This window comes from Rousettus aegyptiacus, unplaced genomic scaffold, assembly GCF_014176215.1.
Source record: "Rousettus aegyptiacus isolate mRouAeg1 unplaced genomic scaffold, mRouAeg1.p scaffold_m13_p_3, whole genome shotgun sequence".
In the NCBI taxonomy this organism is placed as follows: domain Eukaryota; kingdom Metazoa; phylum Chordata; class Mammalia; order Chiroptera; family Pteropodidae; genus Rousettus; species Rousettus aegyptiacus.
In genome coordinates, this window is record NW_023416306.1 from 166,539,686 (window position 1) to 166,657,097 (window position 117,412).

General features: G+C 40.7%; 2 protein-coding genes, 1 non-coding gene and 1 pseudogene across 6 annotated transcripts; 1 reads left to right on the forward strand and 3 right to left on the reverse strand.

The window, feature by feature from the left end:
• Positions 1-20,482: 20,482 nt before the first annotated feature.
• PPP4R4 (protein phosphatase 4 regulatory subunit 4) lies at positions 20,483-101,707 on the forward strand. 3 transcript variants are annotated; one of them, XM_016145522.2, is made up of 26 exons: positions 20,483-20,745; positions 22,308-22,381; positions 44,835-44,937; positions 57,611-57,713; positions 60,771-60,918; positions 61,452-61,525; positions 63,670-63,776; positions 64,563-64,670; positions 67,015-67,136; positions 69,092-69,214; positions 70,229-70,398; positions 70,756-70,875; positions 72,837-72,914; positions 73,820-73,903; positions 74,483-74,665; positions 79,534-79,639; positions 81,083-81,230; positions 84,877-85,021; positions 86,832-86,873; positions 86,974-87,048; positions 88,872-88,941; positions 89,304-89,387; positions 89,688-89,781; positions 90,878-90,948; positions 96,605-96,752; positions 99,214-101,707. In XM_016145522.2, the coding sequence occupies exons 5-26, from the start codon at positions 60,798-60,800 to the stop codon at positions 99,236-99,238; spliced, it is 2,298 nt and encodes a 765-aa protein (XP_016001008.2). In that variant the 5' UTR covers positions 20,483-20,745; positions 22,308-22,381; positions 44,835-44,937; positions 57,611-57,713; positions 60,771-60,797; the 3' UTR covers positions 99,239-101,707. The 3 variants fall into 3 exon arrangements, with proteins under 3 accessions (XP_016001008.2, XP_016001006.2, XP_016001007.2); XM_016145520.2 differs by lacking the exon at positions 57,611-57,713 and having other exon boundaries at positions 20,489-20,745; positions 99,214-99,869; XM_016145521.2 differs by lacking the exons at positions 57,611-57,713; positions 86,974-87,048 and having other exon boundaries at positions 20,511-20,745; positions 99,214-101,706.
• LOC118601007 lies at positions 26,911-27,029 on the reverse strand. The gene has a single exon (XR_004950134.1). It is a non-coding gene; the product is annotated as a 5S ribosomal RNA (ribosomal RNA).
• A 118-nt stretch (positions 101,708-101,825) lies between the features above and the next one.
• LOC118601257 lies at positions 101,826-101,944 on the reverse strand (annotated as a pseudogene).
• Positions 101,945-103,241: 1,297 nt separating this feature from the next.
• Positions 103,242-112,039, reverse strand: SERPINA10 (serpin family A member 10). Of its 2 annotated transcripts, none has more exons than XM_016145524.2 (5): positions 111,964-112,039; positions 108,706-109,434; positions 107,294-107,567; positions 105,448-105,598; positions 103,242-104,067 (listed from the first exon to the last, which is right to left on the reverse strand). In XM_016145524.2, exons 2-5 carry the CDS (start codon positions 109,385-109,387, stop codon positions 103,876-103,878), a joined length of 1,299 nt encoding a protein of 432 aa, XP_016001010.2. In that variant the 5' UTR covers positions 109,388-109,434; positions 111,964-112,039; the 3' UTR covers positions 103,242-103,875. The 2 variants fall into 2 exon arrangements, with proteins under 2 accessions (XP_016001010.2, XP_016001011.2); XM_016145525.2 differs by having other exon boundaries at positions 108,706-109,438; positions 111,964-112,022.
• Positions 112,040-117,412: the final 5,373 nt, after the last annotated feature.

Here is a 117,412-nt window from a genome sequence, read left to right on the forward strand (position 1 = left end):
GTTCCGGCAGCCTTCCTGAGGCCGCGAAGGGAGTCCGTGGCAAAGAGGAATTCGAACTAAGAGCTCCAGGCTCCGAGTTGCACAGCTTCTCCCCGCCCGGCCACCCTTCCCCAGCATACTCGTGTTTGTCTATCACAGGGCTTCCCACACAAGTCGCCTGGGGTGGGGGACGGCAGGGGGTGGGGGGGAGCTTGGTAAAAATCAGATTCTGATTCAGCAGATCTGGAGAGGGGCCCGGAATCCTGCATTTCTAATAAGCTCCCAGGTGCTGCTGGTGCTGCTGGTCCGTGGACCTCACTTTGAGTAGCCAGAGCAGAGTGTCGTAAAACGAACTTCTCTACGTGTTATCCCTTCTGATCTTTGCCGCAAGCCTGTGAGGCCAGCGAGGCAGGAGCTAGCGCACTGATATTTTACAGGTGAGGGGGCTGAGGTTCAGAGAGTTGGCATGACATGTCTGAAGCCTTCTGGGTAACAGGCAGCATCCCGGAATCGGAGCCTAGGTTCCCGCTTGGGAACCCGATGCCCGGTTCTCCGTGCTGCTCAACCCTAGGATGTAACTGCGGAAGCCGTGGCCTCCGGCTTGCCAGGTCCGGCTCTGCAGCGGCTGCAAACCATCCTGGGTGCTTCGTGTCGCCCACGCCCCTGCCTCCGGAGCATCCTTGAAACTGTGGTGACTGTCCTGTCATTCTGAGGTCCCTAGTGAGGTGCCCCACCCAGTAAAGTGAAAGGCTTCAGAGAAGCAGTGTGTGGCCGTAAGCGGGGAGCACACACCTCTCAGAGGGCCGAGCTCGTAGTTTCCTTGTGCAGGATCGAGTGTGCTGTGTGAGCTGCCCTTGGCAGCGGAAACGGGCCACGTAAATTATACATTGAAATAATAGAGGCTGCTGCATTCGGCCGGAGGTTCTGCGATGGGAGAGATGATGGGCTTCTTTGGGCCGCACTCAAGAAGGGAGGGGAGGCTGAGGCCAGGTGTCCCGGTTCTGGATTTCCTGCCAGCCTGGACACATGCTTTTCTCTGTGGTCAAAGCGTGCTGGCCGTTGGCCAAGGACCAACATACTCAGAGTTGCTGATCTAGAGAAGGAAAAGAAGGATAAAAAGGGTCCAATTGATGAGCGATAATTTCAGCACTGGGCAGCTGTGGAAACAGGCCCAGAAACCGGGACGCCTGCCCGCGGCCGCCCAGCTTACTGCAGGCGGCGCCGGGGCCAGAGCGCTGGCTGTCGAATTGTGGTCTCAGGTTTTCCCGCCGGCTTCGCCTCTTTGTCTTTCCATGGTCCAGGTCTTGTTTGGCTTTTCTTAAACAGGGCTTTGGATTACGACAGGGGGCAGCAGCGCAGCAGACTGTTTTTGCCTTGGAGAGAAGGACTCATTCTGGGCATAACGTCTGGCATCGAAAAGGTGCAGGGTCCAACAGATTGTCACCCTTTTTAGTCCTTGGGCAGGAGTCTTTTCTTGGACCGCTATTCAGCCGGCATTTCGGTATGCCTTCACTAAAGTACATTACTTATCTGTCTGCTCCTCAGTAAACATTCGTCAACTGAATGAGTGAATGAGCTGTGTGCACAAGTCAGGTCACCTTTCAGGTCCTCATTTGCTTCGCTTACAAACCTGACCTGACATCTCCTGTCTGCCAGCCAGGTCCTGTGCCTGGCACCAGAGATCGGTGCCATTGCTTCTGCCTTCAGTGACCTTTGTTACGATGCTCTCATGCACATAATATAGATAGTATCGTAGTCACACTTTCTAGAGCAGCGCGCCTCAAAGTGCCCATCTGCTTCCACAAAAGGAACTTGCATCATACTGTAAATCAACACACCGTCAAGTTCACTGAGAAAGTTTGCTATGAAAAAGAAAAGTTAGCGAAGTCGTTGCTTGATCTTCTAGCACGAGGTCCTGTATCACCATGGACCCTGACGGTAACTGTGGCTGATGGTCTATGGACCACACATTGAGTAGCAAAGGCCTAGAGCAGTGGTCCCCAACCTTTTCGGCCCCAGGGACTGATGATGCCCCTATGAGAATCTAATGCCTGATGGTCTCGGGTGGAGCTGAGGTGGTGATGCTGGCGCTGGGGAGCGGCTGCAGATACAGAGGAAGCTTCGCTCACCCCGCCACTCACTTCCTGCTATGTAGCCCGGTTCCTAACAGGCAAGGGGCTGGTACCGGTCCGCAGCTAGGGGTTCGGGAGTCCCTGTCCTAGAACACTTTCTGTTCGTCAGGCCCACAGCTAAACACTATGTGTATAAGAAGGGGATGTACATACACGCATGCATGTACACATATACGTATGTGTGTGTGTTAATTTCATTCTTTGAATAATGTAGTAAATGGACTCTTTTCCCCTCTCGATGTACAGTTCTATGAATTCTAACACCTGTGTAGGTTTGCACAACCCCAACATAATCCAGATACAGAACAGATGTGTCACCCCAATGGACACCCTCCTACTCTCCGTTGCAGGCACCCCCATCCCCCATCCTGAAACTCCAGTGACCCCTGGAATGTAGACATAGTGGGGAGCCCACTGGGACCCTGCAGATGAGCGCAGTGCCCGAGGGGTGGATGGAGCATGGCCCCCGGGGCTGAGCAGAGCAGAGGAGAGTGAGAATAAACTATCATCATGCCCCTTTCCTTCAGGGCAGGACCCGGAAGTTCTGCTCACATCTAACTGCAAAGGGTTCTGGGAAATAAGGCCTTTGTTCTGGACTGCCAGTGTTTCGAGCCTCTCTTATAAAATAGGAGTGACGATGACAGTCTCTGCCACCATGATGAGGCTCAAGAAATATCTCGTTTCTTTATCTTTATTTAAAAAAAAAAAATAAATCAAATCTGGCTTGAAACTGTCCTTATCAAGGTCTGGGACAGGCTAACTATCGATGGTTCCTGGGGCTCCCTCCAGCACGCCCCAGGCTGGGCTGCCCAGAGCAGCGTGGGGAGGGGGACCCCTGGCATGTGCTGCCCCTTCTTCTGCTCAGTGCAGCTGAAGGGGCGGGCGGGGGGGGGGGGGGGGTGGCTCCTTCATTCTTTGAGTGTCCTGGAGGCTCCCGAGGGCTTGGCTGTGGAGACACCTGTGCCCATGTGAAGGTCATGGCCTTCAAACAACGACCTCAGCATCTTCTCAGCCACCCTCATCTGGAGCCATTGCTCCAGGGCACTGCTTGGCCTTCTCACGAGACCCTCCAAATCCCACTCCCCACCAGTCTCAGGGAGCCTCGAGGTTAAACATTTAAAATTAGTATGAACTCTTAAATGCACAACGATAACGATCCTGAAAATACATATATATTTATAATAGTCTTTAAAAAAATAAATTCAGAAGAGCCTCTGGGAACCTGAATGACCTATGACTTCGACGAAACCAAACAACGTTGTGTATGATGTTTAGAAAGTAGACGTCTCAGTCAGACTCCTGGCACGGAACAGGTGAGGTGAGTAGCCCGTTTGGGCAATTTCGGGAGAACCGAGTAAAGAGAGCAGGCGGTGCTTTGGGAGCCGGAGGGGCCGAGGGGAGGGAGTCGTTGTCAGAATGTACACAGGGACAGAGCTGGGGAGAGAGGGGCTGCCTGCGGCCTCAGCCCTGGGCGGCCCCCAGGGAAGAGCTGGGAGACAGCGTGCCTTGCCTTGACGACACGCTCCTCTCTCCTCCGGACCCTCCTCAGGGCTCCTCATTAGCCGCACCCAGCGGGAGGTAGAGGCGAGGCTGCTGTCCCGCAGTGCCCGGGCGGCAGCCTCGGTGCGCACACTGGGTCTGAAGAGGCGCACGGCTCAGTGGGTGATGAAGGACGAGGATGCTAATAATAAAAGCCAGCGCTTTCACAGGGCCGGCTCTGCCAGGGATTGTTCTCGCAGCCTTTCATAGGTTAATTCATCGAATCCTTGCGGGGCCGAGAGCAAAGGACGCAGAAAGCTAGGTGAGGATTCAGAGGCATTCCAAGCGCCTTTTGATGGAGGGGATGAAGGAGGAGGCGGATTTGAGCGGGGCCTTACGGGGCGGAGTGGCTTGAAGAGGACACATTTATTAGAAACACCCTGACCGAGGCGAAAAGGAGGAGCAAACAACACTCCTGGATCAAAACGCACAATTTATCTCAGCGCTAACAATGGCGAGTGGTGTTTCGTGTGTGGCGGGAGGGAGGGCGGAGGTCGGTAGGAGGGGTTTGCAAGTTCAGACAGGTTTGGGATTAGGAAGCAGTCAGGCCTTCCCGCCCCTGCCCCTGCGGGCCGCTCTCTTTAATCACGTCCTTTGGACGGAAGAAGGAAGCCTCGGAGCCCACTACCACCGACTGTGGCCATTATTATTAAACTCCGTTTGCCAGATGCTTTCATGCCCATTACCTCTGACCATCACCACAGTTTTGCAAAGTGAACACTACCGTCCTTTTTTTTTTTTTTTTTTTTAAACAGATGAGCAAACAGAGGTCTGGAGAGGTTGAGTGACTCGCCCAAGCAGACAGGTGACAGAGCTGAGGTTCGATTCCAAGTCCTGTGAGCTTCCCATTAGATTTTGTCGCCTTCCACACCTACGACGACAGAGACAGAACACAGGGCGTGGAGAAAACAGGAAAAGCCCAGGGGCCTAGACGGTGGGGGCATCGGACTGAGCAGGAGACCAGGGTTAAGATCATTCGAGATAGTTCCAGGAGAACCGCAAACAGAAATGGAGCTTCCGAGGGCGAGGGGAATTACTCTTAGTGGAGAAAGGGGACAGAGCATTCACGGTGGGGACAGCATCACCGAGTGCGTAGTGGCAGGAAGGAGCACGGTTCATCGCGCAAACAGAGGCCTCCTTCCCGGTGCGAGCTGGAGGCTGAGCCGTGAGGGACTTGGCTGTAAAAAACGTAGGGGCCGAGACTTCGGACCGGCTGCGATGGGACTTGGGCACCAGGTCAAGTTCTCGAAGGGAAAAGTGACATGATGAAAGCGGAGATTAAGGAAGATTAAAATCCAAGGTCCCCAGTTTGTACCCAGGGCCAGGACTTGGAAGAATGCACGGGGCGCAGCTCGAGAAATTAGATGTTAAAAACAAGTGGCCTCTAAACACACTTCTCTCTGTCGTTGAGTATATTTTAAAAAGGGCCGTCATTCGAAATGTAGCTAGCACAGAGAGTTGGTGTTTTTTGACTTTTCCTGACTTAATGAGTTTAGCCTCAGGGTCTGGGGTGTTGCTGACCTGATCCAGAAGGTTTGACGGTGAGAGGCCCCGCTGGACAAACGCAGGAGTTGACGCGAGGAGGAAACAGCACTAACTGCGCCGTGTGGCGCGCGCTTCTGCTGGGAAGGGCAGTTCTGTGGCACGGGGCGCACGCTCCTCCTGCTCCCCTTTCTTGTGCTCCCCTTCTGCTCTCCCCTTCTGTCTGCTCTCCAGGGAGCTGCACGGCTCCTCACATAGCCGAGTACAAAAGTGGCATTCAGCCACACGTGCGTGATACAATAAGCCGAAGTACCTTTACATATTTTCCTAAGTCTGGGGTCCTATTCCCAGCCGCGGGCCTGGATCACAGCCAGACCTTGGACCAGCCAGGCCTTGAATCAGCCAGGCCTTGGATCACAGCCAGGCCTTGGATCACAGCCAGACCTTGGGCCAGTCAAGCCTGGCACCCACGCTGACACTTGTATTACTTTTCTGGAAAACTACTGCCCCCAAATAAAACCTGTGAGCGCGTGCAGGCCCACACAGCCGTGCGAGCAGCCCCGTTGTTTTGACAGTGGAGATGGTGGGCGCCTGTAGCTAGAACCCTGCCATCTGCCTCCTGGCTGGCCTGAACCCTCAGCAGGTGCTGAAAAGGAGGACTTGGTCTGTAGATCTGCAGGGTATTGATGTCTGCAATGGGCCTGTGATGCCAGGTTCCGCTCAGACCCACAGAGCTGAGACATGGTGGGAGCCCGGAAGCTGGCCTTGATTTGGTTCTTACGTTGTCAAATCAAAATTAAACAAACATAAACGAACTTAACCTAGGGCTTAAGGAATGAGCGAGCTGGAGAAAGGTCAAAGCCATGGCTGAGGCGATAAGGGGTCACCTGAGAAGCCTGAGTAGGATAGCCCAAGGCCATGGTCATTGCACATCCACCAGGTGTTAGGCTCTGTGCAAGGCATAGGGTAGATGCAAAGATGGCTAAGGGCAAGTATCTGTTCCCAAGTGGAGAAGCCACAGTTGCAGGTCCTCAGAGGTCACCTCTTCAAGGGCCCTTTCTCTGACACATACACCCTGTCGCATTCGGGGATACTCGCCTTACCTGGGGCCCCACAGCTCTGTGTGTTTATATTGATCATATTGCTTACCACACTGAATTGTCATTTGCTAACTTGTCTGTCTCCTGTGCTCTCTACAGTGTTAGTAGTACGTCATCGCTTGGATCAATGTTTTAAAAAACTGATCATCCAGCGAAACGGGGTAAGGGAATTTAAATCCAGCCAAGGAAGCGAATGAATAACTCTGAGTTGTCTTGAGACCATTTGCTTTGCTAAGAGAAGTAATTTATGAAATGTCCTCCGGAAGCTCAGAAAGTAACCATCTCACGCCCTCCTGGGCCCCAGGGTGATCGCGGGACTCTGGGAATCTGCAGCCACGGACAGGCTGATGGGTGCCCAGTCACCTGGGACAGGCTGGATGGTGAAGCAGAACTACTAAGAGGAACCTCCACTCACCTTTGGCCCTCTCGCTCCTAGGGAGGGCAATGCAGCCACGTTCAGTTCAGCCTTTGATCTCCCTCACCCGGGAGAGGCGAGCAGCTCAGGGTGGTGATGACCATTAGCTGCAGGAGTATCACCCCCCGCTCTCCTACCTACATCATGGTGTCGAGCCCTAGGTGTTTGTGCCTGACCAGTGTGACAGCACGTTATTTAAAAGGGGAAAAGGTCAGCGGGTGAACAGCTGCGTGTAGTTGGTAGGCTTTTGTGGTTTGTCACGTGAAGAATCATATTTCCTTCCCCCCTCCACGTGATTTCAATCTTTCCTTGACCTCTCTGTTCTTTTACCTAGTTCTGGAAAATATTCTTGAGGCTTCTGGACAAAGTAAACTAACTATATAGGTGATGAGAACTGCAACCCCACATCCTATTCTCCAATGTTAAGTTCACTCTAATTGCGTTGGCATAATGAGTTGACACAAGACACAGAATGGTCACACGCTCATACCAGGCAGTTGTGGTTTCTTAGCAACAAACTGGAAACTGTGTTAAGTAGGTCTTGTTTGCATCTGGGTTTGTGTGCATCATGCGCTGTGGTCACTGTTGAACGTAGACGGACATTTTGCGAGTGCATATTGATTTCTTCCCTAGGCTCCATTGCAATGCAGTCACCTGACAAAGAGTTTGAAAGGCTGTAGTACTCTTGAAACTGTTCCATGGGTCTGGAGCTAATTTTAAAAGAAGCTAATCTTATCTGCTTCTGCTTACCGTGTAATGCGTGCTGTGCTCTGAGTTATAACAATTTGCCTGGAGTAGCACAGAATATCCATTCTGAAGCTCTGCTTTAGTTTCTAAATCAATCAACCCCTCCTATGTTCTGTTGCTCAACTGATCTTGGAATAGAATACCTTATTTCTGTTTTACCTCCTGCAGAGAGAAGACGCATGCCCATGCCACTCAGCTCGCCAGGGGCAGGGCCAGGATTCAGACCCAGGTCAGCCTACTGTGGGATGTGGAGGAGGTTTCTGCTTCGAGACTTGAACTCCTCTAGTGTCTCTTTAAAGATGGTAGCCAGAGTATTCTTGGGCATCAAATGATCGTTGTTCTGGCAGGGCCTCCCTCCGGATCAAGACATAGGAGGGGATAAAGACGAACTCTAGACTCCACAGTACATGCTTCCTGCCACGTCACTGGTATTCTATTAGCACATGCTGAATGAATGAATGAATGAATGAATGAGTGATTCTAATTCCATTCACAGTCAGGGTTTACGCTTGCCCTGCAAACCGAAGCAGACCATAAGGGTTTCCATTACCCAACACTCCGGAGATTATTTTGCTGTACACGACAGTACTTTTGCATGTTACCAGAGAATTATAAGTTCTCATTGTCCAAATTATCGTTCTCAATACTTGTTGTGATGACGCAGGGAGAGAAACGGAGCTGCCCCCTCTTATGAAACAGTGAGCCAGCATGAGTCAGGGACGAGCATGAGCGGGCGTGGTGGCGAACCAGGTGGCAACGGACCGCCTGGGGCTCTGTTTGCCAAGAAAAATGCGATCGCAGAGCACAGCATTAAGATCCTTGCACCGTCTTGCTGAGAAATCAGGCAGAAGCGTTTATACCTGCTTAGTCCGTTTCATCCTGGATGAGAGCCACTCTGACATGGGCTTATTTCTGAGGTGCTTTGAGTCTTTCGGGCCATGGCATCTATTTATAGCTGGGTCTCCAAATATAAACTAACAAAAGCTCTGCTTTATTCCCCCCGTCCAGCCCACACCCTTTGGAGGTACCTCACCGTGCATTCTGTATCTCCAGGTTGTACTCGGATATGAGGGCTAGAAAAATAAATCCCTGTGCTAGCGAACCATCATTTATGCTCTCATTTGTGTCTATTCATTTGTCATTTCTTCTATTTTTTTTCTCTCATATAATAAATACTCATCAATTTCTTGCCAAGTGCCAGACAAACTTGGAGATGTGAAAATGAATGTCATTCTTCATCGTGAAGAAGCTCCACTCATGGGGCACAGTGTCTTTGCAGGGTAGATTTTATTGAAGATTTACTGGCAAAGGAGGAGGCTTTACGACTCAGCAATGCCAGCAGCTCAATATTGAATATCGGACATTGCTGTCTTTAAAAATCTTTCCACTGCTCCGTCTCTTTGTATGCTGGCTATTTCTTCTCTCCCCTGTTCCTCAGAGGAGAAGACTTTTATTACTGCCCCTCAAATGACTCAGGGAACACCTCTGATGGCTAAAGATTTATCGATGCAATCTCTTCAAACAGGAAGCAGCCGTCTTAGGTCTTATTCCCTCTCCTACCTCTCTTTTTTTAAAGAAGGAGTGAGTAGTCTAAAGATTTAATTCACTCATGGATAGAAGTTACATCAAACACTTTCTCCTCCACCCTGTTCCCCAACCCCCATCTTTGCCTTAGAAATAACTTTTGCGTTACAATCAGTCTTGGTTTTAAAACTTGAAAACCGCGAACGGGATTAAGAAGTACAAATCGCCAGTTATAAAAATAGTCACAGGGATGTAAAATACTGCATAAAGCATATAGTCATTAATATTGTAATCACTATGCCTGGTGTCAGGTGCGTACTAGACTTATTGATTGATCACTTGGTAAAGCATATAAATGTCTAATCACTATACTGTACATCTAAAACTAATATAATATTGTATGTCAACCGTAATTGAAAAATAAATTTAAAAAATTAAAAGCGAGACAGAACACTTACATCATTGTTATATGAAGCCACATTTGTTAACAGTTTGTGTGTCTCGTTTAGATTAGCAGACATTTGGTCCTGTTCACACCGTCCCCTGAGACATTTGGTCCATGCCAAAAGGACAAAAATTCCTTCACCTTTGCCAACAGGTGAAGCTCTCTGAAGCCTCTCTTACTGGTATTTTATGGAAGCTTCCTCACGTAGGCATAACCAACCATTAACTCTATTTCTACCCATCTCCCCTCTCTGGAGGATGGGGGTGGGGTTGAAAATTTTAAGCTTCTGATAATGACTGGTTTACCTGGAGACCTGCCCCCACCCAAGAGCTCTCCAGCAGTGCCTCATTAGAAAAAAAGGTGCTCCTAGTGCTGGTCACTTAGGGATTTACAAGGCTTTTAGCAGCTCTGTGTCAGGGATGAGGTCAAAGATGAATATTTATATTTATATTTATATTTATTTATATACACACATCCATATAATGTTATAATTTTAAAAAATTTATTTTATTTTCTAATTACAGTTGACATACAATATAATAGTAGACAGGTGTATAACACAGGGGTTAGACATTTATATACCTTAGGAAGCGATCCCCCGATTAGCCTAGTACCCGCCTGGCACTGTACAGAGTTATTACACTATCATCGACTATGTTCCCTCTGCTGTGCTTTGCATCCCCATGACAGTTTTTTAACTGCCGACTTGTACTCCTTAATCCCTTCACCTTTGTTCGCCCAATCCCCTGCTCTCCTCCCATCCGGTCGCCACCAGTTTGTTCTCGGTATCTATGAGTTTGTTTCAGCTTTTTTTCTTTGTTTGTTTGTTTTTTAGATTCCGTATACAAGGGAAATCATATGATATTTGTCTTCCAAGACAAATGTTAAAACAAGAGCTGCAGCTAGTGCTTTTATCACTTAGGAAATTACAGGGGTTTTAGAGTCCCTGAGCCAAGCATCAGGGGCAGAGACCACTATATATATTTTTTTCTATTATCCCACGACTGTCTGTCTTTTAATGGCAGACAGAATAGATATATGAATCTCTCAGATAATTTCTTTAAAAAACTTCTGAGCCAAGAGTTCTAACCTTCTTCTTGTATGAGATTTGTTAATCGGCCATGATACTGAGCCGAGTTGAGTTTCACCGGCTCTGTCTTTAGCTAGAGAGAGGCAGTCCTCTAGAGAGAGGGGAGGCTGGGAATTGATGGGCATGAAAAATCCGCGGTTGGGGTAAGCGAGTCTCCGCAAAGGAAAGATTAATTTTCGTGGCATATAGAATTTGGTAAATTAATAACCACTCTAGTTCAGAAGAGCTTAGGTGAGCAAATTTGTTGAGGCAACACTACTTCATAACTTTAGGGGCTGGTGAGGTGTGTCTGTAAGCTCTGGGCCATTAAATGAAGCCATCAAAAGACGCCGGAATGCAGTTTTTCCACTGGGGATTAGTGGGGAAGAAATCAAATGACAGATATCTGGAGTCCGAATTCCATTTTTCCTTTTTTTTTTTTTTTGATTGAAGCTCATTATTGATTAAGAGATTCCAGAAAATCAGATTTACACCACATTTATTTGTTCATCCCACCAGCATTTCTTGAGTACCTCCTGTATGGCATGCACCATGTCAGGTCCTGGGGGCTTGAAGCAAAATTCAGCTAAGTCCTCATGCTAGGGAAGGCCTCAGTTTATCCTGAAATGAAAACGTGGTGGTTGGGATGGAGGTGGGCATGGAGCTCCCCCATTTCTTGGCGCCTTGGGAAAGTGATCATTCTCTTTTCGAGCCTCCATGCTAGAGAAAGTCATTTTATCCCATGGAGGTTGGTAAGCTCTGAGTCATCATGGCAACAGGTTAAACAAAATCGGAACTGGGTATGAGGGCCCCAGTGGTGAGCACACTGTCCCCGCCTCCTCCGCCTGAGTTCTAGCTTGACGAGCCCTTGTTTCCTGCAAAGACCATTTTCTTGGATGTGGAATTGGCTGGAGAAGAAGGAGCAGAAGAAAGGGAGCTGCTGGGAAGCAGGAGACTAGTGACATTACAGATTCATAGAGAATAATGAGCTAAAACGCTGACCCTCATCACATGCCAGGCACTGTGCAGAGTGCTGCAGCCTCATCTCAGCTGATTCTCACCATAACGCCGTGTGGCTGCCACGACAGAGGCGAGGAAACTGAGGCTCAGACGAGCTACAGACAAACTGCCCGAAGAGGTAGCAGAGCTGAGATGAGAATTCGGGCTCGTCTGATCCCCATGCCCGTGTTCTCAGCGCCAAGTGGCAGTGTGCCTGGGGGTGTGGAGAGCGGAATGACCAAAACGCAGACTGTCGGGTGCAGTTCCCGACCTGCTGAATCGGGATGTCTGTGGCTGGGGCCCAGGAGTCAGAAAACGAAGGCGTCTTGGAGGTTGCCTGGCCTGCGTGAGGCCTGGCGAAGGGATGTGGCCCGCCCCAGGTCTCAGGGCTTGATAGGACTAGGAGCCAGGTCTTCGACGCCAGCTCAGGGCCTTGGATGGGTGGAGCCGGGTGTTCACAGGGAACCAGAACAGGATATGATGGGCCCAGTCCCTGAAAGTCGATGACAAGGCTCCATCTAACCAGTGCTCCAACCAAGAAAAAGAAAGGAGGGAGAGAGACGCTTTAACCAGTGCTTATTATATTTCTTTCCAGCATTTTTGCCTGCAAGGCTAACCCACTTCCTAGCCCGGTCACCAGGGTAACCATCACCCCCACCTTGACAGTCAAGTGCGCACGTCCCCGGATCCTTGCACCCACATCCAGGGCCTCGGGACCCAGCCCTATAATCAGCCTCCGCTGCTTCTGCACACAGGCAGCAGCGACAGACAGTCAGCTCCCTGCTCTCCCGGCCCGCCACCCCATCACGGTTCTGCAGACACCCCCGCCCCACGCTCACACACCGAGTTTGTTTCCCTCGCCCACTGCCTCCCAGGAGACAAATGTGCAATCTGCTCTCGGCGTGTATCATCATCACCTCTGGAGGGAGGAATCTGCCCTCGAGTTGGGGCACAACCCAACACACACGGCCCACACAGGAGAAAAAAAACGCCCCCTCCTGGAGGAGGAGAGCTGTAGCCCTGAACGTCCTCTTTCCCTCCAGAGACAGCTGAGGGGGTGGCTCTCCGGAGTTTAGGAAGAGTTTGCAAAGTGACATCAGAAGAGGCGCTGAGGAGGCTAACAGGGAGGAGGACTGAAGAGAGGATGAAGCAGCTCCAGGGCTGCCGCACCCAGGGGCCCCCTGCTTAGGAAATCAGAGGCTCCTCCATCACCATAGACACCCGGAGCCTGACGCTGCAGGTGTGAGGCGGGGTGCCCTCTTCAAGGACCCCGCCAGAATGGTTTCATGATGTCAGGCTGTTAGGGTCATGGAATCCCCATCAAAAAATCCCAATTCCATCCAGGTCCGCAGGATGGGGCCACCCACACACCCTGCCTGCTGGGCCGAGCACCTCTGAGCTCCTTCCTCTGGAGTGGATCAGTGCTTCCCAGCTCTGTCCTGACCTCAGCTGTCTCCTGCTTCGCCTCTTCTTTCCCTCCTCCCTCCTGTCTCAGACGCATCTTAGATCGTGTCAGATTCTCTGGGTCTCACCTGTCTCTAGGCTCTGAGCCACTTGCTCAGCCCTGGGGACCAGGGATCGCTGTCTTGATTACCCTTCTTTCTTGGTTCCCTGCAGTCTGAGGCCAGCCCCTCAGGCTCTTCCTCCCATTTCCTAACTGGGATGAAGCCTTCTTCCTGAGGCCTGGAGTCTGGCTTCTCTGAAAGAGTCAGGCGAGACCATAACAAGAGGTCAACTTTGACTAATGGGAGGCAAAAGGCAGGAGGAAGCCTTGCGTGCTTCCTTCCCGTGGAGAGTGCCCAGGCCTGGTTTCTGCGCAGCCTGTCTGGAGATGTCCTGTGTGGCTGGGCATCTGGCTGTGCCTCTTCGTGAGCTGGGGGCCAACGTGGCAGCCCAGCGCGGTGTATTTCCTTCCCACCCTGGCCCACTTCCCTTTACTGCCCCCCCACACTCCAGCTTCCCTGGGATTGCACTCCCAAGGAAAGGTTAGTACTTAAACTTTGCCTCAGACTGGTTTCTAGAGAATCTGGGCTAAGTCAGCACCTAGATTCAAATAGAACAGAGTTCTGGCTCTATATTATCTAGCCTAATTCCCTCGTTTCACAGAGGGAGCTGAGGCCTGAGGAAATGAAGTGACTTCCTCAAGTTTACAGGTAGTATAGAAGCTACGCCTATTCATTACTTTAATAAATAATTAATGGGCACCTACTATGTATCAGGCGTTATTCTAGCCATTGGGAATGCAGCGGTGAATAAAATGGAAGAAAACCCTGCCTTTATGGAACACAACATTTGACTGGGGAATTGGAGGAGAAAAAGGCTATAAATGAGATGAGTAAGTAAAATATTCAGAAATTAGACCGATAAGTGCTGGTGGTGGTGAGAATGAGTGTATGGGATGAATCACGTCCTCCAAAAGTCGTGCCGAATTCCTAACCCCAATACCAGAGAATGTGACCGTGTTTGGAAACAGGGCTGTTAGAAGTGACTGAGTTAAAATGAAGCTATTAGGGTGGGCCCTAATCTAATATGACCGCTATCCTTATAAGAAGAGGAAATTTGGATACCCCAAGAGACACCGGGCATGCCTCACACAGAGAAAGACCATGTGAGGGCAATGTGGGAAGGTGGCTGGCCATCTGCAAGCCTTAGGAAAGACCAACCCAGCTGACACCTTGGTTTTGGACTTTCAACCTCCAGAACCATGAGATAATACATTTCTGTTGACGTCACTCAGTCCGCGATATTTTGTTATGGGGGTCTTAGCAAACTAACGCAGTGAGATTTTAATTCCATAAAAGGCATCCCAAGCCGACCTCATCAAGAAGGCGCCATCCGAGTACCACCATCCTGAAGGACGTGATGGAGTGAGTGAGCTGAAAAGCCCATGGAAGAGCGTTCCGGGCTCCGACGGGGCCCGCAGTGCCCGCGTTTGAGGAAGAGCGAGGCGGCCAGCACGCGCGAAGAGCCCAGAGTGCGTGAGGGAGAGAGCGGGAGGACGTGAGAGGCCGGGGGAAGGATGCGTGAAGGCATTCTCCGAGTAAGCTGGGGAGCTGCTGCAGAATTTCGAGCAGTGGTTCTCAACTGGGGGAGAATGGGATTTTGCCCCTAATTGTCCCATTTGACAATGTCCGAAGACATTTTCCGTGGTCACAGGAGAGGGTAGGGGTGAAAAGAGGTCAGGATAGAATGCCAGTGCCTAGCGGGGGGAGGCCAGGGCACTGCTGTATATCCTACGACGCCATTCCTCCCCCACCCGCGACAAAGGTTTACCAGGGCCCGCATGGTAACAAGGTCGAGAAGCCCTGGGGTAGCGCCTAAGATGACTGGGTCTGTCTTTTGTGTTAACAGGATCAGTCTGGCTGTGTTGGAAGCAACTTTAAAAGCGGAAGAGCAGACGCCGAGGCTCCATGCATCCAGCCGAGAAATATGCTGGCTCGGGCCACGGGGTCGACCTTCTGCTGTGCCGGATTAATGCTCCCTGTTCTATCCTTCCTATCTCCTCCTCTCTCTTTCTCTTTTCCCTTTCTCCATAAATGTCAACAGAATCCGTACTACGTGCTAACTGTTGTGTCACGTGCTGGGCAGATTCCAACAGACGTGGCCCACTAGGAATCTTGTCTATCTGCCCAGACCCAAGCCGAAGAGAAGAGAGTTACAGGGAGCAGCTGCCGAGTTGGGGGCAGACATCGGGAAATCCGCCCGTGGCTGCAGATGGAGCTCAGCGGCAGGTGTCAGCAGCTGCCATCTACTCAGACACTAAAGAAAGCATAGACCGAACACCGGTGGGGGCTCCACCCATCTGGCTGCACTGGCCAAAACTCAGAAACCATCCTTAATGCCTCTGTCTCCGACCTCTACCCTCCCCGCCAACACATCTCCAGCTGCTCCAGAACTCTCTCTTGATTCTTTGCATTGCTCCATCTCTATCCAAATGACGCTATCATTTCCCACCTGGTCTCTCTAAGGTCACCCTTGTGTCCCTACCACCTTTTATTAATCGGGATAGATAGGCCATGCCGCAGTAAGAGAAAACACAAAATCTCAGTGACAACACAGTAAAGGTTTGTATCTCACCGATTCAAAAGTCGCTGGGGCGGTCCTTTTCCGTCAGCCTCATACCTCCCTGTGTTTTTTTTTCCCCATTTGTATTTGTAGCTTGTAATGTATATTTGTTTACATGTTATTGGATCCATTATTTCCATTGTTGTCCCTAGAATGCGTGCTCCTTGATGGTAGGGCCCATACCTGGCTTGCTCTGGATCCCTAGGATAATTCCTGTAGTCTAACCAGAATTCTTGAAATAGTTTTCGAATGAATGAATGGATGAATGCAGTGGCTAAACTACAAGTAGAAACCATGGAGTCTCCCCAATCTGAAGAATTCTAAAATATTTCATGCATAAGATATCATAGGGTATATGTAGATTTTGAGCACATCGATAAAAGTCATATGTCACTGGCCGGCTCCAAAAATAACATCACCAGTGTGCCTTCTGTGTGCCCCCTCCCACATCACATCTCAACCCCAGAGATTAACATTAGACTATATTTTGTGTTTATCATCTCCTTCTGTTTTCCTGATCATTTAAACCACATACAGGTATTACACATTATTGTTCTTGAACATGATAAAAATAGTATGATACTGTAGATAATCTTTGGCAATTTGTGTTTGTAACTCCACATGTCCATGAGACTTATCTTTGTTGTATTACGTAGTCGTGATTCATTTTCAGGATCACAGTTTTCCACTGATTGAGTGTAATACAATTGATTTATCTATTCTCCTGCAGACGGGCAAGGGAGTTGTTACCAGGTTTTTGCTATTACAATTTGTACTGCCATGAACTTTCTTGTGCAAGTTCTTATGCAAATGTGCAGAAGTTCCTCTAAAGTATGCACCTTCAAGGAGTATATTCCATCTCACGGCTGAACGCCCAGTTATTTTCCAAAGTGGCTTCCAAAGTGGTTACACCAAGTTTTGCTCCCACCAACACTGTGAAATAATTCTTCTTGTCCCACCTCCTTCAAACTCTTGACGTGGTCAGACTTCAAAATTTTTGCCTTTAGGTGAGCGTGAACATTTACCTTTCCCTGATTATTAATGACATTGAACTTCTTTTCATAGGTTTATTGGTGAGTCATTTTCTGTAAACGGATCATTTATATGTTTTGCCCATTTTTTTTGTTTGTTTGTTTAGTTGTCTTACTGATTTGTTGGAGTTCTTGATTCTGGACGGCTATCTTTCTTTCATTAATATGTTGTAAATATCTTTTTCCAGTCTATACTTTGTCTCATCACTGTCTTTGTGGTGTCTTTTTATGAATATAAGTTCCTAATTTTAAAGGAGTTAGATTTATCAATATTGTATTTTAGAGTATGTGATTTTGTTTTGTTTAAGACACCTCTATTCTGACATCATAAAACTATTCTCTTATATATTCTTCCAAAAGTTCGAAAGATTTGTCTTTCATGTTTAGGTTTTTTATTCACCTGAAATTGATTTCATGTATGGTCTAACGTTGAAATCTAATTTAAGTATTTTTTCTCACGTACGTAATTGTATTAGATCCTATTACCGCTATAACAAATCAATCCAGTGGCTTACAACAATACGCATTTATTATCGTACAGCTGTGGAAGTTAGAACTGGCTTTCACTGGACTAACATCAGGGTGTCAACGGGGCTGGGCTTCCATCTGGCACCTCACCTCTAGCAGAGCTGAGCTTTTGTTTTTGTTTTCCTTTTCCAGCTTCTAGATCTTGCCCTCCTGGGATGCCTGTCTATCTTCAAAACCTGCAACTGCCAGGCAACTTACTCCCGCCTCACATCACTCTGATACTGACCCTGCTGCCTCCCTCTTTCACTCGTAAGGACCCTTAAGCTTACATTGGGTCCACCTAGGTAATCTTCCCACCTCAAGATTTTTAGATTAATCATATCTTCAAAGTCCTTTATGCCATATAAGTTAACAGAGTCACAGGTTCAGAGGATTAGGATGTGGACCTCTTTAAGAGAGAGCACTGTCTTCCTTTCCACAGTAATCAGTTGATTTCGTGCAACTTATTAAATCTTTTCTGAGCCCGTGTACAGGGGAACACTGGCCAGGCGGTAATAACAATAATAGCAAACACCGAGTACTTACTTTGTGCCAGGTATTTCTCTAAGCATCGTATACATAGTATCTCATTTATTTCTTAAAATAAGATTTTGTGCTAAGTGCTATTATTATTCCTGTCTTAAAGATGAGTGAAGTGAGGGACAGAGTAGTTAAGTACCTAGGTTAAGTGGTTAAGTGGGAAATGGCAGGGCCAGGATTCAAACCCTGGCAGTGGGGCTCTAAATTCCACGTGCATACGCACTATGCTATTGTTGAATGAACTAACAGAGTGAACAAATTTAGCTTCCCTTAGCTGTGTGTTCGACCTAAGTAACCTAACTTCTCTGAACCTGTTTCATTATGTGTAAAATTGGAATAGTCATGGACTTCTTCTGTACCCACAAGGTTGCTCCGAGGACACATTGAGACAAGTGTTATGAAAGTAGTTCAGATAAGAAAAATGGGCTCCAAGAGTCGTTCCGCTGGGTGTCACTGGCAGAGCCAGAACTGGCACTCAGGTTTCCTGGCAGTCAGGTGGGGTGGGCTGTTTCCACCACAGGGTGGTAACTGTAGCAGTTACAGATTCCAGCCATCAGAATGGAACATTCCCCTTCATCGACCTCCTCCCCTGCAACAGCCAGCATCAAAGCTATGTCTGTTTATTTAATCGGTTGTCATTAAGAATGTCACCAAGTCTAAGATGATGCTATTACAAAATCCAAATATAAAATAATGCTTATTCGCTGAAACAGAATAAGGTTTGCAAGTATTATTCAGTATCAGTTATGAATCAAGGGGAAAAGGAGAATTTCAGAAAGTGGCAGAAAAGGAAGGCTGCAAGGTATGTGCTAAAGAAACCCTCTCCCCTTACCTCTTCTCTAACCTGATCCAATCGAGATCCACCCCTTTTTGCTTTCCCTTCTTAGTGGAGTAGGGATCAGAAAACCTGAATTTTAGCTTTGGGGTAACCACTGACCTTTTTATTTGCTTTGAACTTCAAAAGCAATACTAAGAAAGAAAGAAAGAAAGAAAGAAAGAAAGAAAGAAAGAAAGAAAGAAAGAAAGCAAGCGAGCAAAGAGTAGGAGAATATTTTGTGGTCATAGGTAGAAAAGATCCTTAAACAAGATGCAAAAGCAAACTCTGCAAGGCTAATATTTGATGGATTTGTCTACACCAAAATTAAGAATTTCCCTTACTTTGTAGGATAACCAAGACCAAGCTAACAGGATGCGTAAAAGATTGGGAGATATTTGCAATGTCGAAGACTGACAAGGATATAATATTTAGAATATACGAGAACTCTTTCAATTCATTCAGAAAAATAATAGGAAATCTAACAGAAAAAGGCAAAGGATGTCAACAGGTACTTCACAGAAGGAAGAAATCTCAATGGGTTTTAAGTATATATGCAAAATGGTTAATATCACTAATCATTAAAGAAATACAAACGAAAATTACGTGATGTTACTTTATTAAGCACTATAGGCTCCACGATTCCAGCAATTCCATGTCTGTATTTTGGTCCATAAAGAGAAATGTCTAATACCTATCCCAGTATTGTCTGCAGTAACGAGGAACTGTTGGCAACCTAAATGTCCTTTATTTAAGGACTTGATTAGTAAAATGTGTTAGGTGCACAAATCCAATACCATCAGTGGTAGGGCCTGATAAACTCCTGTTATATATCAGTTTCTTGTTTTTCCCTCAACATAACGCCTTTTCTCTCTAAGGCGTTATCTTGAGGGCAAAACAAGAAACTGAGTGAGTTCTTAGCACAAAACATTCATGTATATTGAAAATACATACATAAATTAAAAATAGTACCTCTCCAGGATCTATACGTGTACTGTGACATATCTTAAACATAAGAGAAGGTGCAAACATGGGGGGGGGGGAAGGGTAGAGAAATGGGCGTGTGGAAAGGAAATGAGTGGAAAGGAACGAAATAAAAGAAGGGCCTTGCTGACCCTTCTGAGCTGAAGAGTATGATCAGCATAACACGTCCCTAAGGTTCAAAAATCACCCCGGTTCCTCTTCCACCACTTCTCGTTCTTAATAGAGTCCAATGCAAGGGACTCAACGTGGCTGCCCAGAGCAGGGCCTCTCCGCATAGAGGACCTGCCTCTCTTCACCCACCTTGCCAAGCACTCGCTTCCCCGCACGCAAATTCTACTCTGACTGCACCGCCCACAAGCAAAACACGCCCACGCTTCCTCCGAAATGACCTTGCTCTTTATTATTCATTTCTCTTGGAAAAGCTTTATTGGTCGTTTAAAGTTCAGTTTACGCGTCTCCCGTTCAGGAGTCCTTTCCTGACCGCTACCTATTATCAAATGCTAGCCCCTCCAGGACCACGTTCCCATACACCCCTTCCCTATCACGCCGGCACTCGCCGCGGTTTAACTACTTATTTTGGGTACACATCGTTGTCTCAGGGCTACCACCGAGCTATACTGCTCCCTAGGTCCACATCTAGGCTGCTGAAGTGGGCGGTCCCACGAATAACTGGAAGGTTTACTCAGGCAGGTTAAGCAAGACCGCAGCCCACCTCCCTCTCCTTTGCTTCCCCTCTCATTGGTTCAGCCTCTTTGCTCCCGGCCCTCGCCCCCAGCCCGCCCCCAACCCGCCCCCAGCACGCCCCCAGCCCGCCCCCGCGGGTTGCGGGAGGTGGAAGGCTCTGCGCACGCGCTGGGGGGGGTGGGACGCGCTCGGTCAGGGTGCTGGGAGAGGAGGGCAGAGGGGGGAGGGGGCAGAGGGGCGGCGGGGGCGGGCGCGACGTTGCACGGCAGTTGCGTCCGGGCCGCGAGCGCGCGGCTCCCGGGAGGGGGCGGGGCCGAGGCGGGCACTTTGGCACCTCCCCCGCCCCTGGCCCCGCCCCCGCAGCCCGCCCGCGCGCTCGCCCCGCCCCCTCGCCCTGCCCGCCCCGCCCCCTCGGCGGCCGCGCTCCTCCTGCCGCCCTCTGGTCGCCCGCCGGGTTCCCGCGGCCGAGAGCAGGAGAAAGTCCTGCTGGTGGGCGGCAGCGGGGCTGCGCGCGTCCGGCATCCCGGGGCCGCTCCGGCCCGGGCGGCGAGGGGGCCCTGCGGTCCATGCATCCGCCGCCGCCCGCCGCCGCCGCTGCGATGGATTTCAGTCAGAACAGCCTGTTCGGCTACATGGAGGACCTGCAGGAGCTCACCATCATCGAGAGGCCGGTCCGCCGAAGCCTCAAGGTGCGCCCCAGGGAGGAGGAACTGCCCGCAGGGCGCTCGGCGACTGGCCCGGGCCCCTACCCCCGTCCCGTTCCCCGTCCAGTCCCCAAGGTGGACCGGGACCTCTTTGGAGTCCGATTAGCCTCTCAGTCCTCCTCCGGTCGCCGTGTCACCCTAATTGGCCCCTCTCGGGGTCCCTTCTTCAACGCAGCCCAGGTTCCTCCAGCCTGGACCCCGATCACTAAGGGACTGGCCCCTGGCTCTCTCCCCTGACCCGGGGCCAGCCCCACGGCCCCTCGGCTCCCTAGTCCTCTTCCCCAGCCCGCCCCCAGGAACGGCCGGCCGAGCCCTTGTCATTCGGGCCACCCCAGCGTCTTCCTCCGCGCCGCCCCTTCTCGGACAGCCGGGGCTCCTCAGTTGCTGCCCTTCTTACTCGCGCCGCCGCAGGAGCTCCCCCTCGGAGCCGCAGCCGGCTTATCCTGGGTCCTCTCCCGGGTGCCCACCCTCCAACCCCCGCTGCGGCCCCCTGTACTGCCCTGGTTCTGGCCCCAGTCCCACTTCTCAGTTAACACAGCCGCGACTCCTCCCCCACCTCTCTCTGAGACACCCCCGATCTCGTCGCCCTCGCTCCCGTCACGCATCAGAGCAAGCTTGAGTCCCCCTGTCCCCAAGTCAGCCCCCCTGTCCCCAAGTCAGCCCGGGCCTCCCTTCGCCTCCCAAGCAGCACCCATAGTACAGTCGTCCTATCACCCATCTTCAAAACCCTCTCGACCCTTTGCCCCAATCCTGAGTCACCACATTCAGGGGCCCCTCCAGGGTGCTAGCTGGGGCCCTGGTTCCCACCCTCCTTGAGGGAGTCAACCTTCACTAGTTTCCCCCCACCCCCACGAGCACCCCCACCCCGCAGAGTCATCTTCCTCCCAGCCTCCCGGAGGCTCCAACCCTCACTGTTGGCAAACCTAGTTTAGGGACCCCCTCTACCCCATAGTCATCCTCTTAATAGCTCTCTTAGCTCTTCTCACTACCACCTGCCACAGTATCTTGAATCTTTGATTTCTTTCCAGCCCCAGATTTTATTCCCTCCGCCCCCCTCCCCTCCAGATTTCGTCTCTTTCATTCTCATTAGGCTGCAGTCTTCATCCATCACCCTTTTAGCATATCCTAGGGTGGAAAATGCTGGAGAAACAGCTTCGGGGGATTAGAGATAAAAAGTATGTATATATTTTGTATATGCATATAAAATTGATTTCAGCAATGTTCTGAGGCCACAGTGGGATTCTCAAGCTTCAATCTAGAAGAGCAAAAAAAAAAAAAAAAAAAAAAAAAAAAGGCAACAAACAAAAACCAAACCCCAGACTTCCCTACCCAAACCTAACATATTAGAGACAATTAGAGACCTCTGTGGTTGAGGTCATCACCTGGAGTCCTCAGAACACTGATTAGTTTTCAATGATCATACTTAATAGCGAAACTTTTTCATTAGTTGGCAGTAAGCATATAGGGTCCCCAGAGTGGCACTGGAGGGGGGGGCGGGTGAGACCGATGGATGTTTGTGTGCATAATTTGTATTTTACGCTTGACAGACACCAGAAGAAATAGAGAGACTGACTGTCGATGAAGACCTCAGTGATATTGAAAGGGCTGTTTATCTGCTCAGGTATTTCCAAAAGTCTTTCTGTAAATTGCTGCTTCTTTCCCTGTGGCTTCGTGGATGAATGCTTGCTGAAATGCCATGTTACGGTCATGTTCAGGTCTACTTAACTGTTCGAGCAGAGTACTTTTGCATGCACAACACTTAATTATTTATAAATTAAAATTTAGATATTGACTTATTATAAATTTGAAAAAAATCAAATAAGATACCTAACTTATAGAATATTGCTTATAGAATATTGCAACTCAAACTAGTGGTTTGAGTTGAATCTCATTCTTTTTTTATTTTCTAGCTTTGGTGGTTCTCACGTAACATCCAGTCAGTTTAGATGAGACTTAAGAATATCTAGGGATTAATTTTAAGTTAATCGTAGGGTATGAACCTTATGTACTATTTATTATATAGAAAAAAATTCCACAAATATAGTAGTTCAATTTGTTGGTCAGGATATCCTGTTCATATTACTTTTGCTATGTGAACTTTATATTTCTTGAGAGATTTTAAAATTTAATTATGTCTATTCTCATTTAAATTTCATCTCACAAGCTCTGCAGAATTGCTTCAGGCAAATGGTTATGGCAAACATTTACATGATTTCTCTCAACTATTTTAAAAATTGTGCATTTGGCTTCCTAAAAGCTAATGTGATGAACATCATCGAACATATCTCTGAGAATACTTAAGAAACAAAATATCTCAAAGTATTTTGTGTACCTTTGTTTTAAAATTTTTCTTTAACTTGCACAACATTTTTTTCTCTCTTTTGGCAAATTAGTTTTCACTTTTGTTTTTCAGAATCACATTTTGAAAACTGGTGTTATTTATGTCCTGGGATGTTTGTCGTCTTTATTTCCTTAGCTTAGGTGCTGGCAAGTTTCTTGTTTTCTTTATAAATTGTGTTTCTAGATCCATGTTATTCATTGAAGGATCCTGTAAAAAAAAAATCCTCTGCATGATGTCCATTTTTTAAATTATTCTTTAACCTATTAGTGGCATCTTGGGTTTCTGTTCTTAGTCAAAATTTTAGCATCCTTACAATTTAGACTATTCTCTCCAATAATCTTATCACTTTTCAGTGTTTCTAGACCTTGGACCTAATGTTGATGTTCTTTTGGTGATTTTGGTAGCAGGCGCTCATCATTTCCACCTATTTATTTAAAAGAAAACTGTTTTATTTATGTATGAATTAGCAGTATGTGTTTTTGGTGTTTAATAGAAAATAATCCAATGTTTAACCTATTTTGTTATTTCATTGTTATATTTGAAGTACTTTATTCCTTAACCATTAACATGTCCAGTATGGCGAACCCTAATTGTAAGCATCTGCCTTTCCTTTTTTTGTATGGAGTAGGCAGACAATTGATGAAAGTTTGGAATAGTTTTTATTTTTTTTTTTAACAGACAGCAGTTAATGATTTGAAATAAGGTCCTACTTACTCCTACTGAATTCTCCTCTTTGTGTAAATGCTGGCTTATGATTAGGAAATGGAGAGTCTTGCTCTACTTACCTGCGACAGAAGATACCATCTTCTAGATATCAGTGACAAGGCTTCTTTTTTAGGGTAATTATTTGTTTCCTATTTTACTTTTATTGTTAGCAAACCAGGTCTTCTGAGTTGTCTGTATTTCTCGGGCAAAGAACATCAGTTTCACCCAGTTCTGGAACTTACAAAGCCCTGATAGAGACAGATAGGTCCTCTCATTCTTAAGACAAGAGACTTTTGAAAGAGATCCGATATCTCCTTGAGTTTCTCGTGGCTCATCTACCTTGAAGGAAGTCTGCAAGGTGACTGAGAAGGCGAACACTGCTTTGGTTGTGTACGGGCTCTCCAGCAGTTTTTCTTTTGTATTTCTGCCACCTACCTCTCCACCTCCTGGGGGAAAGTGGGATTTTACCTCTAGGCTAACTTGTGTAGGGATAGCTCTAAGACTGCCTGAAAGGTTCTTTCTTCCCTGGGGTTGGGGGCGGGGAGGAGTGAGGTTGTTTCCAGACATGTTCCAAAGTTTCCTCTGTTAAAGCCTCATCTGCTCTCAGGTACTTAGCCTTCTATTTTAAATGTAATTTATTGCTTTTTAAAATTGGGCACTCCTCAGTGCTGTAGAACCCAATACTGAGTCCTATTTTTTCTCTCTCTGATTTTCAGGTTAATTTTTGAGTTCTTTTCCTTTTCCTTTGCACTGGTCATTTAATATCCTTTTTTTTTTTTTTTCCCTCTCTGCTTTTGAATGTCAGATTTGTTTCTTTAGCTCTCTTATTTTGTATATTAAAACTCTTTTGAAATATTACATTAAATTAGAATTTAGAGTCAAATGTGTAAATATCAGTAGGGAAGGCTTGCCATGAGCGGAAAGTCTGATAGCATTTAAATTAAATCTAATATTTAAAAAAGCATTATATACAGAGCACTGTCATCCAATGAAAAACAAATGTGTTCATTATCTCACCCTAAAGGATGATAGATCAATTATTAATGCCGTTTAACAATTAAGATTAGAACATTATGGTATTTAAAGATTTGACACAGACGAATTTGTGGTTTTGCATAAATACGACGCTGATACACCCATCTGTGGCATTTAGCACTGAAACAAAACAACTTTCCTGATATTCACAGCTTGTGGATTAGTCAAAATCATGCCACAACATCTTTTTCCCCGTTCTCTTTCTTCTTTGTGATTTTGGCATTTGTTTTAGGAATGTACTTCAAATATGTGAATTGTTTTGTCAGAGAAGAGTCCTAAGTATGCGTATACTGTGCTTTCGTTAGGGAGATCTTTACTCGTATCTCTAATTGCCTACCAGATAAATTCCAGACCCTTAAACTTGGCATGACTGGCACCATCTTAGCTGTGCAACGTGACGTCCCACGGGGCCTTCGCTTTTCTTTAACGGCTTGACCGAGACTGAGTTCATATGCCATACAATTCACCCATTTAGAGTGTAGTGTTCGGTGGTTTTTAGTGTTTTCAGAATAGTGCGACCATCACCACAATCAATTTTAGGACGTCCTCATCACCCCGATAAGAAACCCTGCACCTATCAGCAGTTCTTCTGTTCGTCTTCCCAACCTTTGGGAACCACTAGTCTCCTTGCTGTCTCTGTGGATTTGCCTGTTCTGAACACTTCATGCAAATGAAATTATATAACATGCGGCCTTTTGTGACTGACTTTTTTCGCTTAGCGTGTTTTCGGGTTTCATGCATGTTGTAGCATATATCAGAACTTTATTCCTTTTTACTGACGAACAGTATTTCACTGTGTAGGTGTATCTCATTTTGCTTATTCCTTCATCAGTTGGTGGCCCCTTGGATTGTTTACACTCAGTCCTTCTCTCTTTGAAACAGTTCTGCTGGCCTCTTCCCTGTCACTCAGATACATGTGTTCATCTTTAACTCTGCTCTTCCCTATCCCGGCTTAGCCTTTTGTTATATCTACCCAACATTTTCCGTCCCTAGGATGGCCCTGTAGCCTTGCATCTTTCATAAGTCTGAAACCACATGGATCCCAGGCTTCTCTGAGCTCCTGTATCAGGTAGTGGCTGCATCCCACTACGTGCATTCTTTAACTCTCTCTCTCTCCCTCCCTCTCTGTATGTATGTATGTATGCATGCACACATTTTCCTTAATAGATTGTAAACTCTTTGACGGCAAGCCATATTTTATGTTGCTGTTTTGGTTCTTTCTTGTTCTTTGCTGTGATATAAATATATACCTTTTAATGGAATAAAGTATATTTGTTTATTTTAAGGTGACCAAAATGCCAGATGATTTAAGCAACTTCTGATTTTTTTTTTTTTTTGTATCATAGGCAGTAGACTCAGACAGATTTAGTTTATGCCCTGTTCTACCATTTATTATCTGTGCGATCATGCACAAGTTACTTATGGTTGTTAAGCTCTGGTTTTCTTTTTTTTAAAAAAAAAATTATTTATTTTTATTATGGCAATATTGGTTAATGAAATTCAGTAAGTTTCAGGCGTATAATTCAATATCTCTGCTTTTCTTATCTGTAAATGGAAATGATAATTTGTTTTCCCAGGTCGTCATGTTATGCACAGAGCCCCTGGTACAGAATAGGTTCCCAGTTAACATTAAGTCCCTTCCGTCCCGTTTCCCCTTCCCTACTTCCTCCCTGCTTAGGTGCTCAAGGTACATTTCAAACGTTTAAAAGAGGATAACAGTATTAATTTTGCTTTGCAATAATTTAATAAAGTAACAGGCAAGTGAAGTATATCAATATCTATCAACTTTCTTTACTAGTAGTATTTATCAGAAACCAGAATCTACAAATTTTAATTAAGCATGTTAAACTTAGTGAAAATAAGGTCAGCTTGTTTTACAGATTTATATATATATATTTTTTTACCAAATGACTTGAAGTAATATTTGCTATTTACATTATACATTAAATGTATTGATTGGTTAATGTACCGAACCTAACTTTTTTTTCCTTAGGTGAGGCAACCCTTGGTTGACCTCATAGATTGCAAGGACCTTGTCAGCCTACAATCCCTTATTTTTTTATTTTTTATGCCTACAGCACCTGGTCTTCCCGGGTGGTCTCCCATCCAAGTACTAACCAGGCCCAACCCTGCTTAGCTTCCGAGATCAGACAGGATCAGGCATGTTCAGGGTGGCATGGCCATAGCTGAACCTAAATTTTATGTTGCTTATTTTTACAGTCACTTGTCACTTTTAAAGTATTTTTCACTTTGGACAGTGAATTTTAAAACATTTTACACTCTACCTTTCAGAGACAGGATAGAAGTGCATCTTTAGGAACTTTTTCCCTTTTCTCTTCTCACTTTTTTTTTTTTTTTTTTTTTTTTAAAAAAAGGAGTAAGTGCTCCCCCTAGTGACATCACAGAGTGAGATTTCTCCAGCCAAATCTGGAAATAAAAGTGGTGTAAACAGAGGCGATTGCTCATCGCCTTGTGTTGGAGGCTGGAGTAGGGTAGCAGCAGGCAGTGAGGAAGAACTCCAGGGGTGAGCCTTGCTACCTTCTAGCTCTTGATTGTTTGCCTTTTAAAAGGACCTATCTTATTTGCTATACAAATGTGAAAAGCTGGGTGAAAAACTCCTTATATGCCCTTATTTCTAAGATCTATATTCCCACACTTTTTTTACTTTCACTAGTGCCTTGATTTTTTTTATTTGATATCTTCTGCCTTTTATATTGTTTTAATGAGGCAGGTGTATAAGGGGTGTGTGTGTGTGTGTGTGTGTGTGTGTGTGTGTGCGCGCGCACATGTGTGTGTGAGTGCATTTCTTGAGTGGCCAATATTGCTTGCCCAGTTCTCTTGAGTGATCCACAGGAAAGGCCTTTTTAACCCCTCACAATTGGGATGGCTATTTGGCTAGTTAATCTGAAAATACTGGTTAATGTGGGAAATTATAAAAATGATACATACATACCTTCAGCATTTCATTTTAATGTAAAAAATATATATTCACTAAGCTTTTGATGTAGGTCCACTACCTTTTCTTTGAGTACGAATCTACCGATTATACTTTAGATTTCTCTTTCTTGCATAAATTATTCCCATAGTGCATTTACAATGTCAAGTTCAGGTTTATTTAAAGATGAGTAAGAATTTAAAGATGCTTAGAAGCAGTCTGAAAGCATGGTCCTAGATTTTTATGGTTTTCTACTTGTCTCTTGCAAGTTTTCTTGTTCTTCCAACTTCAATAGCAATTTTCTTTGGCAACTTATCTTTTTTGAGTTTTTCTAAAACTTTCAACTTGGTTTTCATAAAGACACTTCTTTTTGCATTCACATGTTTATGTAATATTTAAATTACATAATTGCAATATCAAGTGAAATTGGAATAAACTATTTGGGAACAAACAGCTGAGTCTTGGTTACAGCTCAGCTAGTGAGAGCAGAACTCTGTGGGCATTCGAGAGCCGCGGTCCCAGCAGAGGTCCCCATCTTTTTTGGCACCAGGGACTGGTGCTCCTGTGAGAATCTGATGCCTAATGATCTGAGGTGGAGCTGAGGTGGTGATGCTAGAGATGAACCTTCACGCACCCGTCCGCTGCTCATCTCCTGCTGTGTGGCCCGATTTCTAACAGGCCACAGACTGGTACTGGTCCATGGTCCGGGGGTTGGGGACCCATTCAAGAGAGAAGTCTATAAGCTAGGAGCTTTCAGCTTGCCTTTGGGAGTGTCTTTTGACACCTTGTTGAGAGGGATACTATCCACTTCCAAAGCAGGCACTGTGATGATCTTGTTTCCTCCTTGGATAGCCATGATATTCCTCTCTTGTTTCTGAGTTTGGTCTATGGTCTTGTCTAGTCTTCCTTCACCTTTATGTACTAAAAAAAGGAACAAATTAGGAATCATTTAAATCCTATTAGGAATCATAAGCCTATATTTTGTTTTTTAAAACAAACTTTTTGAACATTGGCAGAAACGTGCATGGATCATACATATTACAGCTTGTTGAATTTTTACAAGTGAACACATCCATGTAACCAGCACCTGGATTAATAAATAGCACATCATTTATTGTGTTAGCCTAGTAGCCCTGGTAGCCTTGTCTGGCTTCCCCCACTTCCTACAAAGTATAACTGCTATCCTGGCTTCTAACACCATTGATTAGTTTGCCTGATTTTGAACTTCATATAGTAGGAACCATGTCATGTAATATTTTGTGTATAGCTTCTTTTGCCCAATCTAATTTTTAAAAAGATTTTTCCATTTCGTTGCACGGAGAAATAGATTGTTCATTGTCATTGCTGTGTAGTATTCCATTGTGTGAACATACCACATTTATTAACTCATTCTAGTGTTGATGGACATTTGGCTTGTTTCCAGTTTTTGGCCATTATGCATAATGCAGCTATGAACATTCATGTACAAGGCTTTTGGATACATGTGTGCGTTTCTTTTCAGTATCATCATAGAATTATTGGTCATAGCATACGCGTATGCCCATCTTAAAAGGTATTGCTAAACAATTCCCAAAGTGCTTGTACTAATTTATACTTCTACCAGCAATGTCTGAGTGGTTCCGGCCTGCATTTTTTAGGATACAAAAGTGACAAACTTTCTAGGACATGAATTTCTAGCATACCAATAATGAACTACCTACTTAATAGCCCATAGGAGTCGTTTTTCTGTGCATGATTTACTTACATCATCTAACTTTTTCCGTTTCCTAAAAGCAAGAGAGTTTCTGTAAGTTTTTACAATTATTTTTATGCTGTTAGACTGTCTGGTTAGAAGACTCTTGCTCAGATGGTTTTCTTTTAGGAATGCCACCTCTAGTCGCTGGACTTTTAATGATTCCAAGAGGTCCCATTTACAAAATAGTCCCCAAGTTATCATCCTCTGTGAAGTTGATTCACAAATGACTTGCTTTTCTAAATAAAAATAGAAAGCACCTTCGTCTTCATATTTTGGGTTAGCGGGATCACTCTTTGACATATTAAGAGGAGTACATAATGGATTCCAGCTGTATATCTTCCATTGTCACTGAGGCCAAATCACTTAAGTTTTGGCAAACTCTGAATTCCCGGTTTTGCAAAAGGGCTAGGGCTCTGAGTAAAAGGGGTTTGGAGATTGGTTCCCATCTCCTTTTCCTTGAGAACAATGATGGGGGAGGCATCTGCTTCTTTCTTCCTATTGACTGAAGCTTCAGAAGGCTCTGTGACATCAGTAGAATGCAGAATGAGATCTGTAGGAAAAGCTTAAAATAAACCGTTTTCATCAATGTAAAGGTGACCCATATAATCTCATTGGAAAGACCTGGTGCTTAATAATATCATGTGATTATGAGAGATTCGAGCAGTTTTCATCTTCAGTATAGCTGTGTGATTATCTATTTAAAATGTCTGCAAATTTCTATGATAAAGCATTATGAAGTAATATTAAAATGAGTGATTTTACAGATTAGAATAAATTATGAGTTAAATTATGTAACTAACTATAAAGTAACCATATTATAACATATGCATGTGTGTATTATAAATGTATGTATGCATATTTGTGTATATTTCTTTTCATGAACAATTAGTTCATACCGACACTTGGAAAGCAGCTAAGTGAGACACAGGAAGGTTGAGTTTTGTCCCAAAGCACTGCTAAGTGGTTCCCAGTAAAAATTTTGAGTTGTATTTTTTGGGTCACAATCTCGTTGAGTCATGTAGTGGTTTCTTAGTGTTCACATTGCAAACTAAGGTGCCGACCATCCCAAGTGGTAGAAATCATAAGGCTCCTTAGAATTAGGGTCACATGATGGTTATTAAACCGTTGACTCCATGGGAGGCATTGAGAAGATGTTCAGGCTCAGTTCTTCAGTCACCACTTTTGGCTTTATCCTTTGGACTGTGGTAATCATGTCAGAAATAATTGCAAAACCTATTATATTCTTATGTGCGGATGTGCCTCGTAGCGTCATTTTCCATCCAAATCAGAGATGCTAATAATGGAAACCTTTTGTAATGCAACTAATAGTTACTTTCAGACAAATATTAGGTTAAAACATACAAAATGATTATTGAGTGCTATCATTTGTTGGGCATCCCCCTGGGGAATGAATGGCACTCTACCTGCAGAGACTTGTGTTCAAGGAAGTACTTGTTTAAGGAAGCAAACTCGTTTTTCTTAAATCTCAATAGACTAGAAGTCATTGCCAGTTAACAAGTGTGTTGGGCATTGAGAAGGCAGTATGTAGTGTCAGAAATACTTTATATTAAGACAGATTCAGGTTTACTATTGGGGGCCGAGGCTTGCTTATTTACTCGTTGAGAGACCTTGGTTAAGTTGTTTATCTTCTCTTAATCTGAGCCCCTAATCTAAACTGGGGAATAATAATACCTACATTGTAGGACTGTTAAGATTAGAGGAAATGTGTGTAGAGGGCACAGTGCTTGCTGCAGAGTTGTGTTTGGTAAAGGACAATTGTTACTAGTCTTTTAAGTCATCTGTTTGCAATTCAGAACATACTTTCTTTTGGTTGTATAGGAAAATTCCCATCTGGAGACTTTATGTAGTTTTAAGGTTTTCTTTCCAGATAATGCCCCTTTGCAGTTAATCCTCCACCCCGGCCCTAGGCAACCAGTGATCTGCCTTTTGTCACTATAGGTTGGTTTTTCCTCTTCTAGAATAGAGACATATGTTTTCATATCTCTTGGATAAATGCCTAAGAATTGAATGCTAGATCATATGGTGTGTGTGTGTTCTTTTTCTTTTCTTTTTTTTAAACCATTTTATTGAGTTATAATTGACATCTAATAAATCGCACATATTTAAATTGTACAATTTGATGATTAAACCCATAAAGCCATCATGACAATTAAAATAATGGACAAATCCATCACCCCAGAAGTAACTCTGTGCCTCTTTGTGATATCCTCTCCCTTTTTTCTGATCCCTTGCCCCACTTCAGGCAACCACTGATCCACTTTCCGTCATTATAGATTAGTTTGCAATTTCTAGAATTTTATAGAAATGAATCACTTAGTAGCTACTCTTTTGTCTGACTTCTTTACTCAGCATAATTATTTTGAAGTTCATTCAAGATGTTGCATGTATCAATAGTTTATTCCTTTTTATTATTGATAATGATTCCATTTTCAGGGTATAACACATTTTGCTTATCTGTTCATCAGTTGATGGACATTTGGGTAATTTCCAGTGTTTGGCTATTACAGACTAAATGGCTGTAAACATTCGTGTACATGCCCTTGTGTGGACGTGCGCTTTCCTTCTCTGGTAAACAGCTAGTTGCGGAATGGCTGGGTCATGTCGTAGGTGTATGTTTACGTTTTTAAGATGCCGCTGAACTGTTTCCAAAGCGATTGTGTAATTTCGCATTTCCACCAGCAAATGCAAATGTGAGATTGAGTTGCTCCATACACTTGCTGACACTTGATATGATCAGTCTTTTTGTTTTTAAACCATTCTAGTGGTAGTTCTAGTGGTCTAGTGTACTGCTATTTCATTGTATTTGTAATTGGATTTTCCAAATGACCAGTGGACATTGAGCATCTTTACATGTGTTTATGAGCCAGCCATATATCTTGTTTGGTGAAGTGTCTGTTCATATCTTTTGCCTATTTGTTGGATATTATATGCTTTGTGAATATTATCTCTCAGTCCCTGGCTTGCCTTTTAATTTTTATAAGAGTATCTTTTAAAGAGCAAAGGATTTTTTTTTTTTTTTGGATTTTCTGTGGTCTAATTTTGATGAAGTCTAATTTGCTGATATTTTTTCTTGATAGTTAGTACTTTTTGTGTTATATTTAAGAAAATTTCCCTAAGTCCTAGGTCATTAAGATGTTTTCTTTTAGAAGTTGTAAGGTTGTAGCTCTTAATTTCAGGTCTGTGATCTATTTCCAGTTAAATTTTGTGTATGGCGTAAGGTAAGGGTTGAGGTTAATTTTTTTTTTTCCCCCACGTGGCTGTTGTGCAATAGAAAGGGCTGGTTTGCTATTGAAAAACCAGGGGACCTGGCATCTGTCTCTGAGATCACGTTCAAGTCACTTAAGTTCTTCAGGCATGGCGACCTCCTCTTCCCTCCATTCGATACAATGGGTTGGGCTTGATAGAAATTAAAGTTCCATGTTGCTTCTGCAGGCTATCCTCAATTCTAAGGAAAAGATGTTGAAACCTAGTTTCTCATTTTCTCCACTAGGCAGCACTAATGGACGTCCTCCAAGGGCAGAAACTCCTCCCGTAGGTGAACAGTTTCAGAGCTTTTTAAATAAGGGTCATTTGTCGAGTAGATGTTCGTAATCCAGAAGGTGCCTGCGTTTTATTAAGGATGGGATGCAATGATACTGTGATAGAACTGAAAATACTGTTTATTTTGCTGAATTAAAATATATCAGTTGAACAATATTTTATTTAAAGAGTTCTCTGCGTTGTAGATTTGGTTGGAATAATTTTTGGGTAGAATGTGTACCTCACATAATTTTTCAATTATTTGGTGGATTTTTCCAGATATCTTTTTGTTATTGGTTTCTAGTTTCATTTTGTAACGGTCTCAGAACATACTTTGCTTGAATTTACTGAGGTTCGTTTTTCGGCCAGAACTTCGATCTTGATGAATATTCTATGAACACTTGAAAAGATGTATTCTGTTGTTCGGTGTAATTTTCTATAAATGTCAATTAGGTCAAGTCAGTTGACTTATTTTTCAGATTTTTCTGTATCTCTAAGGATATTTTCTATGTACTTGTTCTATTGACTACAAAGCGTGGAATGTTCGAGTCTCTAAACTATAGTCATGGGTTTGTCTCTTCCTTCTTTCAAATCTATCATTTGTACTAGGAGTTCATATATTTTGGTGTCTGTAGTTAGATGCATGCACAGTTAGGATTGTTGTTTTCTTGGTGAATTAACCCCTTTATAGTTATACGATGTTTGTCTTTATCCCTAGAAATAGTTTTTGTTACGTAATCTACTTTATCTGATATCAGTATACCTACTCCAGCTTTCTTTTGGTTAGTGTTTACATGATATCTCTTTTTCTGCTCTTTTACTTAAAAAAATAATTTTTATTTTGGAATTATTTTACATTTCCAGAAAAGTTGCAAAGGTAGTACAGAGAGTTTTCGTTTAAAATACCTTTCACCAGCTTCCCCTAAAGCTAATATCTTGACACCCATGGTACAGTTGTCAAAACTGAGGAATTAACATTGGTACATCGCTAGTCACCAAACTCCAGACTTTATTTGGATTTCACTGTTTTTTCCACCACTGTCCTTTTTTTCTTCCGTTTCATTTAGTTGTCATTGCTCCTTAGTTAGTTTCCTCTTGGCTTTGACACTTTCTTAGTCTTTCCTTGCTTTTCATGATCTTGCTTGTTTTATAGTCCTGGGCGGGTGTTTCGTAGAATGCCCTTCGGTGTGTGTTTGTCTAATGTTTTCTCCTTAGTTGGGTTGGGGTCATGGGCGCTCTGGGAGAATACCTTAGAGGCGAAGTGCCTTTCTCATCCCATCGTTTCAGGGTACATGTTGTCAACGTGACTCGTCCCTGGTGATGTTAATGTTGATCATTGGGTTGGAGTAGTAACTGCCAGGTTCTTCCACCAGGGGAATGGTGAGAGGTACCTTCCCAGCCTTGTTCCTGATCTTAGGGGAAACTATTCAGTTTCTCACCATTAAGTATGACGTTTGGCTGTAGGTTTTTTATAGCTACCATTAAACTAAGGAAGGTTCCTTTATTCCTAATTTGCTGACAGTTTCTATCACGAATGGTGTTGAATCTTGTCAAATGTGTTTTTTTTTTTTCTGAATCTATTGATATGATATATAGCTTCTCTTATTTAGTTTTTTAATATGGTGAATTACACTGATCAATTTTCAAACAAACCAGCCTTGCATGCTTGGGGTGAAATATACTTGGTTAGGATCTCTGAGTCTTTTTACATATTTCTAGACTCTATTTGCTGCTATATTTTCGAGGTTTTTTGCATCTATCTTAATGAGAGATACTGTTCTGCAATTCTGTTTTCTCGTACTACTTTGCCAGTTTTGCTTTTAGAGGAATGTTCATGAAGTGACTTGGGAAATGGTTTCCTATTTTCTGGAAGAGGTTGTGTAGAATTGCTATTCTTCCTTAAATGTTAGGAAGAATTCACGAATTAATCCATCTGGGCCTGGAATTTTATTTTTTAAAAGATTTTACACTAAAATTCAGTTTCGTTAATGAATGTAGGGCTATTTCAGTCATCTATTTCTTCTTGAGTTTCAGTGGTTTTTGTCTTTCAAGCATGAAGATACCTCGTTTTATCGCACTTCACAGATGTTGGGTTTGTTGTTTTTACAAATTGAAAGCAAGACCCTCCACCAGCAAAAAGACTGTGACTTGCTTTACTTGCAATAAATCCAGAGGTATGCCTCTATTGAACTGTGTTTCATCTAAGTTACTGAATTTATGGGCATCGAATTATGCTATGCTAGTAATTCCCTTTTAATGTTTGCGGGCTCAGTAGTGATGTTCCTTCTTTGATTCCCGATATTGGTAATTTGTGGCTTTTTGCTTTTATATTGTTTATCAAGGCTAGCGGTTTATTAGCTTTAGTGATCTTGTCAAAGAATAAAGCTTTTGGTTTTATTACTTTTCTCTAATGTTGTTCTGTTTTCAATTTTATTGGTTTTTGTTCTGATATGTATTTTCCTTCCCTCTGCTCGCACTTAGTTTTTTTCCCCTCGTTTCTTAAGTTATCGATTTTAGATCTTTCTTCTATTCTAATATGTGCATTATAATGCTGTAAATTTCTCTCCAGGCACAGTTTTAGCTGCACCCCACAAATTTTGATATGTTGTATCTTCATTATCATTTATTTGAAAAATTAAAAAAAGTTTCTCTTGATACTTCTTCTTTGACTTACGAGTCATTAAGAAGACTGTTATTTAATTTTTAAATATTTGGGGATTTTCCATTTCTTTTTGTTATTGATCTCTAGTTCCATTGTGATTTGAGAACGTGCTTTGTCTGATTTCTATGACCTCCACCCCCTTAATTACAGCCCTGATTTCCTCCTTCACTTGGTTTGTATTTCAGCCATCCTTGCTGTTCATTAAACGTACTAAGTACACGTCTACCTCAGGGCTTTTTACATGCTGTTCCTTCTGCTTTTAATGCTTTTCCCTCACATATGTGAATTGCCAGCTCTGTCGTTTCCTTTAGATCTTCACTCACATGTGGATTGCCCACTTATCTCAGATAAATGGTACCACCATCTACTCACAAGTTAAAAACATGGGAGTTTCCTCTATTTTTCCTGTTCCTCATCTCTGATATTTAAACAGATTAAATCTTTCTTGTACAAAATAGAAACATTCACAAGGTTTCTGTAGTTTCCTGATATAAGCACTAAAAACTCCACATTCCTTTAGTCAAGCTGGTTTGCAAATCCTTACTTAGCATAAACCTCCCGGAGGGTCAAAATCCCAGTGTTTTTAATTTGGAAAACACTCATTTCTTTTGGTACACTCGTGGGTAAATGACGTAGCCTCCTTTTTTTTTTCTTCAGGAAAATATTGCTTAGCGTTCTAAAATAGCACATATTTTATTAGTTCTGTTCTATTCTTATTTATTAGTAAGGAATATATATATAAAATCTGCCTCTAGACTAATTTTATATTTCTTCTTATTAGGCAGCGAAAGCTATGTAATTTTGTTTTTAAAAATTTTTGTTGCTAAGAAACATGGAGCACAGCCACTAAAAGCTGTGTGACCTTGGTAACACCATTTAGCTTGTCTGTACTGTCAGTAAAGTGAGGGAGATATACTAGCCATGCGGCTGAGATTCTTATACTGTGACTCTTTCTGCCTAACTTGGGGCACTTATCACCTTACACAGGTAGCTAGCACGTTCATTTCTTTACTACTAAAAGGTCTACTCGTCTCTAGTTTACAGGAAACAACTCAGTGTATACTAGTCAACTCTGATTCTCTCGACTAGTATTTTCTATCAAATAGTAAAGTGTTCGATATGTTTTGAGTGTAAACGTATGCTGCTCTAAATCCTTTTGCTTTGTGCAGCTAAACAGTGTACAAATAAGAATGGAATGGCCTGTTATTTCATCAAATATTTATTTCGTAGTAAAAATCATTACATCTTGTGATTAAAAAGTCCATTATCCTGCTTAGTTTCTTCATGATTCCTACATAAATAGCACGTGGACCTAGTCTTGTGGGCAACGTGTTAATACCTTGATATGTGTTTGTATATTTTAGGAAAGATACACACACATATTATATCTATATATAATTATTTGTACATATGGGTAAATTTACTTATTATTTAGATATCAATCTTTATTCATTGAATTACATATGGTATAATTAACAATTAATTTTCCTTAGACAGTATCTTTCTTTAAGATAGCTAGAGGACAGGTCATTCGTATATCGCTAAAAGGAATGATATGAATGTCTAAAGTAGTTCTTGTATTACAAGGGATGTCAGGGAAAAAAATGACTTTGTTCTTCCTGAAGAAGAAAATATCTAAATGTATGTGTGAACTAAATTTAAATTAATTGTTGTTTGGGAACCATGAGACATCTTGTCAGATCAATAGTTGTTGTTTTTAAATTAGATTCTTGTTTCCTGAAGATAGTGTCCTTGACCCTGATCTTAACTAGCTGGTTGACCTTGAGCAATTCTCATGGTCTCTGTTGATGCTGGCTTCCTCTTTGCCACAACATGAAGGGATGCAGTGTATTTAACTCCAGCATTCCATTAGGTCCGATCGTTAGCATTAGAGAAAAGGAATCATCGTTTCACACAGCATTTACAAGATTGCTTTTTGGTTGACTGACGAACATTTAAATTTTATAATTGATTTGTTTGTATCACAGTTCTGATTCAGGGCCTCCGTTGCCATAGCACCGGTCAAATGAACAGAGAGGAGCCACAGTACATTGTGAGGGACTCTCTTTCTGGGTCAGATTATCCACTCCTAGATTTCAGCTCTTGTCTCCATGACATAATTTCCTAATCTGTGGCCAATTTCCAAAGCCGTGGGCTTTTCTCCCCAGCTTTGGGTCAGGCCTGCTTGCTGGGTGGCGTCGCCGTGGTGGCTCTCCTGGGATGTCTCGTTGGCTTTTCAAACTTGGCGTGCCCGAAACTGGATTCATCCTTTTTTTTTTTTTAATCTAAATAATTTTATACTATTCTTTTTTCTTTCAGTGTTCAGTTTCGTATCAAGCCCTATTGCTTTTATTTCTACAAGAAGCCATTTCTTCCTCGTGCTCTGATTCAAACACACAGAAGCAGAGTGCTTGTTTTTATTGTCTCTTTTACTTCCAGAGCACGGCAACTGGCAGTTCAGAAGTGTCCAGTAAATCTTTATGAAATAATTGCACAAATCCCATCTAGCACGGGACAGTCAAACAAATTGTTTCTTCTACACGTCGTTTTCACTGATTCTTACTCATTTTTCAAGTCTCGACTCTTCAGGGAAGCCCTCCCCTTGACCTCCAAAATAAGCAATGTCCTTGGTAGTGCTGGAGACTGTTCCTTTATAGGTCTTTGCACACCGAGGGTGATTTAATTGGTTTTTGTTGTTTCATGCATGTCTTCTCTGACCGTGAAGCTCTAACAGGGCAGGGATCGTGTCTGGCTGTACCACCCTATCCCTGCCTGGAGCTTGGTTCAGTGCCCTGTGTGTAGTAAACACTCGGTCTATACTTGTTGTCTGACAGATTTTATGGCTAAAGCATCAAACGTTATTAGATTGCGTTGGAGGATCCAGAACCGGCACCCGGCACCCTGCAGGTCCTGAATTAATGCCACTCAAATTATTGAAACTGTCAGTTCACCTGTCTTCTACAGGTTAAGTAGTTGGGTCCCTTCCCCTTCCTACAATAGCTACCTATCATCCTTTCTTCCTTAAGGTGCCACTGGTTTGGCCTGATTTTCTCTCTCTCTCTCTCTCTCTCTCTCTCTCTCTCTCTCTCTCTCTCTCTCTCTCTCTCTCTCTCTCTCTCTCTCTCTATTATAGTCTAAGTTACTGTTCTGTTCTTTCTCCTGGGTTCCTTGCCTGCCGGATGGGCTGCTCTGTCAACCCAGTCTTCTTAGCTATTCTTTCCCCCTGCTATGTTCTATGTTTATATATTTTTAAAAAGTATTTTTTAAATGAATTTTTACTGCCATTTTTTAATGGGGAAATAGGCCGATTAAAAAAAAAATAATGGGAGAGATTACAATGTTCTCAGAAATCATCCAAATTTGTATAGTTATTCCTGAACTCATACTTTACAAATCTTTCAATATTCTTGCTACAGCTCATCTATTTAGGGCAGACCATGGAAATCTTTACTCTTTGCAAAATGCTGTAGAACAGTGATTTTCAAAAAATTTTTTTAATCATGACTCACATTAAGGAATACATTTTAAATTGTGACCTGGTATATACACACATGTGTTCGTGTGAGTGTACTAATATATACGATTGAAACTAAATGTTAATAATTATCCATCTATATATAATAAATTGAAAACATATGGAAATTAACATCAACTATAATTGTAATATTGAAATGCAAAATGGAAAAATCCCAAAGAATACAAAAACAAAAATAAGGAAAAATTAATGCGACATGCGCGTCGGCCGTTAATATGTTCATTCCACTCCAGAACAAGCGAGAATACTGGTCATCTTGCTATTGTGAGATTTGATGTGGGCTTGAGGGAGGAGGGAAAGGGTAAAGTAATTCTAAGATGTGTGCTAGAGAATCGGAGGGCTGTTTGTAGCTCTGCTGGTACAAAGGGGAGAGTGGGAAATGAGCTCAGTTTTTGACATATGAAGTTGAAGAGCCATTCAAAAAGAGATGCTTCTCTAGAACTGGTGATACCAGTTTAATCAAAAGAGGAGTTCGTCTCTTCTTCCCGATAAACGTGAAACTTCTGCATATTATGGCGTCGGGATAGTGAAAGATATATGGTGGATATTGTCAGTCAAAGGATTTATTGCAACATGAATATTAATAATATCAACTTAGAGGCATTTTTAGACTGACAGTTGGGCCACTTCTTATGCTGGGACCGTGATCCTAGGTGGTAGGTGGGCCCAGGTTGTGGACTTAGAAATCAGGCTGGAATCCTGGCTCAAATCTTCAGTAGTTGAATGTCTGGGTAAATCACACTTCTCTGTGTGTGGGACTCAGTTTCTTCAACTGTAAAGTAAGGATAGAAATATGCTGCGTATATACTGTCAAGATGAATGTGGTGATGTATGTACAGCACCTTACCTGGCACATAGGAGACCCTTAAATGTCAGTTTTTCTTTTATTCTGCCTTTGGTGCTATTAACAAACACGGTTCATTTCTCTATGATTCTAAGCATGATGACTATAAGCAGAGTCGCATGCTTCTCTACATAAACTTTTTGAAGATTTAACATGAAGGACTCAAATTTGTCATACCAACATGAAAATATGTCATACTGACATGAAAAATTACCGACACGTGGACTGGTATTCTGTATCTTCTGCTTTAGATTCTTAAGTCATCTTTGTCTTAAAGGGAGGTATTGTCGTTCTCGGAATTTTAATTGTCTAAACTCATCATTTCATTAATTTTACTCTGTTCATTAAAATAAACTATTTAATAATTTACTTTGAGTACAGAAATAATTAAATATCAACTATGTAAAGTTCAGTTTTCATTATGAACTCAAGGCAAGGCCTGCGTGGTATTTGCTTTATTGTTACAAATTCAAGTAGCGTCAGCAGCATGTGTGCTATATTTTGGATTTTGAAACTAGAGCCGCTAGGATTAGCCTCACAGGCTCTATATATACACACTCATTGAAGATCCTGCACTTAGTCGAACAGTAGCAGAGCTAGAGTTCTCAGATTAATTTTCCCAATAGCGACTGCGTTGTGTTGTCATTTTTGGATGGCATCTGCTCCTTCCCCTCCCCCTTTCGCACTGGTTTAGGAGGAAATAAACTGCAGGTGTCTGGCTAGGAAAAGAGGGAGGGTTTTTTGCTACACAGTCAGTATTCTCAGTGTGTGCGTCTGTCTTCATTAGATTTTGAGCTCTTAGAAGGTCGAAGCGAGGTATAAGAATAGAGAAAGACAATATTGTCAGTATCTAGATCCGTTCTCACATGCGGCTTACTTTCTTTGTGAGGAAGGGCGTGGGTTTCGTAAATGAGCACAGGTAGTCTCATTTTTCAAGACCCAAGATAATGTTTCCACACGTGCCTTAGGCAACACAATATAGTAAGAATTTCTGGTCCTTCTCTTTATTTCCCTCAAATAGGCTGTCATTTTGTTTTCTTCCAGTGTCATTGAGGACCAGCTTTTTTTTTTTTTTTTTTTTTTTTAATATCGTGTATTTTTACAAGTATTAAGCAGGATAATTATACAGTTTGCTGTAATGGCGGTACATAGCTTAGGATCAGGAGTGGGATGGGAAAAGCAGATGGACGGCTTTGGTATTGGCTAGGTGCAGCAGCTGGAAGAGGGGCAGTGTAGGATAATGGTTAGGAGGTGGGTTTTAGAGTTGTACAGGTGGGTAACTTTGGGCAAGTACCTTCATCTTTCCAAGCCCTAATTTCCTTATCTTTAAAATGGAGCTAATAATAGTATTTAATCTACCTCATAAGATTATTGTGAGAATTAAATAAGACGACTGCAAGTAAGGTTCCAATTAACGTAATGCCAAGCAGATAGTCTATTAGATACTATTTTTATATTATTAGGAGCAGGATGATTGAAGAAGTGACGTCATTGGTGGGACCTTACTTGAAGTCATTGGGAGGTTCAGGCTGGCAAGGCAGAAAGCGAGGGATGTTAGAAATTGGAGAATAAGACATAATTGGGGGATTAGGTCACAGAGTTTGAGATTCTAGAGGTGGAGCGTTTCCACACAATGACATCAGCCTTTGACAACGGTCGCTGATGTAGAGACAAATTCAATCTAAATCAACAAATATTTATGGAGTCCTTACCGTGTGCTAGATACTGTGCTAAATATTGGGGAATGTAAAATTTAAGTAAAATATCATTGAATTAGAGGTGGTCAAAAACTAGCTATTCGTTGTTTGCCGGAATGATGAAGTTACCCACGACAGTGGCGGGAGCTGGGATGACAAGCTGTGAAACTTTATTAGCACAAAAAATGTTTGAGTGGATCGACTTGTTTTTCACTGGTTTGAGATGCTACTATAAATGGCTCTTTAAAATAGGCGCATCTCCCAATGGGAATAAAATAATTAGCAACATTAATTTAGAATTTAAAAGATAGCTGTCCTAAATTCATTTATTTGACTAGTCTTTTTTTTTCTTCCTCTTTCCTTTTTAGCCACTAGTGTACCGATTAGGTGATTAACCCAGTTCTTTTCAGTTTTAGAGGAATGGGTTGCTGAGTGGGGTTGTGTCCTTCTTGTTTCTGAGTGAGTATCCTAGAAAAGGAACATGTCCCAAAGAATAGCGTAATTGGGGCAAAAAGGAACAGCTCCTGTCGTGGACAGGGTGGTTGTTCCTTGTGCCTTCCAGTTGAAAGTTGTGGGCTTCGAAGTCTAGGAAGCCTACTTTATTAAAAAAAATATATGTATACACATGTATATAATGTTAATTAAACATTTATTTTAAAATTACACATACCCTATTGAATAGCAATCAAGTGAATTTTACACTGTTGACTTAAACCTGTGCTGATTATTTTGGGGTTCCTTCCATTCGGTGGCGGGTAGCACAGAGTCACTCGTATTTGATTTCTGTGTATTGACTGTGACCAAAGTTAGCAGGAGATAAGAGCGAGTCCACAGCACTCGAGAGGTCCCCAGGCAGGAAGCTCCGTGCCCTGCTCTGCCGGCAGCCGCGCCTGCTCTCCTCCATGTCTCTCTTGTCTGATGCGCAACCTTTGCGAAGCGCTCCTCTTGCTTTTCCTCTAACGTGCGTCTAAGGAGCCTGTGCGCAGTTCTACCTCTGCTCCCGGCCCTTTGCCACATCACTTTACCATCGTAGTTACCAAGAGGAGCCGTGTCGCCAGGACGAGCAGAAGCGAATATGTGCAGTTGGTGTCGGACGGACCTTCTGCTTCCTCTGGGCAGACTGCTGCTATGCACTTGGCCCGTTTCACTTGTGTGGCCTGAAAAACGCGGAGACTCTGCAATGTCCCCTCCTTTTATTTTCTGAGCTCTTCCTCTATCGTGGTGGCTCTCAGAGTTTTGTCTACAGACCGGCAGCATCAGCACCACCTGGGAGCTTGTTGGAAATCAAGTTCTCGGGCCTCACCAAGATCTGCTGGCGCAGAATCCTGTAGCTGGGGCCCGTCTCTAACGAGTGCTCCAGGGCGATTTTGGTGCAAGCTAAAGGCTGAGAACCACTCTAGCATTTTGTGCTTGACAACCTGTGTACCTTTCCTTGACGTCTCTGACAATATATTTCTACTAAGCTTAATGTACAGATTGAAAATATGGAATTCCCATTGTTGTAGATCAATAATTATGTAGTGCTGGCAATGTCATGTGGTTCACCTAATAGTTACTTTGTCTACACCATGGTTTCTTAGACATTTTCTTGTTGAATCATTGATATGTGGTTTTTTTGTGGGCAGCTGCACTGTGCATTGTGGGATTTTCAGCAGCATCCGTTGAGTCTACCTACTAGATTACAGTAGCATATCCCAAGGTGCGATACTCAACAATGGCTTCTGTCTGACGTCGTCCTGGTGGGGTGGGTGGGAGCACTCCCAGTCGAGAGCCACTGGTTTCCCCTTCTGAGCAGCAGGATTAGGATGTAGACGTATTTTACAGTGGGCCACCATTCGACCCACTACAAGTAGTATTTTTATATACAACTTTAATTTCCCTTTTTTGATCTTCTCCCCATCTTGGCGTGGGTCCCTTATTTTAGTCCCTTCTCCTTTTCTTCTTGATTTTGCCTTTTAAAGTATTCACATAGAGAGCGGTGAGTATAGTGGATGATTGTGTTGACCTGCATTTCACAGGCTACTGTACTGCAGAGAAAAAGCCTTTCCTCAGAGCAGGCAGCTTCATTTAGAATCAGAATATGCTTCTTAGTAACAGAACTTATAAGACTCTGAAGCAAATAAATATAATACTTAAAAAAAACACTTTTAAAACTATGATAAGGTCGTACATATAATGACAAATAGTTCCATTTGAAGGGCTAAGTAAAAATAATTTTAGTTAAGATAAATAAATATTATGGTGTCAGTAATTAACATTTAAATTTGTATCAGTTAAGCATAGGTAGAATTTTCCTCTGAGAGGGTACCACATTTACTATCATCATCTTTCTATATATATTTTCAAGTATTTACACAATGTATGTGGTTTAGCTTATGTTTGAAAAACAAAGAATTTTTGCATGGAAATGTATTTTCAAAAGAATCTGAACACCTTTTCTAAGGGATTTAAACCACTAGAGTATCACTGGGATTACCTTGGTGAAGTCTTGATGACCTGATGAGCGTTATGTCAAAAACGTACTCTTTATCTTTAAGACGTTTCTGGTAACTCATAGAGTCGATCTAGTGCAACAGGTAAAATCATTGCATTAGAAGTGAGTCGTATGATTCTCTTGTAGTTGATTTTGTTGCTTCCCTTGCTGCCATTATGATTATTAATATTTTACTATAATGAAATTTTACCATTCATATTTTTTGTAAAGTAGGGCAAATTGGCAGGTCACAGGAAAAAGTGAATTAGAATTTTAAAGTAAGTAATAATAGTCTTAAGACTTTTAGATCTAAACTATGTATGTAGAAAATCCTGTTTTAGCATAAACATAATTACTGTCTTCATGTATTTGTTGTAAGATTTAGTTAAAGAAATTTCAGTTCTGGTTTAGTTTTTATATCTAAGTGATGTGTTTAAAGTTTAAAACTTTATCAAAGTCTGAGTGTTTATCATTAAAAGCAGTCAGTATTCAAATTAGTCCCTACTTTTTATAATCATAAACCAGAATACGACTTACAATGACAAATTTTAAATTTGTGTTTTCTTTGTAAGTGCTGGTCAAGATATCCAGGGAACAAGTGTGATTGCAAATCTTCCATTTTTGATGCGACAGAATCCTGCGGAGACACTTCGGAGAGTCTTACCGAAAGTTAGAGTAAGTTGGTGCGAAATAAGATTTGAATTTACCTTTTTTTCCCCAGTAGCATGTTGTCATTGTCAGGAGAAAATTTCAGAGCTTGTGATGGCTGATCTTTTGTACTTAATCGTTGAGTGGAGGAAATATCATGATACACATTTCGAATTATGATAGAAACAGGGAAATTAGCTGATGCAAATGGAGAAATCCAAATCTTAAGTTGTAAAGATTTCTTTAGTCACTTTCTGAGTAGAGACATTTTAACAAAGTTAGCTTTTCAGTAGTTCAAAAAAAAATTTTAGTCTCACATTCATAGCTATCTTATTTGGTATTCTGTTGACTTAAATCTATATTAATAGTGTTCTATAACATCGATAGTATAATTTAACTGATAACTACTGATGATGACCCAGTGGCGACTTCTACAGAATCCTTAAATAAAGATTGAGTTGTGGCCATCAGAATTTTAGTTTTATATTTATTTTTTTTCTTCTTAAATTCTTCAGAATTAGTTTTTCCTACTATGCACAAAAATATTTCGTCTACTATAACATCCTTTCCTCTTAATACTTATTGATAACATATAATATTAAATATTTAATACACAACATTTATGATTTGTACATGTGCGCAAAGTGCTATTCTTCGTGAGAACTTGAATGGACAAATGGGAGCAGGAAGGCTACGTACTAATGGGATTGTGTTTGCTAATAGCAAATTTTATATGCTTTGCTTTGGCTCTCTGTTTAGTTATAACTTTTTAATGTTTTATAAAATTTATTTATATGTATTTAAATACTGTAATTATTAGTGTGTCCTTGGGTTTTAGAATGGTTGGTTACAGTTACCGTGATTTAGATCAGTGGCGTTCCATGTTATTTTTACAAGATGATCACATTTCTGTGCAAGCAATGTGACTTTTTTTTTACTAGTTAAAATCGTGAATAGTTTATTTTAGCATTGCATATTATTTAAAAGTGAATCAAGCTTTTTCCTACCTATTTTTCCTAGAATCATGTCATAATTTCAATGGAATTGAGTCTACGCAGTCCATTTTACATTCAACTCCAGTGACAGTAACTGACCTATGCTTGTTAGCATGACATCTGGAAGTGCCAGTTAAAAATGGTAGATGGGAACAGGTGGCTTGGTCCTCTTGACTAAAGAGTTATCGTACATAAGTGAATTAGATTTAAAGCTAAAAATCCTGAACATGCTGTACATTGTTTGAGCAGGCTAAATCTGGCCCACAGCATACTGAATGTCTAAAGCTTCATAAAGTAAAAATAAAAATTGAAGGATATAGAGTAGTGACCTTTACAGGTCTCTAAGTTATTTTGAAAAAAGCCTTTATTAATGAAGTTACAATAAAATCAATTAAATAATAAGTCCCTCACTTAATTTCATGATATTGTGTAAAGAATATTATATACTCACATATAGAGTATATTTAAACAAAGAATCAAATGTATTTGCTGAAACTATATAACTGAGTTAAAGATATGATTTTAAGGAGCTTTTAAAGTAACAAAAATTAATCCATGATATAGGAGATTAACTGAATAAATGGATACTATAAAGAAAATTATAACAATGAATATGTACTAAGAAAACCTTTACTTATTGCTGAATGATTTCATTCATTTCTTGAATTAATCAACAAGCAGCCATTTACTTGGGACTCTCATTTATCTTGCCCTGTACAAAAAAAGATACAGAAAGGGTAGCAGACAGTCCCAGATTAGATTCTACATCTGGAAGGCCTAGAGACTATAGAAAAAAATTAAAGAACAAGTATAGAAGAGTATTTCCATGTGTGATTCTGACTTTATTTAAAAATGCTGAATAAGTCAATGTTAAAAAAGACTTAATGGGGCCAATAATGATTACCTTTATAGAGGGTTTGTTATATAATATAGGCAGCTAAACATTTAAGCAATCCCGTGTTAAATTATACAACCTGTGTTTATGTACAGATCATTTTAAATCATGGTATTCGTATATTAAGATTTATTGCTATGCATTGTTAGCATCTTCTTCAAATCTGCCTTGCTTCTGTGAATGCTTACTTTCAAGTGATAAAACCATAACAGAAATCACACATAGCCACTTTATTCGCTTTTGCTATGGCCATAATATAAGTGAGCATTTAGCAATAATGGCCTTCTCATTCATTTGTAAATATTTACTGAGTACCTCCCGTGCGCCAGGCACTGTTGTAAGCACTGAGAAAATAGAGGTGAACAAAACTGAGAACTTGCCCTCAAGGAGGCGACAGTCCAGAGTGGGGAAAGAGACATAAAACGAGTGACAAGAAGGGTAGTGACAGGGGGTACCTACTGTGCATTGAGAGAGAGAGAGAGAGAGAGAGAGAGAGAGAGAGAGAGAGAGAGAGAGAGAGAGAGAGACCCTAAAATGAAAGAGCTTGGCGGAGCTGAAAGAAGCAGGCATAGTTGGAATCCAGTGGGTCAGGGTGGGGTGTGACTCAAAAAGACGTGAGCGTGGTGGTCAGCGACAGAGCACGCGAGAGCTGTTCTTTCTTAGGAGGGTCCAACACTACTGAAGGATTTAAGCACAGCACCGACTTATCCCATTTACATTTACAGTGACCTTTGACAATTATGTGTAGAGTGGATAAGAGTGGGAGGATCAGGAAGCTATAGCACTAGTCCTCATGATATTTAAGGGTGGCTTGGATCAGAACAGCTAATTCAGACAGTGGAGAGTAGTGGAGGTGTCCGAGATACACTTATCAAGGTAGAATGAACTGAACTTCGTAATGGATGGGATGTGGGGAATGAGAGCTGACTTCCAGATTTCTAGATTGAGCATCCAGATGGTTCTGCTGGTTTTAGGTATCTTAGTTGATAATGTTTATTAAATCCATAGGGAAAAATATTTTGAGTACTTACAATTACTAATCATTCTATGAGTGATTTACTTTTAGAGGATTTAAAGATACGAACAATAAATATTTATGTAAGAAACTGACTATTCCCACGCTTCTTACCACATTTATAATAGTAATATAAGCAGCTTTTAGAACTCACCCTTTATCTTATCTTTACCTTAAAGAACATCATATAAAGTGATGATAGAGATGTTTCTGGCTTTAGGCATTATAAAAGCTCACCAATGATATCTTTATTTTAATTTTTTGTTTTGTTACATTTGTGTTTCATCTTTACAATAATGTATTAACTGAAAAATGGTTTTTAAAATTGGTTGCTATTTTCACTGTTTGAGAGATGAAGGAATTTAAGATTAAAAATAAAATGGCAGAAACAGAGTCAGAATTAGAACTGAGCTAATTCATAGTATTTCTACAATTTACTTCCTAAATTGTATCCAACAGAGACAATGAATGATAATGCAGTTAGGTAAATAATCTCAAAGTTAAATTTAAATAAGAATTCAGAAAGTAAATTCAATTCAAATTCCCTAGATATGGAGACACTTTTAAATATAGTTGTCATAATATATACATGTTATATGATTTAATCCTAGAGTATCTTTTGAAAAAGAAATAAACTTTTTTTATTACGTCTGAATTCTTTTCTACAGTGAACTAAATTGAAATCTTACATGTTAGATTTCAGTATTTGACTTGAACTTGTAGTTATCTAGAAATGAAAGAATTTTATTGTCAAGATAAATTTTTAAAATACTGTGGTGGTTCTTTATAAAATTTAAGATGGTAATGATATAATTACACCATGTAATTAATATCGGTCACTACTTTGTAACGAAGTGTAAAATTGTCTCTACCTGTTGAGTTATTGAATCCTGTTAATTGCTTTTTCACTTATTTTAGAAACCAAAATATATGGCATAAAATTATATAATAGATAATGTGCAATGTCAGAAACAGATAAAAATAACCGTAGCAACAATCATTGAGGTCTTATCATTTGTCAGGCACTGTAGTCTGTCAAACGTATTATGAACTTTTCATCTAGTCCAATGCTCATGGCAGTTCCAAAAGGGTCACTTGATAGAGGAGGACGTGGCCTAGTTGAGTAACTTGCCCCAAGTCACAAAGCTAGGAAGTGGTATAATTAATCTGAACAGGAAATCTGACTCCCAAGTCCTCCCTTTTTACTGCTATATAATCTCTTTATTAGCTGATCATGATTGTAACAGATTTATTATGTATAATTTTACTTCTCAAGCCTAGTCATCTCTCGTCTGGGTCCTACAGCAATCTCCTCACTGGACCTATTGCTTCTACCTTGCCCCCTAGAGCCCTCTCTGCCAGAGAGATCTTTCATATATTTATATGAGAACAGTCTAAAGATTTAGTGTACACCACAATGCCTCAATGTATGTGCACATTGTGAAATGATCGCCACAATCACGTTAATACTCCTGTCATCTCACATAGTTACCTTTTTTTCCTTTAGAGAGCTCTTATAAAAAATATCTGTCATATCTTTTTCTTTGTGAAAATTGCTTAAGTGTTGTGGTAAGCAGCATTATGGCCTCCCCAAGATACCAAGCCCTAATCCCTGGAACCTATAAATGTTACCTTATTTGCAAAAAGTGTTTTCGCAGTTGTGGTTAAGGATCTTGAGATAAGGAGATTATCCTGGGTTAATTGGTTAGGCCCTAAATGCCATGTATCTTAGAAGAGAAGCGCAGAGGTCAGTTTGATGCAGACACAGAGGAGAAGGCCCTGTGAAGACGGAGACAGAGATTGGAGCGATGCAGCCGCCAGCCAAGGCGGCCAGCAACTACTGTAAACCGGAAGAAGAGAAGGACAGATCCTATCCTAGCGTGTCGGGAGTGGGCGTGGCCTTGCCAACACTTTGATTTCGGCTGACTGATACTGATTTAGGATTTACGGCCTCTAGAACTTGAGAGAATAAATTTCTGTTGTTTTCATCCACTCAGTTTGTTGTAATTTATTTCCCGCAGCCACAGGAAACTAATACGAGTAACTTCCCATTTCAGATAGACGAAGACTCCTTGCTGTGTCCTTAAATGACCCCGTTTAGCTTTTGCATCACCTGCCATTCTTTTCCTTGTCTTCCACAAGGGCAGACTCTGTCAGTCTGGTTGATCACTATATCCCCAGAACCTAGAACAGTGCGTGGCAAGAAGTAGGCACTCAAAAATAATTTTAAAATGAGCATCAATTAAGCTTAACATTCTGAGACAGTAAGAGTAGACCTGAAAGGCCAATGATGCATTAGCCTCCTCCACTGCTGTCATTCTTGGATGAGAAGTAAAAACAGGGTATCAGTGGAGTGATATCATGCTGATTCGTTTTCCTAGAGAAACCTTTTTTTTAGGGGAGTGGGAGAAAGATACACACTAGGGAAAGGATAAAAGATATAATTAATCAATCAATATGAAATTTGATCATTTGCACTCAGTAGATGCAGTCTACCAATCTGATTCTGAAAAGATTCATTAGTTCTCCTTTTATGAATTTTGTATTACTTTATTTTCATTTATGGAAATAATAGAAAAATGTAAGTTTCTCCCGATGTGATTTTTTATTAGAGTATTTCATATCTACTGAATATAAGTAGATTTAAAACAAATCTTAATTTCAAATATTTATAGAAAAATTTATAGTGTAAATAAAGATATTTGTGAATAAACTTAATTTTACTTACTTTTTAAGTCTGTTTCAAGTGTCATAGATATGTGGATGAACAATAATCATGCGAGGAACAATTACTGTTGGCCAGGACTGTGCTTAGTGCCTTAGACATATCTTTTTAAACTTCTTATAACAATTCCATTTGATGCATTTATTTTCATTTTAGAGTTGAGGAAATCTAAACCTAAAAAATTCAGTTGTCGACTATGAATAATTTTGTTGGGAGGTTTCTAGGAAGCATGAAATTATATATGATTTTTTCCTATAGGTCACCAAGAAAAAAAGAAATGATCTTAACTAAAGGAATTAAATAAATTAAATTAAAAAGCAGATGATACACATTCCTTTTTTCTTTTGTTCGCAGCTCAGAAGTAAAAGTACCTGTCTTCTTCGCTGTAGGCGATGTTTTCTGAGATAAGTTAAAAGCCATGTGAAAGGCAAAAGCATTTTGTGAAAGAAACACGTTTATACATAATAAACAAAACATGATGCTCCAGACACCCTACGGGTCATACAAAGCCCGCAATAGACAAGAGACAATGGTGCTCCCTTGACAAACTGAGCATTTGGGGACATTGATGTGAAGGAGGGTGAGGAAGGAAGTGAAATCGTTCCTATAATATAAGTTGATGGAAAATAATCATCGGGGTCTGCACTGACCTCTTACCAGGAGGACTTATGGGCTAAGAAGCATAAAATTACATAACTAATTTTTTTCTACTGTACTAAGAAAAGAAAAAGTATTAACCAAAGGGATTAGAGAGCATGAAGGGATGACACAAATTACTCTTTTAATGTGGTTTACAGCTTTTAAAAAAAGTGCGCTGACCACAATGCATTTTGAAAATAATGTGTGTTTTTTTCTTTTTAATGTATATCTATTTGTGTTTAAGGACAAAATAGATTAACACCATTAATTATTTTACATTAAATTCAATAGAAACATTTATTGAGTATAGTTTTTCTGGGCATATATAAAATGTTATATTTGCTAATATTCCTTATAGACCTAAACATATTGCCTTTCAGTAAATTCTAGTGGAGACCAGTGTTTTCACATATGTTTCTTAGTCATTCTATACCTAGTGAATATATCTTTCAAGGAAAAGGCTGAACAGTATTTTTTTTAGATAAACAGAAGTGGAAAAGTTTTGTTTTGTTTTGTTTTGTTTTTGTACCAGACTTATACTGTAAGAAATGGTAAAGGAACTTCTTTAGGCAGAAATAGTGTGATACCAGATGGATATTGGATTTATGTGAAGAAATGAAGAAATGGTAACAATTAGGGTAAATGTAAACAAATAATAATAATAATTCTATACAAATCCTTCCAGAAAATAGAGGTGGAAGTAAGAACATCACAAGTTATTCTACGAGGCCAACATTACCCTGATACCCAAATGAGACACAAACATTACCAAAAACAAACAAAACAATCAAACAAAAAAACCTAGATGCATATCCCTCACGAGCTTCAATGCAAATATCTTCTGAAAAACAGCAAATCAAATTCAGTAGTATGTAAAAAAGATACTATATCGTGACCAATTGGAGTTTATCTCAGGATTTGAGGTTAGTCGAAAATTCAAAAATGAACCAATATAAGTCATATTAACAAAGCGAAAAACAAATAAACCACCATCTGGTTATCGCAGTAGATTTAGGAAAAACCTCAGCAAACTAGGGATAGACCGGAGCTTTCTCTCAAAAACCGGTACGTAACATCATCTCTACTGAACACTTTTCCCTAAGGTCAGGAACAAGCCAAGAGCGTCTGCTCGTAGCATGTCTGCTCTTAACACTTTGTTTAGCACTACCAGATGTTCTACTGAGGCAGTAAGACAACAGAAAGAGAGGAAAGATATGCACGTTGCAGAGAAAGAAAGAAACAACTGGATTTTGATCAGATAACATCTATGGGAGAATCTACAAAAGGATAATACTGCAACTACTAAGTGACTATAGAATGGTTGCAGGACACAAGATCAATATACAACTCAACTGTATTTCTATACGCTAACCACAAACAGTTGGAAACTGAAGTTTTTCTTAAACTGTCACAATAGCATTAAATATGTAATACTTAGGGTCAATCTGATAAATGATATGTAAGATCTGTATACTGAAAACTATGGAACACTTTTGAGATAAATAATAGAACTAAACAAACAGAAAGATATACCATGTTCATGGGTCAGAAGACTCAATATTGTTATCAGTTATTCCCATATCAATCTATCTATTTAATGTAAAATGATCATAATTCTAGTAAGTTAAGTATTTATTTGATGGGAAATGACAAGCTATGTCTAAAGTTCATATTAAAATACAAAGACCCAGAATAGCTAAAATAACTTGGAAAACACAAAGTTGGAGGACTTTTACTACCTAATTTTGAGACGAACTATCCAGCTACAGCAATTAAGACTATGTGATGTGGGTATAAAGACTTATCAATGGGACATATATAGAGGAAAAAAAATAAATACACATACGCATTGCCAATTGATTACAACACAGGTACAAAAGCATGTCAGTGTAGAGAAGATAGTCTTTTCAACGAATGGTGTTGGGTCAGTTGGGAAGAAAAGTCCATGCCTTGTACCGTATAGAAAAATGAACTCAAAATAGATCATAAGCCTTAAGGTTAAAAACGAAAGTTGTTGAAACTTCCAGAAGAAAACATGAGAGAAAATCGTCATGACCCAGGGTTCGGCAAAGGTTTCTTACATATGACACACTAAAAGCATGATCCATGGAGGAAAATTTAATATTTTGACCTCATGTCATTGTAAAGCTTCTACTCTTCAGAAGACACTGTCAAGAGAATTAAAAGACAAGTCACAGAATGAAAGGAAATATTTATAAATCTTATATTTGCTAAAAGAAATGTATTTGGAATACATAAAGAACTCTCAAAAATCAATAATAAGAAGACATGTAAAGTACAGCATAGGAAATATAGTCAATAATATTGTAATAACTCTGTAGCGTCAGGTGGTACTACACTTAAGCTGGGGCGGGGTGCGGTGCAGCATCTCCTAAGTTGTATAAATGTTTAACCGCTATGTTGTATTAGTTTCATAATATAATATTGAAGGCCAACTGTAATAAAAAAAAAAAGTAATAAAAATAAGAAGAGCACCCAATTTTTAAAAACGGGCAAAAATTTGGATATTTCACCAAGCACAATTTGTGGGTCACCAGTAAGCATAAGAAAAGATGCTCAGCATGTTTAGTTGTTAGATAAATGCAAATAAATCTATATAGACCTATTAGAATATCTGTACTAAGAAAATGACCGTTACCTTTTCAGACATTTTTCAAATTTGCTTCTGCCTAGTCTTCTCTCTGGTCCCCTTCTAGGGCTCCAATTTCACATACGTTAGGTCCTTTCCATCTTTTTCTCTTTGCGATGCATTCCGATCATTGATTTCGATGATTATCTTTTCCTAGTCTAGAATTTCTGTTTAGCTCTTTTAAAAACCTGCCACATCCTTTTTTTTTTTTTTATATCTTATAGTTTTCTGTCGAAATTTTCTATCGTGTCTTTTATTCTCTTGAAATAGGCATGCCTCAGGTAACACCAACGCCTGGAGCTCCTCTTGGTACACTCCTGTTTTCTGTTGCTTCTGTTGGTTCTTATTTATGTCATCTCTTCACGTTCCTGTGTGTTTCATCTTGTATTCGATAAATTATTTATAGAAATAATTTGAGGCCCAGGGCGATAGCTTCTCCAGAAAGGAATATATTTTCTTCTGGCAGTCGTTTAACTGCACTAGCAATATAAGTCTCAATCCAGTTTTAGGTGCCGGATGATTTGAAGCAAGGCCACTCTCCCCGCAAAGGTCAGTCTGCCTCAGGATTACACTCATCACATCCCAGGGGGCTTCCCAGGGCCTCTGCAAGGCTGTCAGAAAAGTGTCTCAAGCTCTGGGCCTCTCAGGAGCCTTTTCTAGAATCAGCAAATCATTTCAGAGGTAAAAAACAGGCTCCAAATTACATGCTCATCTTTCTGGAATTCTATATAGTCTGTTAGACTTTGAATGGGTAATTTTTCTAGTCATGGGTAATCTAGGATGGATAATTTTTTATTTTTGGACAGGCAACCTTGTTCGCATATGTCTTTATGCAGATGATTTTTTATATTTTTTCCAGCTTTTTAAATTAACTTCATCGGGAGAGCTGATTCAAATGACCTAATCTGCCATTACTGAAAGAGGAAGTCTCCTTTTTATTTTTTCCTTCTTGATTTAATATCAGAACAATAGTAACCCAAAATGTTTCCGTGTGTATACCTGTGTACACCCTCTTCAGCACACCTTACCTCATCACCCTTACCTCACATGGACTGATTGATTGTTTTCTAATGATGTGTTAAGAATAGTTCAGAACTTAAATGTTCTGCTTAAACACTCACGATGAATCTCTATGTTTAAACTTTGAGTTTTTCAGCACCCTTATTTTGTTGGGGTGAAATTATGTTTATAGCAGCAGATTTCCACTATCGGTCTTTGCTTTCTCTGTAGGCAGTCTCACCCACGCCCAAGCCTTTAAATATCATCTCCAGAAATTATATCGAGTCTATGTTAATTCTCTTTTTTATGGCAGACCTTTTCAGAGTATCGGATTTGTAAATACAATTCCATGTTTGTAATCTCTATTGGATTTCTCAAAGGCATCGCAAAGTTAACGACTCCAAAATTGAGTTTCTGCCATTTCCCTTTGACACCTGGGCTTCCTCCAGGGTCCCCGATCCTAATGGGTAACACCGTTACCCATATGGTTTTCAAGCCAGAGTTTTGGGAATCATCCTTGGCACCATCTGTTCCTTCATTACTCGCTTATATCATCCAACCACACTACCTCCAACCACCCTAGTCTAAGCTACTCTGAGGGTTTGCTCAGATATGTTTCACAGCTTCCCAAGCGATCCTCACCCACTACCTCCCTCCCACCCACCCCGTCCTACCTCACTCCTTTCTGATTCATTTTCTTCTTTATAATCAGCATGATATTTCAAAGCGCTTACGACTGCAGTTTCAATATTCTCCTGCTTGATGCATCTCAGGCCCTACATAATTGGGGCTCTGTCTGCTTCACTAGCCTCGGCCCCTCCCCTCACCGTGCTCCAGGCACCCTGACCTCCTTTCGCTTCCTGAATCTACCGTGCTCCTTCTTACCTCTCTGTCCTGGGAATTCTCCCTTTCTTACTCTTCCTGCTTTCCGGCCTCTCTCTATTCCAGCTTTCATCTAGTTAATTCTTTCTCTGCACATGCCGGTGACCCACCTCTCCTCAGAAGAGCGGGTCGCCTATTAGATTTCTCATGCCAACTCGTCCTTCTCATCCTCAGCTCTTCTCACAGTTTTAATCACAGTATTAACAGGAGCATTGCTAAGTCTCCAGCACTTAGCACAGTGCCTTGAATGTAACTAAGGAAATATTTGTGGAATGTTTAAATGCATGTAAACAGCAGGAGCCCCTCAAAGGTAGGAAAAAGTGTATTTGGCTTTTCCTCAGTTTCCCAGAACACTTAGTCTGATGCTATTTACTTAATAAATAGCCGTAAATGAAATTAAAATGATCAGAATTAGATTTTCATTGCGCCACTTTAGAAAAGCTTAGGATAGAAGAGGAAAGCACTGTGTCTGAGTGGAAATAAAACCCTATTTCTACTTGCTTATAGAAATTTGCCATACTCTCCAATGCTGCTTTTCACTTCCAAAAACGGTTTCTAATTTTTTCCAAAAGTATTTAAGTAAATATGGCTACAACGGATCATTTGAAATGATTACTTATAGCCCTTGTATCAAGTAAGTCAATATTGTTTTTTGATAACCACATCTTTTCTTTGTAACATTTGAAATTGCTTTTTATTTCCATTGTAAGCCTAAATCATGAAATTACACGATTCTAATTTATTATATGTAAAAACGACTTGGCAGAGTAGCCCAGCAAGAAGGTCGCTTTGAGAACCATTGTCTTGAAATGTGTTTATTTACTTTGGCGTTGTCATGATTTTGCACACAAGTGTGCTTCACTGCGCATTTATGGGAGCCATGTGATGATAGTCACTACCGCTTTCTTCATGGAAAGAGGTCTTTGGGATGTTTTTATGTGTACGTCCTCATGAACCTTGCTAATCACTGAAATACAGACTTGTGGAAGGGTGAAGCACATATCTTTTGTTCCTGTTCACCGTCTCCGTTTTGTTCTGCCTTTTCCCCTCTCGGTTTGATTTTCAGTGCTCTCGACTGACTCCCTGCATTTCAGTGGGGAACGTGGCAGTCAGTGACGGGGAAAAGAATGAGGGGTCGCGGTCCACCGTCAAAGGCATCTTAGAGCTGGCACGTTCCTATTACTCAAGATTAGCTCAAGTGTAGAGTCTTTTATAAATATAATTTTATAGCGAAAAGAGCTGTTTTCTGTTATTGTTATTAAAAATTTCACATTTGTGATGCTCACAACCCCAGATATTTTATGCCCTAGAGCTTCAATGTTTTAATATTTAAATCCATATTATTTAACTTCAAAATAACCAGTAATGTTATCTCTAAAAAAAGTGTACAAAGATACTTTGTAATTTTAGGGCTCTTTTACCTTTAACTAGCGCCATTTATGGTAAATGTGTTTACCAGTTTTATTCAGTGAGTTTACTTTCCAAATGTGTGAATTCAAAGTATTTGCTCTTCTGGAATAAGCCAATGATTGATTTACTGCTTCTCCACGTTGTGTATTGTAAAGAGAAATCTCTTCTTGATACATATAATGTGGGTTTATCGGAGACACAACAGTTTCCCTCTCTGCAAGGCCTGTATCACACCGTTTTGCAAAATGCTTTCTTACACCATTTATGCTAACTGAAGAATGATTTTAAACACACAAGTGTCTAGTACATTTTCCTTCCTTGAATGGGAATCGTTTTCTAAATTTGGAAATATACCATTAACTCATTTATCACATGTCTCATTTCATTTTCGAGGGGTTCAAGTTGGAATGCCAGCGTACGGTAGCGTGTAAGAGGAAGGGTAACTGGCGTGAAGGCATGCACTTAAGCAATAGAGGAATTTACTTTTCAGTGTCTTCCAAGGTCCATGAGGATGCATACTTATTTACCCAGAGAGTATGGATCTCACTATGTTTGTCCAGGAGGTGTGGCTCTGTGGAGGAGAATACTTATAGGTAAGTATCAATCTCTTATTGTATTATGTTTCAGAAAAAAGATATGTTTAGAAATCAATTGATTTTTAGCAGTGATAAAATCTCTTAGACTGTGCTGGTTTCTTAACAGTGGACAGTCCCAGATGTTGAAGTCAGCACAACAAGAGAAAAACCCAAATCCCGATAAGACTTGAGGATTTTTCGAAAATTAAATGCAAACTAGTTGGGGCAAATGTTGCTGCAGGCGTGAAGACTAAGTAACAGTAAGAAGATGTGCCGTTGGAGAGCTGCTCATGTCCTTCTTTTGCATAAAGTTTGCACACGTACAAAACCCAGGACTTTAATGGCTTTTTCAGAGGGGGCAGAATTACATCTCTTGGAACTTAAAACAGCAGACCCACGTGAACCGGAACGTACACTGTGGCCCTCATGATTTATTTTAATATTTCTCCTCAAAGTACTTTCTGTTTTTAAATAAAAACCGTGCCTTCTGAAACCTGTAAGTGATGTATACTGGCCACATCAAATCTTTGAAAAGCGTTTTCCAAATCCAAAATTGTTAGCGTGGAACCAATGTTTGTTTGGTAAACAGTAAAACAGGGGGATGTGGGCGGGCTTATTTCAGAGACCGATTGCTGCTTCTGCTTTATGCCTTATTATTTCTTCTCTTTTTCTTTTAGCCAAGAACTCTTATGCTACATAATTGACTATTGCTCGAAAAAAGTTGCACAATAATGTTTATACGTGTGATACAAAAGTTTAAAACAAAACGAAACAAAAACCAGCCACCGTACTGTTTTCTGGGAATTAACCATCCCACATAAACATGTGCCACAGGAAGCCACTGCCAGCTCTCCCACCGACCACAGGAAGGCTTAGGATTGCTTTAGGTCATGCCTTAATAACGATGAATTGGAAATGCAGGGCCTGGGAGAAAGAATTTATTGCTTAGATCTGGCATCAGGCAAGGTTGCCAAGTACTCGCTGCTTGGCCTTCAGCAAAATACTTGAGAGCTCTCAGTCTGTTTCTTCTATTGTAGAATGACTTGTATTATTTCTTAGCACAATGTCTGGCAGTGGCCCCCGCCATGCTGAATCAAGGAGTCCGGGTACATGGTCTAAATCATGGTGACAGAGATACTGGGGTAGAAGATGGCAGGAACGTCTCCTTATTGACATGACAGAAAGAGGATTGAGAATGCATTTCTGCGTGATCCATTTTGGCTTTGCCTTGTGTCTAATTCTACCAAACCCTAACCTTTAGGACTCACCTTAAAATCTCTTGCAGCCTCCTTTTAGGAGATGTGGAAAGGGTGTGTGAAGGGAGAAAGCATCAAGAGCAGAAAGTGTAGATGCAAGAGTAAGAGATATTCAGTCAGTCATCCAGCCATTATACTGAACGCCCGCTGTGTGCCAGGAGTGGAGGATACGGTAGTGAACAAAACAGACAAAAATTCTTGCAGTCGTGAAGCCTATGTTATAGATGTGGGAAACAGACCATAAATAAATTAATATGTTGGATGATGGAGATAATAGGTCTGTACGGGGAGTAGTGAGAGCTGGGGCAAGGGAGTGGCTTTCAGTTGAAAACAGGATCATGTGAAAATCTGGGAAAAGGGGGAATTGGGAACAGATCTTGTAAGTCATTGAAAGGAGTCTGAATTTTTCTTCGAGCAAGATATGAAGCCATTGGAGACTTCTGAGCAGAGAAGTGATACGATCTGACTTCTAAGAGTCTCTCTGCAGTACAGAGGGGCAGTGATGGAATCAGGGACTAGATAACAGGTGATTGGAATAATTCAGGCCTGAAATGGTGGCGGCTGGGATCAGGGTGGTAGTGGTGGAGGTGATACGTTGTCAGATTCTGGATCAGAACGCATCGGTCCATTGACTGGGGTGGTGAGGGACTGGGAGCTGTTAAGGATGACCCTAGCGTTTTTGGGCTGACAGCTAGAAGGGCAGAGTTGTCAGCTACTGTTTACCGAGATGAAAATGAGAGGAGGAGCAGGTTTGGGGAAGAGATCGTTTCAGGTGTGGACCAGGCGAGATTCCTACCACAGAGCCTAGTGTAGAGAGGAGACAGTTGGATGTACAATGGTCATTATTTGACACTCAATTTGCACAAGTTGGTAAGTCATCAAAGTTCTGTTTAAATGATTTAAATTTCTAAGAAGACGGTATTATAATTCACATGATGTATATTAGGAAATGATGTAGAAAGATTAATTTTCTTAAAATCACAGATACGAAGCTTTGTTTTATAGCTACAAGTTCCACATTGATTAAACAAATAATACTTATAGTTACCTTCACATCAGACACACTCTCTCTTCTAGAGAAGAATAGGTGATATCTTTAATGAGGATTATATGAAAGGTTTTTTTTTTTTTTTTACTTTTTGATGTGTTGAAATCTGATATTCTCATGTATGCTTTAACTTTGAATATACATTAAAATTCTTTTAAATGGTGAATGTAGATGGCTATGAATATAATTAATTAAAAAACATTCTTATATTTAAAAATTCCTTCTTTTAAAAGCAGTTTACTTCGTGGTAATATATATTCTTGTCAGTTTTTAAAGGGGGAAATTAATTTGCACAATCTTAAGTTTATTTCTTTTATATCGTAAAATGCATAATGTTTATATTTTGAAGCAGAAATACAAATAATGAAAACACATGTAATTGAGCTTTGACGTTATTATTTTCTAGTTATGATGGCAAACTATACAATACAAATAGCAAAATGGAAGTTGAAATCTATCAAAAATGTCTATTCTATTATTTAAAGATTTATATGCTTTTATAACTTTCATTCAATAAAACAATGGGATATTATTTTATTTCATAAATTCCTAAGACAGTTAAATTTTATATGGTCTAATAACTTAGGTGATCAGGAGCAGATTAAAATAGTTTTCTTAAATTAAGCCGTAGGAGGAAGTACGTATTTTTAAAAGTCATATGTAGTGATTTACGGACTATGACTATGTTTACTTTCTATGACCTTGGATTTTTAAAAATTATAATTTCCGATCTCTCATCTATGTAACAGCAAACTCTTTCTGATTACACAGGAAGTCCTGCACGTTGCAGGAGTGGAAATGCAGTTAACGGCCGCGGTGTCGTTTCTGACCATTCTGCAGGAAGAATCGGTGTCAATTCACACATATGCCCACTCCTTCCTCCAAGTCATTCTGCTACATCTGGAGCACAGAGATGCAGGTCAGGGGTCTGGTGTGCTTAATTATATACTTATTTACTGTTTCTTGAATGTGGTCGTGATGTTCTTTGAACCTCTTTTTAGCCTGATGAGTATAACTGAATGAGGCCATGCTGTCCAAGAGTTGATCATTAGTCTGACTAAAAATAGCCATGGCTGTATCTTACAAAACCTGAAAAATTCAGTATCCTTGAAAGCCGAAGACCCATTAGTTCACCTTATGATTTACACTTTCTTCGATTTTTTAAATTTTACTTTTGTGTTATAATATCGTACAGCAAAAAAGTGTACACTTTGAGTTAAATAGATCCACTAATATTATTTTTAAAGATGTAAATGTTTTCTAGATGTTGGCTAAGATAAACTTTTTCTACTAGTAATAAAAATTATTCCACTTTATCATTAAATACTACTGTAACTATTAATTGCTGAGTTGAAACTAAATTTGTGAGACTTTTCTTGTGTTTTAGTTTTGTGTGTCTGTCAGATTGTAAGTGAGACATTTAATTTGACATATTTTATCTGTGTAAATCAGGTGTCAGCAACGCGTGGCTGGAAACTCTTCTGTCTGTGATAGAAGTATTGCCCAAAGAAACCCTAAGGCATGAGGTAATACTCTTTTCTTTCTTTTCTTTTCTCTTTTCTTTTTTCTTTTTCCTTCCTTCCTTCCTTCCTTCCTTCCTTCCTTCCTTCCTTCCTTCCTTCCTTCCTTCCTTCCTTCCTCCCTCTCTTTCATAAAAACAAGTAAGTGAAGTTTTGCTTTTTGTTTTTGAATAAATATGGCATTTTAAAAAAGAATAAAGTTATTTCCCACTCATAAAGCAACATATATTCATCATAAAAAATTTGAGGAGTACAGAAAATAGTAGAAAGAAAAATCATGATTCTGTGCTTAGCCACTTTCAACATTCTGCTATAACTTCGTTTCAGGTTTTTTCCCTATGTATGGCTGCTTTTGGCCATGTTAGTGATCATATTGAATTTATATATGATTGTTTTACACTTAGCATTATTTTCCTGTTAGTTTAAACTCAGTAGTAGCTACAAAATACTTTGCTTGTTAGACATTTAAGCCTGTTTTCAGAGTTTTATTATCAAAATAAGGCATTAATGAAGATCTCTGTAGAGCTTTTCCTGTTTTTCAGAAAATTTCCTTAACTATAGCTTCCAAAAATGTGGAATTACTAAGTCAGAGGGCACAAAGATTCTTGAGGATGTTGATTAGCAATATGTGAAAATGCTTGTCTCCTTGGACTTTTATCAGGAAGAGTGTTCCAATTTAATCTGATGATGATCCTAAAATGGAATTGCATTTTAATCGGAACTTTAAAAAATTATTATGCTGTTGAATGTTTTCTCATATACTATATTAATATCAGTTCTATTTATTCTTTTGGAATTATGTGACCATCTCCTTTGATCACTATTTATATAGTGCTTTTTATCTATCAAGGGTGCCAATCCTTTGTTTGTTGCAAATATTGTTACTAATTCCTTGTTTGCTTTTTTGTTTTCAACAGTGTTTAATATACCCTTCTCTAAAAGTTTTAGTAAATTAAGATGAGAGAATGGGAAAATTGGAAAAGAAATTTATTCTGTAATAAAAAGGTTTTTCATCCTGTGAATGTTATCCCTATATATATTTCTTTTCAAACATGTCTTTGGCGAAGTGTTGTCTGTGAATTTCGTCAAGTGTCTTTGTTCTTTCTTTGCCCTCATGCAATTTATGGTCCTACCACAATGCTCACATGCTCGCTCAAAAATACTCGCAGTTATAAGGATGTTTGTATACTTGATGCCAAACATCTAGATGATTACACGTATTTAAATGTTGAACGTAATGTTGACACGTGCTATTTATATTTTTGAAGAGTGATATGTAGTAGATGCAGTTCTTTCCTGGAACACCATGTAGTATTTAACGTATGATTTTTAAGATTTTCAATATGCATTTTATTTCATATATTTCACGTTTATATTTGTTAGTATGCATCCAGGAATTTTGGTCACTTTGTTGAGAGGAATAAAACCCGTTGACCCTTTTGTTAGAGTCATAGAATTTTAGAACTTAGACGGCTCTTAGTACAACATATTCTAATTTCTATTTTAAATAGATGAGAAACCATGGGATGAGAAATAGCAAGATGAGTTGGACAATTTAAAGAACTGGGACCAGAATTAGGACTTGATCTTCATAGTTCTTTACAGTGTATCATACTGTTGAGCCATTGAGTGCCCAGCAGATGTGTGATACAGTATCAGACCTGGGTTGTTGTATTCAAATGACAGAGTGACTTAATAGAATCTATGCGAGACTATAATCTATGATATTTTGCACGCCTTTAGGATAAATATAAAAATCTATATAGGATAAAAATAAATTTCAGGGCAGCTGGTCATTAATTTTCTTTTTTCTTTTGAAAACATGTTGCACAATTATACTTTATATGCATACAGATTATTATAGAATTCGCCATAGCTTAAATTCAATCTCTTTTTTGCCCAATTGATTTTTACTACATGATTTATCATCATCTTTATCATACGTATGCAATTACCTGGAATGCAGACAAGGTGATCCAGGTCGAACAACTATGCACCTCAAATCGTAATTCAGATTCTTTAAAAACACTTAGAACTCTAAAATAGTCTTTGGAGAAAATAACTGACAGTGTCAAGAATATTTAAAACCTAAAAAAAAAAAAAGAATATATAAAACTTGGTGAATTTGTTCTCTAAATCTTTCTCTTTAGATTTTGAATCCACTTGTTTCCAAGGCACAACTTTCTCAAACAGTCCAGTCTCGTTTCGTTAGCTGTAAAATTTTAGGAAAATTAACCAACAAATTTGATGCCCATACGTGAGTATTTGTGTTAACTTTTTGTCTGCTTTCTTAAATTGATTTAAAATGTATAATAACTATGTGGCCAACAATTATATTAAGTTCCTATTATTCCATACTACATACAAATTTAGTTCTTTTAACGTTATAGAATTCTCAGAAGTCTACTTATTCAGATGCATTTCTTCTTGATCTCATGGCTTTTCAAACTCGATAAGGTTAACTTTCCTATTTCCTGTCTTAATTTACCTGTCACATATCTAGTATAGTTTTGAGGATGAAATGGCATTGTCTTCTAGACTGCAAAAATTGGTAAACACGACATAAAGACAGGCTTTTTGCCTTCTTCCATTATTGTTATGAATTCATTATTTTGAGTAATGTATTATATTTTGAGGTTTTTATGGAGCATGTTTATAATTTGTATGCTCCTCTCTGCTCAGATGATAAATCTCAAAGGGAAGGATGGAATGGCGTATAATTATAACATAAGAGTAAAATATAAAATTGAAGAATATCTTGGTCAATGGTTGCTAGAATCAGATATTCCACTTACTTACAGTTTTTTTCTTAGCTAAGATGTTTAACTAACAATCCACAATTAACCATTGTTTTTAAAAGACTCATATACATAATTTACAAGTAGCTGATGAAAACATCCAGATGTAATTACAAATGTAAAAAATATTGTAACCTTTAAAGTTTTATATTAATGTTTGCTAGGATTTTGATGATAATTATTTGAAAATATTAATTATTCTGAAACACTCACCCATCTGCATGTTTCTTTCCTCTCTCTCTAAGCATTAAAAGAGAAATACTTCCTTTGGTAAAATCACTCTGTCAAGATGTAGAATACGAAGTTCGATCTTGCATGTGTCGGCAATTAGAAAATATAGCTCAGGGCATTGGGTAAGTATACTTCCAATTTCTTGTATCACATTCTTATTTCTGGATAGCAGACATGCGAATCCTCTTCCTGTATTCCATGAAAGCATACTGTTGAAAGGATAAACTATATATGATCTTTAAGAATGATCCTGATTAGTTCCCCCTGATGTGTCTAGGTTAAAAGAGGTAAAAGTGAAAATGCTTAGCATGGTATGCATTCAATTAGTGTTAATTTCTTTTCTTCTCACCTTAAGTGACATAGCTGTCATTCCGAAGGCCTGGATCCAGGAAGGGAAAATGCCCCAATATGAACCATGCATGCCCTCTTATTTACAAGTAATCGATTCCCTAATTTTGATCTCAAAACCAGTTTTGTATGATAGGTCTTCTAAGTCTAGGCTGACTCTGGATCATTGTGGGCCATAATTAATTCAGTCTCAGCCAGATCTGCACTCCTTAACCAGGATCAGAACCTATTAGGAGAACATACTGTTGTTTTTTTGTATCCTGTTTTTTTTTTTTTCACCGTATATTTTGCCACTGTTAAAAATGGGCGAGTCATCATGTGTTCATAGTAGTTCTGAAAATTAATTTAGGATTATCGCTTAAGGATTAACTTATAAAAGTAAAACTAGAAAGAATCTACTTAGCTTATGTAGACTGCTTACAAGTGCCTGACACATAGTAAAACAGTAGCCAAGTGTTTACTTCTATTATTATTTTGTAAATTTTGACATAAACAACTAATTTCTTAGGCTCATCTCTAAAAATAGGATAATACAGGTAAAAAATAAGGAAACTTTTTATGTGTATCGTAGAACTCAAAAGGCTAAGTTTATGCTTCTCCCAGTAGTACATGAGATATTTCCTGTACCTTTACCAACAGAGCAGATTTATCATTAAATTTTCTAATTTCATTGGCAAAAGTAGTATTTCACTATTGTTTTTGTACATATCTCGTATCATCCAATAGCTGCCTATCTACTTGAGTATATCTCTTGCTGAACTCAGAGCATCTGGAAGACAGGATTGTATCTTTGATTGTTTCATTGCCTATATGTAATTTAGCGCTTACTTAAGGCAGCTGCTCATGTATATTCATTAAATGAATATATTTCTCTGACAACCAATGAAGTTGAACAAGGAGCATGAATACGTGGTTATTTGCCACTTGTAATTCTTCTTTATGAAGTACATGGTCATTTTCTTTGCCCATATGCCCATTATAAAAGTTGAGGGGCAATAAGTCATCATGGCAGACCTACCCGTGTAGGATGCAAATAGTTCCCTCTTTCGTTAGTTCCTCTTAGGCAACTGGATCGTAGCGGAGTATTTTTTCAGGAAGTAGGTATGTGTTGTATACTGCCTAAGCTAGTAGTATATTTAGGAGAATTTCTTTCTCTTGACTTCACATGTAAATTCCACCCTAGGTTATAATTTTTTCAATAAAAAGCCTTCTGGTATGTGGTACAGAAGCCTGAGGACAGCCTGGTCCTATTATATTTGTGGAAGTCCAGTTTTATCAGCTTGATGCTATCGATGCTAGTAATTACGATCTAACCCTCATGATGTCCTCAGGGAGTAAGATACAGGGTCAAGGATAATGAGATGAATGAAATAGGCAAGCTTGCCCAGATGGCCAACCAAAAATTTTGGGGTCTGGCGAGTGATACAGCTCTACCCAGGTGCTGGCTATGATGTGTCATCTGATGGTAGCTGCCTGCTCCAGCTTACATACTGATGCAGATGGTTGGCCAACACAGCAGGACAGCACCAGCATTTCAAGAAACCTCATTTGTTTGTGCCCTTTTCATTGGCCTGATCTAAGGAGACTGGGCCAGAAGAAATACTGGGGGCCCATCCATATCCACATTTCTTTTCACAAGATGAAGTTGCCTCTCGTGTTCTTACTCGGCCTTCCTCTACGTGGTTCTCCTTCATCAACAGCCTCCAATCTGACAAAAGACAAACATGGACAGAGGACCAACCATCAGTCCCATCATATCTGATTTCTACAACCTGCCCCAACAAAGACAATCATGGATCTGCTTTGCTGAAGCGGTTTCCAATGGAAAAGTGTATTATACTTTGTGGTTAGGTATAAATTAGTCATTAAGATCTCTGCGGGTAACAATGTTGTGCTGGGAGAACTAGGATCGATTTAAATAACTTTGCAGTTACTATTAACGTTTCTTGTGTTAATATCATACTTGCCCAACCAGATCAAAAGTTCCTGGAAAGCAGGAACCATATCTTTATGATTTTTCCTATTCTCTGTAGCATCTAACTTGTGGCTCATTATTAGTGAGTTTTTTGCTACAAATTTATTGATTTGTTTTATTTTCTTCCATTGCTTATTGTGCAGGACAGAACTTACAAAAAGTGTGGTGCTCCCTGAGTTAATAGAACTCTCCAGGGATGAAGGCAGCAGTGTGCGACTCGCAGCTTTTGAAACTTTGGTTAACCTGCTTGACATATTCGATACAGGTAAATCTTCACATGGACATATCTTTGCTTCTGACAGCAACGCTTTCCGTAAGTTTTGCGTTGCTAATAAGGAATAAAGGTAGATGCAGAACAGAATTTCTTACGTTAAGTGTTATGATGAATGTTCCGCTTTCTTTCCTTCCTGTCTTTTCTATGGCCCTTTCTCTTTCGGTGCCCTCTCTGCTGCCTCATGTACCCTCATGGCACGCACTGTTGCTACCTATATTCTGTACTTCTCTCTTTCTTTTCATCAAAATCCAACTTACTTTTGTGTAGGACTGAAAATTTGGCTTGGTAAACAGCCTTTAAGTTGGTCAACTCATTGACCCTAAGAAAGATCTTGATTGGAGAAATGTTTACGTTAGTTTCCTCTCCTTAATATTTTAATGCTAGATATCTCATGGCCCACAGAAGGAGAAATTTGGGATGGGGAATTTGAGTGGGAATGGATAAGGAGGTATTTCTTAGTGTTGCGCAAATCGAATCACAGAGACAATTAGCTGTTCCGCTGAGTGTATGACTAGACTCTTGATTAACGCTGGACTTTAGTTTATGAGTAAACAATAACCATCTTGATAGGATAAAATTTGGATAGGTAAATGTCAAGTACTTGGATGCAATACTCTAATTACAGGATTACATTTACTTGGGTTAACAGCATCTTACCTGAACTGGGAGAGCCTCTTAAAGATTATTGCAGCATAGATAATAATTATGTATGAATGTTACAGGATAATCATTTAGGCTCTCTGAGGAGCCAGAGGAGTAGAAACTGTAATACGTGATGCATGAATAAATGACTGAATGTCCTTGTTCTCATAACGGGGCACCCCCAGACATCCCAGCTGGATGCGTGGCATCGTCTTCAATGTCTTCCGCATCTCTGCCCCACGCTTGGTTATCACCAATTTGGGCCTAATCTGTGTTCGTAAAGGAAGCTAAGCGGAACGTAGCCACGCCCACTCATTTTTGTATTACCTATAGCTGTTTTTGTGCCACAGTGACAGTGTTGAATAGTTTCGACACAGAAACTGCAAAGCCTAGGACGTTTATGAAAAAGATTGCAGATCCCTGCCTTAGTCCAACTGTGATCACATTGTCTTACGATATTTTTTTGTTTGGCTTCATGCCGGTCTGACTTTCTCAAGTTCAGAGGTCATTTATTATTCATCTTTCGACTTCTATTTAATATGATGCTTGTTTTGTAGAAATCTAATAAATATTTGTCGAATGAATGTCATTTAGTGAAAACAGGAGATGTGGCACGGAAATGTGATGACAGTAGCAGTAATAGCAGTACTCTAAGAAGCCTATTATGGCACTCAGTACTGGCAGACCCTTAATGAAGTAGGGATTCTTTTCTGAAAGTTTAAGGGAATTGTGGGTAACTCAGTATTTTAGAATCAAAACTTAAATATTATGTATATATTTCCGAAACTTCTGACTTAAGCAGACATACTCAGAAAACCAATTAACTTTTTAGAGTCCTCTAAGAAGTAAAAGGGAAGAAATTCACTATCCAGAACATATTATAAGCTAACTTATTTCAATCAAAAGCTGCAGCATGGTATGAAATGTATGCAAAAGAGAGTAAGAAAGGTTTTCTGTGCCTGCTTCTCATCCGTCGATATCAGTGGTGTTAAGAATTCTTATAGTTATTTAGACTCAACACTTCAGTCATCTTAGTTTTTTAATTTGTAATCACTTTATATTCTATTCTCTGTGGCCCATAGTATAGAGTCCAAACCCCTCAGCCTGGCATTAAAGTTTTTGATAATTTCAACTCTCCTCTGACCTCTTCTTTACCACGCACCCCCATTATCATTGTTTTCCAATATTTCTTATTACCATGTGGCCAAGCTGGTAATTTTTCTTTCTGGAATTTGTATATATGTATTAATTTCTAAGTGTTTAGTGTAGACAGTGGATCTAAAGTGTTTTGTTTTGTTTTCCAGATGACAGAAGTCAAACTATACTTCCCTTAGTGAAATCATTTTGTGAAAAGTCATTCAAAGCTGATGAATCAATTCTTATTTCCTTATCTTTTCACCTAGGAAAACTATGCCATGGACTATATGGTATGTATCCTAAGAATTTCAAGATCACACATAATTTTTTCCTTTATCTTCTACCTTAGCCACTAAACTTCAGCTCCTCAGCTGTAAAATCTATCCTGTAAGTGTGTGAAATCTTGAGAGGTCTTAGAATTTTTGTAGCACAATTTAGAACACATTTAGTAATGACGTTTTCACTAATAGAACCTGTTTGAAAAAACAATGACAGTGAAGTAGGCATAGCCCTTTAAATTTCCGAATATTTTATATTTATGTATTAGTTGCTGTATGATAATAGATGCTCATGCATATTAACTGTTGGTGCATGATAAGTATTTGCTTATTAACTATTTTTTGAATAATTAACATATCATGTGAAAAGTTCAGCTTAGAATGTAGAATAATACTCGTAACTCTTGACACATTGAGCATATTACTCAGTTCTTAGCTTACAAAATAATGTAAGCATCAATTATAACCATCTAGCATAGTAAAACATCTTTTTATGTGGATTGTAGACTTTTAATGGGTGGTTGAAAAATGTATTGTAATATATAATGAGTTTCTATTTCCCTAAGATAGTTAATGAATATGGAACCGGTCTACTGATCAAAAATATTTCAAGTTTACTGAGCCATCTTTTAGATTGAATTTTTAAGCTTCTCTGCAGACATATCCATGTTTTTTCTGCAGGCAATTTTTGAATATTTACCACAATATTAGCATTATAGTGACTTGTCATTGGTCTATAGTATGATCCATGCTGCGGAAATTCGTGCAGACATAATTCCTGCATTGCATAGTTTATACTATTGATATTAAAATAAAAATATTATTTCAATTAACATAAAGTGAAACAGCAGACCTATTAGATTTTTTCATAATCGTTACTTTTTCCTCCCTGTTGCTTTTATTTATGATCACTAACCATTTATTTAAGTATTTGATTCTAATTATGTTTTTATTGTACTTTACTTTTCTCTTTTTGATTTTTGTTTCAATTAAGATGTTGAGCAAAGGTTTTACATTTTGTTTTAGGAATTTTTACTCCAGATCAGCACTTGAGATTTTTGGAGTTTTATAAGAAACTTTGTACATTGGGTTTGCAACAGGAAAATGGACACAATGAAAATCAGATTCCTCCCCAAATCCTAGAGCAGGAGAAGAAGTATATTTCTGTACGGAAGAACTGCGCTTATAACTTTCCGGTAACAAATTATGTATTTGTATTGTCTAAACATTTTGATTATTACTTAAAATTATGTGAATAGACAGCATTAAAAAAATATCGCCATAAAAAAAATAATCACCATATTTCAAACTTGCTACTTAGCATTATGTCTGGTGGATACAGTAGGTACCAAGCAAATATGGGTATCATTTACATTTCCCTGGATATATAAATTAGAATTACATGCATGCATTTGGATCTTCCAAATATGATTCCTAGCTAAATTATCATTCAGAGGACATGATTTAAATTGAACTGAATTGACTATAATATCAGATGTTGATGCACCTTTTTTCCTCCTTCCCACCCCTCTCCTCCATTCCACCTCCACCAGGCCATGATTGTTTTTGTCGATCCTAAAAACTTCCACATGGAACTCTATTCCACGTTCTTCTGCCTGTGTCATGACCCGGAAGTGCCAGTCAGATACACGATTGCTATTTGCTTTTATGAAGTAAGTCTGAAGCAGCGTTACCACTTTGTTGTCAGTTCTATCTGTGTGCACTAGATGGTTTTTTGACGTTTTGTACACATCCGTTTACAGATATATTGTAAAATATGGTCTCTATATCTCTTTCGTAGTCTAGTCCTAAATCTTACTTTCAAATTCCTCTAATTCTTTTCTCAGAATGTTTACAGAATTCATTTCCATAAATATGTTTATCGTTTATTAATCCATTCATCTAACATATTTATACTAAGGGCTTACTTTAAGCTGATGCTGTGATGTAGATTTAGGTGTTGCAGATTGGGAAGTAATCAGGTTTTATATGCTTTATAATATTTATGTTTAACTTTGTACCTAAAGAACTTGAGAGCAAGTGGAAAATTGAGATTATTTAAATTTATTGTTTTTTACTGCCAATGTGTCATTTTATGAGCATAGCCTTTAGATTCAGCCCTTACAACAACTCTCTGTAACATAAGAGCAAAAGCAAATTGAAACTTTAATGACGGATTTAATTAATTATTTAGCCCTTGAGGCTGAAATTTGGGGCATTTTTATTGAGCGATTGCATTAAGTACATGCATGCTTATAGTCGCAGTAAACGTGTGTAAACCATAACTTGTCAGCTTCAAAACTGTCACATTAAAATCTATAAGTGGCATGATAAAACATTTCCTTCCTTTATAAGAGGTATAATAAATATTCTTATCCCCAGTGAGGATGTTCCATCCCCTTCCTTGCACTGTGCCTCTGTGTCGAAGACTGGTTACATTAACAGAAGGTGTATGAGATACCTCGGCATCGTTACAAATGTTATTTAAGGTTCTTGTGACTATTGGGTGGTCGTCCTTGCTTCTTTTGAATAACATTTTTTTTTTTTTTGGTATGAATGAATTAAATGTTCATTGTACAAAATCTAGGAAATATTTCCTTCAAATGGTATAATTAATTAAAATAATTCCAATGTTGCACAATTAAGTCATTTCGAAAATATATGTATAGAAATCTGCTTTTGGGGGAGGGGAGAGGGCAAGGCTCTGGCCAGCTGAGTGATAGGAGTGAGTTTGGAAATCATTGATCCGGCTACTTGCTGAGTGGCTAGTTTCCTTATTCTCACGATCATACGATTTAAGTAGGCCAATAATGATTCTTTCCCCCAGTCTACTCTGGTGGATTTAAATTTTCCTGACAGTGTTACTGCGGGATTCTGAGAATGACTTAGTATGTTCTGACTTTATTCTTGTTTTTATTATTTTGAAACTATTTTCGACAAGTCAAAAAGCAACCCTGTAGAGCAAAAATTTTGACACTTTTTAAAATCAGGAACCATTTTTACAAATAAAACTTTACGCAGAGCCAATATGTAAATAAATTCATCAACGAAGCTGAAATGGAAACGAGTGAATCTTCCGCCGTGTTTGTCTGTTCACAGAGGAGCCGCTTTAGTCTGGATGCTCCAGCTCCTCTCCTGATGATCAGATGGGAAAAGCCTCCGGGGTTTTGCTTGTGTTGGCGTTTTCTCCGTCCCTGTATCTCTGTAGGCCTTCAGCAGAATTCGCCTCTTGGGAAGTTCTAACTGGGATGAACGCTCACAAGCCTGGGTTATCCCATCAGACCCTGACGGCTGCTCTGAAACTTCCCAATATAAATTAGAGGCATGCAGGAGCTTATTATTCCTTGTGATATCAAAGTTATGACTCTGATAAATTCGTTTTTCTGTACCTTCCACCCCTATATGTTGATTTCCCCACCCTCATATGTCCATATACTCCAGCATGTTATGAAACAGAGTAAAAAGCTGATTACATGTGCAATTAATTTTCTAGGTATCTAATTTTATATTTATGCTGTAACCTAATCTCCTTTTAGAAGAAGTATCTAACGGGGCTGTATTTTTAAGAATAATTGTTATAGCCTTTATATGTCTAGTAGTCTCAAATCTGAGAGAGTTTATTGCTACATTTTAGGTGTCTAAACTTCTGGATTCTGGAGTATATTTAATACATAAAGAACTAATAACATTATTACAAGATGAATCACTGGAGGTAATGACTTCTTACTCTTTGTTTTTTATTTATTTTATGTTAGAGATGTCTGAATATATAAATGCTACCCCTGCCCCCCCCCCCCACACACGCACATGCACACACACTTCTTGGTAATCGAATGAATTCTTTCATCTGACAAGCCCTAGAAGTGTCAAGTCAATGTACCACTGTATAATAGACTGGAAATTGGGAGGATCTTTAACAAATATTAGGTTTTAAAATATATTTAGTTTTAAGTTACATATGCGTATATTCGTTAAGGACAATTTTGGCAATGCCAAAAAATAGACAAGAATGCCTTTAGTTCCAGTCACTATTACCGTGTTGTTATGTTCTTCCATTTCCTTTTTTTCTATGTAAATGTTTTTGTTTTACACAATTGTAGTCATATGATATGTCACATTTTATATATACATTTTGTCTCTTAGCATTATTTGGCGAGTATACATACTTGTGAAGGACTCGAAGTACTTTATTTCGATGCTGTAGTTAGTATATCCCATTCACCTAAATGACGACTAGCTCGCTAGAGTGCAACTCGTCGACATTTAGACATCGGGGAGGGTGTTGTCTGACTTCAACTCTGTTTTTCAAAAGTTTTTGAGCATCTGGTTGTGTGGAAGTTGCTGTCTCAGATCTAGACTATTTGATAATATCAAGAGGCAGATATTCTGACCTCCTTCGACAGTTTACGAATTTGATAGTGATAGGTACTTTGATCAAGGCAGTTGATCATGTTTCTAAGACCCTCCAGCAAAGAGATGTAAGAAAATAGCAACCTCCAAAACGTTGTCTGGTAAATAACACTATTTCTGTGTGAGAATTGACGTGTGAAGTTAACTAGTCTAAGATTAGGAAAACATAGCAATCATGGTAAGAGTAATCAATATCTCTGTTAAAAGGTACTAGATGCCCTTATAGACCATCTTCCAGAAATCCTGGAACTTATGTCTAATGGCGGAGAAAGCACTGTTCAAGAGAATAAGGTAAATCCCATGTGTCAAAAAGTCCCTGAATGTTGTAGGTATTACCTTACTCAGTCGTGAGCAATCAACGAAAGGACGTATGGAAAACATTTACCATAACGCTGGCCACGTGGCGGGTGCTCAGTGAATGTCCGCTGGAGTTCGAACAGCTCGACTTCCCTTCACAATCCTTATACCACTATACGTGTTATTTATTGTCCTTGGAGTTTACATTCAAAGGTCCAGTTTTTATTCACATGAATTATGATTCCAAGAGTAAGTAACTGGTGAGAACAAAAGGGTAGGAATTTAGGAGATCAAAGTTTGCTGACAGTGAACTATAATAAATTTTACTTTAATTAGAAGGGCTGTGAGTCCCAGCCTCTTTCCAAATTTTGTTTCCGTCAATCATAAATTTTGCCTACGACTTCTTTTAAAGTATTTGTTTAATCAGACGATCTCCCTCTGACAACCGAGATGCCTCCTCAATGCCGAAGTGAGCGAGAGCGTCTTCCCGCCGTGCCGTTAGCTGAGCAGTGTGAGCGCGTGCTGCGGCCGATCGATTTATCACCGGTTCTTTGGGCGGGTTTTCTTTTTCAGTTATCATCTCTGCCCGATTTGATTCCAGCTCTCACGGCCGCCGAACAGCGAGCCGCGGCCTCTTTAAAATGGAGAACTCATGAGAAGCTCCTGCAGAAATACGCCTGTCTGCCGCACGTCATCTCGAGTGACCAGATTTATTATCGCTTCTTACAAAGAATGTTCACAATCATGATGACAAACGTGAGCCCAATTCCTTTTCTCTTATTCTTTCGAACTCGAACTCATTCTGGGTTTTGGAATTAAACTACCAGATTTTTTTTTTTTTTTTTTTTCATTCTTGGAATAACACAACCGAGTTAGTTCACTCCCATCTATCCAGAAGGATGCTGTCCTCCCAGGATGTTATCTGAGGAGGGAACTCAGGCTTCCCTTTGCTCCTCCACTAGTTCTCCCTTTGATTACCTTCTACCCATCCCCTCACTCCCCCAGGATGGAGTGACCAGGAGGGGCCTCCACTAACCTTTTGTTTATATACCGCATACTGCCAGGGAGGGTATAAATAGACTCACTTCCGACATGATAACAGTTCTTCTCCAGGGGAAGTCTGACAAGAGGTAATGATCTCAATTGCAAAGTGTACCTTTTGCTCTTATGAACCCCTCTTACTAGTCATGGCCTCCGTGCCTGCCTCAGCTCTGCCATTTTGCTAAGGCATCCCTTAAGCCCCTTAATATAGGTATGGTTACTTTTTAAAAATCATACCTAAAGGGTAGCTATGGAACAGATCATGTTTATACCAGAAACATGAATGCCTTACTAAGAAGAACCTTAAAATTAGAGTCAAAAGCAGCGAGGAAAGGGTTGTACTCAAACTCCCCCACGCAGTAAGTTGTCTGCCTTTTTCACAAGAATTTCCAGAGAGGATTATTTAACCCACAGTTCATTGTACATTTAAAACGACATCCTACTACCATTTTTCGATGTCTACATAATGTGTATGTTTTAGAAACGGTTAAAAAAGTAGTTTAAATTCTCATTGTTCTTAATAAAAAGGAGCTAATACAATCTAGCAGCCATCTTGAAAACCCAAATCAGTTTCAGCTTCAAAGATTAAAAAGAAAAAAAAATGGCATCAGTGTAATTTACAATTAAGTAAAAAAAAAAAAAAGGCCTACATTTCATGTGCGAACGTTCCTACAAGCTTATTTCCTGTTTCAAAGCAAAGCCCAGAGGATGAAGCTTCTGTTGTAGATATAATGATCTTAAGAAGTGATTTTGACAGCGGTACCAACTTCTTCAGAGGACAGTGCATGAATGCACCACATAGGAAATGCCACAGAAAATCAAACGGAATGTATTAATTATTTTATTTAGAAATTACTTACTTGAGTGCCTGCTGTGTGTCAGGCACTGTTCTGAGAGCCGAGGAAATAGGAGTGAAAAAGACCGGCAGAATCCCGCTCCGACGGAGCTCGCACTGGCGAGGTGTGGGAATGATGAGATAAGTAAAGACGTTACCAGGTCTGACAAATGCTATGAAGCTCATCTTAATTTTTGTACCAGTGTAATTACTTAGTAGGCATGTTTGTGTTCAGAATACTAAGAATACACCACTTTTCCATATTTTTAGCTTCCTTTACTAGGAAAGAAATGATTTACAGCATAGAGTGTGGACAAAATAGTTTTAAATCAAAGAGATTTGAAAAAAAAATCGAAGAGATTTGTTTTATTGTTTTCTTTTACAAGGAGGTAATTTCACACTTAAAGGGAGATACACGATTATTACAGTACATTTTCCATGATCGAAGAAGACACATATATTCTGTTTCAGTATTCTCTGGAGAAAAGGAAGAGTTCTATTTTTAGTTTCATATCTGATGGTCATATTATTCATTCCTTTAACAGAATTTATCAAGCACTTGCTACCAAAACACCAAACGCTATTCTGGGTAATAGGAATACAATAGTGAACAAGACAGGTCATAGTCACATAAACCCTTACATTCTTTCGAACACAGGCAATAAACCGACGTACACATACGGCATGCCAGGGATGAAAAGTACAATGAGGACCCGTAAGGCAGGGTAGAGAGGAAGAAAGTGATTGAGGGTAGTTGGATGCGACTGTGGACATAGCGCTCGGGAAGAGTCCTCTCTGATCAAGTATGCTTCGTGCAGAGGCTTGAACAGAGTAATGGAGTGACCTCATGGCTGTCTGACGGGCGGGTGGTCCAGGCAAAGGGAATAGTGAACACAGTTCTGTGATACCGGCTGCGCTTGGCCATGAGAGGTGCACCAAGGCCATTGTGGAGAGCTGTAGAGAGAGAGGAGGCTGGAGATGTAGCGGGGTCCACAACACAGGTGCCTGAAGGCCATGATGTGGATTATGTTCTCTATCTAATACAGGAAAACCTTTGGAAGGTTTTGAGGAGAGGAATGACATAAGCTAACTTTTTTTTCTTCTTTTATTTTGAAAACACTAAAGACACAAAATGGCAGAGAAAATACTATAATGAACCCTCATAAGCCTATCACCTACCTTTACCAATTGTTAGCATTTTGCCATACAGGTGGTCCTCAACTTGACGACGGGGGTCACGTTGAAAATATCGTTAAGTTAAAAAAATGCAATAGGTGCACGTAGCCCACTGCACATCAGAGCCGAGCCTACCTATCTTCAGTGTGCTCAGAACAGTTGTATTAGCCTACAGCTGGGCAAAATTATCTAACACAAAGCCTATCTTATAATAAAGCGTTGAATATATCATAATTTATTATGTGTATCACTTTAGCACCACTGCGAAGGCAAAAAGTCATTAAGTCGAACCATCATAAGTCAGCACTGCCTGTGCTTTTCCTATTTCATTGTGCTAAAAGGTTTTACATTGTAGATATTATATCTACAAACATTTCAATATTCATTTCTAAAAAGGACATTCTCCTATATAATCACGATACAATGATAATGTTTAACAAAATGAACAAGTGTTCTTTAATATTATATAATATCCAGACAATATTAAGATTTTACAGTTATTCTCTAAATGTGTTTTATAGCCATTTTATTCCATGCAGGATCAAATTAAGATATATATGTATATCTATATATTGCCTTTGGTTGTTACATCTCTTAATTCTTTTTTAATTCAGAACAGATTCCCTCCTCCCCTTCTTGCCATTTTTTCATGATGTCAAATTTGGAAAAGGCTTAGTTGTCCTGTGGAATAAATATCCCAACTCTGTATTCATCAGATTGCTTTTTCATGGACTCAGCTTATTCATCTGTTCTCCATATTTCTTGTAAACTGGAAGTTAGATCTAAGGGCTTGCTGTGTTTTAGGTCAAACACCTTTGGCAAGAATACTTCATAAACGCCGCCGTGTGATTCACATTGCATCTTATCTAGGTGGTTGTCCCTCTGTAAGTGAGCTAGGGGTGGCTGTGCAGGGCAGCTGTGGAGGTGATGGCAGCTCTGTTAGTCCACTTCAAAATTATGCTTTTTCCCTCGTGATTTCCATTACAATTTGAAGCTGACACCCAATTTCCCACCAACCTTTCACCTATTAGTTTTAGCACTGATCGATGATCCTTGCCTGTATCAGTTATTTCATTAGAACTTGCAAAAGAGTGATTTTTAAAAAATGTATCATTTCTTCTGCGTTTTGATGGCATTCTTCTGTGAGGAAATGCTCTTCTTCTTCCACTTGGGCTATTTGATTACCCTAAAATACATTTCCTAATGGAAAGACAGGGTTACTTCTTAATTCTTTCCTCTAGCTAGGAGTTGGTGCAGTGCCTGGCCCCTTTCAGTGGTGACAAATGAATTTTGATTTTGGTTTTATTTCTCTTTTAGATTCATTTTTAATTAAATAGTGTTTTAATCAAATTCAGTCATTCTCTGTGTGTTCAAATTTTCACAACTTCTTCAAGCTGCCTTTTATGTGGTTTTAATATGATTACATTTATCTTTCATTTCTGGCCCCAAAGATAACTTACCTTCTATATATATCATATACTATGAGGTACAAAATGTACATCATAGTGTAATATGTATTTAAAATTCTATTAGTATACACAACATGCTTTTATTTAGTTCATTTATCTAAAATTCATTTTTTAAAATTCTGGTGGTATTTCTGTTTATGCGTATTTCTTAAATTTCCTCTTCTAATTTGTAGCAAACATTCTCTTTTTCCATTCAACAGATTAAAAATACCACACAGAATAGTACCCAATACAATGAAAATAGTTTTTGTATAAATACGAGATGAGGTAGCAGGCAATATTCTCCCAGCAATGTAAAGTTTCATTCTACTTGAATTTAAAGATTCCTCACTATAACAATCTGAATCTTCAAAAGTTGAATATTATGATATTTATATGTAAGTCAAGATGGTGAACACGAATTTATACTGGACACAATATATCTGGTTAAGAGATTTTCCTCTAATGAAGAGCTTGAACCCAAACACAGTGAAGACGGATGGCAGTTCATTGAGAATTAAGGTTCTACCCAGTGGCATGACAGGATTTCAAAGGACCACGGGATTTAGAACATCGTAAGAGTGATTGACATGGTGTCCAGCTTGATCTGGGTCATGGACCAGGGATCTCTGTGAATGACATTGAGGTTGACGAGCCAGAAGGAGCAAAGAATAAACCTGATCCTGGGATCTCTAAACATTTCATTTTAGAGGTGGCACATTTTGGGTGATGTACCTGACGTAGTGTATGATCTAGCGAATGTTTGTTGAATGAATGAGTGACAAGGTCCAGGGAATGGCTAAGAGAATGGGCAGGTGGCTGCAATCTATTTGGGGATCACTTACGATGAAGTGGCAAGGAAATGAGAGTCAAATATAAATCAAATCTGATGATGTGGAAATAACTATGCCAAATTAAATTAACTTTGTAATGTGATGTATTAGTTGATTTGCCTGGATGATCTTAATGTTAACTTATGAACACACTACCAGAGGGGTGTGAGCTCCGTGATCTGAGATGCAGATAACACTGCTCTCACTTTTACCCAATAACTTGAAATTGATTTCTGGGGCCAGATTATTCAGAATATGTACCAGTGTAATCGTCTTTCTTATTTCTTTAAGAATGTCTTACCTGTCCAAAAGGCAGCTTCACGAACTCTATGCATTTTTCTACGTTATAATCGTAAACAAGAACAGAGATATGAGGTCATTCAAAAATTAATTGAACGTAAGTTATCATTGTCTCTTATTTTTTAAAAACAGAGTAAACAAAGTGGTTGGACTTCGTTAGATCTGACCTACATTTTGCCATGAATAATTAGGCTAATGTTAGTAAATACCTAGAGGGTGTTTGTATTTGACTTTTACAGGTTAAATTTTTTTTGGTTCATTTTAGAAATCTTTATGACAGCATCAGATCTGTGATGAATGAAAGTGATAATTACTTTCAACCTTGTTTTGTGTGTGAATTTCTACACTTGAGAAATTAAAATATGTATATTTATGTTGAAAGCCTAGTTTCTACCCTGATGAAATAGAAATTGGAATTAAAATAGAAGCAGAATATTCATGAATCTAAGTATTCATTTTATGTTTTTATTTTAAATATTAACAAAATAAAGATCTTCCCCCCCCCCCCTTTAGAATAGAGTTCCTAGTACACATAAATGTGAATCTGGTAAGCCTAGGTGGTTTATGATATCTTTAAAAATTTAAGTCGATTAACAAATGCAAATTTTTTAAATTTGCTAAGGATCAAAATTAAGACAAAACTTTAAAAATGTTAATTCTAGAAATAGTGGCCCAGTGAATTTGTTAATTATTGTATACTTGTTTTAACTATAATGTCTTAAAGCTTTTATTAAACTGCTATCTAGCATAGGCACGTAATGAGATTTTCTGGTTATTGGAGTTGATCTTTTTAAGTATGGATTTCCACTTTTTTAAAAATTAGAGTACAGAAAATTTTATTTAAGAAAATTTATGCTCTGTATACTTTAATCTTTCTGTTTTTAGTCTAATTTAATTTTCATTTTTCAATGATAAGACCTTGCATTTAGAATGTTTTATTTTGAAAGAAGATTCTATTTAGTTTCGAGTATTAAAAATTTTGCTTTTGAACATTTGTATAATAAAGGAGAAAATTATCCTTTAAATATTGATCTGAATCATTTCAATAATACTATGTTTACATCTGACTTTATCCATTTCAAAAGATTTTTAAAGAAATGAGAAGAAAACAGTTCATTTGATTGTTAAAAGATTTTGATAACAGACCTGCATTTGAATTCTAGCTCTGTGACTATCACCTCTCTGATTTTCAGTATTATCTTTTAGTAGGGATAAGTATATGCTTATCAGATAATATGTGTAAAGTACTTAGCATATAGTGGATGATTAAAAAGTAATAGAAATAGTCAATATTTAATAAATGCTAATAGAACTGAATGCAGTGTTTAATAATTTTATGTTTTGTTTTGTTTTGTTTTGAAATATCATTAATTTGGGGATGTACAAAGCTGGGGTAAATAATCTGATTTTTTTTCTCTTTAGTATTTGCTAAACAAATTGTGAGTACAAAGTAACGACATGGATTTTGTGTGCATGTCTGATTTTATTACTCATGCGGGAAAAATTAACCTAATGATAATTGTTTTTTGTTTGTTTCTAGAACTAGGCCAAGGAAAAAGTTACTGGAATAGACTTCGATTTTTGGATACCTGTGAATTTATTATAGAGATCTTTTCCAAATCATTTTTCTGTAAATATTTCTTTCTGCCTGCTATCGAACTGACACATGACCCAGTAGCAAATGTGAGGTATGGCATTAATCCAAGAACATATTTTTAAAAATGACATTTTTAATGTACCTACCATAATGAATATATGCAAAATCTTTTTCTTAGTCAATTAAAAAATCAAGTAAAGAATTTATATCTGCTTTGAGTTCTTAGTAGGACTTAGAATCGCGTCTTTTCCCACTGTCTTGGGTCTTTTGTTTACTGAGTTGAGAAAGCAGTAAGTCGAAGCCGACAGGCCTCTCTGGCTACTTGGATAACACACACTGGCATCAAGAAAAGGTTGAGTAGATATTCTTATTGTATCTGTCTTTTAAGACTAAGGGAAAAATAGTTCAGAGTTAGCCGGAAGAGGATCTGTTCATTTTTATGGCCCCATTTATTCAAAGAAGTAGGACTGCTTTGAAGTCTTTTTCGTGCCTTTCCCAATGTTCAGCTGTTTCACATTTTTGAAATCCAGATGTTAATTGGAGTGGATTAATTAACTGTTAGATTAAATGGAACAGGCCTAAAAATGGATTGCTTAGAAATTGAAAAAAAAAAAAAGAATAAATATATTTTGCCTTTTTTCTCTCAAAATAAGCATGTTATTGTTTTTTTTTTAAATTGCGGTAAAATGTGCATAACATAAAATTTACCATTTTGACATGTATAGTCGAGTGGCAGTAAGTACACACTATTTCTTGAGAGTTATTTATACATTGCAAAATGAGTTGAAAAGAATTTTAAACCCTCAGCCATGAGATTTCTGTGTTCTGTGCTCAGAGTCCTGTGTCTCTGTTTCAAACTCGAGGACCTCAGATCCGTAAGAGGGAGAGACACACTCAGAGGCAGGTGGCTGAGATTTCCCTGCACAGAGCTTGAGAGCTCCCTGCTGAGTTTTCACGTGTGAGCCACACGCATGCTGCGGGACACAGGTGCATCTTTTGTACACAACCGACATGAATTGTAGGCAACATTATAATACTTAGTAATGGGAAGAAAGGTCAAAGCTTAGACCGAGAGAAAATGGACCAAGAAGAATTGTCAAAAGATGTTGGGAAATTCAACCTAAGAATTTGTGAGCATTGTTTAAGGGGAACACATCTAGAGGTTTGTTTTTGTTTTGCATTTTTAGTGTACGAAAGTATAGAAAGCGTAATTGCATTGGCTTCAGTATTTTGAGTACCTTCTCTTTGCTATATAAATAAGAAGTGAGGCTTCCTTGACTTGAGATTTAAAGAAAATTTAGAGAATTGGTTGATAATTCCTTAGAATTTAGCTCTTGCTAAGTAACTAATGAATCTGGTCATATTGTTAACATTTTGCAAATTGAAGTTGTGACTCTAGAAAAGCAGCTTCTAAGTGATGATTTATCATTTATGAAGCACTTGACAAAAATCATTTGGAAGAAAATGAAATCCAGTCTACTCTGGTGGATGTAACTAATAACATATTGACTCCACGAGAAAGCAACCTGTCATTTAAAAAACCAGATGAAGATTAATTGAATATCACTCTGAATTTTGGTGACTCGGGGGGTAAGAGATCATTATATAACAGTTTGTCTTGGTTTTCACTTCCTGCCTGGACAGCTGCCAGCCAGAGAAATGGGGCCAGCAACACCATAGACTAATGAGCCTTAGGTACGAGTGCCTTTGTGCAATGCTGTGGAGATGTGCAGATAGAATGAAGCCCTCACAGGCGAGGGTGGTAGAATCCTGCAGGTTGGGAGAGTGTTTCTGGGGCCACATTCACTGCCAGAGCCAATTTCCAGCTCTACACTCGCTGTGTGTCTTTGGACAAGTTCCAAAGTCTCCCTGTGTATCCATTTCCTTAGCACCTCATTTATATGTTGTGAGGAGTAAATACCAGAGATAACATACATAGAGAGTTTAGTTTACCGGAAAGGTGTGGTCTCGAACCTCAAAATCCCTATAATCTCATGGGCCCCGGGGTCTCATGGGGATAAATCATTACCGTAGTTTGTGTAGCTTCTGCTGAGTGCTTTCCAGACCTGCCTTGGGTTGTAGAGAATGAAATGTGTGTAGACTTTTTGTTTTTCCTTAAGTGAATGTTTAAAATTTAAACTCACTGAATCCGGACAATATCAAAGCTGGAAAAGACTATTGGTATTCAAAGGAGTCTTCCTCTGAGCTGTGGGAAATGAAAAACATTCCCTTTGGGGGAACTGGAATATTCAATTAGAGAACACGTCACCAGAAGAATCTTTAACTGAAGCCTCTTCACCGAGAAAGCGTGCTAGAAACTCTGCGCACAAGACTGAGCTGTCACAAAGTTTGGCATAGAAGTAAAAATAATAATATCTGGAGAGCACGCAGATGAATAAATGAATGCAGCAGCCGTAACGGAGACAGCTGCCTGGCATCCCTCTCTAAAACCAGCCCCAGCAAGCAGTGGAGTGTGAGCTTAGCACAGAGATCATTCCTCTGAGCTGCCCCCACCTGGGAAGGTTTTCTGGCTGTCCTCTGTCTCTTGGCATCTTTGGGCTGCTTGTCACTTCCTTGTTAGCCCAGTTAAGACTGCGACTGGCCCTAGACTCTGTCCTTTTATCTCTTTATCTCAAACTGTACCTCTGGCTTACAAATCATCCGTATGCTGGGGATTCCTGATTCTGTACATCCACCCTGGACAGAAGACTCTCCGTGCCAGCTGCCCATTTAGCATTTCTATTGACTACCTAGTGGGCAGGCTAATCCATCCAAAAGGAGACCCTCGCCTTCCTCATCTGCACTTACTCCTGTGGTCTTCACCAACTCAGTGAATAACCAGCCCATCTTCCCATGTGCTCAGGTCCTTTCTGTCCTTCCGCTCCCAGTCCCTCAGTACATCCTGCTGCCTGAGAAATATACTCATAATCCAACCACTTCTCGCCACCTGCACTGCTGCCACTCTGGGTCAAGCCACCATCACCTCTTGCCTGAATCGTTGAGTCTCCCCTTTCGCTTCCCTTCTATGTCCTTGGCCACCTGTGGTCTAATCTCAACACAGTAACCAGATGATATTGCAGAGCGTTAGGTCGAATCATCTCACTCCTCTGCTCAAACCGCCCCTGGCTTTTCATTGCACTTCGAATAAAAGCCATTTTTGAAACAGTGGCCTGCAAGGCCCTAGACGAGGTGGCCTCCTTTGGTCACTCTGAGATCTGCTTAATCTCACCTTTGCTCCATTGTATCCACTGTAGCCAGTTTGCTGATTTGGGGCAACCAGGAAAGTTCCCCCATAGGACATTTGTCCAGATATTCACATGAATTATTCCTTTTTCTTTTTTTTTTTTTAAACAACTTTGCTTAAGCAAAAGTCGTCTTTTCAATGAAACCCTCGCTGAAACCCTCTCTGGCCACCCGCTTTTAAATTCTAACTCCTCTCCTCTGGTACTGCCTTGTCTTCTTGCCTTGCTTTATTTTTCTCTACAGCAGGTACCACGCTATCTGACAGACATTCTCCTTAGTTTGAGCAGCAAATTTTGATGGTTTTATTCACTGCTGCAGAATAATGAATGTTTAACTCATAATAGACACTCCATAAACATTTGTTGCATAATAAATAAACTCCCAGGCTCGCTAAAGCTCCCATTTTCTTGTAGCTTCATGTTACCATTATTCTTTAATTATTAAATTTAAATGATAAATTTATTCAAAAGTAAATACTATTCAATTTACTATAGAATGAAGCTTTGCCACTTGTTACCCAAAGTGAAGTCGACTCTGAAGATCCCCGCAGACAAGCACCTGCTTCAGCAGTTAGAGATGTGCGTGAGAAAACTCCTGTGTCAGGAAAAGGATAAAGACGTGCTGGCGATGGTGAAGAGAGTAAGTGCCGTTCCCAACACTGGCGTCTCTTGCATCAAGATAGTCTTAATCATATCTTCGCTATTTTAGCTTAGTCTTCAAACACTCTTTTTTGCCGAATATATAATGTTTCTATAAGATTAAGTTAAAGTGGTTGCTTTTATGAATCTGAATGTGAACTTCAGGTTACACAGTTTCGAGCATGTATTTGTAATGAGAGAAAGTAATTTATTAATGTCTTAAATATGTGACATTGATATGAGGGGGAAAAATCCTTTTTTTTTTTTTTTTCCTAGAAATCATTGCCAGATGTCACATGAGGAACTTTTAAAAAAACGATTTGATGACTTAGTATTAATTAGTATAATTTCATTTTACTGCAATATGAATTCCTTTTCATCAACTGAAATAACCATAAATGCCCAGAGTCTGGACATGCATCTAAAACGCGTGTGCGTGCGCACACACACACACACACACACACACGCATGCATGAACATGCACACATGCGCGCTCTCTTTTTTCTACCAGGTATCTCTGACCTTGCCATTTAATTACAGAAGCTTAGGCAATGCAGTTAACTTGTTAAAATAATAAGCACGAGAGGGCTTATTATTTTTCTGAAGGGATTTATTAGCTAACACCATAAATAGGTACAGATATGATATAATTAAACTAATGAGTTACTAACCTACAATGGATTATTCTGGGGCACAGTTCTTTTTTATTTTTTATTTTTTTAGGCGAGGCAACCTTTGGTTGACCTCACAGATTGCAAGGACCTTGTTGGCTTACCATCCTTATTTTTTTATTTTTTACACCTACAGCGCCTGGGCTTCCTAGGTAGTCTCCCATCCAAGTGCTAACCATGCCCAACCCTGCTTAGGTTCTAAGATCAAGCAGGAGCTTCTGAGATCAGACAGGATTGGGCTTGTCCAGGGTGGTGTGGCCATAGACAAACAGTTCTTATTTTAAGTACGAGGTCAATCTCTCCCATGAAAATTCTGTAGTATGACATAGCCAACCCCAGGTGTGGTATGGGAAACTTTGAGGAAGTCACACAAAGTGTCAGGTTAAAAATGGAATAACGTTCTCCAGTGAGTTTTGTAAGATGGGAAGTAACTTTATTTAAAAGGGATATTTCATGGCATAAATTTTTAAATTTCCATAAATTTCATCGTCAGATAATATGTTGGCGGTGGCTAGCTGTGGCATGTGAAGATGTAGAGGCACTTTATTTTGGCCAGTTCTTGCAGAGAAGTACTGTCCTCTGTTGGAGGGAGGACTCTGGAGTAGGTGGACCATTGTCTGATCGAAATAATTTGTTTCAGACTAGTTTATTCTGAAAGACAAATACTTAATTGAGAGAACGCTTTCAGAATTAAGTCTCTTCTATTGGTTCGAGTGTCATATGATCAAAGTTTCTGTGGAAAGGAAAGGAATTAAGAATTTTAAACCAAATGATAGATTCCTTCATATATATTCAGCTAAAAGATTTTTTAAAAATTCAAAAATTATTTCTATTTTTGAAAATTCAGAAGAGTACCACTGGGAGTCATTAGAAATTAGTTAAGTTGCATATATTGAGTATTTAAAATATTCTTCTAGACTTGGTTTTCTTAAGGATACAAAATTTTAAAGTTTATATCGATCCTGGTATTAAAATATACAGGTCGATTAAAAATACAGTGCAGAATTAGGAGAAACTTTAAAAGTTTCTAATTTAGTCTTCAGCATAGTGCAAAAGTCTCCTATTTGAACTACTATTTGAGAAATGATTGGTTGCTTTAATTTAGTTATTGTCGAATAATTTTAAAAACTTTCTTTATAGACTGTGTTAGAGTTGGACAGAATGGAAATGTCTATGGATGCCGTGAGTACATTTTCTATACTTTCTGTTACAAGGAATATTTAAATGTTGGCAAATACTTACCATCAGTGTTTCACGATTTCATTTTAAACTTTAAACTTAGTTTCAGAAAAAGTTTTATGAAAAAGATTTGTTGGATCAAGAGAAAGAAAGAGAAGAGCTACTTCTTTTGGAAATGGTACGTTTTCACACGCACACACACGTATATTCTTTACTAACTAACATTAACTGTGCTTTGTCATTAAAGCTAATAATTTCTTTCAATTTCACACTACTTTTCTTTCTTCCTCAATGACTAAAGAAGAGTCTTGATCTTTTAAAATCTGTTGTTTTATGAACTATAAGGAAGGCTACATTTGAGAAGCTTTAAAAAAAAACTTTGATTGACGTGTTATTGATATACAATTCACTGCATGTTTTAGTCGTAGGACTTGATGAATTTTGACATGTGGACATATCTGTGACACCATCCCCACAATCAAAATACCAAACATTTCCTCATGCCCCTTATGAGTCATATCTTCTTCTCACATCCCCAGAAACCACTAATCTAATTTCTGTCACTATAAATTCGTTTGCAACTAGGATTTATATAAATTTAATCATATATTATATAATCTTTTTTTGGTCATGCTTCTGTCCATCATCATAATTTTTTCTGATAACATTTAGAATCAGTTTGTCCACTTTTATAAAAAGCCGACGAGAATTTTTATGAGGATTGTGTTCATTAGGATTGATCTACAGATCAATTTGGAGAATTGCCATCTTAACATTATGAGGCTTCTAATCCATGAACACTGTTTATCATTCTAGTTATTTAGACTTCCTGACTTTTTTCTCAGTAATTTTGGTAGTGTTAAGCATAGAGTTCAAGGAAGTCTTTTGTTAGATTTATATCTAGGTATATTACATTTTGGGGGGCATCATTGTAAATGGTGTTGTAACTTTTAATTTCACTTTCTAGTTCAGGATTGCTAGTGGTAGAAACTATAGAGAATAAGAAGGCTCTAAAAGTTTTTCACACTGAATGATGTTAAGAGAAAAATCAGACAATAGAAAAAGGCCCATAAATGAACCTGATACTGGAGTTAGCAGACAAGGACTTCAAGATAAGTGTGATTAATATGATCAAGAAAATAGAGGAAAAGATAGAAAATAGATAACATTACTGCCAAGCCCACTTAATGATATTTTATTTTCCAGTTTTACATGTTTTATTTTCAGTTTTAAAATTTTTGTTTGATTCTTTTTTTATACAGTCAAATTGAATGTGGAATTTTTTTTATCTTGTTTATTTTCTCCATCTTTTTCATTATTCTACATGTGCTCTTGAAAAGAATCTGTGTTCTCCAGTTGTTGAGTGTAGTGTTCTATACATGTAGCTTGTTCAGAACTTGGTGTGTTTATTGATTTTCTTGCCTTCTTATTCCATTGGGATGAGGGACTCCTGACTTTTGGTAATGTTTTGTATCATGATCTGGGAGCTGGTGTAGCTAAGTAGGTTTGTGCATTTGGGGAAAATTCATTGAGCTCTACATTTATAATTTGTGTACTTTCTTTATGGGTATTATATTTCAATAAAACATTTAAAAAATATCCCAAAGACCATTTCCTTTTCTCTCAATTTTCTTAAAGATAAACATTATTTTGTTGTTTACCAATCTGTAATGGAACTGACCAACAGTAACAAATATTTTGCTAATGAGAATCTGTAAATACCTTCTAGAAAATAAAGGCTCATTATCACAATGATACCAAACTCCTTGTTTTAGCTTGCCATAGGTCCAAAGGCGCAATTCTGTAGATGTGAAACGAACATAAAACTGAAAGAAACTGGACTTCTTTAGACACTAATTTGGAAAAAAAAAAAATGTACTTCTTTTAGGCATTTTCATGAATGATATTTTTCCTTTAAAGCTTAGTGTACTTTCTCATTAGGATGCTTTTCTAAATCTATTTACGCTTACCTTTAATGCTAAGATACTATTTTAATAATAGGAACAATTAGAGAAAGAGAAGCAACAAAATGAAGGAAGGCCCATGAGCGATAAAACCTTTGAAAAGAAACGTAAGTCGTTTTCCTGTGTCTTCGCCACTAAGTCACACGTTAATGTTGCATCCTGGCATTACGAAAGACCATGCTTAATGTGGTGTACATGTTAAGAATCCAGGAATAAACGGTGGGGGTCAGTTTTGAACTTCAGACCCTTCAAAGGAAAACTTAAAGTTCGATAACAGCAAAAAGATTGTAACATGGGTCACTGAATGACTAAGATAGAAATATGTAAATGTGCAAAGTGAGACTATCTGAGAAACAGTGCTGCTTAGGTGGGGGCGAGTGTTTCATATTTTCTGTGCGGTCTTGTGCGTTTATGGAGAGTAATAAGGACTCGGAGGAAATCGCAGCACTTAAAGCAGAGTTTGTTTCAGGAAGAGACACGAAGACACCAGCAACGCTGCCCAAGAGCATCCCTGTCCCTGTCCCCGGGCCCTCGTCCGGCACTCCATCGACAAGTAAGGAGCGACTCTTCATGTCTCCTTTTTCCCTTTTATAAATGATTGATTACGGGGAACGTCACTCTCTTATATGAGATATATTATTCCAGAGCACCATTTTCCTTGTATCGTTCATCATTTTGGTACTTCGTAAAGGCCATTGTGGGTAAGAGGGACCCCGGTCAGCTCAAACTAAGGAAAGGAAGCTTAGACCCAACTGTGTGTTACTGAAAATGGTGGGAGTTGGAGCGGAAATGGGGTTGGGGGCACCTAAAGAGGAACTGAACAGTTGCATTTTTCTTCTGCTTATTACCGTAGGCAAAGAAGTCAAGAAATCCAAATTGATTCGAAGCCAGTCTTTTAATAATCAAGCCTTTCATGCAAAATATGGCAACTTAGACAAGTGTGCTGGGTATGATCTGTCAGCCGTTCATATTTTAATTTTTATTTTATAGTCGTACATCTTTATGTGAATAGTAACATTGTTATAAAAATTAGGTTTGATTCCGATTGTTTAAAAGGTCAATCATTTTTAGGTTTTCTTCTGTAAAGATTTTTTTGTGAAAAAAATAGTCTACCGGTTTGCATAAGGAGAGGTTTCCCGGTCATCTGCGCAGACTGCTGCCATGACGCTACAGAATAACAGCGTGGAATCCATACAGTGTTTTAAGAGAAAGGTGGCACTTTGCCACATGTGCCGCTGGACTGCGAAATGGGTAGAGTCATGCCCCGTTTGCTAAATGGGTGTGGACATCCGTTTTCTATTAATATTCTGTCTATAAAGAAGCCACTGGCATGTTTCTGTGGCAAAGTGATCATAACAAGAGTTCTCCTGACAGTAAGTGAAGGCCCAGCTTCCCCTTCAGCCCAGCAGGCAAAATTATAAACAGTTACGATTAGGAGAGAATTAACGCAAATTAAATGAACACAATATTTTATATGTGTTATACACATGTAGTATATAACAGATGCATATCAATCGACAAGCGCAGTAATTTTAAGGAAACATAAAAGTCTTTAAAAGTATTTATTGCTCTATCAAGAAAAATAATATGTTATGGAAAAAAGTGTGTGTGTATTTTTTTCTTTATTAAAGATAGCTTATTTAAGATTTTCAGCTCTATTTTAGGACATGATCAGTAGATCTATCTAGAATTCCTAACCAAAAGTGTTATCTATTGATGGACAAAGGAAATTAGAATGAAAGATGAGTTATTTCCAAGAAAGTATCATTCATTCAGAATTTCACTACCTGTCATGGCTGAGCATCAAAAGACAGTTATTCTAATGCAGCAAAAGCTTAAGGAAATGCTTTTAAGTTATAGACAAAGTAATTGTTGTAAGGCACGGAACGTAAAAAATTAATAATAAATGAGAAAAGGAGCAAGCATGTCTTATAAGAAGTAGAGGAAAGCATTAAAAAGAGATTTAAAGAGACTAAGTACTGGATGACTGGGATTGAAACAAACACGTTCTTATATTTTAAACTTCATTATGTTCTTTTCTAGTAAAAGTTCTACGGCAGCATATACGTCTTCTGTCTCAGGATTAGCAAAGACATCTATCATTTCACTAACTGGTAAGTAGAAATCTGAGCTCTTCAAAAATTGCTCAACTTAATAAAATATACTATTCTTTAAATGACCAATTTTTAAATTTCTAGACCTCGTGTTTCCTAGATTGGTATCTTTATCGAATTCTAGGAAATAACCCTTATCCTAGCAATTGAGGAAAAGCTTGACTGTGGCGTCCGTTTCCGTGTCGAGACTCAGAGTGCGATACTTTTGGAAGAGAAAAAGGACAAAACGATAGGCTAGGTTTTGCCATGATCTGAAGACCTACTGAGGCTCAATTTTTTTGCAGTGATTTTACAGAAGTAAAAACAGTAGGATTGTAATGTGGATCATATGTAACTAAACCTTTTACTTCATTATATACGTGAAAGTTTATGACAGGGGTCAGCAGACTTTTTCTGTAAAGGGCCAGATGGTAAATATTTTAGGTTTTGCAGGCCAGCTGGGTTTCTGTCCCAGTTGCTCAACTCGGGGCGTTGTAGAGTAAAACCAGCTGTAGGCTGTGTTCCAATAAAACTTTACTAACAGCAGCATGCAGTGGGCAAGATTTGGCCCACAGGCTGTAGTCTGCTGACTTCCGCTTTATATGACAATGTAGAATTATATTATGAATAGGAGAGAATATAGTGCTCAAAGTTGCTAGTGGCTATAAGTATATTTTTAACTTTTAGCTCTGGAAATGTTGGTTGAAAATTATAATATAGATCTATGGCAACATTTTAGTGTAAATAATAGCAAATCTACTCAAGGTCTGAGATTTTAAAAAGTTTAGTTATGTCTCTTTTTTAAATTACATTTAGATTATGTTTTGAGTATTTTCTCTTATTGTGTTCTTTTTATTCTAACGAAGAATATATGCATGCATTGGTTATTCTGTAAATGGTAGGTTTTCATTTGCCAGAACAGAAAATCTTTCCAGTATCAAAACATTGACATTCACATACAGTATGTAGAGTAGTTCTACAAGGTATGCTGAGTATCGTAAAACCCTGAAAGGATTTAATAACAAAATTGTTGAACTACAGTTATCAGCATTTAAATTAGGTCTGTAAATAATAAAACTGTTGATTACTTTTATCTCAGCAAAGCAGTGAGTTTTTTAGGCAATAACTAAGGAAACATTTGGATTTGAGGTTTTTATTTCCTATATAGGGTGTCTTTAAAAATTATAAATGTGTATAGAAAGTCAGCTTGGAGCTAATGGCGCAGAAGATTATATATTCCTGTGAGGCGTTCTTCCCACCTGGGAGGGTCCCATCTGGCCTCTTGGAGATGACCTCACCCAGCTGTAAATGAGAGTGTTTATTCATGAACTTGTAGTAATTCTTGCCAAGAAATTTCTTTGCCTAAATCATTAAGAATATTGATTCAGAACTGATTTTTAAGAGTTTTAATTATGTGCATTAATTTCTTTAGTTTTTACTTTGCTAGTTCTTAAGTCAGCTTGAGAATTAGGAGAGTGTATATAATCTACAGATCCTAAAACTTAACATCCAAAGTCCCAAATAAAAACATATTTACAAGGGTAACCTTTTCTCAAAATATTTGAAAAATATTCTATCTTAAGTGTTCAATATTATTTTGGGGAGAGAGACTCTAAATTAAATGAAATATCTCCTAGGTTTCTTGGTGTGAAAAATGTGGTTATTACTTATTACTTAATGAAATACGGACTGAGGAAAAAGTCACAATCAATTACATATCTGATATATAAAGGGAAAATGGAAGCAAAATGTCTGTCTCAATGAATGTTTTAGGCATTCCACATAGAGAAGAGATTTTTGTCTACTCGTGAGACTTAAGACAGGTGTCAGGATAATTGTGTCACGTGAGATGAACCTTAAGGCATGCTAGAATTTCGACAGGTGAAGATGGTTGTGGAGTAACATCCACACAGAGTACCTGCCATAAAGAACACTTGAGTATTGGTGCCTTCAGGAGCCACAGCAGACCATGTCGGAGGATGGACCGGGTGCGAGAAGAGTAGTGTTAAATAAAGCTGAGAGGAAAGATCAAAGTCAGAGCTCAGAAGATCGAATTGAATACTTTTCATTTAACAGAACCCATCGTTAATTGCCTGGTGGCTTTTGCCTGTCATCGACGGGGGGAAATATGAAGAGCGTGCTCGTAAGGAAACAGACTGTAATGCATCCATTGTTAGTGGGGATGAAAATCAATGAGACCCTTCTGGAAAGCAGTTTGGTAAAGTTCATCAGGAATCCTAGGTTTTTAAAGTACTCTGTAACTCAAAAAAAAAAAAAATCCCTTTTCTAGTGATCAGTCCCTAAAGCGATAAAATGTGATAAAAATATCATAGTGTGTATGTATCCTTGACACAGTGTGATGAAAATGGCACTACACCTCTGTCATCCTCCCTCAAACCCATAACCCCAGTCTAATTATATAAAATAAAAGCATCAAACCAATTCTAGTAGAGGGGCATCCTACAGAATTGACCAGTACCCTTCAAAACTGTGAAGGTCATCAAAAACAAGGAGAAGCTGAGAAACCACCACAGCCAAGGAGAACCTAAGACAACCTGACAAGTAAATGTGATGTTCCTGACACAGGAACGGATATTAGGTAAAAACTAAGAAAATCTAAACACACTATGGGTTTACTTAATACTGTATCACACTTGGCTCAGCAATTACAGCAAGCGTAGCACACTAATGTAAGGTCAGTAATAAGAGAGAAACTGGGTGACGGAGTAAATGGGAAGTTTTTGTACTATCTTCTCGATATTTCTGAAAATCTAAAACTTAAAAAAAAATAAAGTCTATTTAAAAATTGGCAGTTACAATAACTTGAGAAACATGAAATGCTCGGGGACAAATTTGACCAAATGTGTGCTAAATGTACACTAAAAACTTTAAAATGAAAGAAATTAAGGAAGACCTAACGAAGTGCTGTCAGCACAGGGGGAGAACTCCCTTCCTCCCTTCGTTAGTTCTTATAGCCGGACTAATAATAAAACAATAAAATTGACACAAGACTAGATTAACGGGAGAAAAACCAATCTAATGTGTGTGTACAGGAGAATCATAACAAGATGGTCAGATCATAAATATGAGCCTCAAAGAAATGATCGAGCCAGACATATTTTTATATTTTTTAGACAAAGAAACAATAAATTTGTGAAGAAACTGACAGGAAAAAAGAGGAAAAAAAAAAGTTAGTGATCATTAGAAAGGAATATAAGTAAGGTTTGTGTACTTGTTAGTGAGGAACTCAAGCAAGGTAAATTCCTTGCTTAAGAAAAGAGGCAACAAGGCTTGTTGATACAGACTCTTTGTCTCCAGGCACAGGGGTGTGTGTCTGGGGGGGGGGGGGGCGGGCACCTTTCACAGGGGAGATTTATTTCCTGTATTTAAGGAGATGGAGGAGGGTCAAGGTGCCCTTCAGACACTGGCTGCTTGTCAAGTCACTTTAACTCGAAGTAAGCAATGTGCCATTGTGGGATATTTTTGGGGTGGTCTGTCTTGGGCCCTGACCGTGGGGAGTTATATCATGTTTATGGATTGGAAGTCTTCATATTGTTATGTCAGCTCTTTATAAATTGATCCAGAGATTCAGCGTAGTCCTGATCAAAATTCTAGCAATCATTTTTTTTAGAAATTTATGAGCTGATTCTAAAATCTATAGTGAGATGCACAGAAATGAATATTGCCAAACTCGTTTTGAAAAAGGAAAAGTTAGAGAACCTAAGTTACCTAATTTCAATACTTACTTTAAAGCTGCAGTAATCAAGACTGTGTGGCCTATGTCAACATATGTGGTCAGTTTGAATTTCAACAAATGCTCCAAGATTAAGCATTGGTGATGGGATAGTATTTTTTTTAAAAGGTTGTTAGAATAATTGGATATCTATATTTAAAACAAAACAACAACAACGAAAAAAAACTGAACCTCAATTCTTATTTTGCACTATACACAAAATTAGCTCTAAATGTATTATGAACTTAAGTATAAAATCTAAAACTATAACATTTTTGAAGGAAATATAGAAGGAAATCTTTGAAATTTGGGGATAGACCATAAAAGATTTATCCAAAGCATAAAAGAAAAAGTTAAGATATTGGGCTTCATCAAAATTTGAAACTTACGGCCTTTGAAAGATGTTATGAGAAAATAAAACGCAGAACTCAGACTGGGAGAACATATTTATACTACGTATACCTGACGAAGACTTGTATCCAGAATGTACAAAGAAATCTTTAAAACGAATTAGGCAACCAATTTTAAAATGGGAAAAAGATTTGAACATACACTCCACAAAAGAAGATGTACGAATAAGTATATGAAAAGATACTTAACATCAGTAATCATTAGAGAAATGAAAATGAAAAGTAGTGAGAGAAAAAAAAGACCAGGCCCACGATTGGTGCTGGGGAGCTCCACAGGGCGGGAGGCCAAGAGGGACCCGGACCTGAAGCTCTGGCAACCAGGTTCTTGTCTTACGCTGCGGGAAAGAATTCAAGGACACAACAAACAGCAAGCAGGAAAGTGCAAGTTTTAGTAAAGCGACAATGCAGGCAAACTTGGAGAGCCAGTTGCACTGGGCTGTCTGGATTAGGGGCTGTTGTTTTCCTTGGGGGTGGGGGCTGGAGACGTGGTACTTGCAATGCAGGCGATACTATAATGATATTACGATTAGCTACAGCTGAACCGAGGACCCGGGAAAGACTCCAAGCCTTATCATGGAAGTGAGGGGCTGTCCCAAGGTTATTCATCTTGCCTCCGGGTCTTGGCTTTGTTTTTCATGCAGCCTGGAGGGGAGGGGGCTGCCCAAGGCCATCTGTCTTGTCTCCATGCCTTAGCTTGTTTCTCACCAGATTTGGAGGTCAAAACAGGGTGAGGGCTGAGTAAGGGACTGAAACAAATTCCGGAGCTATGTCTTGGAGGGAGGGGGACCATCCCTAGCCTCGCTGTAATGTCCACATCAAAAAGGCTCACAGTACCAAGTGCGTGCGAGGATGTGGAGCAGTCCTCCCGAACTCTCGGGCCGTTCTGGTGGAAATGCAAAGTGGTACAGCCATTTTGGACAACAGTTTGGCAGTTTCTTATAAGGTTAAAATACACACTTATTATGCAAGCCAGCAATTCTGCTCCTAGACTTTTACTGAAGAGATTAAAATATGTATTTACATAAAGACCTGTGCATGATTGTTCATAGCTACTTTCTAATAGTCAAAAACTGGAAAAAAATTCAAATTTGTATCAATAGGAAAATCGATAAACAAATTTTGACATATCCATACAATGGAATACTAGTCGGCAATACAAAGGAATGAAGTATTTATATACACAACACCACAGATGAATCAACATAATTCTATTGATTATATAAAATTCTAGAAAATGAAAACTGATCCATAGTGACAGGAGGCAGATCTCTGGTTGTTGGGGGGAGGGGGGAGCGGGGGCGGGGGTTGGGGGGCCAGAGCAAGGGCTTACAAGGAGAGGAGGAAACATTTGGTAGGGGCAGGTGAGAGCTTCATGGGTCAAAGCCGTAAATTTGTGCAGTTTATTGTATATAAATTATACCCTAGCAAATTGATTTAAAAGAAAAAAGTCAGCTATTATTAACTTTTCTTCTTGTAGGTTAACCTCTCTCTTAGTGTATTAAAAAATGTCTGACGATACACGTATTACTTTCAGATGATTCATTCCGGACTCGAAATGCTAGTAATGCTCCAACTCCCTTTTCTCCTAATGCTGCCCTTCCGAGCACCTCCCGGGGGGCAGGTAACTCGATTGACGCAAAGAGCAGTGGAAGTAAAGACACACAACCACGGAAGGCCACCTTGTAAGTAATTCAGTGACACACTGCTGAGTGTATCATCCTACACTTTTCTCGGTGTACTTTCCTTCCCAAAGAACAGAAAATGTCTGTAACGAGGAAACGTTCTGAATTAAAAGGGATTATTATTAGCACATGCGCCTCTGTTATCTTAAGACTTTATATGAGATGATCTACACATGACCAAAACGTTGTAACTTCAGGAAATCAAGAAGACTCTTTAAATGGCTCCCACTAACATCCAAGATCTATTTATTGCTCTGTGAAATGTTCGTATTCGAGGACTTTATCTGAGAAGACGCTAGGAGTAATTGCATTCCTAGTTAGCTTAAGTGCACACAGTACTTCGCTGCCCAGAGCACAGAAAGACAGCGCAGCTGCTGCCACTTAAGAAATATTACTGCGCATAGGATCCAGCATGTAGGTCAGTAAGCTGGAGATTTCTGGAGGCCGAACTTGTCCTTGAAGTGGAGGTTATAAAGGGCCTCTATTCTCGCCAGCCCCCTGGTTCCTTTTCATGTGCCAATTGTATCTTGTTTTCCGTGTTGAAGCCTTTGTTTCTTTTAGTTCAAACATTGAAGAGAGTAGTAGTTAACAATCACAGTGTTAAGACATCGAGTCACAGTCGACGTGACGCGCCCAGCCTGCCTCAAACCATATCTGCAGGTTTACCCTTTCTACAGGGCGCCGGAATCTCTGATGAGTACGGAATTTAAACAGGATTCAGATTTTCTTTGAAACATATGTCACTTTATTCATGAGGATTTTCTAGTAAAGTCTCTGACATGCACTTTTTTTTTTTAGCAGAAACTCCATGCCGGTATCCCTTTTAGGAACTGAATGATATTGTAACATATTCTAAAATCTTAATTAGCTATTGATATATACAAATATACAGCTGAATTCATTCAAAACTTAGAAACAAATTTATTGAAAGGAGCTCAAGGAAAAAGTAGGACTGTATAACAGGAAACTAATAGGGAATAGAAAAAGTAATATTTATATCATAAGTTGGTAGTGTTAATACAGACGATACTTTTATCTGCAGAGGATGCTCTTTGCACATACGGTTTTTGCTCTAATGATTATACGGTGGACGTTCCCTTCACCAGTCGTGGGAACAGAGGCAGGACAGGGTCAGGGGCTGTAGAGAGCACCTGTGCCCTGCTTCTAGTCACAGCTGAGCAGCTGCACACGTTCAGTTCGGCACTCTGGGCCTCGTGGCCCCGTCTGTAAAATGACAGGGTTGACTCCTGCTTCGTCCCCTAAGGCACCTTCCCGTCCCGGCATCCCAAGATCCATCCTCTCTATCACCCGTCACCCTCTTTCTCTCAAAAGGTCCCCCTGGATTTCTTCTGTTGAAGAACATACCTAATAACATGATAATGTAATTCATTCTCTTCTCAACTTGTTTTTCTAAATGTGGTAGGCATTTTTAAAAATAAAGACCATCGAAATGTCCTGTATTTATATCACCTCTCCTTTATTTCAGATTACTATCTTGATCAGTTCTTTCATCGCTGAGCATGTTTCCTATTTATAGACTGAATTTTCTCTAGTTCAACATATGTAATATAGAGTCATATAATTATACTAACACTTATACAATCAATTATATATATAAATGTTTAAAAAATAAATCTAGAAAGAAACACTCTGCTAAAAAAATCACATCGAGTTCGTTTCTTCTTTTCCGAGTATTCTGGAGGAGAAGGAACATTGGTATCACAGCTACTTTTTTTGACACCTGGCCGGATGTACAAGCCCTTAGCTGTGTCTCCATATGATGTGCTTCTAATTTGGACTTTTTCATGAGTGTGCACTGCCACATAACTGGAATAGGAGATTGATGTGGTCATGTTTGGTTATGTTTCTGTGAAGTATTATTATTTATAGTTCAGCACCATGCCATATCCCAATGAAAATATATCTCTTTTTCCTTAAGATAAGCCCAGGAAGTGATTTCAGAAAGTATTAATTATCTCCGTTTTTGCTGCTCAGAAAAATTCTATGCAATACATCCTCCAACTTGTTAGTGTCTTAGAAATGACACACACACATCTGGTATTTAGGAATATCGGTATTTAAGGGAAGTATGGGAATGCATCGTATCTTAAGGCTGCATTAATTTCTATTGCGGTTATACAAAATAAAAAATGTAGGAAAAGTTACATGAGTTGAATCGAATGCTATGTTAGATGCACATAGGATTTGGAAATTAAAGGTAATTCCAAGTAATCTTTAATGTGTAATTTATTTTTCACTTCATCAGAATTCTTATGTATTAGGTTTATTCAAAGTAGATTCTACGTTTTGTCATTTACTTTGTAAGCATTACGCGGCTAACATTTTTCACTTTGCTTTTTTTCTCTCCTCTTCTCTCTTTCTTTCTTCTTAACGTCTCTCCCTCCCCGACTCCTTTCCTCTCTTCCTCTCGCATTTTTTTTTCCCTTTCTTTTTGACAAAGAAAATCCAGAAAATCCAATCCTTAAATCGTCCACGATGAAGGAAGCAAAGGAAAGACAACGGGGATGATGTGATTGACAGCAAAAGCTAAAGCAACGGGCTGGGCTTTGGTTTTTTTTTTTCCCCCCTTAATGAATGGAAAAGATACACGGCGGCAGCCGACGTTGCTAAAAGTTCCATGTTTGAAATGAGCTTCCCTAGGAGGTATGATATACATTTCTTAGATAATAATGTGGTCACAGAATTCCAACGTGATAGCGAGGTGTCATGACCAACGGCTGTAGGCGTGCGCTTTTCCTGCTGCTGCAGAAGAGACAGTCTGCCTGCATTTGCGCAGGAAACCGTCCATGTAATTTCTCTAGAGTTTTAGCGCTTAAAAATTAGATGAGCGTCTACATCAACTAAAATTGCCCTCGCTAGATCATCACTTGCAGGGGCGGGGGGGACTTGGGAGTGAGAAAGACCTGGCATTTTCTCATGAATCCTCAAGCCCAACCGGAAAGTCACACTGAAAAGGGTACGAACAGCTGTCCGCAATTTTATCAGTTCGATTGCGGTGACAACATGTTGTGTACCTGGGCATTCTGAAATTTAAATTTGGCAATGAAAATTCCAAAGATTTCTGATAACTTTTAGCCACAACTACCTTAAAAATAATAGACTGATGATTTCCTTTATTTCCTAGAAGAATTTATTTTATAAATACTTTGTTTACATTTTAGATTGTATTTGTCCTTAATTAAAAATGATGAATCTAGTTTGAATCAGCTGTTATTCCAAGCTATCATGCTTAAGCTATGTCAACAGCATTTATTTGTACTAATGCTAATACTTCCATCAAAATTTGCCTGTGGAACATATACAGTTATTAATTTTAAAATGTCGGTTCTTGAGATATACTGTATGAAGCTATTATCAGCTTCTCTATTTCAAAATGCAATCAGCATATAACTATATTGATATTAGAAAATATTTGTTTTTTAAAATATATTGATGTATGATAAAGATGATCTAATTTGTGAATGCATACGCGTGTGTGGTTACTTTTTATAATGTGAAATAATGAATAATGAATTTACTCAAAATAAAACATAGGTTAACGAGATACCTGTGTTTGTGAAAAAAGCTTTAAATACTTTCCCGCAGTTTTTATTCTTTAATTAAAGAGTGAGACAGTTCATTTTTAAGCAACGAATAAGAAAAGCACACCAACGTCAACTATAAATTACTCAGGACAGCCACTCAGTGTCAAACTTTTATGCCCTTCATTTCCCCTTAGCCTTACAAACTGGCCTCTTTTTGGCTATTTTTAGTAATTCTTAACATCTTTCATTTAAGGACAATCAGGTAAATGGAATTGTTCAACTACCCATATCGTTAGTGGGTAAAAATTGAGTAGGTGTGAGGAGCTTCACCATCCTGGCTGGTTTGGTTCATTCTTCGTGGCTTTCGTCTACCTGTTCTAATGATGTCTCCTCCCAGCATCAGTGACATGGGACTGAACGCATTGTGATTCAGGAGAGAGTGTCTGCGGTACCTAATGGGACATCGGGGAGCCATCAGTTTTCCCAGCACTTTGATTCATGATCAGCATCGGAGATTCATAGAGATTCTTTTATGGAGATTCTCCATAAAGGAAATGGAGAATTCTGGTTTATTTGTTCAAGAATAAATTTAGCAGAGTAAGGAACTTTTATTTTCCATTGTGTATGCAGGAGAAGAGGAACGTGATCTGACAGAGCAAAGTCACTACTGCTTATAAAAGTCAAGAATTTACAGGAGTCAGCTGCAGTTTTATCCTAAGGCATGAAGTTATCAATTAAGACAATCAAAATTACATTTGGAAGTTTTTTTTCCCCCCACATTACATGGTAATTTCTAAAATCATCGAAATATTTGTTAAAATTATACTTCCAAAGACAGATATGTAAAGACAGAGTAAAAAACCAATTGGTGACACTTATGAGTATCCACATAGAACTCTCTTTAACAACTAACAGTCAGTTTAACAGCTTATCAAACAGTCGCTTTAAACTAGTTGTGTGACAAAGAACGAGCTCCATCTGTAGCTGCAGGGAAATAGGAATGTCACCTTTGTTTAATTATGGAGACTTGCATTTGTAGGATGGGGTCCAGAGTTTCACAGGTTAGTATTACAAGCAAAACACAGACCTGTAGAACTCAATTTTACTGCCAGAAATGGGGATAGGGCTAAAAAGATTTTACTTCCTAGAGGTAAAATATATATAAAGAGTATATATAATTTTTTTTTCTGTGATTTTTTTTGTTGTTGTTTATTTAACTTCCTGAGCTCAGACCCCTTACTCTGGAAGGATGGGTTCCTTTTTACTTGCAATTAGTGAGTATATGTGAAAATTTGAATTGAAATGAACAGGTTCTTTAGCTCAAGTAGGAGTTTTACAGTGAAAGTAAATAAATTAGATTAACTCAATAATTTGTTCTTAATTGTTATAGTGTGTGTGTGTGTATGTGTGTGTGTGTGTGTGTGTGTGAGAGAGAGAGAGAGAGAGAGAGAGAGAGAGAGAGAGAGAGAGAGAGAGAGAGAGAGAGAGAGAGAAAGTATAGGAACAGTTTTTTGTTGTTTTTTTTTAAAGCCTACAGCACCTCGTCTTCCCAGGTGGTCTCCTATCCAAGTACTAACCAGGCCCAACCATGCTTAGCTTCCGAGATCAGATGACATCGGGCTTGTTCAGGGTAGCATGGCCGTAGACAAGGAACAGTTTTTAAAATCTAACAAATATAGAGAAACCTTGTTACGATGTCCACATTTCTTCCCTCAGTTGAAACCTTGAGTTTTTTTTGTATGATTAATTACACTTTTTCGTTGATCTGCATTTCTTCACCATGCATATAGGAAAATCTGAAACATAGTGTCTTAGAAAGCTTCCTCAAGCATATGTTGAGGAATTAAAAAAAAAATTGTTTTTAATAGAGAATAAGGCTATTTTCTGCCTAAAGAGCAATGTGTTAGGTATAAGCATTATGCCATCACTGTTTTGTGGTGCATGTGGAGAGATGAAGAGAGAGTGTGATCTGCATGTCATATGAATCCTTCAGTAATAATGAATCTTTTCCTAACTGGGTTTGGCCGTATTTATTGCAGAGAGTATTATGTGCTCCTAGGCTTTTTTTCTCCCTCAATTTCATCTCCTAAAAGTGAGTACTTTGAATCCTTTTTTATTTCTCTTTGTACTATTTTTCCACAAATGAGCCCGACTAACTGAACACTAACAAGTCACTGGAGAATGCCATTGGAGTTAGTCCTCTATTTGTGTCTCTCTAGGCCCTAGAGAGGCCCCGCTTACCACCGGTCAACTGGTGCGCCAAGGACCACAGGAGCGAATTTATTTCTAGGTTTTAAAATGTTGAAAAGTCAATCTTTATACTGCTGCTCTATCTCATTACCTATTCACATTAAGTGTGATACACACTACTCTGATTTCTATTAGTAGTTAAGATAATCAATACATTAATTTTAGGTATAAAATTAGATAGCAAACAAATCCAATTAGGCATTTAGTTATCACAGCTGACAGTCCCAGATTAGTTAGCTCTATTCCTGAGTCTCAGAATTTACTCCTAAAATATTTTCCTGTCTCTATAACAGAAAATGACTGCTTGAGACAGTTTCGGGGCAGGGGTGGGTGGGGTGGTATTTTCCTTTTAACCTTGGCACGAAGTCCAGGCTTGCATTCCGTTTAACCACAGCGGGTAACAGAGGCGAGCGCATGCTTCCTGTTTAGTTGGGTCCCACCGGACGTCTCAGACAGAAGGACGAGTGGAATAGGCCGAGGGCCTGGAGCCGGGAGACTCTGCCATTGCCACACCAGGTGACCTTGGGCAAGAATGTTGCATCCTATGAGCTGTCCAGCACGATTTATTCATTAGGTGCAGTGAGGCCAGTGCCTAAGGCCCACAGTACTTTTAGGGGTCTATGAAGATGTTTTACTTCTTGCAATAAGCAAATTATATACATTGGTATAAAGAGAAATAAAATCCAGAATAAAATTATCATTATACCAATGCAGTCATAAAATATCATTTTTAATATACAAGTATACATTTTTTAGTGGAGGAGAGAGCCCGTGCAAGGCAGAATGTGACCCTGACTCTGATCCCCCTTTTCCGTCCTTTATAAAATGAAGGTGTCAGACTAGGTGGCCTGTGGCTTAGTTAGGGCCTCTGCCAAATGACCGGAGGCGCCACGGAGTGGACTGGGCCCCACTGAGGCAGACGCTGTGATCAGGCCCGACTCCGGCCATTTTCTTCTCATTTTGGTGAAAATAAAACACTTATTTGGCAGGAGGAGGCAGTAAACGGAGTGAAGCACATGACTCACGCCCGTGTCTTCCGGAGGCTTCATCTGGAAACAGTGTTCTGAGCTACTGTTTTTTTTAAAAGTCCAGACAGAGTAGTAACGGAGAAGGGTAAAACTATTCTACCAAACCAGCCTTTAGCCAACAACAACGGCTCTGAGAAACAGGCTTAACATAGCAAGCAGACGGGCCAAACGGCTCCTTAAAGTAAATTTGGATTTATCTATGATTGGCTCGAATTAGCACCCAGAGCCAATATCCTGGGTGGATTCCCCGACCTCAGATTCAGCATCTGCTGCGCACTGAGTCCTCAGGCGTGTAGTGGGTCAGAGGAGAGTTGGATTCACAACCCTGCCCAGAAACAGAAGCATTCTAGAGCTTTCTTCGTAGATCATGAAATGAAATGGCCGGTCCACTTTGATGACGGGAGGCATGGAGTAAGCCGTGATTTCTGAGAAGGTTCCCGCCACTGCCTCCGTTCCTTTTTCGTTGACCTCAATCGCAGCTCTTTGTAAAACCTAGAAAAGGAAATAACGTGGAAGACCATCTGGGCAGCAGCGGAGAGGAGGGGGTGGGGCCGCTGGGGATCCCTGGCCGAGGTCCTCCCACCGGGCCACGCCCCCGGCCGTTCATGTATAGGCTCCTCCGCTGGGAGCGGTGGTCCGAGGTGGCCCCCGGCACTGCCTTACAACCCAGCGCAGTACCAGGAGAGCCCAGGAACCCAGATGGGACACCGTCTGGGCGTGGACCCAGGGACTTTAGCCAATTCAGGCACACGTGCCTCAGGGCAGCAAATACTTGCTGAGCATGTACTTTGTGCTACTGATTCTTTAGCCGAGCTGGTGCTCCTCCAGAAGGTTCTCAAGCTGCCTGGAAACGCTGAACACTTTAACTTTCCTCTGGCAGGCAACGTGGGGTCAAGGGTGCGGCTAGTCTTTTGTAGCAGCTTCCCAGCACCCGGGGCTGCTCTGCGGAGTCCCTGGCCGACCCCTGGGGTCACTGAGGTCTTCCCAAACTCTGGTTGCCTGTTCGCAGGCCACCAGACATACGCGGGAGGCTCTTTTGTCCAGGAACCTCAGCTGATGTGAGCGACAAAGCTGTATAATTATTGAGCGCTCTGAACAACAGATGATGCTGCCTCTCAAAACCAACTGCAGCTTCATTGAGAAAACGGGTTAGCTGGAGGCATTCTTTGTGGACAGTGACTAACCTTGCTCTTAAAGGCAGAACAAGGGCCACAGAGTATGCATTAGGGAGGAGTTACAGGCTAAAAAATATGTGTATGAGAAACACCCAAATACTTTTTTAGCCATTTGTGGACTGGGTTGCTTTTCAAAGAAGCGGTGGGTTCCCTGCCACAGGAAGCATTAAGAAAGAAGGGAGGGAGGGAGGGAGGGAGGGAGGGAGGAAGGAAGGAAGGAAGGAAGGAAGGAAGGAAGGAAGGAAGGAAGGAAGGAAGGAAGGAAGGAAGGAAGGAAACCCAAAGACTATTTCGTAGGGCTATTATAGAAGGGGAGTCCCACAAGGGGTGAGAAGTTGGCCAGATAACTTCTAGGGGTTTCTTTCATCTTAGAAGTGGTGTGATTTCATAAACTTTGAAATGAATCTGTGAACCAATTCCATTCCTTTTCAGGGGTAAATTTCTCCGCGAGCATTTGGGAGAGAAGAGGGATAGCTATGCATAAGAGAAAATAAATCACTGGAACAAATGTTCTAACAGAGGAGCTCGAGATTCTTAAAACATCCGACCTGGGTGCTCTTTCAAGTCTTTTGAATTTAAATGAAATTTTCTACAGCTTGGCACTTTATCAACGTTAAAATGGCTTGCAAAAATATTTTTCGGTTTTGGTCCCCTTTCATACTTTGGGTTTGGGTCCTAACGAAAGGTCCCGACTTACCTTAGATACTTTGAGATTTCTCGCAGGAACCGAGACGTCGCCCAGCTCGGCCCAGGGTGAGAAGATTCTTCTGATTCCCATCTGCTTAAGCAGGTCGTGCATCTCATACTTCTGATCCAACTTGAACTTTGGAAAGAAAACTTCCATATTTCTGTGATACAAGTACATATAATGGTGAAAGGTAGACGAGAGCCTAAAAAAGGGTCTTTTTTTCCCCCTTCCTCTAAGGTTATTTCCATTAATGAACCCATTCCCTCAGTTGACTGTATGGATAGCCCATTCAGGGGAAATAGTGCTGGCTTATAAATTATCTATCTATCTATCTATCTATCTATCATCTATCCATCCACCACCATCATCATCATCATCCTCATCATCATCATCATCATTATTATCTATCTATCTATCTATCTATCTATCTATCTATCTAATCATCTATCATCTATCTTTCTAGTCTATCATCATCTATCATCTACCTACCTACCTACCTAAATTCAGCTTCACTGAACCGGTTTTATTTCCCAGCCAATGACACATTCTCTTTAGTGAAGAATAACATATTTTGTATCCATTTCCCTATGGTTTAAAAAAACCCCGAACCAAATCGCTGCTTCCAGCAATTCGCCACTTCTAGCAGTCCTGCGGACTCCGGGACGATGTCGTATTCAATCTCTCGATTCTGCAGACCCCCAGAACTCCAGAGGGGAGTGAAGAAAACTCTCAACCCCCTACCTATCTGTAGCTGGAGAAACTCTGGGATTATCTATTTCAGATGTAAATCGCAGTTCTTTGAAAGTACCTTGGAAAGATGAGTTCTGCGGCTCAAAAATAAAAAGCATGAAGACTAAAAATTGACATTAAATTTGTCTTAAAGAAGTCTCAATTTCTTAATTTGTTACATGTAGCCAAAAATATTAATACCAATTCTGCAGGGCCATTCAGAAGATGAAACAAGGTAATTAATATACGTTGTGTTCCCAGACCGGTGTCTGGTGTATAGCGGGAGGTTAATATTTTTTCCTTCTGCTCACGTCCTCCTCCTTCATTCTTTCTCTGTCACCCACATCTAGTCCATTAGCACATCCTGTCACCTCTAGCCTCCTAAGAGATCCAGGACCCCACTGCTGCTCCTCGCTCCCCTGCCACCCCCACAGCCCGAGGGGCAGCACCCCGATCTGGATGCTCGGTGCCCCCCTGACTGGTCTCCTTGCTTCCTCTCTCACCCCCCTAGTTTTTTTTGTCCACCCAGGGGCTGTGTGGCTCTTTCAAACACATTTCAGACCAGGTCGCTACTCTGCGCGGAGCCCCCAGTGGCTTCCCGTCTCCCTAAGGAAAAAGCCAAGTCTTTCTCGGGGTGACTGGACCCCTGGTTCTTCTCTGACCGCCTCTCCTCACTGGTTGCTCTGCTGTTCCTCGAACCCACCAGGCACACACTCCTGCTCGGAACGGTCTCATTTCTGCCTGTGCCGCTCCCCACAGGGTCGTGCCTCACTTCTGGGGTTTGCTTACGGCCGGGCGTCCGCCTGCACCCTGCTGGTGCTCCCCTTCCCGTCCCTACACTACGGCTTGTCCTCCTTTACTAGGGTGTAAGCTCCATGAGGGCTCCATCATGCTTTCTCACAGTGCCTGGCACAGGAGAATCGTAATCAGTGCCGGCCGAAGGGATGAACAAGCCAGGCACTGTGAGAGATGCCGGGATAGAGCCCCAAACGGGACAAATGCAGCCCCAGCCCCCCCAGGAGCCCACAGCTCACCGAGGGAGACCGGCCGCTAAACCACAAAACAGTGGTGACGGCTTACAAAGACGGGAGGCTGAGCCTGTGCAGGCCTAGGGGCCTCACTGTACCTGGTTTTCATGTTTCTCAGCCACGTGTCCACCAGGTCTGTGGTCAGGTAATCTTCGAGGGCAAGGTGGTCGCCCATTTTCTCCATGAGGACCACCAGCATGGTGGCATTTCCTAGGTAGGGCAGTTTGAAGACGTGGCAACGAAAATTCTTATCAAAGGTGGAGGTGATGTTGCCGACCCTGTACATCATGGGGACCTTAACTGTCTTGTATTTGTCCAGGTGGAAAGTGTCCACCTCGGTGAAGAGAGGGTCAAAAGGGGTCAGCCATCTCCCTGAATGGAAGAAGAGAACTTATTGTGGAAACCGCCTTCCAAAAAAGAGCGTCATTCTTGCCAAAGTCGTAGAGGAAAGGGCCAAACTAGGATGTGCAGTCCCTTATGGGGCTTGTTTTGACCACGGCTCCAATAGGCAAAATAAATTCCCCAAAGATCAGCCTTTTCCCCGGCTGGCAAAGCGAAGTCCCACCTGCTGCTGGACTCACACGCGCCAGCAAGGAAGTGTCTCCCGACAGACCCCTGCTCCCCCGCGGTCACCGCAGGCTGCGGAAGACCTCGTGCTGACGAGGGGCCCTCCGACCGCCCTGTGTCCAGTGCACGCGCCCATGCAGTGGGGTCCACGGTAGCAGAGGCGATGGGGTCCCCCTGCCATCACCGCTTAGAGACTGGGGCCCTTGCCGACAAACTGCCACGCAGTCCAGCGTTGGCCACCAGCGTGCAGTAGCGTGACACACGCAGACCTCTGTCCTGGGGGCGTGGCCTGGCCACCGGGAAGCACGTCCTCCTCCTGGACACTGCAAAGTCCTTCATTATCAGCTTCCTGCTACGGCAGCCGCCACGCAAGTCCACAGCCCATTCGAGGGGCGGGACGGAAAGGGTCTGGGGTGAGGGTCAGGACCACCTCGTGGAGTGTGGCCTCTGCCATTCCTCACGTGGCCTCATCGTCAAGCTAACCTCTCTGAACTTCACTTTCATCCGTGCTGTAGGGGGGAGAGTCCCCGTTTTTTATAGTAAGAGACTTGGTCACTTGCCCCAGGTCACAAAAAGTAGAGAGAGAAGGAGCAAAGATGCAACCCTAAATCTCTCGGGCCATTTGCCTGTTTTTTTTTTCAGTGACGCAGAAGATTCTCTGCGTCAGAGTGGCACGGAGAGAGAGAACTGTGTAGAGGCGCCCGGAAAACTGTAAGGAAGGAGTCCGAGCGCGCGGGCCGCCGGGGCAGGGGCATCAAATGCGCACGGCCGGCACCGCGCCTGGGACATCGTCCGCGGTCGGTGCCTGTTTCTATCCGTCTGTTTGTGAAACCTGAAAACCTGCTCATAGAAGGTCACCGGGCATTAACCGTAGGCTGGCCAAACAGAGAGAAGGAAGAGACCGACGCAGAGGCTTTGGGAGAGCAGAACGTTATCAAAATACCTTTGAGCAAGATGTAGTCCACAAGAATTAATTTGGTTTCGGGATTAACCTCATCAAAGAGTGTGGGGATTCTCCCCTGCGTCTCTTTGTTAATGTAATGATTCATGAGCCCTTTGGCCTGTGAGGCATTGCGAAAATTCATAGTCACACACTCTGTATCGAAATACCTCTTGGATAAATTGAGGAAGGTCTCTTTGGCGTCAAAATCCTCGTGGACGAAGGCCAGACTGCCCTGGGTGAGGCCCAGCTCCCGGCTGCGGGAGAGGCGCCGTCTGAGATGCCGAAAGAGGGTGGGCAGGTGCTGGGGCCGCGTCTGGTTCAGGACCTGCAGGCGCAGCCCGCTTCCCAGCTGGGCTTTCGTCTGCCCTTTGGCCCCCAGCATCAGGGCTGCCATGGCCAAGGACAGGCCGAGCGGGGAGAAGACCACATTGCCTTCATGCTTCATGGAGATCTTCCGCAGCAGGTTGAACCCCAAGTTGGCGGTGTCCTCAGAGAGCTGCTGGCCCCCCGCCTCCAGCCAGGGCTCATCCGCCTGTCCCTCAGTCTCGTTCTGGGTGGTGGGGTTCTGCAGAGTCTCCTGCCTTGCCTGGGCCTCTGGCGACCGGGCACCAGGGGCCAGGCTGGGCACCAGCCACCCCTCGGCCAGGAGGCAGGGGAGCAGGAGGCTCAGCGCGGCCTTCATCGGGTCAGCTGTGGAGGCCGAAGGAGCACTTTTCTTCAGCGGCAAGCCTTCCTCGGTTGCAAAGAGGGCAGAGATTATTTTTAATGTCTGATACAGTGACTCCCGCCTATGTCATGGCGCCATCCTCCAGTCACCCTGCTTCTCTCCTGGGTGGGGGCCGGGGCTTATCTCTGGGCTCATGCCATTGAGTCCCCTCCGAGAGACCCGGAGCAAGGTGCGGTGGCACTTGCTCACCAGAGGGGATTTTTTCACAGAGCAAAACCTCCTCCGCGTCCCATCCCTTGCAAGCCCTCGGGCGGCTCCTGGTCTCCCCCAATTTTCCCACTCATTCCGCTTCCTCCCAGAGGGGTGGGGACTAAAGAGGATGTGGCCTGGGCCCAGCCCTAACCGGGTGTGTGGGTCAGAACAAAGCCCCATTCACAAGGTCTTCACGGACCTTCCAATGACCTGCTTTACTCATTGCCCTTGATCGCCGGGCCCTACTGCAGCCCATCAAGCCGGGTTTTGGGGACCTGGAGCTGGGGCACATTCGGCGGGGGGGTTAGAAGGTCCGGGTGGTGATGAGGAAAAGGGGAAGTGCGGCATTCGCCTGACTTTGTGGTCAGAAGTCTCCCTGCACCTCTCCTACTGCTCACCGCCAGCCTGGGGCCCAGGTCCCGGCTCCTTCTGGGTCTTCCTTCCCTACACCTGGAGCTCCCGGGAGAGAAGTGGTGACTCGCCAGCTCGTCCCCCACGCACAAGGCCGGAGCTAACCTCATCTGACCCTCCTAGTAGCCTGTGAAGGGCGGCCTTGCTCTCGCCACCCCAGGTTACGTGGTGGAGCCGGCCTTCACACGGGCGGCGGGGCTCCAAACCCCACAGTCCTCACCGCTAGCCACCCCGGCCCTACCGCCTCTCCCGGCTCCTGCTCATGCTCAGGCACTGAGCCTGGCTCCTGAGCACCTGCTCGTCTTCTGTCTCAACAAACGCCCGAGGGCTGGGCCGAGCCGCTCGGCTGTCTCCACACTCAGTTCCTGGTGTTCAGCCAACAGCCCCAGACCTGCTACCCTGAGGCTGCCTGTCACCGAGATTCACCTTCACTCTCTTCAGGGCCCACCGCCCAGGAGTGGGTGGGGTGGGACCTCTCAGCCCCGTGGGCATCGGGCCCAGAAGGCCGCAGGCCTCATGTCAGTTTCCATTGGCAGAGACCCTCATTCTGAACCAGGCCACCTGTAGCAGAAAGTGGAGGCAGGGAGAAGTCCCAGGCCTCCTCTCCCTGAGGGCGGGGGGCTGCGTCCTCATCTGTGCCTGGTACCAAATGACACCTGGCCCCAGTACACAGCTCTTGCTGATGCTAAGAGGCTCTGTAGAATCCAGGGCCTCACTCCTCCCGCAGCCTGAGGTCGCAGGCGAAAAACTTACTCGGCGAAAGACTTCTGCTGTGTTTCCTACATGTCCCTGTTTGGAGAAGCCTGTCTGATTCTAAATGGCAAGTTTGCATTCAGTAGCTCGCTCCAGAATTGGAAACGCTGGGTAAGTACCTCCTGCTTTGTCCAAACCCGCCCTTCAGTACACAGGCATACCTTGGTGGGTTGTTGTTTTTTTTTTTTTTTTTTTTTTTTTTGCTCTGCTTTTTTGTCCTTCACAGATAATGCATTTTCATCAATACCAAGGTCAGACCCAACAAAAAGATTATGATTCACAATTTTTAGCAACCAAGTATTTTTAAGTTGTATATTATATTAGATGTAATACCACTGCACACTGAATAAGCTATAGTATAGTGTAAACATAACTCTAATATGTACTGGGAAACCAAAAAATTCATGTGACTCGCGTGGACCGGAGCCCCAATACCCAGTCTCTCTGAAGTCTGCCTGTATGTATACAATGTTTAGTGCTACTTTGTAAGTTAATAATTCAATCCCATGGCTAGGTGTTCCTGGGTTCAGAGTCACTTCTCTCTGTGACAGCTGTCAGGAAGTAATCCCGGCACACCAGACAGATGTCCCCCCGGCCTCCGGTTGCTGAGTCTTATCAAGCAGCTTCTTCCTCAGTCTGGGGTGACAGCCCAGGAACGCACGGACAGTCCCATACATCCCCTAAGGTCGGTGTGCCGCCACCGAGCAGAACGGAGTCTGTGGGCAGAGGTGCCATCGAGCGCACCAAGGATACATCATCCTAAATAGACCCCGAGGGGTAAGAGGACGTGAGTTGCTCACTGCCCACCTCTCGGCTTGGATGTACCTGGAGCAGCACCCCACACAGACCCGGAAGTGGGGGGTTCACTCTCCTTGCTGGGAGGGGGCCTGGGAAGGAATCCTGCACAGTGTGGCCTGCACAGTAATTTTGTGGGCATAAACTCTCGAGTCTTCAAAGCCTCATCATCTTGCCTCCTACCTGCGGAGAAAGCCCCCTGTGTCCACAGCACGCCACTTACCCCGCCCCCGCCCTCTCCAGTCTAGAAGTGAGGGCTCAGCGCTGCCCAGACCCCCACCCCCCCACCCTGGAACCCATCCGGAGAGGACGAGGTCGTTTCTCCGAACCCTCGCTAGTTAGGCATTGTGAAGGCCTCCCTTTAATCCGTGGGCTCTTACCAGTGAGTGGCCCCCAGGTGCCTGGGAAGGTCCTTCATTTAGTGCAAAGACAAGGTTAGGGTTTGCAGTGAAAGCCTGCAGCAAATATTTGCTATTCCAAAGTATGCCCCCATGGGAGTGTTACTGATTAACATCCTGCTAGAACATTGTGACATTTCTGCAAAAGAAAGACAGAGAGAGAGAGAGAGAGAGAGAGAGAGAGAGAGAGAGAGAGAGGCTTCCCTATTCCCCAACTGCTTTTCCAAGCCCAAATGTGACGGACAATCCTCCATGAGAGTTTCTGCATCTCAACTCCAGCTCCTGGTGGGATGGAGTTGCTCCAGGTGCTGAGCATCTCGTAGGGAGCAAGGCGATGGTGGATCCCACGAGGTCTCCTGCGTCCCCACCCCAGGCCTGGGCACCATGTCGGGGGCAGGGCAGGGAGGACTAAGACCTGCTCCTCCAACCTCCCCAGGAACTTTCAGTCCAGTGGGAGAGACAGACAGGAAAATCACTACTAGCAACACTAAGTCCTTTCAAGGTCCACTCACTACTTCACCAGACTCATGAGATTGGAATCCTCAAGTACCCAAAGTCAAGGTCGATAGAGACCCTTTAAATAAAAAATTCTCAGACCTATAAGACTCTCCTTTTTATAATATAAATATTTTATGTGTCCCTCATCTCTTTGAAGTGAAATTTATAGTTAATATGACGTACCTGCAAAATTTTTAAAAAGCAAAATACTGCTTTAATGATAATGTGGAGGGAGAAATAAAAAGCAAATTATAAGAAAATGATGTTCCTTTTACTACGCAAACACTCTGGCATAATCATGCTAGAAGACATAGTGACGTCATCAGATGAGGGGCCAGCGGGAGAATCTCTGTGCTGCAAACCATTGTGTTGGCCCTTCAGTATACAGCTAGAATATACTACCAGCCGTGTCTCCTGTAATGGCGAATCATGTCTGGTAAAGATCCAAAACAAACAAACAAACAAATGAACAAAGAAACCCCCACACAAATCTAAATCTTCTTAGGATTGACATGGTCATTGTCTTCATCAAAAATTCAGTGGGAATTAAAACCTTGGGGGGGGGGAATTAGTGTTTTTATATGAAATAAAACACCCGTGGGACTGCGAAGGTCTAGGCTCAGCTATCTCATGCACAAGTTTTTCACCTAGATGAGCTTGATGTGGGACCTCTGAGTCGTGCAGGACCCCGGTCACTTCCTTGTGGTGGATAGTCCTGAGCATTCCAGTATGTCTGACATTCTGACCCTCATTTGCTAAATGCCAGTAGCACTCCCTAAATCAGAAGTGCCCCAACAAGTTTCCAGAGTGTTCCTTGGTGCAATGCTTGCTCTGTGGAGACACCCTCCCTTCAGAGGTCACAGAGTAGACAGCAAAGTTGGGCCCAGGCTTCTCTGTTCAGACAGCACAGGAGCCAGGATGGCTTGCCTCTCTCCTGTGCCCTGCAGCTGAGGGGCAGAACCTCAGTCTGGGGGCGATCAGGCTGCTTCCTCAGGCTGGGAGCTTTGGTGGCTTTGCCAAATGCCTGAGAGGGCATGAATGTGAACACTGTGAGGCATGGCAGTAGTCACTGGGGCTTCAGAAGTGACATAAAAGTCATCGTGGTGTATTTGACCTTCTGGAAGGCTCTTAAAACTGCTGCCATTTAGAAATGGATCTTTATAAGGAAGGCAGCAGAATATACTGGAAAGAGTGTGAGGGTCTCCCTCAGACACGCTGGGCTCGAATCTCAAGCCTTTGAAATTCCTAGCTGCCGGACCTTGGGCATGTAAACTAACCTCTTTGAGCTTGCCTTGCGCCTTGTAAAATGGCCTCTGGCTGATGAAAATCTCAGCAGCACCCGGGGAGCAGCAAGGAGATGGACCACATTGTTTCTAAGGTGATGGGCCTTGGCCCCTAGGGAGTGTGGCTCAGAAGCTCTCCACCTTCACGGAGGACATGCGCCCTGCTCTGCTCCCAACAAGTCAAACCCAGGCCCTACCACTGTACCATGAGCTCTTTTGCCAGCTGTGTGACCCGGATGCAGCTCCTTAAGCTTCCTTAGCTTCCATTTTCTGATCTGTAGAATGGAGCTACCGAGGCTGAGCTGTTAGGGCTGTCCTGAGGGTTAAGTATGGTTGTGCCTGTAAAGAGCTTGGTGCCTGGTAGAAATGCTAATGAATGGTATTTGTTGTATAGTTTTAGAGCCAGAATGAGCCTCCTAGGAAAGCCTAGACTCCCCATTTGAACGTTACAGAGGAGGAAATGCAGGCTCACACCCAGTAAGGCCTTTCCTGTGTGCTGGAGCCAGAACAGAACCAGGCCATTTGACTTCCGGTTTGCCCTCGATTTCAGCTTATTACACACATCTGTAGAGAAAGGTTGGGAAAGATCTGATGGGAAAGGCTTTGGTGACAGGAGTAAACAGAGGAGACAATACAGTCCTTCCTGGAATTCCCTGCAGGCAGGAAGCACAAGGCTTCCGAAAGCCACCCCACGGGGGCTTCTAAAACAAGCCTGCCCCGGAACCTACTGGGCTAAATGTCTGAAAAACAACTAGAGCCAATTATTGGCACAATCAGCTTCAGAAACAGAGGACCGCAGTTTGCTCTGGATGGATCAGATCAAGAGGAAAGCTTGCACAGGTAGACACGAACAAGCTTCCCATAGGCTTGCAATACAGAAGCGCGCGCGCACATGCATGCGCACGCACACAGACGAACGCGCGCACGTACAAGGCCCACGCGCGCGCACACAGACGAACGCGCGCACGTATACAAGGCGCCCGCGCCCGCGCATACACGAGCAGAGGGCGAAAGTCCCGCTGTTGGCCTTGTCTGGCTCCCGTGACACCTACCAAGATTGCAGATGGATCCGTTTTGACCCCAGTGCTGCAAAGCTGATGCTCTAGGCAAGTCCATTACTTCCCAGGCTGCCCTGAGTAGCCATGCTCAGGACAGTGGCCAGCGAGGTGGGACCAACTCTGGTTAACTAATTTATCTGGTTAACACCTTGCAGTCTGCCTAGCCGGTAGGTTAAAAACAAAGTTTTCCTTAGGATGGGATTTTATCTATCTATCTATCTATCTATCTATCTATCTATCTATTTATTTATTTATTTATTTTTGGTGGAGTCGAAAGAAACTGAACAGGAGAGAAACGGTACGTTTTCCTTGGCGGGTATACATATGTTCAGGGAGGCCAATTAACTTGTTCAAGAACACAGAACTCTGGGTTTGAACACAGACCCGTAGCTCCAAAGGCAGTGAGCGCTGTGTTTCTTAAGCCTTAACTGGCACAACCACCTGACAGCACATTTTAACTGAGATGGTCCTTCTGCTCAGGAGGGGCTCCAGCTGCTTGGTAAAACCTTGTGCAGGTGGTGGGATTTGAATGGGACCTCAAAGGGTTTAGGATCGAGGCAAGTAGAGGTGATGCAGGAAGAGGTAAATTTCCCGAGGGTGACGGGGGCCGGAGACTCAGACTCTGCCCTGCGAGAGAAAAGGGTTGTTTGCTGAGTGCAAGGAAAAATCCAAACGCCAAAGTTAGTCAAAAGGAAGGTTTATTAGAGAAGGGGTAACGCTCCATAGACATAGCGTGGTCTCCGCTCAGAGGCAGATGGTGCGTGAGCCTAAGAGAGACTCAGAGGGACAGATGACAGAGGGACACTGACTGGTACAGTGAGAGGGGGGAGGGGGAAGGAGGGAGAGGGAGAGAGAATGAATAAAGGCACCGAGAGGAACCCTGAGTGCTCAGGGAATTCAGTTTCTATGTTCTTCGTTTCTGTGAGTTATAATTTTAAGACTTTGTTAACCCATTTTCCTTTGATATGGGCACGCAGTGAGGAAGGGGAAGAGAAGCATGAAAACGTAAGACTGTGTAGCATGAAAGGCCTGCTGGCAATCCCCAGCCTTTGATCCATGGGCTCCCCATGTCGTTAGCCATAGGGAAGGAATGATTTTATTTTGTGTAGGGGGCCACTCAAAGACTCTGTTTTCCCTTCACAGGGGAAATGGGTTGTTAGCAATCCCAGCAGAAAACTTCCTTTGTTTTTCAGATTTCTTCTTTGGCCGTAGGGCTGATCAGCTCAGGGCTGATCAGCTCTTTGCAGTTTCTTAGTATCATGCAATTTAGCCTTTTAATTCTCTTGCCCTCTCCCTACATTACTTTGTTTTTCATTATGTTGACAGTTTGGAAAGTTGAGGCCAGCCGTTTCATACATTTTCTCAACTTGGTTTGTTCTGATGTATCCCGTAATTAGTTTCAATTAGATTATACATTTTTTGGCAGAAATATAAAAAACATGAGGACCTTTTCAGAGTATCACATCCAGAGGAACCTCATGTCTGTTTGTCCCTAATTAGTAACGTTAATTTTAATGATGTGGTTAAGTTCATGTCCATTTCTCCCATATACAGCTATAATTTCTCCTTTTTAATAAGTGCTTTGTGAGGAGACGCTTTGAAATAAATTTAATTATTTTTTATCAAACTTCTCATGCCCCCCAGATTTAGCATCCATTGAATAATTTTTCCTGAATCAGTTTTTAGTGCGATAGTCTAAACCCATTATTTCTTTCATATTTATCCGTGTTATCAGTATGCATTCATGAACTCTTAATTTTATTCGATGCATTTTAATCCATTACTGTTTTTACTATGTACATGTACGTATGTATATTTATTTAGATGTTCAAATTGTTGCGCGTGCACGCGCGCGTGCGTGTGGGGAATATACTAGAAACCATGAGTTTATACCTCCAGTTTACATCCTCCACAGGATTCTTCCTCTGCTTTCCACATTCCATATACGCATCTCTCTTCCTGCTCAATCCTACGTACCATATATAGTAGTCCCTCTCTGTCCGTGGGGGATACGTTCCAAGACCTCAGAAGTTGCCTGAAACAGTGGATAATACCAAACCCTATATATACTGTTTTTTCCTATACATAGCTATGATAACGTTTAATTTATAAATTAGTAAGAAATTAACAGTAATAACAAAAGAGAACAATTATACTGTAATAAAAGGTATGCGAATGTGGTCCCTCTCAAAATATCGTGCTGTCCCCGCCCTTCCATCTGTGATGTTGTGGAGGTGGTACAAAGCCTACATGATGAGATGAAGTGAGGTGAAAATGTCCACTTAATTTTCGAACCGCGACTGGAAACTGTGGATAAGGGAGATGGCTGTAAGTATTGTCACATTTACGCTATGCTCATTCCGTTAAAAAAACAAACCTGGAAAGAAGGCTTCTTGTTTATGGTGTGAGGAATGGGTCTAATTTTATCCTTTTTTTTAATGGCTACTCATTTGTCCCAATATCATTTATTCAGATATTAAATTTGATCAAATATTAAATTTCCATTTGTACTTGAGTTTATTTTCAGACATTCTAACCTATTTCAGCTGTCTGCCTGTCTATTAATGTACCAGTATCACAGATTAAAGAATC

Excerpts from the sequence above, each read along its gene's own strand:
- PPP4R4 (XM_016145520.2), top strand. The coding sequence starts at position 20,623 with ATGCATCCGCCGCCGCCCGCCGCCGCCGCTGCGATGGATTTCAGTCAG. Across the intron at positions 60,919-61,451 it reads TCTGGAGCACAGAGATGCAG|GTGTCAGCAACGCGTGGCTG; the intron begins GTCAGGGGTCTG and ends TGTGTAAATCAG. Across the intron at positions 86,874-86,973 it reads TGGAAATGTCTATGGATGCC|TTTCAGAAAAAGTTTTATGA; the intron begins GTGAGTACATTT and ends CTTTAAACTTAG.
- SERPINA10 (XM_016145524.2), bottom strand. The coding sequence starts at position 109,387 with ATGAAGGCCGCGCTGAGCCTCCTGCTCCCCTGCCTCCTGGCCGAGGGG. Across the intron at positions 107,568-108,705 it reads GGACTACATCTTGCTCAAAG|GGAGATGGCTGACCCCTTTT; the intron begins GTATTTTGATAA and ends TCTTCCATTCAG. Across the intron at positions 105,599-107,293 it reads CTGAGAAACATGAAAACCAG|AAATATGGAAGTTTTCTTTC; the intron begins GTACAGTGAGGC and ends CTTGTATCACAG.